Source organism: Mesoplodon densirostris, chromosome 19, assembly GCF_025265405.1.
Source record: "Mesoplodon densirostris isolate mMesDen1 chromosome 19, mMesDen1 primary haplotype, whole genome shotgun sequence".
Taxonomy (NCBI): domain Eukaryota; kingdom Metazoa; phylum Chordata; class Mammalia; order Artiodactyla; family Ziphiidae; genus Mesoplodon; species Mesoplodon densirostris.
Window position 1 is genome coordinate 9,075,027 of NC_082679.1, and position 137,505 is coordinate 9,212,531.

At 53.6% G+C, this 137,505-nt stretch overlaps 7 protein-coding genes across 24 annotated transcripts; 5 read left to right on the forward strand and 2 right to left on the reverse strand.

Moving 5' to 3' along the window:
* Positions 1-942: 942 nt before the first annotated feature.
* On the reverse strand, positions 943-9,523 carry FKRP (fukutin related protein). 11 transcript variants are annotated; one of them, XM_060084790.1, is made up of 4 exons: positions 9,484-9,504; positions 7,849-7,907; positions 4,288-4,483; positions 943-3,730 (listed from the first exon to the last, which is right to left on the reverse strand). In XM_060084790.1, exon 4 carries the CDS (start codon positions 3,688-3,690, stop codon positions 2,203-2,205), a length of 1,488 nt encoding a protein of 495 aa, XP_059940773.1. In that variant the 5' UTR covers positions 3,691-3,730; positions 4,288-4,483; positions 7,849-7,907; positions 9,484-9,504; the 3' UTR covers positions 943-2,202. The 11 variants fall into 11 exon arrangements, with proteins under 11 accessions (XP_059940773.1, XP_059940771.1, XP_059940770.1 ...); XM_060084788.1 differs by lacking the exon at positions 9,484-9,504 and adding an exon at positions 9,001-9,041 and having other exon boundaries at positions 7,849-7,910; XM_060084787.1 differs by lacking the exon at positions 9,484-9,504 and adding an exon at positions 8,723-8,978 and having other exon boundaries at positions 7,849-7,910.
* On the forward strand, positions 9,124-35,101 carry STRN4 (striatin 4). Of its 3 annotated transcripts, none has more exons than XM_060084778.1 (18): positions 9,124-9,420; positions 16,482-16,585; positions 17,079-17,152; positions 18,109-18,187; positions 20,098-20,295; positions 22,521-22,662; positions 26,190-26,349; positions 26,914-27,027; positions 27,366-27,481; positions 29,263-29,438; positions 29,544-29,591; positions 29,931-30,052; positions 31,258-31,428; positions 31,577-31,717; positions 32,170-32,268; positions 32,452-32,538; positions 33,832-34,067; positions 34,338-35,101. In XM_060084778.1, exons 1-17 carry the CDS (start codon positions 9,139-9,141, stop codon positions 33,999-34,001), a joined length of 2,283 nt encoding a protein of 760 aa, XP_059940761.1. In that variant the 5' UTR covers positions 9,124-9,138; the 3' UTR covers positions 34,002-34,067; positions 34,338-35,101. The 3 variants fall into 3 exon arrangements, with proteins under 3 accessions (XP_059940761.1, XP_059940762.1, XP_059940763.1); XM_060084779.1 differs by having other exon boundaries at positions 27,387-27,481; XM_060084780.1 differs by lacking the exon at positions 31,258-31,428.
* A 2,775-nt stretch (positions 35,102-37,876) lies between these two features.
* Positions 37,877-66,946, forward strand: PRKD2 (protein kinase D2). 2 transcript variants are annotated; one of them, XM_060083317.1, is made up of 19 exons: positions 37,877-38,187; positions 38,475-38,894; positions 41,094-41,232; positions 43,071-43,202; positions 46,270-46,424; positions 46,537-46,759; positions 48,350-48,427; positions 48,503-48,656; positions 51,268-51,385; positions 51,683-51,760; positions 53,170-53,428; positions 54,959-55,011; positions 55,157-55,229; positions 55,704-55,810; positions 56,664-56,825; positions 61,107-61,205; positions 64,766-65,033; positions 66,108-66,193; positions 66,526-66,946. In XM_060083317.1, exons 2-19 carry the CDS (start codon positions 38,655-38,657, stop codon positions 66,736-66,738), a joined length of 2,637 nt encoding a protein of 878 aa, XP_059939300.1. In that variant the 5' UTR covers positions 37,877-38,187; positions 38,475-38,654; the 3' UTR covers positions 66,739-66,946. The 2 variants fall into 2 exon arrangements, with proteins under 2 accessions (XP_059939300.1, XP_059939301.1); XM_060083318.1 differs by having other exon boundaries at positions 37,983-38,006.
* Positions 66,947-73,791: 6,845 nt separating this feature from the next.
* DACT3 (dishevelled binding antagonist of beta catenin 3) lies at positions 73,792-83,114 on the forward strand. Its single transcript, XM_060085056.1, has 4 exons — positions 73,792-74,114; positions 79,502-79,598; positions 79,766-79,918; positions 80,892-83,114. The coding sequence occupies exons 1-4, from the start codon at positions 73,866-73,868 to the stop codon at positions 82,277-82,279; spliced, it is 1,887 nt and encodes a 628-aa protein (XP_059941039.1). The 5' UTR covers positions 73,792-73,865; the 3' UTR covers positions 82,280-83,114.
* A 6,912-nt stretch (positions 83,115-90,026) lies between these two features.
* GNG8 (G protein subunit gamma 8) lies at positions 90,027-93,972 on the forward strand. 5 transcript variants are annotated; one of them, XM_060083746.1, is made up of 3 exons: positions 90,027-90,040; positions 93,383-93,468; positions 93,783-93,972. In XM_060083746.1, exons 2-3 carry the CDS (start codon positions 93,385-93,387, stop codon positions 93,909-93,911), a joined length of 213 nt encoding a protein of 70 aa, XP_059939729.1. In that variant the 5' UTR covers positions 90,027-90,040; positions 93,383-93,384; the 3' UTR covers positions 93,912-93,972. The 5 variants fall into 5 exon arrangements, with proteins under 5 accessions (XP_059939729.1, XP_059939727.1, XP_059939724.1 ...); XM_060083744.1 differs by lacking the exon at positions 90,027-90,040 and adding an exon at positions 90,048-90,667; XM_060083741.1 differs by lacking the exon at positions 90,027-90,040 and adding an exon at positions 90,684-91,261.
* A 6,729-nt stretch (positions 93,973-100,701) lies between these two features.
* Positions 100,702-105,344, forward strand: PTGIR (prostaglandin I2 receptor). Its single transcript, XM_060084727.1, has 2 exons — positions 100,702-101,834; positions 102,878-105,344. The coding sequence occupies exons 1-2, from the start codon at positions 101,067-101,069 to the stop codon at positions 103,262-103,264; spliced, it is 1,155 nt and encodes a 384-aa protein (XP_059940710.1). The 5' UTR covers positions 100,702-101,066; the 3' UTR covers positions 103,265-105,344.
* A 4,850-nt stretch (positions 105,345-110,194) lies between these two features.
* On the reverse strand, positions 110,195-119,855 carry CALM3 (calmodulin 3). Its single transcript, XM_060083383.1, has 6 exons — positions 119,432-119,855; positions 115,080-115,110; positions 112,713-112,856; positions 112,443-112,549; positions 112,025-112,160; positions 110,195-111,885 (listed from the first exon to the last, which is right to left on the reverse strand). The coding sequence occupies exons 1-6, from the start codon at positions 119,432-119,434 to the stop codon at positions 111,857-111,859; spliced, it is 450 nt and encodes a 149-aa protein (XP_059939366.1). The 5' UTR covers positions 119,435-119,855; the 3' UTR covers positions 110,195-111,856.
* Positions 119,856-137,505: the final 17,650 nt, after the last annotated feature.

The following is a 137,505-nucleotide window of genomic DNA, read 5'->3' on the forward strand; positions in this document are numbered from 1 at the left end:
GGTTATTTTAAATATACATATGTACATATGTAACATGTTATTTTATGTATATACGTATATACAGCTGTGCCAATCAAGAAATCACACCAACAATTTCTAAATGAAACAAAACCATTACAATAATTTAAGAGTGATTTGAGCTTCAACTTATGTTCTTGGCAACAACTTAAAGAAACATGTATATATAGATAGCTAATATTGATTATTTTGAGAATTAAAAAAATATTTTAAGACGTGATGCAGATATGATTTATGTATTTATATTACCATACCAGTTGCAAAATATTTTGAACATCACCGTCCTTCATGAATGCCCAATGGGACATTTTAAAATAGTATGTGACAAGGGACCCTGCTTCATTGTGTGGAGGTGCCCTGCATATATTATAAGACATCTCCATCCCTGGGCCATGCCTTCCAAGAGCCAAGAGCATGGTCCGATCACAGAAATAACCCAAATCATCCCCATATGTTTCCAGAATGCTCCCTGGGAACCCAACAGACTGCGAGCCATTGGCAGGTTCAGTGGTTAAGAACAGAGGCTGCATTATAAGTCAGGCTTTGGATGTCTGAGTCTCAGGAGTCTGGGCCAAATTGGCATTTATCTTCTCTTGCTGGTCTGTGAAGCCCCCTCCTCCAAGGGCTTCACGCTTCTGCAATATCACCAATCCCCGCCACCCATTCAGTGAAGCAGTGACTTGCCTAAGGTCACAAAGAAAGTAAGTAGCCAAGCCAGGAGCCACACCCAGCCCTGACTCCCGACCCCTTTACCACCCAAGTGCCTCACAGCACTCCTGTGGGGCGAGGGTCACCATTAGCCCCGTTTCCCAGGTACGAAGCCAAGGTGAAGGGAGTCAGAGTCACTGGTGGCCCAAGTTCACAGTGGGAATTGGATTTGAAGCACTTGGATTTGAACCCAGGCCTCTCCCACTTCAGAGCCTGTGGTCTCAAAGCCAGGTGCATACACCCAAGGGGTGTGCAGGACAAGTCACTGGGATGAGGCTGGTAATCAAAACCCTCTCTATTTATTTTTAATTTTAAAATGGAATAATTTAAGCCTTATTACTAATATACAGAATGCTAGTAGTACCTGAATATAATTTATAAATAAATATACCTATTGGAGGTACATGCCCAAACAGTATTTCCTCTTAGGTGCACGATCACGAGAGGAAGGCTGCTGTCGCTTTACCTGCTAAGCCGTGTGGCTTCCCAAAGCCCCTCTCGGGTACTATCACCAGAGAGGGGCATAGCAGGCAACGGCAATGCAGGCTACAGACGGACAGCCTGGGTTCAAGTCCCCTCTCTGACACTTCCCAAGCTGTCTGACTTTGGACAAGTGGCTTTACCATTCTGGCCTGTTTCCTCATCTGTGAAATCAAAATAACAGCAGCTCTCACCTCAGAGGGTCAAGGTGAGGGATAAGTCAGTTATCCCTAAGTCAGTGAAATACTGAGAACGATGCCTGATACACAGTAAGTGCTCAGAAAATGTGAGCTATGACTATTGTTTACCCCGCCTTGCGAGTGGCTAATAGGTGCAGAGAGCTAAAATAATGAGGTAACAGTTAAATGGAGGGGGCCGGGATCCAGAACCCGGTTCTGAACCACAGCCGCACCTCAGAGCCTGTTTGCTTCTCTGCAAGATGGGGTTAAGAGCAGCATGCACCTCACAGCGCTCTCCCAGGAGGGAAGGCGGTCGTTTTCTGAAAGAAGGGGATTTAGTCATCCTGTCCCGCCAGGCACAGGAGGCTAGAGGGAAGACCAAAGGCTCAAGAGACGTGAAAGCCGTGGAACAGAGGTCCCGGGCTTACATTCGCCTTGGCCCCAAGGTAGGACAAGGGCGCCCTCTAGTGGCGGAAGCAACCCCAACGGCCAAGTGTCCTGGGGCTCTTTGTGTGCTAGACCCTGAGGGCACACACTGCATCCCGGAGGAAACCGAGGCGCAGAGAAATTGGGACACAGCAGTCTGGCCCCAGAACCTACACTCTTTCTCCCTCTCTTTCCAAAACTCTGCCCCAGCCCTGGAGCCCCGCTTCTGGGAATTTGGGGCAGGGCACACCTTTGATGTCCCAGGCTGTGCTGGGCCCAGCAGGGTGGCTTGGCATCCCTGGCCCGCCCGCCAAACGCCAGCAGCACCAAGACAAAGGACAATGCCCTGTGCCTGAACGTGCTCCTGACTCCAAGATCAGGTGCTGTAGCTTCAGCTGCTTCCTGCCAAACTCAGGAGTGCGGGGTTGGGGTATTCGGGGTTCTCGATGACCCCGGGGCCGAACTTGAGCTCCAGGAAGCGGCGGTAGTTGTTAGGTGCCTGCGCCACGAAGCCGGCGAAGGGCAGGGGCACGAGAGGCTGCAGGAAGTGTTCGGGGAACTCGACATCCTGCCGGTGGTCCAGCCACGTGTCCTTGGTCATGACCCCGTTTCGAGGGTAGAAGGGCCACAGGTCCACATGCAGGTGGTTGCTCTCGCTGTACTGCACGCGGAAGAAGTCGCCCTCCACAGCCTTCTCCCACACGAAGCCGCGCTCATCCACCACCGAGCCCGCCTCGGCACCCCGCAGCTGCTCGCAGTTGCCCACGTCCTCCAGGTAGATGCCCAGGTCCACGTCGTAGTCCCACGGGATAATGTCCCCGTGGCGGGCCGCCCCCAGCAGCGAGCCGCCCTCCAGCCAGTAGCGCACGCCGGCCGCCTCCAGCACGCCCACCACGTAGCGGGCCGTCTCGCGCAGTGCACGCAGGCAGCACGGGGGTGTCCAGCGCTCCTCGTACAGGTAGGCCGGCGTGTCGCCCACCACTGTCCCGAAGCAGCGCGGGGTCTCCTTGTTGCATCCGAACCACTCGAGCCGCCCGCCCTCCCAGCTCACCAGGCGGATGCCCAGCGCCCGCAGCAGCGCCGCCCGCCGCGCCCGCCCCTCGCGCTCCGCCTTCCAGCGCGCGTGGGCCGTGGTCAGCGGGGGCTGGCGCGCCCTGGCGAAGGGCAGGTCCAGCAGCTGCACCGTCCAGCCGCGGAGGGCGGTCTGCAGGAAGAGGCCGGTGCCCACGGGCCGGGCCAGGGGCGCCGAGAGGTTGAAGAGGTCGCGGGCGCGCAGGAGAACCACGGCGTCCCCGTCCAGGGCGTCACAGCGGGGTGCGGAGGGTGCCGGGCCGTAGCGCGCCGTCCACTCCCGCAGGCTGACGTTCAGGGCCAGGCACTGGGCAGGGTTGGCCGAAGCAACGGGAGCGGCCACCAGGCGTGCGCCTCCCGCTCGCAGCACCTCGGCCATGCGCTTCAGCTGGCCCGGTGCCTCGGCCCTCGCCCCGTCGGGCACCAGGGCCACGTACTCGGTGGCCACGTAGGTCTCGGGGCGCGAGGCTGCAGCGGGCCGGTCCAGGGCGGGCTGCAGCAGCGCCAGGCGAACGCTGGGGATGCGGGGCAGGGCGAGAGGCGGGTAGGGGAGCGTGTCGGCTGCCACCACCACCGGCTGGGCTGGGTCCTGCTGCAGGAAGGAGTCCACCAGCTCTGGCACCGCGTTGTCAAAGGCCTCGAACTCCCGCACCAAGATGGTGACCCGGGGGCCGGAGGCAGACCCACGGCGGGAGCCCCTGGCCGGGGAGTACCTGGGCTGGTGCTGCAGCCACGAGACATAGAACAGAACCAAGAGGTTGAGGGTGATGGCGGCTGCCAGAGCAGCCTGGCAGCGGGTGAGCCGCATGGGGCTGAAGTCAGGCCCTTAGCTGGGCTTCCCGGGTATCCTGGGGAGCGGGGATGAAAGGGGAGACTGGAGCTGGTTGTCAGAAACGCCCCCCCCAACCCAACCTCAGCCTTGTCTTCCTCTCCCAGCCTTTTCCTTATTTGGTTTCACTTCCGACATTTCCTCCTCCAGGAAGCCCTCCCTGATCCCAGGCTGGGTCATGCAACCCCCTCTGGGCTCCTTCAGACCCGTGGGTTCCCCGACTCTAGCCTACCACTCTAATTCATTAGTGAGTAGGGCCCAGTCTGTGTGAGGACAGGTCCGGAGCCTGTCTTGGTCACTGTTGGGTACCCAAGGCTACTCAGCACAGAGCCAGGTACACATCAGATGCTGAGGAAGTTTTTAACCAATGAATCACCTTCCCTTCTTCCTTGTTCAGTCCCACCCTTTTATTCATTGCCAACTTCTGATTCAGATTCGGGTTCAGTTATAAATGCCCAGACCCCATTCATTCCCTGCTCTCACCCCTGATCTCTTCTTCCCTCCCCCCCCCCCACACCCTGGCCCCGGGGTCAGAGCCTTGGCCACCAAGCCCCTCCCCTGCTGCCTCCTTCTCACCTCCTCAAATCCTCTGCCATCTGGCCATTTCTTTCCTGATGGTCAGCCAGATGTTTTCAGTTTTTGCAAGGAAAGCTAGAAATGTTTTCTTAAATCATAGAATTATTCCAGTTTGTAATGTTGACCACTAATTAAATTTTTTTAATGGAATGGGTCAAACTCATAGAAACAGGAAGTAGATGGTGGTTGCCAGGGGCTGTGAGGAGGCAGAAACGGGGAGTTGTTGTTTAATGGGTATAGAGTTCCAGTTTTGCAAGATGAAAAAGTTCTGGAGATTGTTTGCACAATAATATGAATATAGTTAATACTACTGAACTATACACTTGAAAACTGTTAAGATGACAAATTTTGTTATGTGTATTTTATCACAATTAAAAAATCTTTTTTTTTTTTGAAGTAGAGTGGGCTGCATCCAAAGAGGCTGTGCTCCCTCCATAGGGCACCTCCACCTCTATTCATGGGCCACATTCCTAAGCAACCCCCAGGTGGCGCTGTCTCTATGTCCCCATCACAACTTGAAGACTTGGCTGGTCTCCAGCACAGAAGGAATAATTAACTCTCTCTTCTGAGCAGATACTAAAGTTTCCCCATGAAGGATCTTCATAGGTTCTGCCCCTCCCGGAGAGGGGGACGTCAGAGACCCCGCTAATCTTCCTACCTCCTAAATACTTCTGACCCCCCCCTCCCCATTCCCACAGCTCTCCCTTCAACCCCGGTTCACCGAGATCCCCACCCAGCCTCCCACGGTCTCCTAAGTCCCCTCCTCGTGGCAGCCAGAGGGGTCTGCATAAAGCACAAATCTGACCTCTCCCTCTCTCGCTCAGAATCTGCCATGGCTCCCTAGTGCCCTGGGGAGAAAGTCTAAGTTTCTTACAAAGTCCCACCAGGCCTCGTATGACCCGGCCCTTGCCTGCCACCATTCCAGCCCCATCTCCTGCCATGCATCCTCGAACTCTGTGCCTAAGCCATCTTGGACTTTTCTTCAAACAGATCTTATTTCTAAACCTTTGTGTATCCTGTTCCTCCTGCCTAGAAGAGTCTCCTCTCGAACACCCCTTCTCCCTGTGCCTGTTTTCTCCTGGAGAACTCACTTATGCTCAGGCTTTAGCTCAGATGGCCCCTCCTCCAGGAAGCCCTCCCTGAACCACAGGCTGAGTCGGAAGTCCCCTCTGGGCTCCCAGAACCCCTGGGCTGCCTGTTCTGGTTTGGCACTGTCTGGGGATGGCTCTGTGTGCCCCACTAGACCGTGAGCCCCAGGAGGGTAGAGCCAGGACCGTCTCAATCACCACTGTGTTCCTCCCACACGACTGGGCACTGAAAATGCACTTGGTGAAAAGATGATGACTGGGGGCAGGGGTTTTGTGTGTCTGTAAAGCCCACTCAGGTCCCCAGGGCCAAATTTTGCACTGTGGCCATGCACCTGGGGCCCTGCCCTGGTCTCCCTGTCTCCTCTCTCTCTCTCTCCCTCCAGAAACGCCCTCTCATCCCTCTTCACCCATCCCAGGCCTGCTTGCCCTTCTCTGACCCAACTCAGATGGCACTTAAGAGTCTGAGTTGCACTTTCAGAGCGACTTGTTATCCTTCAGAACCTTGGAACTGCCTTCTGGACCTTCGATCAATCCCTCCTTCCTTCCATCCTTCCAGGTTGTGGAACTCCTACAACATACCATGCACTGTCCTAGGCCCTGGGGAAACAGCCGTGGACACATAACACACAGGGACAGACAATACCACTGAGCTTGGGCAACTCACATTACTTGGGTGGTGGGGGAGGAACCGTTGGGACCACAGAATCTTCAGGGTCTTAAAAATCTTAGAATTTTAGCGCTCAGGTACACAGAAACAGAGAAGAGACCTTTAGATGGTTTCAGAATCTTCTAACAATTCTAAAGAGACCTTCCTCCTGCTTCGGCCTTGTCTCCTATGGTCTGTGCCCCACTCAGAGCCCAGAAGGATCCTGATCAATCTTCAGTTAGATTCTGTCCTGCGTCTGCTCAAGGCTTCTGTGGCTCGAGACTCACTCAAAGGAAAAGCTAAAGTCTTCGCTGGGACCCACAAGGCTCCACGTGATCCCCCACCCTCTCCCACTTGCCTGCTCAGCTGCAGCCACGTGGGCCACCAAACACCATTCTCCAAATACACCCAGGAGACCCCAGCTGTGGCACTGGCTGTCCCCTCTGCCAGGATGCTCTCCCCCAGGTAGCAGCTGCATGCCTTCTCCCCTGGCTTTCAGGTCTTTGCTCAAATGTCACCTGTAGAGTGATCCCTTCCTTTGGCCACCCTACTTAAAAATGCCTCTCCCTATCACCCACATACTTCCTATGTCCCATCCCTGGGCTATTTTCCTCCCCTAGTAGTTCTCATGTAGATTTTACTTATCTTGTCTCTTGTTTTGTCTGTTTTGTTCCCTGCTGTACACCCAGAACACGGCTCAGTACCTGGCACACAGCAGGTGCTCAATAAATTTGTGTGGAATGAATGACTGACTCCTGTTATTCAGATGGGGAACCTGCGGCACAGAGAGAGGAAGGCCAAAGGGAGCAGAACCCAGGTCTCCGCCCCCGGAACCTGGTTCTCACCACACGCTATCTGGCTGACTCTGGGCCAGGAGGTGCCCAAAAGGACAGAGGACAGAAGCCAGTTTCTCAGAGACCAGCAGGTATGACAGCCAGATGAGGAGGTGAGGGAACCAGAGTAGAGAGAGAGAGGAATCATCTAGTACCCTGACAAGGTCAGTCTTGGCTTCCCCAACTGTAAGGACTCAAAACTCCTTCACTGGGGCAAAGTGGATGAAACGGTGAATTTGAAGGATCATAATAATATCAACAATTCTAGCTGATCTTGATGTGCCAGTTCCTGTTCTAAGCATTTTACCGATCTTAACTTGTTTAATCTTCACATTATGATCACATTTAAAGATGAGGAAACTGAGGCCCAGACAGGTGAAGTCACTTGCCCAAGGTCACACAGCTGGGAAGTGGTGGACCTGGGATTTGACCGGGAAGCTGGCTCCAGTGTTGTGATTTTAGCCAATAAGCTCTGCTGTCTCTTTTGGGTCCACAAAGACAGTCCAACTTTCAACCCATCTTCAGTGAGATAACCCCTTTCCCTTGCCCTCACTTGACAGGTGCTTTCAAAGCTGAATATGGCCCATTAATTAATTAATTCAACAAACATATATTTATTGAGTGCCCTCTGTGTTCTGGGGACACGGGGTGAACCAGGCAGTGGTTGGGCAGGCCCTCCAGAGGTAGGAAGACAGACAGAATCCCTGCAAACAACTTACAGATAGAGCAGGAAACCAGCAGGGAGCATGAGAGAGAAAAGGTGGTCAGGGGAGGAGAGGACAGTTAAGCTGAGCCTTTGTTTCTCCATTGCCCACAAAACAAGGTAAGTGGATCCACATTCACTTCAGGCTAGACTTCACCTGGCCTGAGCCTCAGTTGCTGCATCTGTAGAATGGGAATGTGATGGATAGAGAAAATGAGTGATGTGTGGAAAAACCTTTGGGGACAAGGGCAGTTCCCACGTGAGTGCAGGTGACACTGAGGGGCTTCTTACCTCCTAGGTTGCAGGCTGAGGGAGCTCCAGGGGGGCGGTTCCAGCCCAGCTCAGCTGCACTGCTGAGGGAAGGAGAAACCAGAAAACCCCAAATCAGCCAATTTCACACAACAGAGCACAATTTAATTTTACCTACAAAAGTGGCAACGAGAAGGTCAAGGAATCATTTCTCTTGAAATCTCATAAGCTCAGGGACCACCTGAAGCATCTGTGAAGGGAAGGAGTGAAGGGAAGGATGTCATAGCAACCTATAACCATCCCTTCTTTCATAAATGTGTCCAGAAAGGTAAGGCTAGAAGTGACAGGTGTTACCATAACAACCCCTTTCCTAGACACACTCCATCCTGAGAGACAATCCTAAAATGTCCTGTACCTTGGTGGGCCTGGTCCCTAGGGTCACTGGAAGGGGGACTGCCCCCATTACCATAGTAACCAGGACTTGGCTTTGCTTGTTTCTTACCTCCCTGGGGATGGTCCAGGCCTTGTAACCATAGCAACTACTCCTCAGCAGAGCATCTCGTCTAAATAAAAACACCTGGTTGGTTTGGTCCACAGACCTCCCACTGATGGGAAAGGGGGAGATGGATGGTTACCATGGTAATGCCAACTGGGTGGCTGGGCGGAGGGGTTGGGAAAGAGATGTTTCCCTCAGCAGTGTCCTTGGGGCTGGGGTCCTTTCTACCTGAGTGCTAGGTGAGGTTGCCATAGTAACCAATGAGGGTAGGGGTATAAGGACCACCAGGGACTTGGGTTACCTTAGCAACCTCTTCCTGGTGCAGGGCCAGGACAGGTTTGGAGCTCCATAACCACAAAGGTGGAGGGGAGGGGAGGCTAAGGGTGTTCCCGACTGGGAAGTGTTACCATGACAACCGACCTGGGCCAGGAATCTGGATGGGGCCATTGCTGAAACCACCGTTGGTGGTCGCTCTGTCTCTGAAAGAGGGACAGTGATTGTCGAGGAGAATGGTGTTTGGGTCTGGAGAGGACTAGAGTCTTTCTTTGGGGTGAAGCGTGAGGAGGGGGGCAGAAAGCGGCCCCTCCTTAAGTCCCGCGCTTCCCAAAGGCAACCCTCGCGCCGGGCCTGGGTCGCGTTTGCCCTCCTTCGGGCGCGCGCCCCTTCCCGCCCCCCACGCGCGCGCCTTCGGGGTCGACCTGGGTGGGCGAGGCGCGCATCCGACTTCGTTCCCGTCACCGGCCCCCCCGGCCCCCACCAAGCGCGCGCGCGACTGTCGGCGCGGCCGCGCAGGCGCGCGAGGCACAGCGGGCGCGCGGGCCGGCCCCGGGGCCTCCATGATGGAGGAGCGAGCGGCCGCCGCGGTCGCCGCCGCCGCTTCCTCCTGCCGCCCGCTGGGCTCCGGCGTGGGCCCCGGCCCGACGGGGGCGGCCCCGGTTTCTACCCCCGCCCCCGGGCCCGGCCCGGCTGCTAAGGGAGGCGGCGGTGGAGGGAGCCCCGGCCCCACGGCGGGGCCGGAGCCCCTGAGCCTGCCCGGGATCCTACACTTTATCCAGCACGAGTGGGCGCGCTTCGAAGCGGAGAAGGCCCGCTGGGAGGCCGAGCGCGCCGAGTTGCAGGTGAGTACCGCCCCGGGACCCCCGACCCCCCGCCCGGCCCGGCCCGGCCCGGCCCGGCCTCACCCGCCGCCGCCGCCGCCGCCATCTTGGAGCAATGGCCGCCGGGACGGCCGGGGGGGCGGGTAGGGGACCGCGACCGGCCCCGAGACGGAGTGAGGGGCCGTCCGAGGGGGGTCCTAAGGGCACCCGGGCAGCTGGAGGCGGGAGGGGGGCCCAGGGCCGGGACCGCGGCCGCCGAGAGAAGGGGCACAGGGGAGCAGAACCGGCTGGAAGTGGGAGTGGGAGTGAACGGACCGGCAGAAGGATTCCTGAGAGAGTGGCCTCGGGGCCCCGAGGGGACCCAAAGAGAACTCAGCAAAGGGTGATGAGAGGGGATGGAGGAGTCTTGTATGCGAGTGAGCAAAAAGCTCCAAGGGTGCCGAGGGACTCCCACTCCGTCCCCGGCCAGGTGCGCGTTGGAGGTGGAGCCCGCTGGGCCCCGGGTGGGAGAGAGGGGGCGTCGGGGAAACTTGGGATCCGTTGGGGACGAGAGCGGGTCAGGGCGGGTAACCCGGGTGAGTCGGAAGAGGAAGTCAGGGAGCTCGGGACGGGTGTGTTTCGGAGCGTTTGGACAGGAGGGACTGAAAGACGGCTGTGTCGAGGACTCGGGGGATGAGAGCAAGGTGTCGGGGGGTCCCCGATGAAGGTGTGTGCCCTCCCCTCCGAGGAGGAAACGTTGGGGAGCCCTGGCAGGCGTGGCTTGGGAGGGCAGGGGAGGGGGTCCCTGGGTCGGAAGCACGGACGGGGCCAGGACGTGCCTCAAGAACCTGTGTTGGAAGAGCCTGAGAGCCGAAACTCTTTGGGGGTGTGGAGGAGTGGGGACTCCCGCCCTGAGATGGGAAGTGTGTAGGAAGTCGGATGGAGAACCCCGAACTGGAGTGGGGGAGGGTCAAACATGTCCAGCTGTGGAGATGGGAGGCGGGATGGAGAATGTGAGGAGGAATCCGGGGGACCTCAGGGATGGCCGGGGGAGCATTTTGTAGAGCAGGAAGGCAGCCAGAGGAAGCATCTCAGAAGGATCCTGGGGGGAGGTGTTTGTGGAAGTTTCTGGGAAAGGACCCTATGGTTTGTGGAGTAGCTTGGGGGAGGGATGTGCCCTCGGATGATGATTGGAAGAGGCTGAGGCAGGACTGGGTTTTGTGACCTTGAGAAGTGTGGGTCGATTGGCAGAGTGTCCTGAGGAGCTTGGGTATCAGAGTTGTGAGGATTTGAAGGGTCCCTGGGCTGGGGTGTTATTAGCAGAAGTCAGTACCTGCTTCTAGCAGCTCGTCTTTCCCCTTCTGATTTGCTGTTTCCTATCTAGTTGAGGTGGGGACCCAAGTAAATACCGGATTAGAATTTTGTCCTTAGGATGAATAAAGAGAGCATCCCACAATTCTCCCACCCCAATAGGGATCTTAGCTGTGTGGTGGCTGAGGCTTGGAGTTGGGGTGGGAGAGAAATCCTTATGTAAGTACCCCTTGCTTTGGTGTCCCATGGTGTCCCATCTCTACTTACAGAACTCTTTCCCAGGGTACATCTTATTAGATCTTCTCAGTGCCCCATTATGGAGGCAGGGCCAATGGCATTGCCCTCACTTAGCAATCATGATAGCAGCTGCTGTTTGTTGAGCACATATTATGTGCCAGGCACTGTATTAGGCACTTCAGATACATGGTATCATTTAATCCTTGCAACATTCTGGGGGGGTAAGTGATATTATTCCCCCCTCCACCACCACCCCCCCTTTAAAAAAAATCAGAAGAAGAAATGGAGGCTTTGACAAGATCAGTGATTTATCTAGGGTCACAGCCTGTGGGTGGCAGGGGTGGTCTGTGGGCTTTCAAGCCCATGTATTATTACCTCTCTGATGCCCAGGACAGATGAGAAGCCTGTTCCAAGGAAACCCAGTGGCCTCCCCAGGGTCATCCAGCACTCGTAACAGACCAGCGTACCCTACAGCACTCACCACCCCGCTTCCTCATCTTTGAGACAAACGAGAGAAAACGTGTCTGTTCCTGCATTTAGTGGTCCTTCTTGGCGTTTGAGAGGAAGTTGTAGATAGCACCCAGTTAGGCTCTCCTTTGTCTAGGCTCCAGCATCTCTTACTTTGTACTTTTATTTTCTTTCTTTCTTTTTTTTTTTTTTTTTGCGGTACGCGGGCCTCTCACTGTTGTGGCCTCTCCCGTTGCGGAGCACAGGCTCCGGACGCGCAGGCTCAGCGGCTATGGCTCGCGGGCCTAGCCGCTCTGCGACGTGTGGGATCTTCCCAGACCAGGGCACGAACCCGTGTTCCCTGCATTGGCAGGCGGACTCTTAGCCACCGCGCCACCAGGGAAGCCCTGTACTTTTATTTTCTTTTGTTCTGTTACATAAGTAAAAATGCAAAGATCTCAGAAGCGTCTGCGTTTATAGATGTGTACACACGCGTGCGCGCGCGCAAGTGGAAAGGGAAAGCCCCCCCCCACTGTTATTGCTATGAAAGTAATTCACATCTGTGTGTAATACATGAGATCATACTACATGTATCATTCAGTGACTTTTTTTCGCCACATACTCATGTGTCTTTGTGGTCCTTTCACATCAGCAGAGAGAGGTCTTATTATTATCGAAAACTCCATTCCACTGGTGTCTGTACCGTAGCTCATTTAGTTTGAGCCCTCTTGCTGAACTTTTAGGTTGTTTCCCGTTTCTGCCCGTCGGAAATGGCTGCAGTGAATGTCCCTGTGTTCCCCTGTGAGTATACAGCAGAATAGATGGGTGGAATGGTAGAATAGATGTGTTTATAAAGGGGTGATTAGTTGTGCCAAGTCGCCCCACGTTTACAGTCCCAGCAGCAGCACCCCTTTTTATACACTTCTACTCGAGCCCTTATCACTTAGGGAGGTGTGACTTCTCCTGTGAGATCCTTTAAGGCCTGGACTGCGTCAGATTTTTCTGATAAACTCTGAATACCTTTTCTCCAAGTAGCTGCGTGCAGCTGCTCCTGGCACAGGACCCACATGCAGTCAGCGTGTGGGGAGCAGCAGAAAAGGCAGCCTCTCGTGAGGTCCTGCCAGGAGGCGCCCGAAGATGGGAGCAGGGAGGTGGCATCGACGTGGTTGATAATAAGCAGGACTTTGCCAGGTAGGGGGATTCCCAGAAGGAGGTGACGTGGTTTCTGCCCTGCAGAAACTTCCAGGCTAATAGAGAAGGCTGGTTTGTGCAGGAGGTTACAGAGAACTGTACACACTGACGCAGTTGAGTCTTTGATTGCGTGGCTCTGCCCACGATCTCTGGTACTTCTGCAAAGGGGAGTGAGCTCTTTGAGGGCGAGAGGGACCTTGGGGGCGGGGCCTGAACTGGACACATGTAGGAGCAGCTGGTGGAGAAGGTATGGAGCTGGCCCATCTCCACTGCCAGCCTCACAAGGGGCTCTGGGGGATCCATGGGGACTCAACCCTGCCAGGAGCCCCCAGACCCTGGGGAGGACGAGTGGAGTGCAGGAGATGCAGGGCCAGATGGGACTGAGCCGGGACGGGGAGCGGGCTGGGACAGAAAGGTTGGGGTACAGAGAGTCATCAGCGGCCCCTGGGAGGGCTGAAATGCTCAGGCCCCTCCGGAAGCTTTTTCCATGCCGCCTGGGTGGAAAGGGAACAGCCGGAGGAGAGGCGGCGGCCCTGTCTCAGAGTGGCAGTGGGTGGATGTGGTGGGTAGAAAACTTCCAGATCCCAGCCTTACCTGCCAACAGATCAGGCAGCCGTGGCTGCTGGTGTTTGCGGGGTGGGAGGGACTGGCCACCAGCACTTCCCCTCTCTGTGGTATTCCACCAACTCGGGACACTTCAGCCACATGTTTCTGGTTCTCTTTTTTCCCTTCTTTGCCAGAGGAACTGGGAAGAGGCCCACAGAGCAAAGTGAGATTATTTTTGACCACGGCACATGGCATGCAGGATCTTAGTTCCCCGATCGATCAGGGATCAAACCCGTGTCCCATGCGGTGGAAGCGCAGAGTCCTAAGCACTGAACTGCCAGGGAAGTCCCCCTGAGTGAGATTCTTGCATCATCATCAGGAGAAGGGACATCAGGGCTTGCTGTGGGGCAAAGGGGGTGCGGGAGGCTGAGCAAGTGTGAGGTCTGAGCGTGATCCTGGACCCTGCTTTCTGCCCCTTGACCCCACTTTCTTCCCCCACAGGTGAGGGTCACCTCCTTATTACCTTAAATCCACTCATTGCCCGCCTGCCTGATCCTAGTCTGGGCCCCCGTCATTTCTCCCTGGGATTCCTGGGATTGCTTCCTTCTGTGACTGGTCTCTCGGCCTTTAGCTTTGCCCTCCCCTCGCCCCCTGCAGCTATCATTTCTCCACATTATAGCTTGCGGAATTACCTTTGTAAGATGCAAATCTGATTATATCTCTTCTCTGCTTAAAAAACCCTTCCATAGCTTCCCCTGTGCTCTTAGGATGAATTTCAGACTTGCTCACATGGTCTGCGATCCTTTGTCGGGCCTGCAAGCTTCTCTGATTTTCCTCACTAACCCTTTTACACATTCGGATGCAGGCATCCTGGCCTCTGTAGAGTTCCTTAAGCCCACCTTGCCACCCTTGTCTCTGGCCTCGGCCAGCTAGATGCTCCAGCCCCTGGCCGACTGCTAATCAGCCTTCAGGTCTTAGCTGAACCGTCACTTCAGAAGTGGGTTGGATGTCCCTCCCCTAACCTCCTCTGCTCACTCCTTAGGGTCCTAGTCATGTCCTGTGTTAGTTGTGGCTGCTCGTGTCTGTCGCTTGAGCCAGACTGAGGGCTCTGCGGGGACAGGAGGCACTCGTCTTCTCCGTTCCTTCTCCGGCACCTCACATAGAACCTGGCCCGTCACAGGTGGTCACCAGTGTCAGATACTGGATGCGCGTGGGCTCAGCAGGCCGCGCAGGCACTGGGAAACAGAAGCTCACTGACGGAAGCCCAGAAGGGCCAGGGAGGCCGTGACCCCGGACTCGTAGTTGGTGATGGACCTTTCCTTCCCCGCCGCCCCCCACCTTCTAACAAGTCACGGGCAGAGTAGACCTCAGGGTGACTGAGAAGGTGCACAAAGGACAGAAATTCACACTTCTGAGACACTGATCACGTGTGAGTCTGCCTGTCTGGCCTTAGGTGTTTATGTACATACGTGTTGACTTAAAGTGTAGAAAGAAAAAGGTATTGGGGGGAGTCCCTTTCTCTCAATGGACAGATGAGGTTTCTTTTCCATAGCGTACCTGTGACGTGTATTTATGTGTTCGTTGTTTTTCCCGCACCCTCCTCTAAAATATAAACCTCACGTTGTTCAGTGATGTATCCTTTGTCCACAACTGTATCTGGTACATAGCTGGGACTCAACAGATATTTGTGGAGTGAATAAATGAATGAATGACACTTCTGTCATACATTAGTATACATATATGCCTTTTTATTTGTTCAAAAGGAAGCCTACCATTGCAATTATGCCTGTGGGGTAACTTCCTTAGAAGTGGAACTGCTAGGGCAAAAGGCATGTGCATTTAACGTGTTTGTGGATATAGCCAGGTTGCCCTCCCGGAAGGGTTTGTCAATTTATGGCGCCACCAGTGGTGTCTGAGTGTGCCTGTTTCCCTGGCCCCCGGCCCTGGCCAGTGCTCGGCAATGCTTAGCGCACATTTGGTTCTCTGCTAATCTGCGGGAGAGACCTGGTCCCTGAAGCAGGACAGGGGTGATAGGAGGCCTGAGGGCACAGGGCTGTGCTGTGCTCCAAGTGCTGGGGGCAGATAGGTCAGGGCCCTTTGAGCCCCAAGGCAAGGAAGAGGCGTGTTCACGGGCGTCTGAGAGGCCACCAACAGTGGACAGTCCTTGAGCGCGAGGCTTTGGGAATGTTCACCACCTGGAAAAGGTATCTGGGGCGACTGGGGGCTTCTGGGGGAGCTGTTGAAGTTCTTCAATAAGCATTTGATGTGTGAGGATTGGCTCCAGGGAGACGCAGCTGCCTGTGGGGCAGGAGGCCTGTAAGCCACAGACAGCTCTGCTCGATGGGCCTCAGGTCTGAGAGGGATCCTAGCTCTCTTAAAGAACTGGGCCCATTTCAAGACCCTAGAAGAACAGACAGGGAGAATAAAAATAGTAAGAGGTAGGAGCTGGCATTTGTTAGCCTTTCTTCTGTGCCAGGCTTTGGACTGAGAAGAACTTAACACATGAGGGGAAACGGAGGCTCAGAGAGGGCCAGTGACCTGCCTAAGATCATGCAGCGAGTAAGTGGCCGAGCCAAGCCTGGAGCTCAGGCGGTCCTAGCCTGGAACAGACGAGCCTTGGGGAGAAGCCAGGGAGGAGCCCTGCGCTCAGGGCTTTGGCACTGGGCTTCCGGAACCCGGTCAGGGGCCAAGATCCTGCCTCAAAGACCGTTGACCCGGTGTCTCCAAAAGACCTGTTGACAGACCAGAGCAGACTGGGGCAGCCCGTGCCAGCAGACAGTGTGAAGTGGTTGGCAAGGGCCCTGGGTCGTGGTTGTGGCGCGTCTCCCTCACCCTGGGCAGACTCCGGTGGAAAGGTTGGTCCCCACCATGGGGGTCGGGTGGGGAAGCTTTCGTGCTGCAGCGGGAGCTGAGCCGAGCCGCCCGCTCTTGTCTCTAAACGCCAGAAACAGCTTCCCACGCCTCCCAGAGACAGATGCTCTGGTAGGAGTAGTGGCACGCCACCTCCACCAGCAACCTGAGGGACAGCACCTGCCTGAGTGGGGGGAGGAGGCGCCCAGGGCTGTTAAAACCTCCCTGGCCCACCTCCTCCCCAGAGGTGGGGACCAAGTTAGGCCCAGGCTGTCCCTATTTAATTTCAGGGGTTAAGGGCTTCTCTTCAGTTGTTTCATTGCGGGTGACATGGAGACAGATCCAGCCGCCCTTTCACTGCTCCATGGAACCCTGGCTCAGGGTCTTCACGCCTGAAGAAGTGGCTGCTGTGTGTTGCTGTGGGGGCAGGGCTGGAGCTGATTGTCCCTGAGTGAGTGAGGGACACATGTCAGTGAGCCTGAGCCCTGCTGTCTTCCTGTCTCCCTCTCTCCCCCCCACAGGCTCAGGTGGCCTTCCTCCAGGGAGAAAGGAAGGGGCAAGAGAATCTCAAGACAGACCTGGTGCGGCGGATCAAGATGTTAGAATATGCGCTGAAGCAGGAAAGGTGAGCCCTGCTGTCCCCCGTCCTGCCTTCAGGGATCAAGCCTTTGGGGTCAAGCGTTCTCTTCCCCATCACCCAGTCCTGCATGGTTCCAGGAGGGGGACAGAACAGGAAATAGTGGGTGGGATTCGGGGTAAACAACTGACAACAGTATTCATAATGGTGGTGGCCCACTGCATGCCAAACACCATATGTTCATTGTCTCATTTATCGCTTCCAGTGGCCTAATGGGTACAGGTGAGGCTTCCGGAGGGTGATGACTTCTTCAAGGACTCTGGAGCTGGGATAGCAACCCAGTTTGCCTAACTCCAAAGAGTGGGCACTTCACAGGCCATCCGTGATGCCTTCTCCGCCCGGGCTGCTTCCTAATCGGGCAGCTCAGCTTCAGAGGGAGGAGAGCTGATTAGAGAGAACCTGGGGTCTGGGATTCCCGAGGTGGGGGCTGGCCCCGTCTACTCTTCCGCGTCTCTCACTGGTTAATCGCTTGATCTTTTAGGGCCAAATATCACAAATTGAAATTCGGGACAGACCTGAACCAGGGGGAGAAGAAGCCAGAACTGTCGGAACAAGGTACCCACCCCCGATCCTCCCCTCTTGCCCCCTCCCAACAAAACCGAATGTGACAGAGAAAAGCTGAGATGGGCCACGTCTCTCTCACCGTGCTCCACAGAAAGCAGGCTCCGCCGGGGTGGGGAGGGGTTGGGTCTCACTCTCAGCGTCCCTCCCCCGTGGGCTGCTCTGCCGCGTCCTGTGCTGGGCGCTCGGGGGAGTGGGGGCAGGGGGTGAAGAAGGCTGGGAGTCCTGCTTGCTGTCCCTGTGTGAGATAGACAGACACACAAGGCCCGACAGTCTGCGCTCCTGGAAGGAGGCATCAGTTCGTCATCAGGGCAGTAGGGAAGGCACTCCAGGTAGAGGGAAGGGTGTACTGGAGCACGGAGGCGTGGAAGAGTGTGGTGTGCTCACGGGGTCAGGGCCTTCCAGGCCAGGCTGACGGTGATCTCTGTTCTTCATGTCAGACTCCTCCGACCAGAGTGTGAGTTCCACCAGGGCAGGGGTTTTGTCAACTGATGTAGTCCAGGCACCTAGCCGGGCACATAGTAGATGCCCGATAAATATTCGATGAATAAAACAAACAGATTGTCTCATTTAATCCTCACAACAATCCCAAGAGGTAGGTGCTGAGATTATTAACTTCGTTTCTCAGAAGAGGAAACTGAGGCTCAGGTAAACTAACGTGCTCAAGGCCGCACAGCCGGGAAGTGGCAGAGCCAGGCTGGGACGTGGTCGAGTCTGCCTGTTCGCTCAGAACTGAGCCTATTTCCCGTGTGGGAAAATAACATAAGTAGAGTCTGAGGATAGTCTGGGAATGGTTGGGAAGTGACCCAGAGACTAGAGAGGAGGAACACAGGGGCAGAGGGAGGCTTCAGATGCTCTCAGGAAGGGGCTCCAAGGACGATGGAGGAGGTGATGGGCGCGTGGTGGTGCCCTGACCGAGACAGCCCGCCTCCCTTCTCTCCACCCTCCAGTCTCCAACGGCCCGGTGGAGTCGGTCACCCTGGAGAACAGCCCGCTGGTGTGGAAAGAGGGGCGACAGCTTCTCCGACAGTGAGTGTGTGGAGGGCAGGGTGGAGGCTGGGGGGCGAGAAGACATGTGTGGCTTGGGAGATAAGCCCGAAGACTCCACAGTCCTTCCTGTCCCCACTGGGGACCCTGAGCTGTCAGGATCCCTGCTGGCCACAGCTGTCACCCTGTCGGGGAGAGCAAGGGAAGACTCCCTGCAGGAGGCACGTGTGGAAAGCGACCCCAAGTGCCTCTGTGCCTTTTTTTCCCCCAGGGGTAATGTTAAATTGTTTTTTATTAAAGAGATGTGTGTGTTTTAGAAAACTTGGGAAACATAGGGAAGCAGAAAGAAAAGAATAAAAATCACTCATAATTCCACCACCCAAGGAATTTCATGCCCCTGTAAACATTTTGGCACATATGCTTTCTTTTCCGTGGATATGTATTCGTGCGTGTGTGTGTGTGTGTGTGTGTGTGTGTGTGTGTGTGTGTGTGTGTGTGTGTGTGTGTGTGTGTGTGTGTGTGTGTGTGTGTGTGTGTGTTTTATAAAAGCCGGGGCTCCCCCTTCGCAGTTTCATAAGGCATTGCTTTTGCTAAGTGTTGTGAACATCTTCCCACATAAATTAGTTATGTTGCCTCATTTCAAGATCTGTATAATAGTCTGTCACATGGATAATCATAACTTCCTATGGCCAGTCTCTTCTTGTGTATTTCGTTGAAGGTGTTTTTTTCAGTAGACAGTGTGACAAACACCAGGAAGTTATTTGTCCATATCCTTGACTTCCTTAAGCTGAATATCTGGGAGTGCAATTGCTAGCTTAAAGGGTGTGCAAACAGTGACAACAGAAAGGTCATCACAGGCGACGCTTGCCAGGTACCTGTTACGAGCCTGACACCGCGCTAAACTCTTTGCACCCAAGGATTCCTCACATAAACCCCCATGTGGTGTAACTGCTAGCATTCCCCTCGTTTTCACAGATGAAAAAACCAAGGGGCAGAGAGGGTATCTGTTTATGGAAGGTCACAGCTAATCAGCGGAGGGTCTGAGGTGTGATCTCGGACAGCCTGTCCCCAGAGCCCAACTCCTTCCGCACCACACTTTCCTGCCCCTCCGCTGGTGGGGAGGGGAAGCGTCGGACACACACAGGCGCCCGAGATGAGATAGCAGGCCAGATAGCAGGCCGAGGCAGGCGCTGTCTGATGCTCCCAAAGGGACGGGGTCAGGCTCAACAGAAGAGGCTCTGGAGGCGCCTCCTGAGGACCAGCATGGGACTCATTGTCTCCAGTCTTTTGAAGCCACAGATATTTTCAGCTTTTAGACCAGTCCCAGCTGGCTTCAGTTCTTGTAATTGCAGAAGTAATAAATGCTCATTTGTAGAAGTGAGTGGAGTAAATGCCAGAAGTTCCTATTAATATCCCCAGTCTCACTCTCCAGAGGTCACTGCTCTGAAGTTTAGTGTGTTTCTCTCTAGGCCTAGCGAGGGGCGTGATACAAATGTGTGTTTGTGTGTGGTCTGTACTTACATGCACGTTCTTTTTTTCCCACGAACACTTGAGTTGTAAGGAGCACCTAACGTAGCGGTTTTTGTTCCACTGTTCATCATGGCCCTCTTCCCTTGGCCTCTGCTCGGTTTATCTTGTGTGCAGTGTCCCAGCAGTCATTTGCTTCCACAGTCCTCAGCAGCGGACGTGTAGTTTGGCCCCTGCGTTTTGGTTTACCCGTATGTGCAGTGTCTCTGCGAGCATCTGTGACAGCGCAGTGCCTGTGTAGAAAGGCTTCCACTGGAAATAGTCTCAAAGGGGAAACGGTGGGGTCAGGGGTATGCTGCTTTGAAATTTTGATGTATAGTCTGAAGTCGCTCCTCCAAAAAGCCTGGCCCAATTTGCATCGGCCCCCCGCAGCGTATGAAGAAGCCACAAGGCGCCTGACCCACCCTGGTTCTGCCTCCCTGCAGGTACCTGGAAGAGGTGGGCTACACCGACACCATCCTGGACATGCGGTCCAAGCGCGTGCGCTCTTTACTGGGCCGCTCGTTGGAGCTCAACGGGGCCGTGGGTCCCAGCGAAGGGGGCCCCAGGGCCACACCGGGCCCCGGGGGACTCAGCAGCGGCGAGTCGCTGCTGGTGAAACAGATCGAGGAGCAGATCAAGAGGTGAGCCCTGGGGCTTCCCTGGTGGCGCAGTGGTTGAGAGTCCGCCTGCCGATGCAGGGGACACGGGTTCATGCCCCGGTTTGGGAGGATCCCACATGCCGTGAGCCATGGCCGCTGAGCCTGCGCATCCGGAGCCTGTGCTCCGCCACGGGAGAGGCCACGACAGTGAGAGGTCCGCGTACCGCTAAAAAAAAAAAGAAGAGGTGAGCCCTTGGGTCTGGCGGGTGCATCCCTGTGTGCCTTCTCCGTCCTGAGGACGTCAGCCGTGCTCTGGGGGCCGCTTCCTTCCTGGGGTGTATCGCGGGCTCCTCTGTCCCGTCCTTGTGGGGTGTCCAGGTTCTGTCTTGGGTTCCCCTGGGTTCCCCTCCCCTGGCGTTGCCTTGGTGCTGTTGTGCATCACAGCTCCCGCTGGCCCGGCCCCCCGTGAAGCTCAGGCCTGTGTGCTCCCCAGGAAACACCAAGCCCCTGCGGAAGGCAGACCCCGGGCCACACGCCAGGACTGGGGGGTGAGGGGGGGCACAACATGTGGTCTCCGCCCCCAGGGAGCGCTCATTTGTTCATTCTGTCATCGGTAATTGTAATTTGTCAAAATAAATAATAGGTGGTGAAGTGAGGTGCTATATAAAAGGCAGTGAGAAAGAGTGATGGGAGAAGTAGTACTGCTTCGGATGGGGTGACATTTGGGCAGAGAACTGCATGGAGTGGAGGCTAAGCCACCCAAGCAGCTGGAAGGAGAATGTTCTAGGCGGAGGGAACAGCAAGTGTAAAGGTTCCGGGACGGGCAGGGCCTGGGACGTTCGGGAGCAGCCACAGAAGCCGGTGTGGCTGCAGTGGCGTGAGCGCGTGGGGGCTGTGGTCTGCGGTGCGCTGAGACCTCAGGAGTCGGATCACACGGGCCCTCAAGCGCCACGAGAAGGAGCTCGGAGGCTGGGGTTGTGGGAAGCCAGTGGTTTCGAGCAGGGGTGTGACATCATCTGATATACTTGGTCTGCTTGGAGAAGGAGAGGCTGACAGAGGGTCGGGGTGGGAGCCGGGAGGCCGGGCAGGAGACTCCTGCGGACGTCCAGGTGAGAAATGATGGACATTAGCAGTGGAGGGGTGAGAAGGGGTCCGCTTCTCAGTGGATTTTTAGGGTGAGCCGACACTATTTAAAGGACTGCCTGTGGGAGGAGAGGAAAAGATACTAGGGGTGACTGAAGGGCGTGGTCTGAGCAGCTGGGAGCAGCACTGACCCAGATGGAGGAGACGAAGGGTGGGGGGGGTTCAAGGGGGCCGTTCAGGACGAGTGGAGTTTGAGGTGCCTGTTTGGCCCCCAGGGTGAGGGGTGGGGGCGCTGGACTCCTAAACATACCTCCAGTTCACCAGCACACGGGCGGATTTGGAAGCCACGGGACTCGGCAGTCACTGAGGCAGAGGGTGTTGATGGTGCCAAGAGGAGGTCCGAGGACCGAGCCCTGGGGGCGGTCCAGCAAGGGAGGCCAGACTGAGGCAGCTAGTGAGCTGGGGGAGAGCCTGGGCACAGCGACCCGGCAGAGTGGCAGCCATCCACCCGGGCAGTTGACGAGAACTCTCTGGGGCATCAGCCCAGTGGCAGAAGAGGAGGCTGTTGGCATTTATCTGAACTTCAAATTCTACCCTCCTTTCTGCCCTGGAGTCAGGTTTGGAAAACAACCTCCTTCGCTAAAACTTGTCACCCCGATGGAGCCGTTAAACAGCGGCCCTTGGTGGACAGAGGAGCGCCGTCTGTCATTGGGGAGAGTGCAGGCTGTGAGGGGCCCGAGTGACCGTGCAGTGACTGGTTCCTCTTTCTTGCTGGGTTTGTCCCCGCCACTCACCTGCTCTGTGCTAGTGGTTTGAGCGGGCCGTGGGAACGGGGGCTGCTGAGTCAGTGGCGCTTTGTTGTCTAGCTCTCCTTCTGACTCAGCATATGCCAGGGCCGTGCCGTCAGGGTTGGGGGCTAGTCTGGAACTCAGGGAGGGTCAGAACTCAGTGAGGGGTTGGGCCTGGTCTGTGGTCCCAGTGAGCGTTCCAGCTGGGGTGTGTCAGGCAGAGGCTGGGCTTGAAGCCCTGTGTGTGATCAGAGTCAAAGTTCCTCTGGGGTCAGGGTGGGCTTGGCACTCCTGAGAGCCGGGTCCAGCCTCTGGTCCCCGAGCCTCAGCGCTCTCCCATCTGAGCTTCGTCGCCTGGCAGGACTAATGCCCCCTCTGTCCCCTTGTTGTGGGCAGGAATGCGGCCGGCAAAGACGGCAAAGAGCGCTTGGGTGGCTCAGTGCTGGAGCAGATTCCCTTCCTGCAGAACTGCGAGGATGAGGACAGTGATGAGGACGATGAGCTGGACAGCGTGCAGCACAAGAAGCAGCGCGTGAAGGTGAGCACGTGAGCTCGAGGGGTGCCCCTCCCCCTTTCTGCAAGAGGACGCTTGCTGTGTGTGCAGAGCAGAGCGCCTCTGTGACTGCTCTGGGGCTGCCTCGAAGGACTGGTCTGTGTCCTGATCACATCCCTTCCCTGGGTCCCCATCTCCTGTCCCGCCGTGCCATTGCCTCAGGTACCTTGGGAGGTGCCTAGGTCTTTTCTGTCAGGGCTGGCCCCTTCTCCACCTGCACCCCCGTCATTCTCTCCATCCTCTCTCCTTGGGCTCAGATGTTCCCGAGAGGCCTTTCCTGAATCTCCAGGTTAGGCCAGCTCTGAGCCACCGTCTCACAGTGTGCTCTCCTTCTGGCCAGCCTGACCGCAGTCGGACTTAGAAATGTTTTGGTGTGACTCTGCCTCTGTCTCCTGCAGTAGATTGTGAGCTCCACGAGGCAGGGACTGTGCGAGTTTTTTACTGTTCCCTCCCCAGCACCCTGAGGGAATGTGGCCGGGCCCAGAGCTCCGCCTGGAGCCAGGTCGGGGGACTCCAGGGGGGACTTCATAGGATGTAAGTGTCCATCCAGTCTGCTGTTGGTGGCAGGACCCAGGCCCAGGGACACTGCCCGCAAGGTAGAGCCCACATCTCCGCAGCTTGGCCTGGAGATACAGCTCCCACCGCATTTCCCCCACTCCTTAACTGCTAGAGCCCCGTGCTCCCGCCATCCTGACGGCTCCGTCCTTACGTGGGGCCAGGTCTCATCTGTCCAGTAAACATCCATGTGGGCCTCCCTGGGCCAAGCTCTGTGCTGGCACTGAGGACATGGAGACGCTGAGGCCCGGTCCTGGCGTGGAGGAGCTCGGGGCCAGTGCGGGCTTCTAGGTAGTCACAGGCAGAGGGACGTGCCAGGAAGGGGAGCCTGTGGGAGACGGCCTCAGGGGCCTTCCTTGACCCGGCCTTCCCACCCGAACTCCAGCCCTCCCTCCTCAGACTCACCTCAGACACCCCCCTCCTCCAGGAAGCCTTGTCTGACCCGCCCTTGCTCCCCTCCCCCCACAGGGTCAGGAGGCCCCTGTGGGCTCCCCCGTCCTGACCGGGACCATTCTGGGTCCTCCCTGCCTGGTGTCAGGTCTGTCCTGGCCTCAGCTCTGTGTCCAGTGTCCCCGGCGTGGCTCAGTGCAGGGTCCCGCACAGGTCAGGCACTCAGGGAACGCACTGAGGGGAATGGAATGCACAGAGCCGGCACACTGGCACTGGGGTTGCAGGAAAAGCAGGGTGTCACTGAGTCCGGGGTCTCTAAGCTTCTCCCCGGGTCCAGAGCGCCTGGTCCCTCCTGCCCCCTGTTGGGATTTTCACTCCTTTTGCAGGTCTCGCCTCAGCCTCCTCTGGGAAACCTTCCCACTCCTCTCCGCTCCTCCCATAGAAATGATCGCGTACTCCCTTCGGCCTTTGCGTCAGTCACCGCATGCCCTGTCAGGTGGCTCATTATGTAGGGGTCCCATGCTTCCCCAAGCCCCCTGTCTCCACACAGCACACCTTCAGTGACCAGACCCTGATTCAGAAGACCTGCCCGTGACTCCCAGAGTGGCCATGGCCTGGCTCTGTAACTGTGGGCACATGATTCTCTTTGTCTTGGCTTCAGTCTCAGGGGCTAATAGTCCCTGTCGGGCTTCCCTGGTGGCGCAGTGGTTGAGAGTCCGCCTGCCGATGCAGGGGCCATGGGTTCGTGCCCCGGTCCGGGAAGATCCCATGTGCCGCAGAGCAGCTGGGCCCGTGAGCCATGGCCGCTGGGCCTGCACGTCCGGAGCCTGTGCTCTGCAACGGGAGAGGCCACAACAGTGAGAGGCCCGCGTACTGCAAAAAAAAAAAAAAAAAAAAAAAAAGTAGTCCCTGTCTCTGGGTCGTTGAGGAATTAATTAAAGTGAGTTCATGCGTACAAAGCCCTTGGCTGCACGGTGGCTGCCAGGCCAGGTGCTCGGCGGCAGCAGTATTAGCAGTGCTTGGCAGGGGCCTGGCACTCACAGTCCCAGGCAGTGATGGCAGGACGTAACTGCATAGGGCCCCTCTCGTGGACTGACCCCTGCCATTATCTCTCTGGGCAGGCTGTCTGAACCTTGACCCTGGGTCTTCTCCCAGGCCGGAAGAGGAAGGCACTCACGTCCCATCCCCGTCCTCCCACACAGGCCAGAGGCTGGCCCTCCACGATGCCTGAGCCTGAGCGTAGCTGCTCCAAATTCATACTCTCCAGACCCAGCTCAGGATGCTGAGCCTCTGGGAGGAGGGGCGTCAGCCATGCCTTCGAGGAATTCACAGTCTGACTGAGGCTGGGCCCAGGCAGGGAACACTTAGGAGGGAGAAGCCTTCCTGGAAGAGGTGGTGTTTGGAACCAGTGGTCTCCGAAGCACTTAAAGCAGAACTCGGATTCAAAACTGTATTTGAAAATTCTGAAGCTCCCTTAAGCCATTTAAGTGCAGCCTTTGAAGTGCCAAGTACACAGCTTCCGGATGGCACTTTATGTAAAACACAGTGACGCTTACGCCACAAGAGGGTAAAGAACCATACGCAAGATGTCACTTCATGAGGCTGCATCTCAAAGGTGTCCGTGTGGGGAAACACAGGTGTGATGCTGCTCCTAAATTCACAAGCCTGGGATTCGGTCCAAGCTTGTGAATTGAGGAAAACAGGATGATTTGGTTCTTGCTCCTGGTTAAGACCGACTGTGGGAAATAGCACTCAGTGTCCACTCGCCCAGTGTTCTGTTTCTCAAAGTGGAGGAATCGGGGTGTTTTCTCTCATTCTAAAAGTAGCTCCTGCTTGTTACGTAAGAAAACAAAAATTCAGCCAGTGTAGAAAGTTATGAGGAAGACTTGGAGAACCTCAGGTAATCTCACACCCCAGAGCCATCTTAGTGTATAAGGAACAGCTTGGACCTGGTGACCTGGGCAAGGGGCTTCACTCTGCTCAGTCTCAGTTCTCCTTATCTGTAATATGGGGATACTAATTACAATAGTAATTATTCATGGGGTTGTGAAATCACATATGTGAAGCTTATTCAGTGCACTGAATAACCCAGAGAGGCTGGCCCAGTAAGTGTTCATTATCATTACTATTGTACCCATGGATCTGTTCTCACTTTGATTGAGCACCTCCTTCCACTCACTTACCCCCGTAGACACACATATATCTTCCCTCGCCCCGAAACAGGCTGTCATATTATCCGACACTTCTTCGTGAGAAGTACTGTGCTGGGGGGTGGCACATGGGGGAGCAGGAACAGCCTGAGTGAAAGCCAGGAGGAGGGCCCTGTGCGGGGATCACTACTGGAGGCAGCAGGAGCGGAAGGGGTTTCCAGAGCCAGGCTGGGGGAGCAGCTCCTCCAGTGAGGAGCAGCCCTGAGTGCTCCCAGCAGGGGGAGCACGGCCTCAAAGTGTGGGGCTGGGGCGGACCCTGCGGGCCGAGGCCAGGAGCCTTGGTTTCTCTGTTTCTGGAGACTGGGTGGGCTTGGGCCCATGCAGGAGCCCCTGACCCCGGTTGTCTCCACGCCCCAGCTGCCATCCAAGGCCCTGGTTCCTGAAATGGAGGACGAAGACGAGGAGGATGACTCAGAGGATGCCATCAACGAGTTTGATTTCCTGGGCTCAGGAGAGGACGGAGAGGGCTCCCCAGGCCCCCGGCGATGTGCCGGCGAGGGGACCCACCACGAACTGGGTGAGCTGGGGGTTTTCTGGCCCACCTTCCTCACTGCGGGCACACACAGCCGCCTGCAGCTGCTTCCTGCCCCAGGGTCTCCACCGGACGGATACACTTCCTGAGAGGAGGGTGGCCAAGGAGAGCGGGAGACCTGCACCACGATGGCCAGGCCTTCACTCCTTCCCTGGAAAACCCCTGTGGGGACCCAGGCAGGCCCGGCTCTTCCTGAGGCAGGGCCTCCAGCTCCACTCGAGCAGCCAGTTGTTGGCGGACCTTGGAGGGGGCGGGGTGGACAGGATGCAGACCGGGCAGTGCTGCCGCTGCTTCCTGTCCTGTGACTCCAAGCTACGAGGCCCTCGGGGGTCATGTAGGATGGCTGGGGACTGAGGCCCCAGCAAGGGCGGCCCATGGAGCGTCCCACCTCAGTCTGTCTCCTCTGCCTGTCTGCCATCCCTACCCGGAGCCCAGGGCTTCCCGGCCTCCCCACAGCTGCAGGAGAGCTCTCGGTGGTGGGGAAGGCATCACCCGCACGTGGCTGAGTGAACCAGTCAGTAACTCCTGCCCTGTGCCTTGTCCCTTCAGAAAGCCGGCGGGTCAAACTCCAGGGAATTTTGGCCGACCTTCGGGATGTGGATGGGCTGCCACCCAAAGTGACCGGCCCACCTCCCGGCCCACCCCAGCCCCGGCCCCACGAAGGTAAGAGGCCCCTCGACCCTGGCCCAGTCCTGAGGGGCCCACGGCAGAGGGAGGCCGCAGTGCTAAGCCCAGGGCTTCTGTGTCCTCAGGGTCGAGGCCCAGCCTCTCATCTGCAGCCTCCCTGTCCCAAGAGTTCGTCTGTCTGTCTCTGTCTCCTCTCTTTTTGTCTGTCCTGCCCTGTCTGTCTGTCTCCCTGTCTCTTTCTTTCCAGCTGTGATTCTTGATCTTGTCCTCTCCCTGTCTCTCTTTCTCACTCCTTACCTCTCTCTCTGCCTCTCTCTGTCTTTCTCTCTTTCTCCTTGCCCCTCTCTGTGCCCTCCCTCCCCTCCCCCTACCAGGTTCCTTTGGCTTCTCCTCAGACGTTTTCATCATGGACACTATCGGGGGCGGGGAGGTGAGCCTGGGGGACTTGGCAGATCTCACCGTCACCAACGACAACGACCTCAGCTGTGATGTAAGTTCTCAGGGTGCCCACCCCCTACAGGCCCCCATGGGGCGTCGGCACAGTGCCGGGGCTGGCTGAGCTCTGACCATGTACCCGGCCTGTGCCCAGCCCCTCACACACGAGGACGATGCGAGATCATTCGCCAGCTCACTGTTTCACAGAGGGTGCCGACACAGACAGGCGGTGGGACTTGACTGGGGTCACCGAGGTGCCTGGCCTGAAAGGCTCTGGCGCCTGTGTTTTAATCATGCTGCCAGGCTCCTCCCGGCAATGCTCCCTCCCACTCCGGGCTTCCACGCACCTCAAGACCAGGACCCACCGCAGACAGGAGGCAGGGGTGAAGGGGGTGCTGGAGGGGGCTTCGGGCTGGTGGCGGTTCGGGTGAGAAAGTCTGTGCAGTAGGTGAGAATTGAGCTGACTTTGGAAGGGAAGGTGACTTTAAGCCACAAAACAAAAAACCAGGCCGATCTGGTATGTTGGGCTGGAATGAAGGGAGACCTCAGGGCCAGTGTCCTGAGATCCGTGGCCGGGCCTCTGGCTATCTGGGCATCTCTGAAACGGGCACGTGTGAGCAAGTTCCTGTAGCAGGACATTTACCACAGCTTCTAGCAAGATTTCAAGTGATCCCAGCAAGGGTAGGACACTGCTGTGGGGTGTTGGGAAGCGAGACCGGAGCGGAGGGTTTGAGCAGGGAGCGTGCTGCAGGGCTCCTCATGCTTGCCCCGAGGTGAGACCCACCCCCACAGGGCAGCGTGCGTGGGAGGGGGCAGACCCATCTGGCCTAGACCTCTGTGGCAGAAGTGGTGACCTTGAGGGACAGAGCCAGGTGAAGGGGTGCCTCGGGGACACCTCATCTCGGGGCAGAGCGCTGAGGCCTGGCCGACAGTCCGCTAGTCTCCTTTCCCGAGTGGCCCTCCCCGGGTACCCCGCCTGGAGAGCAGCACCCTCGTCCGCCAGGACCGGTGGGGTGTCTCTGGGACTCTCCCTCAGAGGCCTATTGATGCGGCTTCCCAGTCTCCCCCACTGTGTGCTTGTCCCCACCTCCACTCCACAGTGTCTGGTCTACCTCACCTGTCCCTGGGAGACTTCTCTCAGGACCGCTTTACCTCTCTCTCTACAGGCACTCTTATCTTCCCCAGCCGAGCCCCCCCATGGGGCGGCCCGAAGAGGCTGTGTCATTTCCTTGCTCTAAACCCTTCTGTGGCTCCCCTGTCGCATGGGATGAGCTGCACATTCCTGAGCGTGGGCCACTATTGTGGCTCTGGCCAGCCCTTCTGGCCTCATCTCCTGCCGCTTCTCTCCCTTGCTTTCTGCATCCCAGGCCTCCTCTCAGGCTCAGGATCCGCCCTTGCTGCCTGTGCCTCAGGGACTTTGCACATGCAGTTTCCATCCTCTGTCCCCTCCCCTTATCTGGTTACGTCCTGATGGCTTGTCAGTTCCTCAGGACAGGCTGCCCCATACCTCCTCTCAGTGCGTTTGTAATTCGTGGCACTGCTCGCAGTTCATAATCCTCTGTGCTATGGAGACGATCTGATTGTCTCCCCCAGGCTCCCTCTGCATGGTGAGATCCCCAGGGTTTGGGCTCCCCTTTGCCTCCCCAGAAGCCAGCCCAGGCCCTGCACACTGCAGGCACTTGCTGAGTGAGTGAGGGGACACAGCGGGCAAGGAGGAAGTGGGAGAGGGCCGGGCTGGAGGCCAGTCTATGAGGTGCCCCGTGTGGGGCTGGGAGTTGGTGTCTGCGGGACGGCTGAGATGGACGAGCAGACACTGAGGCAGCTTCCCCACCGCAGCTGTCTGACAGCAAGGATGCCTTTAAGAAGACCTGGAACCCCAAATTCACCCTCCGCTCCCACTACGACGGCATCCGCTCCCTGGCTTTCCATCACAGCCAGTCGGCTTTGCTCACTGCTTCCGAGGACGGCACGCTCAAGCTCTGGAACCTGCAGAAGGCGGTCACGGCCAAGAAGTGAGAGCAGCAGCCCCAGGGTGGGGGGTGGGGAGGGCATCTGGGCGCAGGGGACAGGGTGATGAGGGGCTCCCAGCGACATCCAGCCCCTCTGTCTCCCCCCAGGAATGCCGCGCTAGACGTGGAACCTATCCATGCCTTCCGGGCTCACAGGTAGGGAAGTGCCCCCCAAGGCAGCCATCCTGGGGGCTGAGCCAGGGTGGCAGGAGGGCTCGGAGTCCCTGTGACCCTCTGCACACACCCCACCTCGCTCCTGGCGCTCTGCAGACTTTCAGTGCCCCCGTAGCTGGTTCTCAGCACAGCCTTCGGAGGAGGAAACAGACACGGGGAGTGGGACAGGCACCTTGCCTGGATGGCACCACCAGAGGTCCAGACGCTGGATTCCTTTTTGCCAGCCTTGAAAAATGCTAGTGGAGCACTTCAGGGTCCCATGGGGGAGGGGGAGCCTGGAGTTTTTCGTCTCCCCGCTTCACCCAACTTGGTATCCTCCAGGGGCCCCGTGTTGGCAGTAGCCATGGGCAGCCACAGTGAATACTGTTACAGCGGTGGGGCGGATGCCCGCATCCATAGCTGGAAGATTCCAGACCTCAACATGGACCCGTACGACGGTTACGGTGAGGACAGCTCCCTCCCCTGCCTTCCTTTCCCCCACCCACCTGCCACCAGGGCCTCTTGGTTCCCGAAGCCCCCAGGCTTCACACTGGGTGCTGGGGGTGGGCATGCCGAGGGCTCCCCGTCTGGTGAAGCACGGGCCAAGGCGATGCAGCACGTGCCCAAGGGTGGGACGAGACGAGGCAGCTGCGGCGGTGGTGGGGGAGCGTCTCGCAGAGGAGCTGCTTGGGGCGGAGCTTTGGGGCCGGGGACCAGCCCCGGCGAAGGCGTGGTGAGCCTTGGCAGCTCTCTGCGCTCAGCTCTGCCCACGCCTGCGTGGTCGAGCGGAGGGAGCCGGTGAGGAGCAGGTCGAGCAGGTGAGACGGAGACTCTGGCTGGGCCAGGCTGTAGGGAGTTCGGCTGTGTCCTTGGGCCACCTCTAAGATTAAGCGGAGAAGTGACCAGACTGTCACATCTGTTCAGTGTCCGTGTCTCTGCCCTCTGACGCCTCTTCTGATAACCCTTTTGATCACACACGGCTCCATACAACAGGCTGTCATGGCAGAGTTTAGAGGTCTGTGTCTCCTCTCAGAGAATGTATACTGTTTTCTGAAGAATAGTCTCACCCTTTCAGAGCTCAAGGGTCAGTCCCAGGCAGTATCTGCTCTAGGCTAAGCAAGTTGTCACACGTCGGGTGTCAGCAGGACCCAGCCAGAGCACCCTGTGTGGACTCGAGTGACCAGGGAGGCAGTGGTGGGAACGACCAGAGGGCTTTGGAGAGACTGGGCAAGGCCATGCTCTTGGGCAGAAAAGACCGCAGGGACCGAGGGTGGGGCTGACCCACAGGGGCCAGGCTGCAAAGGGTCCCAGGGTCACAGAGCCACCCTTGTCCCTCGTCCCCTTAACTAAGTCCTAAAAGGTATGTCTCGAGCAGCGGCTTTGTGCCAGGCACTATCGCGGGCCTGCGGGGACGCAGGGAACAAGGAAATCCCTACCTTCTGTAGCTTTCACTCTGGGGCGCCTTCAGAGCCCTAAAAGCTTCACAGAACAGCTAGCGGTCAGAGCGGGAGCAACTCTGAGGGCGTGAGGATTTGGGGACGAAGCTGGGCGAAAGGGCAGCTCGAGCTCAGTGCCTGCGTCTCGGCAGAACTGGTGCTCCTGGGTTGTCCCGGCCGGGGCCGGGGCCGGCGGCCCTGACGCAGCCCTTCTCTCCCTCTGGCGGGTCCAGACCCGAGCGTGTTGAGCCACGTCCTGGAGGGCCACAGGGACGCAGTGTGGGGCCTGGCCTTCAGTCCCACCTCCCAGCGCCTGGCCTCCTGCTCTGCTGACGGCACCGTCCGCATCTGGGACCCCAGCAGCAGCAGCCCAACCTGCCTCTGTACCTTCCCCACAGCGAGCAGTGAGTTGGAGGGACGTGGGGGCGTGCGGGACCCTGACAGGTGGCACAGGAGCCGTACAGAGCCGGAGGCCCCCAGAGGGGGCCTGTGCCCCCCACACCCAGGGAAGAACGGGGCCGTTAGGCAGCCTTCTCTCCCCTCCGCCTTCAGATCATGGGACCCCCACCTCAGTGGCCTTCACCAGCACCGAGCCTGCCCACATTGTGGCCTCCTTCTGCTCTGGCGACACCGTCCTGTATGACCTGGAGGCTGGCAGTGCCCTCCTCACACTGGACTCCCGGGGGAACAGCGGTAAGGGAGGCCCCGGGAATGCCTCCAGGGCCCCAGTTTCTCCTGTGGCTTTGGTGACCTGCTGCCCAGTCAGTGGAAAGTGGCTGCCCTGCCCCCTTGGGGGTTCTGAGAGCGACGGAGATCAGGTCCCAGTCACTGCCATTATGGACGGCACAGGGTGCTCGGGAGGGCTGACTGGAGAGACGTCATGAGGGACTCGCCCATGGGCCACTTGGTGGAACAGAAGGACCGTCTTCGTGTTTGTCATCCCTCCTGCTCACCCCAAGGCCGTGCAGTGTCCATTGCACAGATGAAGCACTGGGCCCAGGAGGGAGCGGCCGGAGTGCCCAGCCCTGCTCGCTGTCTGAGCAGAGGATGGACATGGGATGGTAGTTCTCCTCTTACCTTTGTGCCGGTCTACCTGATTGCCTCCCACCCTTGACCTCTTCCCCTCTCCCTCCTTTTCCTGTCAGGCCCAACCCAGATCAACCAGGTGGTGAGTCATCCAAGCCAGCCCCTCACCATCACCGCCCATGACGACAGAGGCATCCGCTTCCTGGACAACCGGACAGGTGAGGCCCAACCTTCCTGGCCCCCCCTACACGTGTGCTCAGGGGGAGCAGGGGTCGACCAGGCTCAGATGGCAGACTTCCTGGTGTCCACGTTGAAGGCTCAGTGTCCTTTCTAGCCCCTTCACTTTCCCAGGCAAGGCGCAGAGTGGAGAGTAACCTGCTGCCCACCCTCTCTCCCCTCAGGGAGATCCGTGCACTCCATGGTTGCCCACCTGGATGCAGTCACCTGCCTAGCCGTGGACCCCAATGGCGTATTCCTGATGTCAGGAAGTAAGTCGGGAGCCTCCTGGCTCCTCAGGAGTGAGGCGTGTGCCTTTTCCGGCAGGCTGGGGGAGAGGAGGAGGAAGAGACCCAGGCTCTGGTCCCGAGGGAGTACTCCGGGGGCTCCCTGAGGGTGGGGAGCTGGTGGGAGTGCTGTCCGAGCAGGGGCCTGGAGCCCCTCCGTGGCTGGAATGACAGCGGTCACGAGGGTGGGGACAACAAAGCACTGTGCACTGGAGCCCACTGTAGGCCCTCTCCCACGTCATCTCACTGGATTTGAATGAGGTTGGTACTGTTATTCCCGCTCCACGGATGTGGTGACTGGGGCTAGAGAAGTCATTTCACTTGGTCACAGCCCACTGGGTTGCAGGAATTGAAGTTCAGGTTTATCTGACTCAATCCCCACGAGAGACTTTAGCATTTGGTGCACCTGCTGTCTGTGGATAAAGGCACTGAGCCCCAATGAGTGCGGGGCTGCGCCTCAACGGGATGGGCTGGGACTTGGGCGGATGGAGCAGGGGCTGAAGCTCCCCGGGGGGTGAAGGGTGTGCGCTGGCGGTCACGGAGGCCTGACCAGACCGAGCCTGCCCCGGGGTGTCAGCGAGCGAGTGCACACACAGGCGTGAGCAGTGGCAGGAGGGCGGGGGGGGGGGCCCAGGACGGCGCTGCAGCTGTCTCCAGGGAGGACGCCGGTTGAGGGAGCCGTCAGTGAGATCAGGCCCAGGTCCCCCCACCGCAGCCCACCAGATCCCGGTAATGCCTAAGTCCGGCGGTGGCTCATGGCCCCAAGGCCTGGCGCAGTCTACTCCCCACCCCCACCCCCCGCCTGCCTGCTCAGGCTGTCAGTCTTCAGGACCTGCCCCTGGCTGTCCCTGCTGCCTGGAAGTTTCTTCCCCCTGCCCTACCCCCTGGGCCACACGGTCCTCACACTGACTGACTGGTGCTCACAGCACTTGTGACCACCTGGCCTCGCTTATCCTGTTCTCTTGTTTACTGTCTCTTGCACACTGGGACGCAGCACCACAGGGGCAGGGAGATTTGCCTGGTTTGTTCACCACGCCCCCGAGTGCAGGACACAGTAGGTGCTCAGTGAACGCTCGGTGCCTAGATGGCTGGATGATAGGCTGGTCAGAAGGGCAGTGCTTCACACTGGGCATCTGGAGGCAACTGGGCAGAGGAGCGAGCCCCACCCAACTCCCAGGCCTTTGGACGAGGCCAGGTTTGGGGGGCAGGTCTGGGCAAGGAGGCAGGGGGACCCAGAGCTGCTGGGTGACGGCCACAACTGCTCCCACATCTGCGCAGGCCACGACTGCTCCCTGCGTCTGTGGAGCCTGGACAATAAGACATGCGTTCAGGAGATCACGGCCCACCGCAAGAAGCACGAGGAGGCCATCCATGCTGTCGCCTGCCACCCCAGCAAGGCCCTCATCGCCAGCGCGGGCGCCGACGCCCTGGCCAAGGTCTTCGTATGATGCCCACCTGGCCCCACCCAGGCCGCCACGCTGGCTGGGGAGTGGGGCTGGGCAGGTGGGACTGAGGTGAGGGGCCAGATGGGAGGGAGGCTTGGCTTGGGAGGGCAGAAGCCCCCTGCATCCTCACTCCCGATGGGGCCCTCACAAACACCCCTTCACCTGGCATTTCCAGAGGGTGCCAAGACCCGAAATCCTAGTCAGGATGCCCTGTGAGAACTGCCAAGGTAGCCCCTGGGCATTCAGAGGAGGGGCTGGGGCCTAGAGAGGCTGGAGCTGCCTGGCCTCTTGCACCCTGGAGGTCGTGGTCCAGTCTCCCCTCCCTTCTGTCCCCCATAGGTGACTCCAGCCTTGGTCTGGAGGCCCCAAGGCCTGGCTTCTTCCTGCCTGCCTTGGAGCCTGGTGGTGCTAACTGGCCCTTTCTCCAGGAGGCCCTCCCCTCGGCCCGTCCTTCCCCGGGCATCCCGCCGGGACATGGCCTCCTTCAGGAATCGCCCTCCAGGATGGTCTCTGGGAATTTTCTCTTCACCCTGACACCCACTCCAGGTCTCTGAGCTGCCTTCTCAGGGGCCGTACAGCCAGGGCTGGGTGTCCTTAGGGATTAGCTTTTCCAAGACGCCAGAAGGTGCCAGGTTCTCTCTTTGAACCCCTGACCCCTCCTTTCCACCTCCCTGGACCCGGGTGGGAGCTGTGCCGGGAGGAGCCCGCAATGCCCCTGCTCTGGGTCTGCCGGGGCCTTGGAGCCAGCTGCAGGCTGGGCTGTCCTCCGTGGAGGTGCGGGCCTGGCCCACCCCGGAGCGCGCCCAGTAAACCCCCTCCCCTCCAGTTCCCTCAGCACAGCTTTCCAGACACTACCCAACACCGCCAGGGCCAGTAACTGCCTGGGGAGCTGGTGATGCCCTCGGGGGAGGTGCCCACCCCTACCTCCCCCAACACTCCTCCAAGGGCAGCCCCCCGAACCCCCATGGGGTCACCCATGGGGAGAGGTGGCCTTCTCTTGCCCCTCCGTGGCGCATGGAGGGTGGAGTGGGGCCCCCCGGGTCCCCTGTAACTCCCTGTATATCTGTATAAATAAATGGGATTTTAATGGAGCCCCACCCCCACCCATGTTGTTATCACTGTGTGATAGTCTGTCCGTCTCCTCTCCTGATCCTCCACTTTCTTCCTCTATTTATTTCACTCTCGTTTTTGGGTTCCACCCTGTGCCCTCAGGCCCCCTTCCAGGTTCCTGTTTATAAGCCCCATCCCCTCTGCCCTGGACTTGCCTGTGAACCTTGTCTCAATAAACCCTTTGGAGTAAGATGGGCGGCGGTGCTGACTACTGAGGGGACTGGGGACTCGCTGGGAGGAGTAACTGGCTCTGCCAGGGGTGGGTGGAGCTTGGTGAGGGGATGTGATGGGTTGGGGTTTCATGGTAGGGCGGGGGTGCAGAGGGGCCCAGGTCTTGGGTGGGGTGTGGGTGGCGGGACGGAAGTGGGGGCAAGGACCGAATCTCCCTGTGCCCCTCCTTTCTGTCCCTAAGCGCTCCCTCCCCAGGGGCTACAGCAGAGCCCTGACTAGCAGATGAAACGATGTGGCCGTTCAGCTCCTCATCCCCCCCGCCCCCCGTGTGATGGTTGGTAGTGAGGCCGAAGTGCTAACCCAGAGTACTGAACGCCCCCCTTCTCTCCCTGCCCCACGCCTGGGCCTACATGGAGTGGGAAGGACGGGAGACCCTGGGACGTGCCCGCGCGGAGCACCTCTGCCCTGCTGGGAGGTGCCAGGGGAGGAGATGCAAGTGCCTGACCCCTCGCTGCAGGCGCCCTGAGGAGTCCATTCCCTTCTCCCTTCTCTGCGGTGGCTGAATCACAGTAGTCGGCTGTGCCCTCAGAGCTCTTCACGTGCCATTTCACTAGGTCCCCACAACCTCAAAAAGTGGGGAGTGTAGCATTATGCACGCGTTACAAAGGACGAGAGATGGAGGCGGGGGCTCGAGGAGCTTGCTCAGGGCCCGGCAGGATACAAATCAGAATTTGTGTCCAGTCCCTTGTGACTCCCTCTGCTTGCTATGAGGCCTCTTTGCCTACCAGCCAGGGGTCCTTGGGCGAGTCCTAGCACCTCCCTGGGCCTCAGCCTCCCCTGTAAAGTGAGCCTGTCAGTAATGCCCACCTCCTGGCTTATCACGGGCTGCACCCCAGTGCCCAGAACAGGGCCTGGTTCCTGTCAGGGCCCCATGAACACTTGAGGAAGGATGAAGGCCTGAGAAGTGCACTCTCATGTTAGGATTTCACTGTGGTGGTCGTCCGCTGGTCTGGACAAAGGGCACAGGTGGGCAGATGGCCATCAGGTGAGGCTGACAGGAGCCCAGCTATGGGTACCGTGTGGCCTTATTGCCCCCTCATCCCTCTGGGCTCTGTGCAGCTTCCCCAGGTGGTGGTTTAGGGTTTCGCTCCAGCCTCAGACTTCCTTCCCCAGCCCCAGCCAGCCCCCGGATGTGGTGACAGATTCGCTACTGTGCCGACCTCAGCTACCCCCAACAGCCCTTTACCAGGAATGTGGGCTCATCGTGAGTTCCTCATGCCCCCCATCCAGCCCTGCTGGTCGGGAGCCTAGGCGGCGGTGGCCCATCTCTATTGGGATGCCTCTGGGGCTCAGCCAGGCCTTGGCCCCTCAGTGAAGCCAGTGGGTGGCAGCTACTCGCTTGGCAATCTTGGGTAAGTCACTTTGCCTCTCTGAGGGTTCAGCTTCCTGTATGTAAACTAAATGGTAGCCACTCATTATTAGCTGGGGAGGAGAAATCAAGTCGGAATTGGCCCTGGAAGAGGTGTTTTATGACAGGCCTGGCACATAGTAGGGCCTCAATCCATACTTGCTGGAAGACTAAATGAACAAACCCACCGACAAACACCTGAGTGCCTGAGATGCCCACCCCTTTATCTCAGCGCATTATAGCCACAGTCACCGTTACTGAGCTGCTGCTGTGTTGTAGGCACCCTTAAACCATCTCATTAATCCCCACGAAGACCCTCTGGGGTCAGTCCTATTATTGTCCCATCTAAGAGACAAGAGAAACAGGCTCAGAGGGGGGAGGTCACCAACCTAAAGTCACACAGAGACAGACACGTGCACACTTCCCCAGGAGAACTATGTGCTCTCCATCTATAAAGTGGTGTGGATGTGTGGTCCTCCCTGGTCGCTATGGTCCTTCCAGGCTCCCCCAGGCTTTTCTTTGGCTCTTCACCCTCCTAAACACTGGGGTGGAGTGAGGAGCTGATGGAAGGAAACTACACCCCTTCTCCACCTGCCCTGTGCCTGACTCTCTCCGCACACGGGTAACCCAGCCCTGGCCCCTGCAGTTTGCTCCTGGCACTTTGGCCAAGGTCGCTGGAGACAGACCTGAGGCAAGGACCTCTGCCCATCTGGAGGTCTCGGTCTTCCCACCTGTGTAATGGGCTTGGGAGTGGGGGGCGGGGGCGGGCGTGGTGACGCCCTGGGAAGAGGCAGGCCCGGGCCGGAGAGTGGGCCAGACCTGACACTGCCTCCCACCCTTTCCCCAGCGGTGGGCGCCGGATGCAGGCCAGGCGAGACGGCCCCCCGTCCTTAAAGGGCCAGACGCCTCCTCAGCTCCGGTCTCGCGACCTGTGGTGGGGGTGACGGTGGCTTGCCACTCCCTCTCCAGCTCAGGGAAAAGTCAGCTTTCCAGACTTGGGTGTGAGGTGGGAAGGAATCAGTCTCGCCTCCCTTCCCCGCATCTCCCACCCCAGATCCCCAGACCCGGGAGCGGGAGGTGCCGCCCCCAACTCGGAGGCGCTAAGCCCGCCCTCCTCTTCCGCCCGCAGGCCCTCATCAGGTTCCGCCCCCTCAACGTCACCGAGGCCGGCGCCGATTGGCCGACTGAACTGTCACTCCGGACACTTCCTCCTGGGCCGCAGCCGCCGAATTAAACTTTGGAGTGGGAAAAGAGCCACCGGCGCCCGGCGCCGGACGACCCTCCCTTCCCTCCCACCCCCCGCCACCCCACTGCCACCGGTAACACCCCCTTCTCCGCGGCCCCCGACCGAATTTTTCTACAACTTCCGAGACCCGTGAGATTCCCGCCTTAGCACCCCAACCCTTGGAATCCCTCTGGCCATTCCCAGGCCCGCCGTCGGATCCCTGGGATCCATTCGACCCCCGACTCAGAGACTCCTGCTCTCCACCCCAAGATCTGGTGAATCCTTCGAGCTCCCTTCTTATATGGATCCTCTTCTTAGAGCCACTGGATTCTTGGCTCCACCTGCTCCCTTTCCAATCCCTTCCTTCTCCAGGGAGACTTTGGATCCTGGGCTCTTCTGATCCCTGTGATCCCGGCCTACTAAATTTTCTTTTCTGATTTCTTGGAATCTCCCAACCGCTGGGGCCCCCAAACCATTAGATTTCTCCTTTCTGATCGTCTGTGATCCCTTAATCCCCGGGCGGGCGTCTGATCCGCTAGATTCCTTTTCTCTAACTTCCCAGGGTCCCACCTCCTCGAGTTCCCTCAACCTGCCAGGATTCTCTTCTCGGATCCCCAGGATCCCCGCGCTCCTACCACCAGCTAACAAGATACCTCGGATCCAGGGACCTGAGCCTCCCTGCTCAGGCTCCTGCAGCCGGATCCCGGGTGGGCGCCGGGCGGCGGGTCCCGGGCCTCGCCCTATGGCCGCCGCCCCCTCCCATCCCGCCGGGCTCCCGGGCTCTCCCGGGCCGGGGTCTCCTCCGCCCTCTGGCAGCTTGGAACTGCAGGCGCCGCCACCGCTGCTGCCCCATGTCCCGGCGCCGGGCTCGGGGGTGTCCTTCCACATCCAGATCGGGCTGACCCGCGAGTTCGTACTGTTGCCCACCGCCTCCGAGCTGGCCCACGTGAAGCAGCTGGCTTGCTCCATCGTTGACCAGAAGGTGAGGGCCCAGGGTTCACCCCATCTAGCTTGAGGAGAGGTCTGGAAGAGGGGGGAGGCGCTGGCAGAGGCGATCTCCAGCCCAGTATAAGGAAGAGGGAGAGAAGGGGGATAAGCCTTGGGCGACTGAGGGGTGGGGGTGGGGCATTGGCCCCCAGTTGCCTCCTCACCCCACTACTACTTTGAGAGAGGCCTGGTCAGGGGTGGGGTGTCCCAGAGGCCTCCCCAAATTGCATGTCCCTGCATGTTGTTGTTTGCTGCAGACAGCATGGAAGAAGGGAGGGACGGGTGAGGTGTAGGAGCCGAGAGAAAGGGGCAGGTGGGAGCAGCAGATGTCGGGGAACCTCCCTGTCCAGGCCTATCCCCGGCCTCCCATTTGGTGGAAACAGTAGAAATTGAAGCCAGGCTGGCCGTGGCGATCAAGTGACATGTGTGGGTGCGGGTGCCTGCAGTAGCTGCCAGGGGCAAGTGAGGTCTCAGAGTCCAATCTCTGCCCTCCCCCAGGCTTGAGTGTGTGTGGAGGGGCAGATGCGCCTCTTCACAATCCCAGAGGCTCTGAGGTCTCTGTCCCCTCTCCTGATCAGTGTCCACCCCACCCCCCAACTCTAATGCTAGTCTGTTAAAACGAACCTTCCCCAATCCCACCCCACTCTTCACTTTGGACACCAGGGTCACTGGGGTTGGGGCCTGGGGGAGCACAGCAAAGGGAAATCAGGTGGGACGCAATGCGTGGATTCTAGAATGTTAAAAGTTAGAATAAAAAAAAATTGGAATAGTGGGCTACTCTATTGTTGGAATTTTGGACTGTAAAAGTGTTAAAATGTTAGAATTCTAAATTGTTGGAATATGCAACTGCTAGGTAACTGAACTCCTCTGATATTAAAGTGTTCAAACATTAGAACCCGAGGTTGTTGAAATACTAAAACATTAAAATGTTGGAAGATTTGATTCCATCGTTATTAGACTCCTAGAGCATAAAAATGTTAGAATTCTGGAATGCTGGGTCGTTGAAATCCTTTCATGCTAAGATATTCAAATATTAGAATCCTAGTTTGGCAGATTCCTCGAACTTTAAAATATTAGACTACTACTAATCTAGGTTATTAAAATCCTAAAACTTATCATGATAATTTGTTGGAATCTAGAATGTATAATACTATAATGTGAGCATGCTGGAATCCCAAAATACCCAAATTGTAGAATCTTCTTAGATTCCTGGGAATGAATTCTTTGGGCTGCAGACAAAACATTAGGAACAGGGCCAACTCCCCCATTTTACAGACAAGGAAACTGAAGCTTAGAGAAAGACCTCCAAGGCAGTCAGGACCCTGGCAGTCCTGGCCACCTGTGGACCCTCTCCCAGCAACAAGAACAGATAGAGCTTCCTTTGCCACCTACCCCAAACCCCAAAACTATCAGGCCCAGCTCACACACTCAGCCTGCTCCTTGGGAAAACAGGCTGGGGAGAGGGCATGATTGTCCCCTGGGTGAAGTTCTTTATCCGATGCTCAAGTCCTCAGCCTACCCCCTCAGGCCTCACCGCAGTTTTATTTTCTGCCCCCCACCCCACCCCGTCCAGGTGCGGTAGGGCCCCTTTCCTTCCTTCCAGTGGCTCCACCTGGGCGGTTTCACTTTCTGTTCTACCAGGTTTCATTTCCTGCCCCGCCTCCCCAAGCTGGGGACCGGGACACCTGGGTCCTTGAGGCATTGGGTGGGGGACACCGTGCCAGTTTCCAGCTCCCTTGAGCCCTAGCCTTTCCACACCCCCCTCCCCCCCAAACTAGGAGTCCTAAATCCCCTCCTTCCAGATCGCCCAGCCCCAGTGCTGGGCCTGGAGCCAGGTAACAGGGACAACAATAGATCCAGGAAGGAAGCTGAGGGTGAGGGGGAGCGGGAGGTGGTGGGGAGATAAGGGAAGGGGTGCTCACTCAGCCCTACCCGCCTCCATCTCCAGAAGATTCTAGGTGCCCACGCTCCCAGAGCCACTCTCCCAAACTCTGGCCAGCGCTCTCTCCCAGCACACCTGGGGCCCTGGCACCCTGCCCGGCTCAGCTCGAGCTGGGCTTGGGAGGGAGCGGGCAGGAAGCGAGGGGCTGCGGGGTCTCTGAGTTTCCGGGGGAAACAGCCGGCCCTGCCCTGGGAGGGTTCCAGACCGCTGCTTTGAGCTTTTCCGTCACCACCTCCCTCTCCCGCCCCTCAGTTCCCCGAGTGTGGCTTCTATGGCCTTTACGACAAGATCCTGCTCTTCAAACATGACCCCACGTCGGCCAACCTCCTGCAGTTGGTGCGCTCTGCCGGAGACATCCAGGAGGGCGACCTGGTGGAGGTGGTACTGTCGGGTGAGTGGCCGAGGCAGGCCTAGGGGCGGAGCCTCGAGCGGGGGCGGGGTGTCGGGAGGAGGGGCAGGGAAGGTGGGCCCAGAAACTTAGTTCTTAACGTTAGGGACCAGCGGTTCTAAGCCCTTGGCTGCAGATTAGAATCACCGCGGGAGCTTTTTACAAACTACCGCTACGGAATGGGTAGGTGTGGTGGCTGCACATTGTGGAATTCGCACAGCACTGAACATAAACCATCCACGGCAACGCGGATGAATCTCACACCTAATGCTGAGGGACAGAAGCTAGACATCAGACTACATATTGTATCATTCCATTTACGAAGCACAAAGACAATTACGCTATTTTGTTAGAAGCCAAGAGAGTGGGTACCTTTTTGGTAGCTGGAGTTGGGTGGGGGGCACAATGGTTTAAACTTCCATTTATCCATCAGGATGCTGGTGACATGGGCGTGTACAGTTTGACAATTCATTGAGCTGTGCATTTCTGATATGTCCTTTCCTAGACCTACGTTACACTTTGATGTAAAGTTAAAAATGTTTTGCTGCCTGTGCCTCCTCCTAATGAAATGCTAAATTAAATCAGACTCTGTGGCGTGAGATGAAACCCAGGTACCTGTATTTTCAGCCAAAATCTAGTCCACCCACTGGCCATTCCCATTTGATGGATGGGCAAGCTCTCAGCACTTAGAGGACTCTTTAGCCCTTGGTTCCTTCAGGAGGGTGGGGTAGGGGGGTAGGAGGTACCTTACTCACGGCTGTATGTCCTCCCCTGCCCCCCCTACCCCGACCCGGAGTACTGCAATGCTCCGTAAAATTTGTTGGATGGATGGATGGATGGATGGATGGATGACAGTTAGAAGTTTGGATTAACGGGACTTCCCTGGTGGCGCAGTGGTTAAGAATCCTCCTGCCAATGCAGGGGACACCGGTTCGATCCCTGGTCCAGGAAGATCCCACATGCCGCAGAGCAACTAAGCCAGTGTGTCACAACTACTGAGCCTGCGCTCTAGAGCCCGCGAGCCACAACTACTGAGCCCACGTGCCGCAACTACTGAAACCTGGGCGCCTAGAGCCCGTGCTCCACAACAAGGAAGCCACCGCAATAAGAAGCCTGCACACCGCAACAAAGAGTAGCCCCCTCTTGTCTCAACTAGAGGAAGCCCACGCGCAGCAATGAAGACCAAACTCAGCCAAAAATTAAAATAAATTAATTAGTTTTAAAAAATAGAAATAAAAAAGTTTAAGCGGAACATTCATCAAAATAAATTTTAAAAAAAAGAACTATAAGGCGATACTATTATGATACTGGGCATGTTCTTCCCTAGATACCTGCATGGTCCAGACCCTTACCTTTTTCAGGTCTTTTTTTTTTTTTTTTTTTTTCTTTTGGGCAGGCGGATTCTTAACCACTGTGCCACCAGAGAAGCCCTATCTGTGTTTTTTTAATTAAAAATTTTTTAATTGTGATAAAGTATATGCAACATAAAATTACCATCTTAACCATATTCAAAGTCTAGTGTTCATTAGTGTTAGTTACATTCACAATGTTGTGTAACCAACCTCCAGAACTGTTTTCATCTTGCAAAACTGGAACTCTGTGCCCATTAAACAATTCCCCATTCCCCCTCCCCAGTCCCTGGCATAGGCACATAGGTGTTTTGGCCAGTGGTGGAGCTGGGATTTGAACCCAGGTCGAATGAAATGTAGGATGCGAGTAAATGATTGAAAGAAAGATCAAACATTGCAGTTGAGAGGACTGTGTGAAACCTGGGCATGCGGAGGCTGAAATGGCCACCGCTGGTCCCGACTCAACCATCCGCCCCTCCCTGCTGCCTGCAGCTTCGGCCACCTTCGAGGACTTCCAGATCCGCCCGCACGCCCTCACGGTGCACTCCTACCGAGCGCCTGCCTTCTGCGACCACTGCGGAGAGATGCTCTTCGGCCTAGTGCGCCAGGGCCTCAAGTGTGAAGGTGAGAGGCGGAGGGGCTGGAGGCGGGGCCAAGAGGTAGGGAGTGGGCGTGAGGGCGGGGCCGGGATGGAGCTCAGGGCCAGGAGGTGGGGCCTAAGAGGTGGGGTTCGGAGGGAGAGGTGAGCGCCCAGAGGCAGGGCTTGGGGGAGGAACTGGAGGTGGGAGCAGGAGGCGGGGCTTGGGTGGAGGGCGGGGTCTGGGTGGGGCTCCGTTTGGGGGTGGGGACTGGGAGGTGGAACTCCGAGGGAGTGGTAAGGGGCAGAGCTTTGGGGGAGAACAGGGGTGATGGGGAAGAGGGCGGAGCCTATATCAGTCAGAGATCAACAGGAGAAACGGAGCCTGTAGGGAGGCATATGTTAAGGGATTTTTGGAAGAAATTGGCTTACAGGATTGTGGGCGCTGGCCACTCTGAAATCCGCAGGGCGGGTCGTCAGGGAGAGCAGGCAGGAGATGAAGCTGCTCTCCAACTGGGAAATCTCAGCTCGGCTCTTTAAGCCTTTCAACTGATTGAAACAGGCCCACCCAGATTAACTAGGATGATCTCTGTCACTTAAAGTCAACTGATTGTGGACTTGAATCACATCTCCAGATACCTTCGCAGCAACACGCAGATTATCGTTTGAATAACTGGGGATGTGACACATAAAGCTGACCATCAGAGTCCACCTCTTGGCAACTTGGCACTTCCGTCTGCTAGGGCTGTCCTAACAAAAGATCATGGGCTGGGTGGTGTAAACAAGATCTGGGTTCTGACAGGATATGGTTCCTGGTGAGGACTCTCTTCCTAGCTTGGAGATGGCCACCATCTCCTCCTCTGCTCACATAGCACGTGGAGAGAGAGCGATTTTTCATGTCTCTTCCGTTTATAAGAACCCCAATCCCACTGATCAGGGCCCCATCCTTATGGCCTCATTTAACCTTAATTACCTCCTTAAAGGCCCCATCTCCAAATACAGTCACATTGAGGATTAGGGCTTCAACATATGAATTTGGGGAGAACACAGGCATTCAGTCCATAACAGGCACCCATACCCGTCTCCCTAAATCATACTTAAAAAACATAAAGGAACACAGTGTGTTCCTTTGAGGCAAGATGTCTCAAGACTAAGCCCAAGGGTCAGGATCCGCAGGTTCCCTGTTCCCGTCTTTGATGCTTCTGAGGGGGATGCGGAGGCCACGCCTCCCCTGCAGAGGAAGGCCGCACACCTGCCTTGGCTCTGCTCTAGACACAGCGGATGAAGCCCATCCATTATATGATGACGACCTGCATCTCCATTGTTGTTCAGTGTGCCCCACTATTAGAGGCGTATTCTCAGATGTTCCATTGCCTAAGGATCTCCAGCTTTGTGGCTGTCATGCTCCTATAGAAATCCGGAGTCCCTGATACCTTGTGATCCAGATGACCCACAGCATCGACTAGGGTTGTTATCATGCAGCCCTAAATATACTTGTGGAGGACTTCCCTGGTGGTCCAGTGGTTAAGACTTTGTGCTTCCACTGCAGGAGGCACGGGTTTGATCCCTGGTCAGGGAACTAAGATCCCCATATGCCGCACGGCATGGAAAAAAAAAAAGTTAAATATACTTGTGGCATTATTTAAGGACTCCAGGGGTAATAGCTGTATCAGGCCTGCAAAACACCAGGTTACTGCGTTCAAAGCTGCTATCAATATTGCCATCGTCCACATGCCCTATCCAACTCTTGAAGTCTTGGTTTATGTAACCATTGTCATGGAGCAACCCTGGTATCACCAAGTTCTAATGGCCATTCTCCAAACGGACTTCATCGGCCCAGCATCACAGATGATGGTCCAAGTTCATAGGGTTCCAAAAGAGGCCCAGATGCCTGTACTTTATGCCACTGACGCCTTCCTACTGGAGTTTGATTCTACCTTGATGCTCGTAACAGGAACCATAGATGAGATTCTGAAATTCGGTGAAGCATGTGAGTGATTAAAGGCCAAAACTGGAACATGGTTCCTGTGTGCAATTTGCCATCCTGAAACTCTCCTCGTAGCACCAACAGCAATCCCCAAGCTTGCCTCTGCAGCGCGACATTGTGCATTTGAGACAGTGCCTATGATGAGGAATTACTGCGCAGGAAAGTCTATAAGAGGCCGGCTGCCAGAAGACAGTCTTCATAAAATGTCCGAAGGAAGCTTCCAAAGGCTGGAGGAACATTCTTTACTGCAGAAAGAGATCCTGGAATCATTTGGAATCACCAGAGATGTATGGAGAAGTGTTCAGGAAGTCCAGTAGGAAATGACAAGCTAAGCCTGACTCTTTCATGGTCAAGGATTAAAAATAGAAAAGAAAAGAAAGAACAAAGTCACACTTCCACATGATATGATACAACCATCCCGAGTACAACTGAAAATGCTCTCTTTCCCCATAAGACAATGTCCTTGTGTGATATTCCCTCTTCTCCTTTGATTTACCGTAACAAATATCACGGTATAAAGTTAATTATTATTAATATCTTATGTTAGATGATAAGGGGGTAGAAGAGGGAAGAAAACAAAAATATCTGGTGTACGCACATATTCATAACAAAGTAAGGAAGAAATACTATGACTGTCCTCACGGCTGCAACTGGTCACGTGGCTGTGGCTTCCTTCTCTTCCCTTCTCCACTGCCTGGTCCATATTCCCTTTGCCCTCAGCCAGCACCTCACCTGCTCATGGTGTTTTGTCTGTTGGGGTGGCCCAAAACTTTATTCCTTTTTTTTTTTTTGGCCTCACCAAGTGGCTTGTGGGATCTCAGTTCCCCGACCAGAGATTATTGAACCCGCGCCCTAGGCAGTGAAAGCGTGGAGTCCTAACCACTGGACCGTCAGGGAGTTCCCCAAACCTTTATTCCTGAAGACTCTCAGCCATTAGCAGTTCTGCCTGAATTGGGTTTTGTAGTTTTCCGCTGACGTTAATTACACTAGGAAGAGGCATCCTGAGGGACCTGCTGTGTTCCAGATCTTCAGAAAAGGAGAAGGTGGCGGAGCGGGGGTGGGGAGCTGAGCTTTAGTGCCCATGTCAGGTGGAGGCTATGTCTCTGACTGTCGGGCGCCCCACACAGGCTGCGGACTGAACTACCACAAACGCTGCGCCTTCAGCATCCCCAACAACTGCAGCGGGGCCCGCAAGCGACGCTTGTCGTCCACGTCTCTGGCCAGTGGCCATTCGGTGCGCCTCGGCACCTCTGAGTCCCTGCTCAGCATGGCTGATGAACTGGTGAGCAGCTGGGGGAGTGGGGAGGGGTGGGGAGGGTTGGGGGTTGGGGGTTGATGAGGCCCAGGCAGGGACGACGTGCTGAGGTGTCCCTTTCCACCTTGCCATCTGATAGAGCCGTAGCACCACTGAGCTCATCCCTCGCCGCCCCCCGTCCTCGTCCTCCTCATCTTCTGCCTCATCCTACACCGGTCGCCCGATCGAGCTGGACAAGATGCTGCTGTCCAAGGTCAAGGTGCCACACACCTTCCTCATCCACAGCTACACGCGGCCCACCGTCTGCCAGGCTTGCAAGAAACTGCTCAAGGGCCTCTTTCGCCAGGGCCTGCAGTGCAAAGGTCAGTGGGGGCCCCCCACGTTGGGGGGTGGCGAGGGACAGAGTCAGGACAGCCCCCATCACACAGACACACTCAGAGGCTTAGGATCTCAGCTGGGCTTGTGGCAGGAAACAAAAGTCTCTGTTCTGATCCTTAGAAGCACAGGGCCTTGGAAAGGGAGTGCCCTGAATCCTGAAGTTCTAGAACCTTTGGAATTCTGGAATCCTAGAACCTCAGTCATTAGAAACTTGGAATCCTAGCACCTAAGAAATCTATATTCATATGATACTTAGCATGGAATTCTAAAACCGTAGAACTTGAGAATTCTTGAATCAGAGAACCTTAGAAACATAAGTTTCAAGAATTCTAGATCATAGGATTCAGCAAAAAGAATCATAGAACTTTAGACTCATAAATATTAGAACTATCAAATTATAGATTCTCAGAATGTTAGAACTTTAAAACCATAGGAATTGAGAAGAATAGAAACCTAGAAGCAAACATTTGAGTCTTAGAAGTCTAGAATCATATAGCCTTGGAACCATCAAATTCTGGAGTCCTAGAAATCTAAGATCCTGGAACTTTGAATGATCAAATCTGAAATACCAGAAGTCTAGATCCATAAAAAGGTTAGAGCCATCCAATTCTAGAATTCATCAGAACAGTCAAATTCTAGAATCTTAGATGTCTACAGCTAAAGAACCATAGAGACATTAAGTTCTAGATTCCTGGGTGTACAGAACCCAAGAACTTTGGAACTATCAGATTCTAGAGGCTTAGAAGTCTAGAATCATAGAACTGTAGAGTCACCGAATTCTAGAGTTTAGATACATAAAACCTTAAAACTTCAGACATCAAAGAATCTTAGCAGTCTAGAACTGTAGAACTGTAGAAGCATAGATGTGTAGAGTTCTAGAAACTTGGACATCAAACTCTGCAGTCTTAGAAATCTAGAATCATAAGGACCTTAGCAAAATAAGTTTTCATACAATCCCAGGATTTCTGATGTATAGCAGCCCAGAACCTTGGAGTCTTCAAACTTCTCACCCAAGTAGTGGTTCTCAACCAAGGACAGTTTTGCCCAAGGGGCATGTTTGGCAATGTCTGGAAACATTTTTGTTTGTCATATGGGGCTGGTGCATCAGGTGGGTAGAGATCAGGGATGCTGCTAAAAATCCTATGATGTTCAGAACAGCCCGCCACAACAAGGAATTTTCCAGCCCAAAATGTTCATAGTGCCAAAGGTTGAGAAACCCCGCCCTCAAAAGCCTGAAGTCTAGAATCATAGAATGTTACATGCGATTACACTCTATAATTGTAGAAATCTAGGGTGACGGATATTTACACTGTTAGAACTTTAGACCCTTAGAGTACTAGGGCTATCAAGCCACAGACACTTCATCTGGCCCTCCTCTATTTAATCAAGCCTCTCCATAGTTGAGGACTGTGGCTTAAAGGAGGGATGATCAGGGAAGGGTCATTTAGCTTTCCTGCCCCAAAAAGCAATAGCAAACTCTTTTGAGACTGGTGGCTAGGGGTCAAGGGTCAACCCTTAGAGGTGACCTCTCTTCCCCCTCCCACCCGACTCCATGTTCCCTGTCCTCCTACCAGATTGCAAGTTCAACTGTCACAAACGCTGCGCCACCCGAGTCCCTAATGACTGTTTGGGGGAGGCACTCATCAACGGAGGTAAGAGGCTGGAGGCTGAGCGGGAAAGGGCAGCAGGACTGGGTGGAGGCCCCTCTGATGCCCCTGTCCTCCCAGATGTGCCGATGGAGGAGGCCACTGATTTCAGCGAGGCTGACAAGAGCTCCCTCATGGATGAGTCAGATGACTCGGGTTTCGTCCCGGGCTCCCACTCAGAAAATGCTCTCCATGCCTGCGAGGAGGAGGAAGGCGAGGGAGGCAAGGCCCAGAGGTACCCAGGGCCCTCTCCAGTGAAGGCCGTTCTCCGTCCCTACAATGGGTTGACATCACCCCATTCTTATAAATTTCCCGTGTTCCTGAGGCGAACTTTTTCAAGCATCCAAACTTTATTTTTTTAACCTAAACTTTTTTCCTTATTTACATTTTTAACAAGTTTTAATGGAAGCCTATTTTAACTTATATTGTTTTTCTTTTATTGGAACTGGTAATACAGTCACTCAAAATGTATATAGTCAACCCCTCCCACTTCCCTGCCTCTCAGCTGCCCAGCCCCTCTGCCCAGAGGATGCCAGTGGGATTAGGTTCTGGTGGGTCCTTCCAGAAACAGTCCATATGGCAAAGTGACAGTACAAAGAGTGAGTGAGAATATGGACTCTGGAACCAGACTGCTGTATGGCCTTAGGCAAGAGATTAACCTCTCTGGGCCTCAGTTTTCTCATCAGTAAAATGGGGATAAAGTAGTACCTACCGTATAGGGCTGTTGCGAGACTGAAATGAAGTAATGTAAATCAAGTATGTAAAACAGTACCTGGTATACAGTAAGTGTTAGTTTAACTCTTATCCCAGAGCCCTAAATCTTAAAAAGGAAGGGAAGATATCCATTTCCTTTCAACCATTTTGGCCTTGGATTGATTTGTATGGCCTTAAACAAGTTCCTTCTCCTTTTGGTGCCTCAGTCTTCCCATCTGTAAAATGGGGAAAGGAAAATATCCCCAACGAACTGACAGGCAGTGGCTTTCTTCTGGCATGGAAGCTCTGAAAAATAATAATAACTTTTACTTAATTACACATTTAAAATTAGAAATGGAATTAATCTTCAGCTTCACTAGAATGTGAGTTCAAGTGCTCGAGGGCAAGGGTATTTATCCATCTCCCAAGTGCCTAGGACAAGGTCTGGCTTCCTCCATGGATGACTGTTTATCGAGGTGGCAGGAAAGCAGCAGGGCTAAAAGCACAGGGCACTGGAGGCTGAGAGATGGATCCCAGCTCCATCACTTAAACTGCTGGTCCTTTCTCTGCCTGCCTCGGTTTCCTCCTGGGAACTGAGGACGTGCCTTACAGAGTGTGCAAATTCTATTTGATCATGCAGGGAAAGTGCTTGTCAGGTTATAAGTGCTCAGAAAATGGAAAAGGAGTTCTCCCTAGTATTTGAATCTCTAAAGTGGGATGGGTGAGAGATGATCCATTTGGAGGTATGAGAAGAAAATATTTGCATTTCCATTTCTCTATTTTTAATCTCATCCTTTGAACCTTTTCACTTTTTTTCATATGTTTTAGAAAAAAATTTTTTTAATTCAAGTATGGTTGATTTACAGTGTTGTGTTAGTTTCAAGTGTACAGCAAAGTGATTCAGTGTATATATGTATATATATATATATATATAGAGAGAGAGAGAGAGAGAGAGAGAGCGCGAGCAATATATGTATTCTCTTTCAGATTCTTTTCCATTATAGGTTATTATAAGATACTGATAACTGCTATCAAAAATAAAATTAAAAAGGCAATGAGAGGGGATAGAAAATGGGGACATGCTATCTTACTTAGGGTCATTAAAGGAGCCCTCTGTGAGGAAATGTTGTAGCTTTAAAGAGATCTGAGGGAGGGGAGGGAAGGAGTGGTGTGGAAGATATCTGGGGGAAGAGGCCACCAAGCAGAGGGAACAGCAAGTGCAAAGGCCCTGAGGTAGAACCAAGGATGTTGCAAGAGTAGCAAGGAACCTGGGATGGCTGAAGCAGGGAGAGTGATGGGAAGAGGATGGGAAGTGAGGCCAGAGGGGGGACGGGTATTCAGGTCACAGTGGTCACCGAGAGTTTCTTACTAGTGCCACCCAGCCCTAGCCACCTGGAACCTCAGAATCCCTTTCTCCCAGGGTCTTTCCTGGGAGTGTTTAGTAACAGAATAATAGGCTATCAGAGTTGGACTTTGAAGGGCTTGGGAGGGAGGGCTGTTGGGAGAGACAGCCTATTTCACAGATGAGGAAACCGAGTCTCAGAGAGGCAAAGAGAAGTGGCCAAGGCCTCTCAAGTCCAGGTCTAGCGCAGGGATCAAGACGTTGTTGGTTCTGAAGTTGGGCAAGTCACTTAATTTCTCTCAGCCTTCATTTCCTCACTGTCATAATAGCACGTGCACAGATGAGAGAAATGAGGCATAGAGAGGTTGAGTCACTTGCCCAATGTCACACAGCTGGCTCCACAATCAATGGGCTCAGTACTAATTAGCACTTGTTGGAGGCCCACTGTGTGTCAAGTACTGTGTTAAACTCCTAAGAAAGGCTTCACTTCTCACAGCAACCCCTTTGGGTGGAGAAACTGAGGCACGAAGTGGTTAGGTAATTTGCCAGGCAGCCTGGCTTTGGAACGCAGCCTCTTAATGTGGGCCTCTCAAGAGTCCCCTTCCTCATTATGGGAAATCTGGAAACCACAAAGGGAAAAAGTGTGGCCAAAAAACCCCCTGGCTGCCCAGAGATGCACTCCCCCACACACCCCACACCCCCACACACACCCCCGGCCCCGAACAGGCCCCTACCACCACCCGCCGTGGCCCCAGGCACTACTGCTATTTTCTGCTTGTAACCTCTCACCCCTTCCTCTCCCCACCCTCAGCTCCCTGGGGTACATCCCCCTAATGAGGGTGGTGCAGTCAGTGAGACATACAACACGGAAATCCAGCACGACGCTACGAGAGGGTTGGGTGGTTCATTACAGCAACAAGGACACGCTGGTGAGTGGGTGGGGTGGGGTCAGGTGGGTGGGGCTAGAGTTGGGGAGAACGGGGGTTTGAGGGGGCGGAGCCGGTTGGGGTTTGGAGTGGGCGGGGTCATGCTGAAGGCTGAGGTAGAATTAGAGGCGGCTATAGGGATGAAGGGGGAGGGACAGGATTTAGGGGAGGGGCGGGACTAAGGCAAGGTCGGGGCGGGGCGGAGCTAGAATTAGGGGCGGGGTTGGCTGGGATTAGAGTCAGAGCCCTAGCAGAATGTGGGGCAGACAACCTCAGTCTCTCAAGCACCTCTCCCAACAGAGGAAGCGGCACTATTGGCGCCTGGATTGCAAGTGCATCACGCTCTTCCAGAACAACACGACCAACAGATACTACAAGGTGGGCCTTCTGGCTCCCAGATCCCCCAGACCTCTCCTCTTTGTCCACTATCTTCTCCCCTCCTCTCCCAGTTGCTTCAGGCAAATACCTGCAAATCACACTTTCTGCCCACCCCTGCTTGCCCGCTTCCGTCCCATCAGCAAGTGTCGCCCACCTGGACGCCCTTCCCCGTGTTTGAGCTCAGCTCCATCACTTTCCAGCTAGGGGATCCAGGCAAGTTACCTCACCTCTCTGCACCCCACGTGTCTGTCTCACCTGTAAAAGGCCTCAAAGAATAGTCCTCGCCTCAGGGCTGATGCCAGAATTCAAAGAGAGAATCTACGTGGAGCAATTAGTTTAGGGCCAGGCGTATGTTAAGCTCCGTTAAACTCCCAGTAACTATAAGTGTGTTATCATGATAACTTTATAATTAATTTATTGAATTCTTTCCTTGTACTCATTCATCACCGCCTCCCATGCCAGCGCTGCATTCCAGCCAGGCTCCTCCCCGGTCCTTCTGCTGCCCTTGTCCTGTCTTCTCCCACGCAGCAGCCAGAGGAGTCCATTAAAACCATCACAAGCTTCCAGTGGCTCCCGCTCCCCTTGGAATAAAACCCAGACACCTCGCTGTTTACCTGCTCTGGAGCATCTTCCTTACCCTTCCCATGGCTGCTTCCTTCTTACTCTTCCCGTCTTCCTCAAGCCACGCTATCTAAAAGAGCATCCCCACCACCACGTCTCTGTCTCCTGGTTTTATTGGCTACTTAAGTCTGCCTCTCTTTCTCACTCTTTCCTTCTTTTCTTCCTCCCTTCCTTTATCTTTCAGCACTTTTCAAAGCACACTTTTTCCTCCCCATAGACACTGCAACCTCTCTCCTCCCACGGCCCCCTCTGCCTCCTTCCTGGTCTCCTATGTCAGTCCCATCCTCTCCCATCCACCCTCCACACACAGCCAGAGAGAACTGTCCCCCATCTTGCACTAAACCCTTCTGTGGCTCCCCAAGGCCCTGGAGACAAAGCTCAGGCTCCTTCCTGTGGCCCATGAGGCCCTTTAGGCCTGGCCCTAGCCTGATTTCATTTATTTATTTATTTATTTATTTATTTATATCCTTTATTAATTCATCAAACATGGCATGCCTATTGTGTGCCAGGCACCATCCATGTAATGGGGATATGGCATGTTCCTTGAACACAAGCCTTTTCTACCTCAGGGCCTTTGCACATGCTCCACCCACTCCTCCACCAGCTGGCCTCTTCTTACCTTTCCGACCTCTGCTTCAATGTAACTTCCACCAGGAGGCCTTTCCTGGCCCCTCCATGCAAACCAGCCGCTTCTGCAATGACACTGGGTCTGTGTGCTCGTCTGAGTAAGTGGAGAGCCCCAGAGTCAGCCTGGAGCCCTCACGGGTGCTGGCTCTGTGTCCTGCCAGGAAATTCCACTGTCTGAAATCCTTGCCGTGGAGCCTGCCCAGAACTTCAGCCTTGTGCCACCAGGCACCAACCCACACTGCTTCGAGATTGTCACTGCCAACACCACCTACTTTGTGGGCGAAACCCCTGGCGGAGCCCCAGGGGGGCCCAGCGGGCAGGGGGCCGAGACTGCCCGGGGCTGGGAAACAGCCATCCGCCAGGCTCTGATGCCTGTCATCCTCCAGGATGCACCCAGTGCCCCAGGCCATGCGCCCCACAGTAAGTCCCCCACCCTGGGTCCCTGGGAGGATGGGTCTTGGAGGGCTTGGGTGGGATCCTGGAGAAGGGAAGAGCCAGGGAATGTCAGAGTGGAGAATATGGCTTCTGGACTCAGCAGGCATGGGTCTAAATCATTAAGCCCTAGACCTAACGTACAGTCTTGGGCATGTTACTTTCCCTTTCTGAGTCTTTTCCCAGGGGTGCCAACTCCTCCAAACTGTGAGTTCAGACTTTTTAATTCATGCTCCTTTGTGCCTGGCCTGTGCTGGATAATGCTGGGGGCACCGCTATGACCAAGACAGCCCAGGACCTGCCTTCCTGGAGCTCATAGTTCAGTAAGGAAGACAGACCTGTTCCCAGACAGTGATGACTCAGAGTGGGCAGGGCTGGGATAGGGGAGCCAGAGGGCTGTGGGAGCTCAGAGGGGGGTGACTAACCCAGCCTGGGTGTCCCGGAGGGCTTCCTGAAGGAGGCAACATCTGAGCTAAGACCTGGAAGTTGAAGAGGGGTGAAATGAAGGGAAAGGAAGTGGGAAATCCTTTCACGCAGAGGCAAAGGATGATCAGGGAGTCCCAGGTTCCTGCCTTATGGAGCTCATAGTCCAGGGTGAGTAACAGACATTCATCAGATCATCCTGGATGAAAGACAAGTGGGACGTAGAACACGTGCTAAAGGAATCTGACATGGCCCCAGGAGTAACATTTGAGTTGAGACTGAGAGATGAGGAGGACTTAACTAAGTCCACAATGAGGGAAAGAGCATTCCTGGCAGAGGAAACAGCAAATGCAAAGGCCCAGAGATAGGAGAGAACTTGCTGTATCGGAGGCCCAGCAAGGAGGCCAGCGTGTCGGGAACACACACAACAGGAAGGGAGGGGATGAAGTCAAAGAGGCAGAGGGACCAAACTCTGCTTGTCAGGCCATTTAAGGGCCTTGGCCTTCCTCCTCAGGGCACTGGGGGGCCATGGCAGGGTTTTGAGCAGGGGAAGGATGGAGTCAGGTTTGTGCTTCAGCAAAATGCCTCTGGCTTCCTTATGGAGGGCAAATAGGAGAGGGTGGAATGGGGCAGGGAGACCAGGGAGGAGGCTGAGGGGCGAGGGCTGGATGTTCCTCAGGGAGGGGACAGATGTTCAAATGGCAGAAGGATCAAGACTTTGGAAATGTCTGACCTTGGTTGGATTAGTCGTGGGGCAAATGCAGGGGAAGATGCCTGAGTCAGTTTGGAGTTTCCCACTGAGCCTCAGTTTCCTCCTCTGTAAAATGGGATCATCACTTGGTGCTGAGATCACAGAGTGAAATGCTCCATGAACTCATTCATGGCATCACTTTTTGAGCTCCTGTCTCATTTCCTCCTCTCACTGGCCCTAGGAGAGAGGTCTTTTTATTGTTTCCATTCTTCCAGAGGAGGAAACTGAGGTTCTTAGTGGACAAGTCAGTCAGTAGCCTGACTACTGGCTCCAGAGGGTGGAGTTATGGGTGAAGGTGATCTTGAGCCTGGGGTCCCCTCACCTCCGCCTCCTCCTCTCCCCAGGACAAGCTTCTCTGAGCATCTCTGTGTCTAACAGCCAGATCCAAGAGAATGTGGTGAGACCCTGCCCACATCCCACAGCCCCAAGGATGTGTTCCCCCTCCCCCTCCCAAACAGCCTCCCAGTTCTCCCACCCTCCTAGTCTCCTTGACCTCCCCATCTCCATTTGCACCCCTGACCCTCCCTGTCCCCACCCTGCAGGACATTGCCACTGTCTACCAGATCTTCCCGGATGAGGTGCTGGGCTCGGGCCAGTTTGGAGTGGTCTATGGCGGTAAGGATGCTTCAAGAGCTGACCCAGAAAGGGGTCATGAGCCCAGACCTTCCCTTTGATTGCCTGCATGCTCACCACTTTTTCTAGTTGATTAGAAAGCTAGATCCCGGGGACAGATGGTTGCAGGCTCGCCTTTTCTCACTGGGAAAGGCCAATGACTTTCTCCCGTTATTAATAGGGAAGGTAAATTCTACGCTGATTGGCCACAGAGCTAGATGCTAGATTCTGATTGGTTATAAATCTAGTTTCCTATGTTATAGATTCCCCTCCTCGGAGCTCTGTCTTTACTTTCCACCTTTATTCCCAGGGCCCCCCACCCCTCGCATCTCTCCTGGGGACCCCTCAGAGCCCCCATGATGGCCCTTCATCCACCTCTGCCCAACTCCGGCTGTGTCTCTCTGGTGGGGGCTTCCTCTTGCCAGGACTGGAATGTCCTGCTCCCCTCATCCCCCATCTCCCCTACCCCCTGCCCAGGAAAGCACCGGAAGACAGGCCGGGACGTGGCAGTAAAGGTCATCGACAAACTGCGTTTCCCCACCAAGCAGGAGAGCCAACTCCGGAACGAAGTGGCCATTCTGCAGGTGACCCCTGAGATCTATGGTCCAGCTCTGCCCCCCTCCCCACCCAGGAAGGGCCTTCCCTTCCCACTTCCTCCAGGCTGGGGATAGCCAGGGAAGGCTTCCTAGCGGAGGCACCATGCATGTTGAGACTGAAGGGGTAGAGAAGGTATTCTGAGCAGAGGGACCAACCCGTGCAAAGGTCCAGAGGTGAGAGGGAACACGAAGTCTTCTAGGAACTTGAAGGAGTTCAAGGTTACTAGATGGTTTATGTGAAGAAAGGTGGTGGGTGGTGAGGCTAGCGGGGAGGCTGGGGGTCACACCCTATGGGCTTTCTCCTGAGGGTGCTGGGGAGCCATGGAAGGATTTTGAGCAAGGAAGGGACAGGGTCAGGTGTGAACTTTCGAAAGATCCCTCTGGCTGCTATTGGAGGGTAGGGGGAAAAGGTGTGGGGCTGGAACCTGGACGCCAGGGAGGAGGCTGGGTGGGGACCTGGGTGGGAGAGATGGGGTTCAGCTAGGCAAGGGCTGGGGAAGGGAAGGAGGGCAGGGATTTAAAAGATACAGATGCACAAAGCTCCTTCCCATTTCTCCACGCTCCCCTTCTCTTGTTCCCACAACCCTGGACCTTCACCAGAATTTCATGACGTAAAGATCCTTCTGGACGCTTGGTGGCGCTGGAGGGGTGGTACTGTCTGGGGCTGTGGAAGCCCTTTCCCCTCCCCCAGTGACACCCCCAGGGAAGGAACAGCCGACCCTCCGGGGATATCTGTCTTGTTTGTCGTCTGCCTGCTCCTATGGCTTGCCCTCTGGGGTCTCAAGTTTGCGGGTGACCTGGGTTCTGACCCCCGCCCCGCCCCCCACCCCACCCACCCCAGAGTCTGCGGCACCCGGGGATTGTCAACCTGGAGTGTATGTTCGAGACCCCGGAGAAGGTATTTGTGGTGATGGAGAAGCTGCACGGGGACATGCTGGAGATGATCCTCTCCAGCGAGAAGGGCCGGCTGCCTGAGCGCCTCACCAAGTTCCTCATCACCCAGGTGCGCCTGCCCCGCCCACTGCCCCGCCCAACGCCAGCCTCCCCGCCGCGGCTCCCCACCTGCCCTGCAAGACGCACATGTGCCGTGTGCCCCTGAAGGGCAGGAAGACCTTGGGTGGGAGTCATAATAGCGAGTACTAGAAAATGTAATAATAGAGTAATAATAACAATCATAGAAAAAGTATTAGCGTGATAATTTTTAAATTATAATAGATTATAATAGAACAGTTAATAGAATAATAATAATAGAGTAATAACAATAGAAACATAATAGGATAATAAGTAGAAAATAATAGAGTAGTAATAATTATATTATAGAAAAGTAATAAATGATTATTATTTTATATTTTTTATTACTTTATATAATGAGTCAGGTTCACTGGGCCTGACTTTATTCATGACGAAAAAAGGAAGGGGAGAGAGGCCTTTCTCTGAGGAGCTCATTCATTCATTCATTTATTAAATGGTTCAACAAACACTGCCTGAACCCCTGTGCCTGGCCATGCTGGGCAGTGTGAGGACACAGCGGCGACTAAAATAGCCCCAGCCCTGGACAGTGATCACCCAGAGTGGGCAGGGCTGGGACGGGGGATGCTGATAATGAGGATGATAAGTAATGTGGTCACTAAACTTTACTGAGCACTTACTCTATGCCAGGCACTGTTTTAGTTCATTTAATCTTCGTAGCAACCTATGTGGTAGTGGTTATTATTACTCCCATTTTACTGAGGCTCAGGGACTTTATAAGTAACTTGCCCAGGGTCACACAGCTGGTGGGATTTAAACCTAGGAGCTGTGCTTTTACTGAGTAAAGTCAAACTAATTTGTGTTATTTGTGTGTGTGTGCACGTGCACAAGCGCATGCATTTTAGCTGATTTCACATATATAATGCTACGTTGTTCGGCTTCTTACTTTCTTCACTTTAACAGTGCTCCTGGAAGACTGTTCTATTTCAGTGTGTAGTTAGCAGAACTGCCTCTTTTTCTTAATTGTGCCCCATGACGGCTAGCACCAAACTCCCCAGTTGCTGAGCATGTAGTTGGTTTCACTATTCCACTACTGCAAACAACATCCTGTGAACATTTGTCTACAAACATCGACAGGTTCTGGTGGCAGAATTTCAATAGAATACATTTCGAAGAGTAGACTCCTGAGCCCAGGGAAATGTGCTTTAAATTTTTTTTTTTTTTTTTTTTTTTTTTTTTTTCTTTTTGCGGTATGCGGGCCTCTCACTGTTGTGGCCTCTCCCGTTGCGGAGCACAGGCTCCGGATGCGCAGGCCCAGCGGCCATGGCTCACGGGCCCAGCCGCTCCGCGGCATATGGGATCCTCCCAGACCGGGGCACGAACCCGTATCCCCTGCATCGGCAGGCGGACTCTCAACCACTGCGCCACCAGGGAGGCCCGCTTTAAATTTTTTAAAAAGATGTTGCCCGGTTATTCTCTAAAACCTCTTTCTTTTTTTAAAAATAAATTTATTTATTTTTGGCTGTGTTGGGTCTCCATTGCTGCGCGCAGGCTTCTCACTGCGGTAGCTTCTCTTGCTGCGGAGCTCTGGCTCTAGGCGCACGGGCTTCAGTAGTTGTGGCGCATGGGCTTAGTTGAACCGTGGCATGTAGGATCTTCCTGGACCAGGGATCAAACCCATGTCCCCTGCATTGGCAGGCACATTCTTAACCACTGTGCCACCAGGGAAGTCCTCTAGAACCTTCTTCAATCTTTGTTCTCACCAACAAAGTTTGAGGGTGTCTATTTTCTCATTCCTTACTAACTCTGGATAATATAACCACCAGGCTTTTTGTTTGTTTGTTTGTTTGCCATGCTGCATGGCTTGCAGGATCTCAGTTCCCCAACCAGGGATTGAACCCAGGCCACAGAAGTAAAAACACCAAGTCCTAACCACTGGACAGCCAGGGGAATTCCCAATATAATCACCAGTCTTCTTTTTTTTTTAATGTTATTTATTTATTTATTTTTGGCTGCATTGGGTCTTCATTACTGCGGGTGGGCTTTCTCTAGTTGTGGCGAGTGGGGGCTACTCTTCCTGGCGGTATGTGGGCTTATCATTGCAGTGGCTTCTCTTGTTGCTGAGCATGGGCTCTAGGTACACAGGCATCAGTTGTTGTGGCATGTGAGCTCAGTAGTTGTGGCTCGTGGGCTCTAGAGCGCAGGCCCAGTAGTTGTGGTGCACTGGCTTAGTTGCTCTGCGGCATGTGGGATCTTCCTGGACCAGGGCTTGAACCCATGTCCCCTGCATTGGCAGGCAGACTCATAACCACTGTGCCACCAGGGAAGCCCAATCACCAGTTTTAAAGGTGGAAAAATAATTCTACATGTGGCTTCATTTGCTGGTTTAAAAATTATGGGTGAAGTTGAGCATATTTTCACATGTTTATTGGCCTGTGCTTTATGCACTCTTTGCCCATTTTTCAATTGGATTATTCTTATTGAATTGTAAGAGCTCTTTGTATATGAAGGACCCTGAATCTTTGCTGCTTGTGTTGTACCCATCTCTAATCCCAGTATTTCTTTTCCTCTTTGTTTTGTTCATGGTGTTTACTTTCACTTTCTGGGTTTCACAGCCTTCCTAGAAAGATCTTCCCACCTGGCTGGTTCCACACCTGATTCTGGGACATGTTCTCTGTTGGTTGCAAAGTCCCCTGTGCTGGCTTCCTTTCTCCAGGCCCAGCACCCTTGCTTTCCCAAGCTGTGTGCCTTTGTCAGGCTGACTTGCAGGGTGGGGATAGAAACCCACCGAGGCAGGCTCATCCAGACTTCAGATGGGGAGAGGAAACTGCCTGCCTTCAGCAACTGAGGCAGTTTCTCTTTCTGGTCTTTCATCTCTTCCTCTCTTTTTGCCTGTGCTCTTCTCTTTCTCTTTCCCTTTGCAGATTTCTGCTTTTTGCCTCTTGCCTGCCCCACCCCAAGTCCTGTGCTAAGCCCTATACCTCATGAACTTACAGGCTTCACAACCACCTTTGAGGTAGGTATTACTATAATCCACATCTTACAGATGAGGAAACTGAGGTGGAGGGAGGTTCCTAGGTCTTGCCCAGGGTCACACAGCTACAAGGTCACATTGCTAGGTAGCAATCTGGTCAAGGTTTGAACCTGGGTTTGTCTAGCTTCCAATCTGCCCTTTTTGTTCACCACATTTACTAGGGGTTGGAAAAATCAAAAAACTGAAGATCTGTAGAAGAGGATGTCCATACACATCTTTGGATCTCAGTCTCCCTGTCTGTAGAATGAGGACCTTGGACCTCAGCAGTAGCTTTCAAATAGCATTTCCATACTCGAAAATCATCCAACAAAAACAATGAGAAAGTACAAATGCTTCAGTTCTAAGATATAGATTACAACTTCATGCTTATATCACTCTGTACTTCCGGTGTATTTGGCATTTTGTTTGGGTTACCTAGAATCAAGGAAAACCATGGCTCCCATAGATTAGTGGTAACAGATGGTAACAGTTTTTTTTTTTTTAAGTCAGCTCACCTTGCCATCGTAGAATACTCTTGAATTAATAGATACAGCAGGAAAAGTTTTATTTGAAACACTCACAGGAATATGTCTGCTAACAGACCACCACAAGAATAATAACTAAAAACAGCAACAATAATAATAGCTCACATGGAGTGCTTACTCTGTGCCAGACACTGCCCTAAGCACTCTATATGCCTCAACTCACTTAAAGCTCACAGCAACCGATGAGGATGGGTACTGCTATTACCCCCATTTTACAGGTGAGAAAAGTGAGACCCAGAGAGGTTAAGAGACTTGCCCTAGGCAACAGGCTAGTAAGTGTGGAGCCGGGTTTGCTACCTTAGTAGGCTGGCCCGACAATCCCCCCACCTTTTAAAGGTGTTACGTTTAATTTATAACATGTCATATTGGTATTGTTTGTATTGTTTCCATTTTTTTAATGGCTGAAAAATATTTTTTTTTAAATGGAATCACACAATAGTACCTCCTTGAAAGCCACTGCTTTATTCATAGCACTTTTTCATCATGATCCACATGCCAAAGTGTCTCAGGAGCTTCCCAAATCTCTGCTCCAGTTCAGCCTTCCTAGAATTATATGTCCAACTCCTATCTCTGACGGAAATGGTTCTGGGGTTCTGAAATTCTTCGTTGGTGCTCCAGTGCCTCCCCTAGTGCTGGGGGGCATCTTTAGGGGTACAGAGTGGGGCATGGATGGGGTTTGGAGGGCTGGCTGCTGAGGGCAGAATCTTGGGGCAGGGACCTTTCTAGCTTTCTTACTGGCTCCATTGCCTCCCCTCAGATCCTGGTGGCTCTGAGACACCTTCACTTCAAGAATATCGTCCACTGTGACTTGAAACCGGAAAATGTGTTGCTGGCGTCAGCCGACCCATTTCCTCAGGTCAGACATGTCTCCTCCTGATTTGGGGAAGTCCATCCAATACTGGTGGTGGGTGGGGATTGTATTAATCAAGATAATTAATCAGACACAGAGACCCAAGATAATGGCCTAAATGAGATAGAGGCTTGTTTCTCACTTGTGTAGGGTCCAGCATAAGCATTTTGAGGGTGAAAAAGCAGTTCCATGGTGTTGGGACCACAGCTCCTGCTGTCTTGTTCTGGCCTCTCTATGGTGTTGCCTGGTCTTCATGGTCCATGATGTGCTGCTGCTGCACCCCCAATTGTAAAAAGATAATGGGGGTGGGAGGAAGGGAGGAAAGAAACGGGGTAGAAGAAATGGATACACCCCTTACCTTCCCTAAGGCACTACTTTGAAGTTGCATGGGGCACTTCTCACATCCCATTGACTGGAACTTTATCACGTGGTCATGGCTGGCTGCAAAGGGAACTGGGAAATGTAGTTTTCATTCTGGGTGACCATGTGGCTCATTAAAAATTCAGGATTTTTATTAAGGGGAGAAGCAGAGAACAGATATCAGAGGGGGGCCACTGGTAATTTCTTCTGTGGGTCTCTTAGGAAAGCAGTTTTGATGAGCCTCTGACTAGTCGATGAGAACCCCCTTGGGGCAGAACCAGATTAAGCAAGAGTGATGATTATAACAGCTACAGTTGATTGTGTGTCTACTGTGTTTAAGGGCCTTTACTTACAGGTTCTCATTTAGCCCTTCCAGATCCCTGTGAAGTTTTTGCTTTATTATCTATGTTTTGTGGTTATTTCATTTCATTTTAAAAGTTCATTTTGGTCACCAACTAAAAATTACTGTGTGCCTACTTTGTGCCAGGCTCCATGCTGGGGCATTAGGAACTGTGGTAAGTAGAGACATCCCCATCTCTATGCCCACTGGTTTACAGTGGGGGGGGGGGTGATTTTGCCCCCCGGGGGACATTTGACAATGTTGGAGACATTTTTGGTTGTCACAACTGTTTGGGGGGGCAGTTACTACTGGCATCTAAACACCCTACAGTGCACAGGACAGCCCCATAACAAAGGATTATCTTTCCCTAATGTCAATAGTGCAGTGAATGAGAAACTCTAACTTCGAGCAGTAATATCCACTAGAAACATAATGTGAACCATATGTGTAATTTTACATTTTCTAGTAGCCACATTTTAAACAGTGAAAAGAAACTGGTGAAATTAACTTTAATAATTATTCTAGTATATCTAAATATGACAATTTCAACATGCAATCAGCATAAACATTATGGAGTTTTTTTTAATTAAAGAAATATATTTATTTATTGGTTTGTTTGGCTGCGCCGGATCTTAGTTGCGACATGCTGTATCTTTAGTTGCAGCATGAGAACTCTCAGCTGCAGCATGTGGGATCTAGTTCCCTGACCAGGGATCAAACCTACGCCCCCTGCACTGGGTGCATGGAGTCTTAGCCACTGGACCACCAGGGAAGTCCCAGCATAAACATTATTAATGAAATATTCTTTCTTTTCATACTGTCTTCCAAACCCGGTGTGTATTTTACACTTACAGCACATCTCAATTCAGATATTAAATTTCTATCAGAGATACTCGGTTTTGTACTTAGATTTCATAAAATTAACTGTTGGGAAAGTAGATTGACACACCCAAGCTGTTCCAAGCATATTTAAAAGTTTTCCAATAACAAAATCTAGAATCTCTTTTTATTTTTATTTTATTTTTTATTTTATTTTTTATTTTTGACCATACCACACGGCACGTGGGATCTTAGTTCCCCAGCCAGGGATCAGACCCATGCCCCCTGCAGTGGAAGTGCGGATTCTTAACCACTGGACTGCCAGGGAAGTCCCTAGGATCCCTTTTAAAATATAAATTAATTAAAATTAAATAGAAAGTAGTTCCTCAGTTGCACTTGCCACATTCAAGTGCTCAGCAGCCACATGTGGCCAGTGGCCACCATATTGGACAGCAAAGATCATAGAGGGAAAAGCAAATGTTGATCAAATTGTCACAAAAATGTAATTATATCTGTGATGAGTTCCGTGACACAGTTCTATGAGCTCACATAACTATGTAGCACAGTGGACAGTCAGAGAAAACCTTTCTGAAGAAGGAGTAGTTTTTTGGGGGGACAAGTGTTCTAGGCAGCTGGAACAGCCTGTGCAAAGGTCCTGTGGTAGAAAGATCTGTACTTTGGTTTTTTTAACAGCTTTATTGAGATATAATGCAGATACTATACAATTCACCGATTTAAAGTATACAATTCAGTGGCTTTTAATGTATTCAGAGTTGTGCAACCATCACCACGATCAATTTTGGAATATTTTCACCACCACAAAAGAAACCTCATACCTCTTAGCCAACATCCTCCAGTCCCATCATCCCCCCAACCCACAACCACTAATCTGCTTTCCATGGATTTGTCTGTTCTGAGCATTGCATATAAATGGAATTAAATATATGGAATATACAATAATATAATATGTGGTCTTTGTGACTGGCTTCTTTCACTTAGTTAATGTTTTCAAGGTTCATTTATGTTGTAGCATGTGTCAGTACTTCACTTCCTTTTATGGCCATATAATATTCCATTGTAAGATAGGTAGAAAAGTGTGGATCTTAGAAAAGGAAAAGATCGTAAGGTCTGTCAGAAGAGCAAAGGATCTTAGGAAAGGGTGGCATGGCTGTCACATTGAGATTTGGGTCAGGGGTTGGGGTGTGGCTGTTTTTGAAGGCAACAGAGGCTCGGGGCAATAGTCAGCCAGAGAAGGGTTTTGTGTAGGGGAGGGACAGTATGTGAATAGAGGTAGCAGCTGCCCATGGACTGGTAAGCAGCAGACAGGACCTTAAACCCAGATAATGCTGGCTCTAAAGCCTGTCCCTGACCCTAGACTGCCCCCAACAAGGGCAAGGTAAGTTCTCACCTGTTACCGTCTGGATACCATCGTCAGCGATTTACATGTTCGGTCCCATTTAATCCCCAGGGAAGCCTGAGCGGCAGCTGCTGTTAACATTCCCAATCCAGAAGACAAAACCCGGGCTGGGAGAAGTTATGTCCCTCCGCTGAGATCAGCGAGGGTCGCTCTATGCCTGCCGCTGCTCCTAACACTTTCCATATATTTCAATTCATACACCCTACCCTTTAAGTAGGAACTGTTAGCATCTCCACTGTGCAAAAGAGGAAGCAGAGGCACGAGCAGGTTGAGACCTGCTCGATGTGACAGAGGTCTCGTGACAGGGAGCCTTTATGGACCCCTCACTGCATGCCGGGCATTTATTGTCCTGTGAGCTTGAGATGGATGAACTCATGGAATCCTCATGGCAGCCCTCTGATACAGGCGTTGGTACGCTCCCCCTCGTCCTCCTCCTCCTCGTACAGATGAGGAAACTGAGGCACAGAGAGAGGAAGTCACTTGCGCAGGGTCACCCAGGTAGTGAACAGAGGAACCTGGATTCGAACCAGCATTCGAGTTTGTCTGGAAACCGTGGTGGGGTACACTTGCGGAGGGGCGGGGAGCGCGACCTCCACACACCCTCAGACCCTCTATTCTTCGCCTCCGCAGGTGAAGCTGTGTGACTTCGGCTTCGCTCGCATCATCGGCGAGAAGTCGTTCCGGCGCTCGGTGGTGGGCACGCCGGCCTACCTGGCGCCCGAAGTGCTGCTCAACCAGGGCTACAACCGCTCGCTGGACATGTGGTCAGTGGGCGTGATCATGTACGTCAGCCTCAGTGGCACGTTTCCTTTCAATGAAGACGAGGACATCAAAGACCAGATTCAGAACGCTGCCTTCATGTACCCAGCCTGCCCTTGGAGCTGCATCTCAGCAGGAGGTGTGGGACCCGCCTGACCCCTGGGCTGAGGAGAGGGGCGAGGCCACCTGGTGGGGGCATGGTGGGAAGAATGGGCGGGGCCGCAGGAGGGTTGGGCCCTAAGAAAGAGCCTGGTGTCATGAGGGTGGAGCCTAGTGATGGGGCAAGGGCATGGGGAGGGCCGTCTTTTAAACAGGGAGGCACCAGGACCTGGGACGTTGGGGTAGGGACTCAAGAGGGTGTGTGGAACCAGGGTCCCTAGACTCAGGCCTAGACTAGGTCATGTGATTTGGAAAGGAAGTGCCCTAGCAGCGCTAAGACAGACACTTGCCGCCTTGGGGGCTAAGACTTGGCTTGTCTAGGGTGGGACCAGGAGAGGGACTAGACCTGAAAAAGCCAAAGGGCTGGGGTGGCCAAGAGAAGGAACAGATCCTCCCAAGGCACTGGCTGGGGCCTGGAGTCTTTGGGGTTATGACCCCAAAAGGGTTAGTCCTGCAGAAGCGGTGGGACCATGGGGTAGGGTTGAGGAACGCGGGCTTGGCTAATTTGCTGGGTATTGGGTCTGTGACTGGGATGGAGATGGGCCTGGGGCCATGGGGTTGGATCCAGTGATGGAGGGAGCTGTTTTAGGGGCATGGCTAGAGGAGGGGCGAGGCCATGGAGGGTTTCTGAAGCTGTCCAGGAGAAGGACTGACCGGCCCTGAGACCAAAGTCACACCTGGAACCTGGGAGCAGGTGGAGGTCAGAGAAGCATGTGGTGGCAGGGGTTGGGGGCCAGGAAGCAGGCAGATCTTGGGATCTCTGCATATAGGGGCTGTGGCGTTGTGACCTGGTAGTGTGATGCGCCTTGCCGACTTCAAGATGGGCCTGGGAAAATTAAGTCCTGAGGCCGTGGCTTTGGGGCAAAGCCAAGTATGAGGGCGAGCAAAGGGCAGGGCTAAGATACTGGGGTGCATCAAGAAGCCTTAAATAAGTTAGAACAAGGGGCAGGTCCTGAAGCCGGAAGCTCAGGAAGACAGGAAGTATGGGAGGGAGGTTAGGAGGGACGGCCCCTCACCCCGCAGGGCTTGAGCTGTCTCTCTCCTTCCGGTGCAGCCATCGACCTCATCAACAACCTGCTGCAGGTGAAGATGCGCAAGCGCTACAGCGTGGACAAGTCTCTCAGCCACCCCTGGTTACAGGTGATGCAGGGGCGGGGCTGAGCGAAGTGGGAGGGGCTGGCCCATTGGCTGGGTTAGAGGAAGGGGTGGAGCCATATCTCTTACTGGCTGCTAAGGTAATGAAGGAGGTAGGTACATTTTTCATGGACGTGAAACGTGGCTGAGCCTCCCATTGGCTGGGCTGTAGAAGGGGGTGGAGCTAATTGGCTGGGTAGGTCGTGAAGGGTGTGCCTTCACCTTCCCTCGTACCCGGCTTCTCACTGGCAGGGCAGATCTTATGGGGGCGAAGCTCTGGCCGCTATTGCCTGCCCTTGGTGCAGCACCCAAACTAACCCCTGTTCTCCCCCGCGCAGGAGTACCAGACGTGGCTGGACCTCCGAGAGCTGGAGGGGAAGATGGGCGAACGGTACATCACGCACGAGAGTGACGATGCGCGCTGGGAGCAGTTCGTGGCAGAGCACCCACTGCCCGGGCCGGGGCTGCCAGGCGGCGGGGAGCTCGGCGGGGGCCTCCCAGCCCGGGACCCCGAGATGCAGGGGCTGGCCGAGCGCATCAGTGTCCTCTGAGGCCTCGTGCTCCCGCCCTGGCTGCCTCGGGATGCTCTCCTCCTGTCTTCGGAGAGGGGCCCTCCACGCCCTCCCAGCGATGAACTGTTCTAGGGGAAGCAGCTTCCAGCCCAAACTGGACACGCCCCGGGGGAGGGGCATGGCGGGGCTGGGGGCAGGTGGCGGGGTTATTTACAAAGCTAGTTCCCCAACAATTAAAACGGACTCATCCCTGGGCCAATGGCCTTGATCTTTGGCTACACCGCACTCTCCTATCATTAGTTTATTGTTCACCCAGATGGAGTTCACCTGGAAAGAAGATGGGATGGAGGAGGGATGGGGGAGGAGCACTGAAGGGAGAGGAGTTTGGGAAGGAGAACTAACTGGGGTAAAAAATATACAGAGGGGGCTTCCCGAGGGCTTCCCTGGTGGCGCCAAGGGCTGAGAATCCGCCTGCCAATGCAGGGGTCAGGTGGTTCAAGCCCTGGTCCGAGAATGATCCCACAGGCTGCGGAGCAACTAAGCCCGTGCACCACAACCACTGAGCCTGTGTTCTAGAGCCGGCGCGAGCCACAACTACTGAGCCCACGTGCTACAACTACTGAAGCCCGTGCACCTAGAGCCCATGATCCGCAACAAGAGAAGCCACCGCAATGAGAAGCCCACGCACCGCAACGAAGAGTAGCCCCGGCTTGCCGCAACTAGAGAAAGCCCGCACACAGCAACAAAGACCCAGTGCAGGCAAAAATAAGGATTTATAGGAAAGCAAGTAATCTCATGGCTTAACGGTTTAATTTTTTATTTGGTGTTATTGCTACTAATCACAACTATTAATAACAATGCAGTTAACACAAGTCTGGTCCATGGTAGAAAGCTGATACACAATAGTTGGTATTTTCTTTTAAATTGATGCGATGACTTGTCTACACACTGAATGTGCTCATTCGTTGGTTCATCCATTTTTCACACTGTGCTGGATGATGCTGGGGACACGGTGATGACTGAGACAGCCCAGGTCCTGCCTTCAGGGGGGTTCACCATCCAGTGGAGGAGACAGACCTCTTCCCTGTGAGTGATGACCCAGAGTGGGGAGGGCTGGAATGGGAGAGCCCAAGAGGGTGGGGCCGCCTAGAGGGAGCCTGGGGGTCTGTGGGGCAGCACTTCTGAGCTTTCTTTTTTTAAAATATTTATTTATTTATTTTGGCTGCACCAGGTGTTAGTTGCGTTATGCGCGATCTTCATTGAGGCATGCGGGATCTAGTTCCCTGACCAAGGATCGAACCTGTGCCCCCTGCATTGGGAGCGTGGAGTCTTAACCACTGGACCACCAGCGAAGTCCCTGAGCTGACTGACTTCTTAAGGTTCACCTCGGCCCTGAGGTTGTAGACAGAGGGAACCTCTCTCCTCCTTTCACACCTGCCCTTCAGCTCCCTAGCTCCCCATCGTTCACTCAGAGTTTTGGCCCTACAGCTGAAGGCAAGCAATCAGAGGATGCACTTAGACAAGTTCTCTTTACACCTTGGTCACGCTTGGAGTTACACGCCATAGTTAGAGATTTTCCTGAGCCCCCTAAAAACAGGGTGGTATTTAGCAGCCAATTCAGGCTAGTACCCAGAGCTTACGCTCCAAGTCTTTCCAATTTATATCAATTAGTCCATCTGCTGGTCGGTTCCGGAGTTGCACCTCTTTAGTTTGAAAAAGCTAAATGAACTTCAGTCAATGAGGATCTCCAAATGAGCCAGAACACCTCTGAGGCATAATCCAAGCCAATACTATGGGGGAATAAATGTCTCTTAGACTCCATCCTGAATGCTTCTCCTAAAACTGACTGGTCTAAAATCCAGGAGTGTAGACAACAGAGGCCCAAATCCATCTGCAATGATAGAGCCAGTCCAGGAAATGTATGGAAAGGCCTGGTCCTTGACAGTCACACTGCTTCTATCGTGGCCATGAGTTTTGTCAACATTCTGAGACCAAAAATTAGAGACATGATGAAAAACACCATGTTAGCTGGAGAAATGCCTTGATTCCAGAACTCCAAGAGAGCCTAACATGAGGATGCAGGAAAAAAAAAAAAAAATCCACACAATCCAGTTTAAGACCCCGCTACTTAAACAGTGGGAGAAAAAAATAAAAGGTCCATCCTATCAGGGCCATCACAAAACACTAAAGCAAATCTTGATAGAGACAGCTATAGGTACTGTAAAGAAAAGGAACATTGGATTTGAGACTGTCCAGCTTTAAACTACAAAACGGAATTGGATTCAGTCTCCTCAGGGACTCCCGGCAGACTTTTTCCTCTGTGTCCATAAACACCCTTCAACCCACAGAGGGAAATGACCATTCTCATTAATGGACGTGCTAGCCCCCGGCTTTGTAGATATAGGGGCCACCCCACCCCCTTAAGTATCTCATAGTCGCCCCCACCCCTTACCCTCCCTCGGTGCCCAGCAATGATTTTTAAATTTATTTATTTGATTTATTTATTCATGGCTGCATTGGGTCTTCGTTGCTTCTTAGTGGCTTGCTTCTTGCGGGCTACTCTCCGTTGCGGCGCGTGGGCTTCTCACTGCAGTGGCTTCTCTTGTTGTGGAGCACGGGCTCTAGGCGCGCGAGCTTCAGTAGCTGTGGCGCATGGGCTTAATTGCTTCGCGGCATGTGCGATCTTCCCAGACCAGGGCTCGAACCCGTGTCCCCTGCATTGGCAGGCAGATGCTTAACCACTGCGCCACCAGAGAAGCCCCCTGCCCAGCAATGATTGCCATGAGATGCCACAATTTGCCACACCGTTGTCTAAGCCACTCTCCGTCCGTCTCGTTAGGCCCCTTACTACCCAGCACAGTTTCTTACTCAGATTATTCCAGTAAGTCTTTCAGGAAGGGATATTTTATTTTATCAGTTGGGAACATTAACATTTCATGTTCACAAGAGAGCCTATTTTTCCCAGTCCCTGACTGCCACTGTCCATCTTAGATCACTAATCTCCCTCACCCCCCAGAAAAAAACCCATCAACCTCTCCCTGAGGCCCACAGAGTCAAGATATGCTGACCCCAACCCGTGATTCTCTTTGGGCCTCCAACTCAGCAAACATAGGGTGCATCTCAGAGGCTGAGCTTCTTAAAGTGGAAATAGATTTTTTTCATGTCCCTCCTGAAACCACCTTCACACGCTCTGACACACTCAACCCATCATTCAAGGCCTCCTCATACCCACCTCCAGTCCCTGTAACACTCCCATCTTGACTGTCAAGAACCCCAATGTTGGAAATTCCCTCGCGGCCCAGTGGTTAGGACTCTGCGCTTTTACTGCCGAGGGCCTGGGTTCAATCACTGGTCAGGAAACCAAGAAGAACCCCAATGTTTCCATTGGGATACTGGCTAGTCCGAGACCTCTAGGCCATAAATAAAATAGTCAAACCTTGGTTCCCGAGAGCTCCCGATCCATACACCTTCCTGGCCAGCCTCTATTCCTTCCAACACCCCCCAATTCACAGTCTCTCTTTGTTTTCACCTGGGAACGTCAACAATATACACGCACAGGTATGTCTCAAGGACTCACTGAAGTTCCTACTTACTTTTCTCAGATGCTGGGTGTAAATTTGAAGGATTTGGTTTTCCCTTGCAGTTCCTCTCTAATCCAAAACGTGGATCATCTTCTCATCTGTTCTGTTCATTTCAACAGCTCACTCACTGCCACCCAATATCTACCCTGTGCCCTTGCCCATAGGGACGCAAGATATCTGGGGACAAATTACAAATATGTAAGCCACAAGTATACTATTTAGTACATGACCTTGCACCTGAAGGTAAAACCTTATCCACAGAACGCATTTATGCCATCATTAATTTCATCTTCATCCAAGACTGAAATGCAACTCCAGTGGTTTCTGGGTCTGTTACGGGTTGAATTGTGTCCCCCAAAATATTTGTGAAAGTCTTATCCCCCAGTATCTGAGAATGTGACCTGATTTGGAAAATAGGACCGTTGCAGATGGATTGAGCATTTTCCCACATACTCCCTTCCAAGACCCCTCCCAACTCAGGGCTCGATTGTTACAGGAATTTCTCCCTGCCCCCACCGTCTATGAATCAGGATTCATGTGCTCCTTTTATTCAATACAACTTCCCTAATGGACCCTTCATGGGACTCAGTTTCTGTAATCACTGAACTTTAAATTATGCCATAACAACCATAATGGCAGGAGCCACCTCCTCATTGAACTCACCTGGGTTTTCCAGCTATCACAATATTACTAATCCCGAGTCAACTGATGTCACTGACAATGTCTCTTGGTGCCAGTGGCATCGCGCCTCTTGTGACTCATCTCACGGTCCCAGTCCTGTCCCTGCATCTTCTCCTTGGTTTTCCACCTTTAATCAACATTTGATTTCTGACCACTCAAATAAATAAGGCAATTCTTTCCACGAGTCTTGGATTGCCCCCCAATGATTCGTAATTTACACATGGTGACTTCACAGCCCTTATCAGCGTTTCAATTTCCCTTCATTCTATCAATACCTCAGAATTCACTCTTTCTCCTGTCAAACCCCCAACTCCTCACAAACGTGAGAGATCCGCCAAATCCTGTGGAGGCTGACAATCATGCAGATCCAGGATGTCTGTAATCTCCTTTTTCATCAGGACCCAAAGAAACCTTGGGATAAGAAACGAAATGCTTGGGAGTAAACTCCAAGGATTTCATGACCATGTTTGGACAACTCTTCAGGGGTTTCCAGGGAAGGGACTTGTGTGCTGCGGTTGGAAGTAACCCCAGGAACTCCCTGGAACCAGGAAGTTCCAGGTTCATCCCCAGGAACCCTGTAGACATCATCGTCATCAGCATCAAAAGACCAACAAGGAAATCCACAAAATTGCTGCCGCTGTTCTGACTCCACCAACCAAGGATCTCTCTTCACCTCCTTCTTGGAACCCTCTCAAATGGCTGCCTTCTGGTCTCAAATCTTGGTTTTACTTCCTTATTCAACCATGAATAATTCTATTTTTATTTGTCTTCCTAGGAGTACCCATCTTCAAATGTCCAGAACCCTAAGTCAGCTCCAGATCCAACATTTTACACAGCAAATGGTTCAACTGGTCTTGCACAAACAGCAGAGATGAAGACCAATCCTGACATCACCCCAGATACTTACTACTGAGAAAATCTTGTTTGAGAGAGAGTTTTCCATATCCCCTTTCATCAGCCTGATCATCTCCCCATTGTTGGCAAATTAAGGTAATGTAAGGACAGTCTACATCTGTCTTAAACAAGAGGCAGGGGGGACTTCCCTGGTGGTCCAGTGGGTAAGACTCCATGCTCCCAATGCAGGGGGCCTGGGTTCGGTCCCTGGTCAGGGAACTAGATCCCGCATGCATGCCAACTAAGATCCCGCGTGCGGCAACTAAGACCTGGCGCAGCCAAAATAAGTAAGTAAATAATAATAATTAATAAGAATAAGAATAAAACAAGAGGGGGATTAAGTAAAGTTTATCTCTACTAAAACCCAGACTCATTTTCTCTCCTTGGGACTCACTAGATTATTTTTAACTTATTTATCAGACCCTTCTGTGGCTCTTTATACATGGAAGGTGCTACTCCAAGCACTTGACAAACATCTCCCTTAATCCTCATAACAACTCTATGAGGTAGACAGTATTACAACTCCGATTATACAGCTAAGGAAATTGAGGCACAGAGAGGTTAAGCATGTTTCCCAAGGTCACACAGCTAGAAAGTGGCAGAGCTAGGGCTCACCCCAGGCAGTCTGGTTCTGGAGTCTTTGCTCTCAGTCACCAACATTGTCTCTCCAGTTCAGGACCAGAAGGTAACCTGGGATCATAAAAGAGGGAGTGTCTTACATGATCTTCTGGGCCCTGGCTTTTAGGGAGTCAAGGTCTGTCTGAGAAATGGGTATGAATTTTGAAGCTAAATCTTGAAGGTTGTAGGGACGCACACTCGGCGTAGTGACACTGGCTGGCCGCCTGAGGGGGCGCCAGCCCCACTCGCGGAGCCAGGGGAGGGAGGAGGGAACCTTGGAAACGAACATCAGGCTCAGACTTGTGAACCACAGAACGTTGAGAACAGAGCATCTTAGAAGGCTGAGAACAAAGCCTCTTAGAACGTAGAACAAAGGCCCCTGGAATCGTAGAATGGTGAGCGCAAAGCCTCACAGCATCTGGGAGACAAAAGATGCTCAGATTCTGTTCGGGTGGAATCACAGAATCTTACAGCCAGGGTCTTATAATTCCAGAATTTGGGACAAGACCGATCTTAAACTCTTAGACGTAAGACTGGCTACCGAATTTGAAAGGCCCAGTGCAAAATGAAAATGCGAGGCCCCTTTTCAAAAAAAATAAGAATTTCAAGACAGTAACAGTAGAATATTAAACCAAGCTCGGGGCCCTTCTAAGCCGGTCGTATGCCCGTGAAGCCGGCCTCGCTTAGAAGCACAATTTTATGGGAGGATTACCAATTTTTAGTGGTCTGGCCCTCTAGTTTTACAGCTGAATGTCTGGGAAGGCTTCCTGGAAGAGCAGGCAAAATCAGCACTCGACTCTCAAACCCTTTCCGACCCCCCGCTCAGCCTCAGAAGCTGAAGGTTACGAGGGGTGGGGGGGGAGGAGCAGCTGCCAAAATGTCACGGGGACAGATTCTCTATTTATAGATCACCCCTTCCCCTCTCGCGGGACAGCCCAATGATAGCCAGACCTCTCCTGCAAGGGGGCGGAACCAGCTGCAGGGGAGACAAGGACCAATGACATCGGGGCAAGGGCAGACTTATTTCATGGTGACGCGTGGGGGCATGGCCACAGCCCAAAGGGAGGTGAGAAGGGGGGCGTGGCGAAAAGGCCAGTAAGCAGAGCGAGTAGGCAGCTGCGAGCATGCGTCGCGTTGGGGGGCGCGGGTGCACAGCAGAGCATCTTCGTAAGGAAGGGTACCAGCCAATAAGCGATGGTTGCTCTGTCGCCGGGGGCGCGGCCATGCAGATAAGGCGCGGGTGGGCGGCCCAATGGGCGGGCGCCTATGCAGATGAGACGGTGACAGCCGGGCCAGCGGGCGGGCGGGCAGGCGGGCTCTTGGGGCGGGGAGGTGGGACCGGGAGAGGGGTGGCCGCGGGGCCCGGCCGGGCTGGGGCGGGGGGCCGCAGCCATGATCCGGGCCTTCTCCTTCCCGGTGAGCCCCGAGAGGGGTCGGCTGCGAGGCTGGCTGGAGGGCAGCCTGGCCGGGCTCTGCGAGTTACACTGGCTCCGGGAGAGGCAGGAGTACCGCGTGCAGCAGGCGCTGCGGCTGGCCCAGCCCGGAATGGGGGGCGCCGAGGCCGAGGACGAGGAGGACGCCGACGAGGACGAAGATGCGGCGGCGGCGCGCCGGGCCGCAGCGGCCCTGGAAGAGCAGCTGGTGAGGGGCCGCCTGTCCGTCCGTCCCTCTGCCCCCGTCGGTCTGTGTCTGTCTGTCCGCCTGTCTCGGCTGGATGTTCAGACACCCGTCCGGGTGGGGGAGGGAGGAGGGGGAAAGGAGAGGGGGGGTGGGGCTGGAGGGTCGGGGCGGCGGGCGGGATCAGGCCTCCCCGCCCCCAAACTGGGGAAGGGGGCTGCATTGCCTCCGCCGGACCCTCAGGCCCATTCCCTACACCCCTTCCCCAAAGAAAATCCATCTGGGCACCAAGTATGTGTCAAGCCCAGGCTGAGTATTTGGCAGGCGTTGTCTTGCAGCTTGGGGGACAGGGGGTGATAGTTCCCACTTCATACAGAAAAAAACCCTGAGTCTCAGAGAAGGCAAACGACTCACCCAAGGTCACACGGCAGGATCCAAACATGCCTCTCTCCCGGCCTCCATACCGGGGCCAAGACTTCCCTAAGTCCTGGTGTGCTTGGAGATCTCCGGAGGGGGCGGGGAGGGGGGAGGGGATCCTCGGGTCTCCTGAGGGAGGGATTGCTGCTGAGAGGAAGTTCACAGTCCCTGAGGATCCCACGGTGATCTTGACCCTCTGTGACACTTTCCCTCCTTTCCTACCTGGCCACAGCCCTGGTTAAGCCCAGAGGTGGCAGACTGAGGCAGCATGGGTGTCTGACTTCTAGATTCCCTGGGTGCTCTGATGGTGGGAGATGAGGTCTCCAGAATGACTTAAGGAGCATCACCCCTCTTTCCCTCTCTATGCCATTTCTTAATTCTCCTGATCTCTTCCTGTGTTTCTTGCACTCTTTTCCCAACTGCCCCATCTCTGTGACTTTGTGTCTATTTCTCCGTCTTTCTCAATCCTCTGTCTCTCTACCTCTGTCTCCCTGGCCTTCCCTTCTCGCATTTCTGCACCTCTCTCTCTTCCTGCCCCACATCCTTGTCCCTCTCTCTCTTCCCCTCCCCCCAGCCCGCCAGGCCCCAGACCCAGGCTTCACTTGCTGATCCCATCCCCAAGCCTGTGTGTGGTCAGAGCTTCCCGTTTGGGGAAACCTGAGCCGAGGTAGTGGGGGGAGGGGGCTCTCCCTGCTACTGACCTCGACTGCCCCCTCCCCAGATGGAGAATGGGGAGGAATACTGAAGCCAGACTCTGGGGCTGCAAGCCCAGTCCCTCCCCCCCCAGCCCCCCCCACCCCCGGCGGGGAGAGGGACCCTGCACATTCTTCTCTGCAAACAGAAACAGCTGTGGGAGGCCTCACCCCCTCCCAAAGTTAGAGACGCATTGTAGGGGCCTTCAGCAGCTCACCCCACCCCGAGCTGGCTGGGCTTGGGAAGGCACCTCCCACCCCTCCAAGGAGAGGGAGAAGGCATGCGGATGGGCCAGCTGTGTCCTGCCTCCCTGTCCCTCATCCTCTGCCTCTCTCTGCCTCAGTCTCCCCTTTCTCTGCCCCTCTGTCTACCCCCCAGCCCTCAGTACCTCCCCCACGAGGTGGTAGTGGAGGGGCCTCTTCCCCCCACAATCTCCAGGCAAAGCTCCGTCCCAGCGTCAGGGAGGAGGCGGTGGCAGGCAACGGGAAGGAGACGGCGCCACTGAGGGAGGAGCAGAGAAGCGCTAAATATAAACTCCTCTGGTGTTGGGGGTTCCTGGGTCCTTCCAAAGAGGGGGTGGGAGCCTCCTCTGATCCCTGAGTCTCTGTTGTGTGATGCTTACCCCTTCCACTCCTCCACCCCCCTCCCAGGAATACACTCCCTTTGAAGCAAGAAAGATGGAAGCCAGAGTTGATTCGTTTCTAATAGGAATGATGGGGATGAAGGGAAAGATTAGAGGTATCTCAGAGAAAAGAGGCAAGAATCCTGAATGGGGGCAGGAGTCCTGTTCTCTCCCACCAAGGAAAATGGTCCCCTTCCAGCAAGAAGGATTAAAGTTAGACTTGCAGAAGGACTTCCTAACAGAGATAAAGGGAATTGGACACAGATTAGGGGCATGTGAGTGGGGGCAGCCAAGGTCCGGGAAAGTTTGGGCAGAGGGGTCTCCGGGGGTCCGAACCACATTCACGTTAAACCTGCCTGAGCTAGAGAGCCTCAGGCCCACTTGCTGAAGGGCTTGCAAAAAAAGCACGAGGGGCATTGTGGGTAGGCAGGGAGCCAGATTCAGGCCAAGGACCTTCTGGTCTTTTAAAGATTCATCCCTTTGCAGCTGGAAGGAATGAGGTCAGACTTACAAATGGGAGGGGTGTAGACTAGGGAGGTGCTGGGGGGTCCAGGCACAGGGGAGGAGGAGGCCTCTGCTGTTTATCTTCCAAACTCCTACTCTTCCCTGCAGTGGAAGAACTGAAATTAGACCTGCAGAACTTACCGGAAAACAAGAAATCTTTTTTCTCTTATTCCTAATTACACAAGTAAAACATGATTTTATATTTTCCTTGTTAGAAATTCATAGCTTTCGTGTAATAATAAAAGCCAGCATTTATTAGGTGCCTAAAAGGAACTGCTGTTTTAAACTCATTTAATCCTCACAACAACCTCATAGGAGAGGGAGTCAAATGATGCCCATGTTACAGATGAGGAAACTAAGGCCCAGAGAGGTGAAGTAACCTGCTTAAGGTCACACAGCTGGGAAGTGGCAGAGCTGAATTTGAACCCTGGCAATTTGGCTCCCAGCCATGCCTCCATAAACACTTCATCCTACCATCCAGTCCCCTCATCCTTCCCTTGACCCCCTAAATGCCCCCTCTCCCCTGTGATCACCACCATTGTCACCCTGGTGTGAGTTCTGCATCTACGCGCAGAAACAGCTTACATACCAAGAAACGTAGAGTTCGCTTTGCTTTTTTTCAAATTCCAGTTTCTTGGGTGAGGTGTCAGAGACTATGGGCAGTGGTTCTCAAAGTGTGGCCTGCTGGACCACTAGCAGCATCACTGGGGAGCTTGTTAGAAATGCAAATTCTCAGGCTTCTGCCTGGAATCAGAAGCTCTGGAGGTCGTTGGACCCAGTAATTTAGGTTTTAACACGACTCCCAGGTAGTTCTGACTCACCCTTATACTATACATTCTGCATTTTTCTTTTTCCACTCCATGATAGGTCTTGGAGATGGTTCTATATAGAAATTGCCTCATTCCATTTTAACAGTTGTATAGTATTCTGTGGTATTCATTCATTCCTTCCCCAACTATTTCCTGAGCACCTACTTTGTGCCAGGAGCTGTTCTAGGCACTGGGGCGGGTTCGGGGGTACATATGGAGGTGGGGGAAGGCACAGCAGTATACAAAACAGACAAAAATCTCTGCCCTCCTGGGGCTGGGGCTGACAATATAGTGAGAAAGACAATAAACAAATAGCCTGATATGTCACTTTAAGTCAGGAGGTCATTACTGCTATGTTGGAAAGAAGGCAGGGCAACCCAGGTGCAGAATGATGAGGAGCTATTCTGGAAAGAGTGGTCAGAGAAGGGAGCATGTAACAATCTGAATGAAGCAAGGGAGAGAGTCAGGAAGGTATGCTGGGGAAACACATCCCACCGAGGTAGAAACATGTGTGATATGTTCAGGGAACAGCAAGGAGGCCAGTGTGGCTCCAGCAGAGTGAGCAGGGGCATGATTAGTGGGGGACAGGTTATGGGGTATGGGGACGGTCCTTGATGTTTTTTAGCCACCCTGAGGCTGCACAATTCGGCTGCATTCCTGGCTTCTGCTCAAAGATGACACTACCCTGAGCATCTCTGTACACCCAGGACAGGAGCCCAAAGTGAAACGATTTGTTGACTTTCCTCCCATAAACAAGCCCAGATGGGGGCTTCTGTTCTAGGGGGGAGGGGCGGGGACTGGGGCCCAGGAGAGCAGCCAAAGGAGTAGGAAGCTGCGGGGCGCGGGGGGGGGGTGTTGTCTGCGGGGGAGCCGGCCAGTCTTTCTGCCCTAAATAGGCAAGGCTGGGCGTCTGCCCTCTCAGCCCCTCCTCCCTCCTTCCCTCCCTCCTGCCGCCTGCCGTCCAGACAAGCCGCTTTTGTCTGAGGGTCAACCGTCTGCCTGAGGCTGCCACCACCTCTGGCCTCATCCAGATCCGCGTGAGACCCTTCCTGGCTCTGGCCCTGTTTTCCAAAATGGGGTTAAGTCCTAGTGTCTTGGAGACCCCATCTGTGTTGCCTCAGCCCCTACCCCCACCGCGTCATAGTCACTCCCCTTTTAAAGGGTTTTCACCTTTTTCACCTTCATTTACCCACATCTGATAGGAAGTGGTCTTTTCCTGCAGCAAGGATCCAGGGTAGACTCCATCGAAATTTCCCATGGGGATGCGGAGCTGCAGCAGACAATGGGGGCTTCTGGGTGAGAATGGAGCAAGGGCAGGAGGAGGATGTGGTCCCTGCTGGGGACAAAAGAACCCGCTGGGGTTCACCGCTATAGTACAATACCACTAAGGCTAGAGTCACAGAAGGACTTTCCAGTAGGCATGGGGGGGATTCTTTCTGAGAGGAGGAGCAAAGATTTATGAGTCATGGTCAGCCTATGTCACCCAAATGAGGGAAAGAGTCAATTTGCAGCAGGGGAATTCCCTGGTGGTGCAGTGGTTAAGAATCCGCCTGCCAATGCAGGGGACACGGTGTTCGAGCCCTGGTCCAGGAAGATCCCACATGCTGCGGAGCAACTAAGCCCCTGCGCCACAACTACTGAGCCTATGCTCTAGAGCTCACGTGCCACAACTGCTGAAGCCCGTGCGCCTAGAGCCCATGCTCTACAATGAGAACACCCCACTCGCCGCAACTAGAGAAAAGCCCGCGCACAGCAACAAAGACCCAACTCAGCCAAAAATAAATAAATAAATTTATTTTTTTAAAAATCTGCAGCAGGAAGGACTTAAGGAAGACTTGCAGAAGGACCTTCCATTGGTGATAAGGAGCAGTGGGGGAAGATCGGAGCATCTGAGAAAGGAGAGTCAAAGTCTGGGAGAAAGCAGATGAATGGATGGCTAAGAGATCTGCTAGGTCCGCAACACCAACTTTTAGCGGTGAACTGCCCTTACAGCAAGAAGACCTGAAGTTACACCCAAAGAGGGACACTCTAATAAGGGTTAAGGGGCCATGAGCACCAGATAGAGGGAAGAGCTGATAGGGAGGGGACAAGGGATGGGGACTTCTGAAGGCTTATCACTCACACTTAAGAGGGAACGAGGTGCCTGCAGCATGAGAGACTAGAGTTAGACAGCCAGAGGACTTTCTAATGGGATGAAGGGACAGAGATCTTGAGGGGGATCCTGGAACTTGGTTACTCTTTTACCTTTTTGAAATCACAGCCTCCCTGTCAAAGTGAAACCCTGCCCATGAGCTCCTAGAATAGGGGACCAGTTGGCAGAGGGCTCGGGGGTACTTCTGACCATCTTCCTTTCCCCACCTCCTCAGGAGGCCTTGCCCGGGCTCATCTGGGACCTGGGCCAGCAGCTGGGAGACCTGAGCCTGGAGTCTGGGGGCCTGGAACAGGAGAGTGGGCGCAGCTCGGGTAAGCATGGCTAGAGGTAGTGGGGTCTGCCTGGGACACCCCACCCCACTGTCTCCTGTTTCTCAGGCTCCCCACTCTATGCCTCTTGATCTCCTCCTTCCCTCCCCACCCCTGGTTTCCCCTTTCAGGCCCCCCTGATTGTCTCTCCCCTTCTTTTTGGAATCCAGGCTTCTATGAAGACCCCAGCTCCACAGGAGGTCCGGACTCACCACCCTCGACCTTCTGTGGGGACAGTGGCTTCTCCGGATCTGGCTCCTATGGACGCCTGGGTCCCTCTGAACCCCGGGGCATCTATGCCAGCGAGAGGCCCAAGTCCCTAGGTAAGGTGGGTGGGGTTGGGCCCCCGAGAGCCAGGGAATGGACAATAAGAGGATGCTTTTAAACACAAGCGTCTGAGTCAGACCAACCTGGATTCGAATTCTGGCTGTAACAGTCCCTTTTTGTGTGATTTTGAGCATGTTGCTTCTTTCTGGCCCTCTGTTTCTCCATCTGTTAAAATGGGATTAACGACAGCACCTACTTCATAGGGAAGTTTTGACTATTCAGTGAGCCTCTGCCCTAAGACATTGAACTTGGCACATGGTAGCCATTAGGTGAACAAAAATTGCTGTTCATTTATTCAAGTAAGTTTCTGAGTCCCTACTATGTGCATTCCTAGCACATATCCTAGGGGTGAGGGATACAGCAGTAAAATCACTGTCTTCATGAAGCTGACATTCTAGAGGGAGAAATAGATAATATACAAATAAATAAGTAAAATATCTGGGATATTAGATATTGACATGTACCATGAAAAGAAAATTAGGGAAGGGGACGACAGCGTGTCCCTTGGAGTTGGGGAGGGAACTCCAATTTTAGAAAATATGGCCGGAGAGGACGTCACCGAGACTGTGACATTTGAGTGGCGCCCTAAAGTAAGTGAGGGAGTGGGCCAAGCAGATACCCTGAGGGAGGAGTAGTTCAGGCAGCAGGAACAGCAAGTACAAAGGCCCTGAGGCTGGAGCGTGACTGGCCCGTTCATCCAGGACAGTGTAGCTGAAAACCTATAAATGTAGAGGAGTTGGAGGTCAGAGACACAGATGCAGAACAGACCATTCAAGGTCTTATAGGACACTGTGAAGATTTTTCGCAACCTAGTGTGCGAGAAAGGGTGAGAGCAGGTTGTGTGTGTGTGTGTGTTTTGTTTTTAATGGGAGTGGGAGAGTAGGAGAGGCGGTGGGCAATTTGCCCCTCCTAGGCTCATTGGGAAAGGGCTTTGAGAGCCTCTCTTCCTTTTTTGCCTCCCTCCCCTAGGAGACGCCAGTCCCAGTGCACGCGAGGCGGTGGGCGCTCGGGCAGCCGTGCCCCGGTCCTTCTCGGCGCCCTACCCGACGGCTGCGGTCCCGGAGGCCTGCTCCTCCGCGGAGCGACGAGCCCGCGCGGGGCCCTTCCTGACGCCCAGCCCCCTGCACGCCGTGGCGTTGCGCAGCCCGCGGCCGTGCAGCCGTCCTCCCCCGGACTCGCCAGACGCCGCGGGCTCCGGGCGGCCCCTGGACGGCTACATCTCGGCGCTCTTGCGCAGGCGCCGCCGCCGGGGGGCGGGCCAGCCCCGGACCAGTCCCGGGGGCGCGGACGGGGGCCCGCGGCGCCAGAACAGCGTGCGCCAGCGGCCGCCCGACGCGTCCCCGCCCCCCGGAGGCGCGCGGTCCGCGCCGGAGCCCCCGGTGGAGCGCGCGGTGGGCCGTTCCGCCAGCCCGGCCCCCTTGGGCCGCGGCTGGGCTTCGCCATGGGAGTCGGAGGCGGCCCCCGAGCCCGCCGCACCGCCCGCTGCCCCCTCGCCCCCCGACAGCCCGGCCGAGGGTCGCCTGGTGAAGGCACAGTACATCCCAGGCGCACAGGCCGCCACCCGCGGCCTCCCCGGCCGCGCGGCGCGCCGCAAAGCGCCCCCACTGACCCGCGGCCGCAGCGTGGAGCAGTCCCCACCCCGGGAGCGTCCCCGGGCCGCGGGCCGCCGCGGACGCATGACCGAGGCTTCGGGCCGCCGGGGCTCGCCCAGGGCTCGCAAGGCCGCTCGCTCCCAGTCCGAGACCAGCCTTTTGGGCCGCGCCGCCGCGGTTCCTCCGGGCCCCCCCAAGTACCCTACAGCCGAAAGAGAAGAGCCTCGGCCGCCACGGCCCCGCCGTGGTCCAGCGCCCACTCTCGCGGCTCAGGCCGCGGGGTCCTGCCGCCGCTGGCGCTCCACGGCCGAGATCGACGCTGCCGATGGGCGCCGAGGTCGGCCCCGCGGTCCCGCCGCCCGAGGCCCGGGTCCTGGCCCATCCCCGTCAGCTCCTCAGCGCCGTTTGCTCTATGGCTGCGCGGGCAGCGACTCGGAGTGCTCGGCCGGGCGCCTGGGGCCCCTCGGACGCCGGGGCCCGACAGGCGGCGTCGGCGTCGGCTACGGGGAGAGTGAATCTAGCGCCAGCGAGGGGGAGTCGCCTGCCTTCAGCTCCGCGTCCAGCGACTCCGATGGCAGCGGTGGCCTCGTGTGGCCTCAGCAGTTGGTGGCAGCCACCGCGGCCTCCGGGCCAGGGGCTGGTGCAGGTGGAGGGGCGCCCGCGGGCCCCGCCAAAGTCTTTGTGAAGATCAAGGCTTCCCACGCGCTCAAGAAGAAGATATTGCGTTTCCGTTCGGGTTCTCTCAAGGTCATGACTACAGTGTGAGTTTAGAGGTTTGCTTGGGCTCCCCCTTCATGGCCTCTGCACCATCACACCCCCAATCACTGACCCTTCTACACCTCCCTTCCAAAGACCCTTCCTCACTGACCCATCCTCTGCAGTCTTGGTTGAAAAGGCTCCCCCTCCACCACAGGGAGGAATGGGGGAGGAGCCCTGTTTGACCCAGTTCAGCTGCTGGCTCTGCAGCCCTTGGGCAAGAAAGTTCCCTTTCTGTGGGCCTCACTTTCTTCATCTGTACTATGGGTGTACTATGGTATGCAGCAGGGGTAATTCAGTTTGAATTTCCCCATTTTAATTTAGACACTTAGTCCGTTTGTTCCCCTTCATTTCTCTCACTGAGCCTTCTTATTCCTCCTTTCCATGCCCAGATATGGCCCCCCTCATTCACAAAGTGCCCCCCTCCATGTCCCTGGACCCTTAGGATACCCCCTTAGCACCCTGGTCAGAGACTCTGTGTCTGACCCAGACGGTGCCTGCAGAGTGCCCTGGGAAGGGAAGGAGCACTGACTTTGGGGTTTTGAGGGTCAGGTAGGAGTTGGTAACACCTGGAAAGAAAGACTCTTTCACCTCCCTCCCTGGACAGATATGGAGGATTGGGGGGTAGAAGAGGGGAAGGAAAATGGCTTCTATCTCGTGGCACCCTCTGTGAGAGGGAGTGGGGGGAGACCAGGATGACCCTCAGTTGTTCCGATCCAGTATTTTTTTTCTTTTTTTAAACTTACTGTATTTATTATGACGATGGTGACTCCCCAGTGCACAGGGGGGCCAGAATCTGTGTGTTTCTCTAACCTCTTTGTAAATAAATGCACAGTGTTACATACGTGGTGGTGGACTCTCCTTCTGTGGCTAAATGGGCTTTTCCTTTGGACTAATATTTATTGAGAAACTACTGTTTGCTTTGGGTATGGTAGTGTCCAGAACCAGACGGCAGATCCCAGGGTAGGTCTCAATAGCATTTTCTTACCATTGAATATTTTACTTCAATGACTCTGACCTTTGGTTGGGTTTTGTTTGGTCATAAATATGGTTTCATAAAAATGGAAATAATAAAGAAATAAAAAACAAAAAAATTTTAAATGGAAATAATATAGGTAAAGGGACAGCCCCAAACGCCTTCTCTCAGAAGTCGTCATAATCAGTTTGATGTGCATCCTTGTATGTTTTCCTATATGTGTTTGCATACATATATGAATCTTGTAGCTATATAAATATATGTGACTATATATATGCATATACATATAGTTATACTCTATATAGGTAAAACTATATATTTATATAAATTGAGCCATATGTATGCATTGTTTATCAATTTTTTTGTTATCTGTGCCTGGAGATTTCTATATGGGAAGGATTTTAATTAATTGAATCTCTGAGGGTTTAGTACTATTTAGCTTTTCTATTTTTTAATTTTATTTGTTTATGCTTTTCTATTTCTTCTTATGTCAGTTTTACTAAGTTGTATTCTAGGGATTTGTTCATTTCATCTAAATTTGCATGATGTATTTTCCTATCTCTGTAGTAGCTACATACGATTCCATGGGGTCGGGGGTACCCATAATCTAACCCTGTTGTCAGCTCCTCAGTTCCTTTGCTATTTTGGACCTTACTGCAGTTATGTCCTTGTACATGCCTCTTTTTTACATATATGTATTTCTGTAGGATGCACTCCTAGAAATAGACTTGCTTGGTCATTACAGTACCATCATTTAAAATTTTTTAATTGACATGGTCACACTTCCTTCCACTGAGACTGCCCTCATTTGAAATTTCCAACAGCAATTTCTGAGATGCCCATTTTTCCACTCCTTCACCAAACAAGAGATGCTATTAATCATTTTCATTTTGCCAATGGGGGGGCGGAATGGTGTTCTGTTTTAATTAGCATGTCTCCCTACTTTCTTTTTTAAAAAATATTTATTTATTTATTTATTTGGGCTGTGCTGTGTCTCAGTTGTAGCATGCGGACTTCTTAGTTGTGGCACGCGGGCTTCTTAGTTGAGGCATGCAGGCTTCTTAGCTGCGACATGGGGGCTTCTTAGTTGCAGCATACGGCCTCTTAGTCGCGGCTTGCAGGATCTTAGTTCCCTGACCGGGGATTGAACCGGGGCCACCGCAGTGAAAGTGCTGTGTCCTAACCACTGGACTGCCAAGGAACTCCCAAAGTTATTTTTTAAAGTTTGCGGGAAAAGTCATTGCTTCTCAAGCCCTTGGGAGTATTTGCCCCATCTCTGTTTCATAAAAGGGGCAACCAAAGCCAAAAGGGGAAGGGACTTGTCTAAGGATACACAGGCCACACAGTGGTCAACATGGTTGAAGTACAGATGGCTGACCTTTCTTCCTTTTTAGGATTTTAGTGCTTAATCATAAAAAGTAACAGCTGACACTCAATGAGTACTTATTTTATATGCCAGACTCTGTTCTCAGTGACTCATTTAATCCTCACAATTTCATGGAGGTAGGTATGATTATTATGCCCGTTTTACAGATGGAGAAACCGAGGCACAGATCTCTTGAGTAACTTACCTGAAACCAATAAGTAGCAAAGCCAGAATTTAAGTTCAGACTGCCTAAGAGTCCATGCTGTTAGCCATTGCCCTATAAGCCTGTTTCTATATGGATCATCTCTAGACGGATACACAAGGAACTGCTCACAGGGATAGGGGCTCGGGGGGGCAGGAGGGGATGTTGACATAATAAATATATAAATTCTATAATTTTTAAAGGTGATAAGGACTGTGAGGGGAAACTGAGCAGAGATATGACGGAATTGGGAGGGATGGGGGAGGAGAGGAGTTTGTAACTTTAAGTCGAGTGATCAGAGGTGTCTAATTGAGGGGGTGGTATTTGAACACAGACCTGAGGAGGTGGGGGAGTTAGGCTTGTGGATCTCTTGGGGAAGAACCTCCCAGGCAGAGGGGTCAGCCACTGCTGAAGCCAAAACAGTGCCTAGTATGTTGGCAAAATAGCCAGGAATCCAGCATGTCCGGAGCAGTGAATGAGGGGGAGAAGAGGGGGAGGCGAGGGCAAAGAATGATTGGGACCGCTGTATCCCGTGGGGCCTCGTGGGCCATGGTGAGGAACTTGGTTTTTACTCCTCCGGAGATGGGAGCCATGGGAGAACTCAGAGCAGAAGAGGGACTTAGGTGTTTTGAGGGGAAGAGGGGGTTAACAGTTCTATGGAAACATAATTCACTACCATAAAATTCACCCTTATAAAATATAGAGCTCAATGGCTTTTGTTTCTTTATTTTCCTTTCCTTGTGATGAGAGCCTTTAAGATTGACTCTTAGCAACTTTCAGATGTTCAATACAGGATAATCAACTATAGTCACCATGTTGTACATTACATCCCATGACATTTATTTTATAACGAAATTTGCTTTTGATCCCCTTCACCCATTTTGCCCATCCCCCCCACCCCTCTGACAACTATCAGTCTGTTCTCTATACCTATGAACTTGGTTTTGGTTTTGTTTTTATTTATTTATTTATTTTGCTGAAGGACTGTATTTTAATTATTTTTAATTTTAGTTTTTATTGAAGTATAGTTGATTTACAGTGTTGTGCCTGTTTTTGTTTTTAGATTCCATATATGAGACCATGTGATATTTGTCTTTCTCTTTCTGACTTATGTCACTTGTTGTCCATCCATGTTGTCGCAAATGGCATGATTTCCTTCTTTTTTATGCCTGAATAATATTGCATTATATTCAAATTTTCTTTATTCAGGCACCCATCGATGAACGCTTAGGTCACTTCTATAATCTTGGCTATTGTAAGAAATGCTGCAATGAACACAGGGGTGCATATATCCTTTCAAATTAGTGTTTTCATTTTCTTCAGATAAATACTCAGAAGTGGAATTGCTGGATCATACGGTAGTTCTACTTTTAATTTTTTGAGGAAACTCCATACTGATTTCCATAGTGGCTGCCCCAACTTACATTCCTAACAATAGTGCACGAGGGTTCCTTTTTCTCCGCATCCTCGAAAACATTTGTTATGGCTTGTCTTTTTGATGATGGCCATTCTGATAGGGGTGAGGTGATATCTCATTGTGGCTTTGGTTTGCATTTTCCTGGTGATTAGTGATGTTGAGCACCTTTTCATGTACCTGTTGGCCATCTGTATGTCTTCTTTGGAAAAATGTCTATTCAGATCCTCTGCCCATTTTTAAATCAGACTTTTTTTTTTTGCTATTGAGTTGTATGAGTTCTTTATATATTTTGGATATTAATCCCTTATCCTGTGCATGGTTTGCAAGTATTTTCTCCCTTTCTGTAGGTTGCCCTTTCATTTTGTTGATGACTTCCTTTGCTGTGCAGAAGCTTTTAATTTGATGTAGTCCCACTTGTTTATTTTTGCTTTTGTTGCCTTTGCTTTTAGTGTCAAATCCAAAAAATCATCTCCAAGACTGATGTCAAGGAGCTTACCGCCTATGTTTTCTTCTAGGACTTTTGTGGTTTCAGGTCTTAGTTTCAAGTATTTAATCCATTTGAGTTACTTTTTGTGTATTCTTCTACATGTAGCTGTTCAGTTTTCAGAACACAATTTATTGAAGAGAGCTATCTTTTCTCTATTGTATATTCTTGGCTCCTTTGTTGTAAATTAATTGCCCATGTATGCATGGGTTTATTTCTGGGCTCTCTATTCTGGTCTATTGATCTATGTGTCTGTTTTTGTACTGGTACCATATTGTTTGTTTGTTTTTTTAATTTTTATTGGCGTATAGTTACTTTACAATGTTGTGTTAGTTTCTACTGTACAGCAAAGTGAATCAGCTATACATATACATATATCCCCTCTTTTTTGGATTTCCTTCCCATTTACGTCACCACAGAGCATCGAGTAGAGTTCCCTGTGCTATACAGTAGGTTCTCATTAATTACCTATTTTATACATGGTATCAATAGTGTATATATGTCAATCCCAATCTCCCAATTCATCCCTTCCCCCCTTTTTCCCCTTGGTATCCATACATTTGTTCTCTACGTCTGTGTCTCTGTTTCTGTTTGTAAATAAGATCGTCTATACCAATTTTTTTTCAGATTCCACATATATGCGGTAATATACAGTATTTGTTTTTCTCTTTCTGACTTACTTCACTCTGTATGACAGTCTCTAGGTCCATCCATGTCTCTACAAATGACCTAATTTCGTTCCTTTTTATGGCTGAGTAACATTCCATTGTATATATGTACCACGTCTTCTTTATCCATGCCTCTGTTGATGAACATTTAGGTTGTTTCCGTGTCCTGGCTATTGTAAATAGTGCTGCAATGAACATTGAGGCACATGAGTCTTTTTGAATTATGGTTTTCTCTGGGTATATGCCCAGTAGTGGGATTGCTGGGTCCATATTGTTTAATTACTATACCTTTGTAATATAGTTTGAAACTAGGGTACATGATGCCTCCAGCTTTGTATTTCTTTCTCAAGATTGCTTTGGCTATTCAGGGTCTTTTGTGATTTCATACACATTTTAGAATTGTTTGTTCTATTTCTGTGAAAAATGCCATCGGAAATTTGATAGAGATTGCATTGAATCTGTGGATTGCTTTGGGTAGTATGGACATTTTAACAATATTAATTCTTCCAGTCCATGAGCACGGGATGTCTTTCCATCTATTTATGTCTTCTTCAATGTCTTTTATCAATGTCTTATCAATGGCTTTTATTCTAGTCACAGAGTTGTGCTGTGACTATACTATCACCACAGTAAATTTCAGAAAATTTCCATCATCCCAAGTAGAAGCTCTGCACCCCTTACTTGTCATCCTCCAGTCTCCCCAGCCCCTGGCAACCACTAATCTACTTTTGTCTCTGTAGAGTTGCCTGTTTTGGACATATAAATGGAATCCTGCAATATGCGGTCTTTTGTAACTGCGTCTTTCACTTAGCATAATGTTTTCAGAGTTCATGCATGTTGTAGCATGTGTCAGTACTTCATTTCTTTTTACTGTCAAATGATACTCCACTGTTTGGATGTACCACATTTAGTTTATCCATTCATCAGTTGATGGATATTTGGGTTGTTTCCACTTTGGGGCTATTGTGAATAATGCTGCTATGAACATTCATGTACAAGTTTGTGTGTGAACATATGCTTTCATTTCTCTTAGGTAGATACCTAAGAATGGAATTGCTGGGTCATCTGGTAACTCTGTAATCTTTTGAGGAACTGCCAGACTGTTTTCTAAAATGGCAGGCATCATTTTATATTCCCACCAGCAATGTATGAGGGTTCCAGTTTCGCCATTCTCACTAACCCTTGCTATTATTATCTGGGGACTTTGTTAGAGTCCCTCTGGCTGCTCTGTGAGGAACAGGCTGAGGGAGACAGAGTTAGAAGCTGGAAATCCAGTAAGCAGAGACTATAATAGTTCAAGCTGGAGAGCATGGTGCCTGGACCAGAGTGGGGGCAGCAGAGGAGGTGGAAAGTGACTGGATTGTGGACAGACTTTGAAGATGGAGTTAATTGGATCTGTTGCTAGATCAGTTGTGGGGTGTGAGAAGAGGAGGGGAGTCAAGATTGACCCCAAAGATTTACTATCAACTGAGATGGGTAAGACTGTGGTAGGAGTTTGGCGGGTGGAATTAGGAGCTCAGTTTTGGACCACTGAATTTGAGATACTCTAGACATCCGGGTGACAGTGTTCAATAGGGATTGGGTATTCGATACTAGAATTAGTGTTGGCGTTCACTGCACGTTTCTTTCTTTTCTTTTCTTTCTTTTTAAAATATTTTTTTGGCAGTGCCAGGCAGCGTGCGGGATTCTAGTTCCCCGACCAGGGATCGAACCCGTGCCCCTTGCGTTGGAAACGCTGGGTCTTAACCACTGGACGGCCAGGGAAGTCCCACTGCATGTTTCTTGAATAATTAAAGTCAGAACTGAATCCGGATCCAGGGTCTCAGTTTCTCCCTCCAGAAAATGGGGCTAGTAATACCACTGTCATGAGGCTGGGAAATTCCTGTGTAACACAGGGCAGGATTGCACATCTGGAAACTAAGGTTATGCGTAGGGTGGAAAGGTCCGCAACTGGGAAGAGAAATAGAGGTAACCCTCCGTTCAGTGTCCCCCTGTCCGTCTCCCCCGCCCCCAGCCTCTGGCTGCCGTCGGAGAGAGGGAGGGGAGACTGGGTTGTCACCCTGTCTTTCCCTGCTCTAAGCTGCGTTTCCTCCTCGGGGGCTGCCCGGGCCAAAACTGCTGATGGAAACCAGCTGCGGAAGGCGCCGAAGTTCGGCGTACGCCCAGGCCCCTCCCCGGCGCCGGCCGACCCCGCTAAGGGAGGGGGACGGGGGCGCCCTAACTCCCCTTCGCTCTTCCGCAGCCGGGCCCGGGGCCCTGGCACGTCCGGCGCGCCTGATGCTTTCCAGATGTGAGCCTGGTTCCCCTCCCCCACCTGGCCCCGTTGCTCCCGCGGGGTAGGAGGGAGGGGAGCTAGAGTCCGATACCCCCCTATCAAATCGCTACCAGGGACCCCGGCCCGTATCCCCTCCCGGCAGGTCTCGTTTCCCTGTTCAAGCGGTAAAAACCGAATTGGAATGGGCTGAGTGCAGTAGAGACGAGGCTCTCCCCCACCTCCACCTCTTCCCCGGGCTCTGCCTCAGCCCCTCCCGCAGCCCACTCGGGCGACACGCCGCACCCAGGCCGCGCCCCTACCGACCCGCCCCCCGAACACTCCCCTTATAAACCCCGCCCCGAACCACCACGCCCCTTTGGCTGCCCGGAGGTCAGGCCCCGAGGTCAGGTCCCTCGGACGCGCCTCCGCCTTCAGGTCCCCTGCGGAGGGCGCGGTCTGAGTTGTCTGTCTCTCTACCCCGCTCTGTTTTGTGTCTCTGGGTGTCTGTGTTTCTCGGTCACTATTTCTGTCTCTGTACTTTTCTGTGTGTCTCTCCTGTACCCTGTACGTCTCTATGTCTGTCTCTCTCTGCAACCCTCTGCCTGTCTCTGTCACTCTTTGTCCCTACGTCTCTATCTCTCCAAATTCCCGTCTCTGTGTCCCTATCTCTCTCTGCTTCTGTCTCTCCCTGCGTCTCTCTCTCCCTCTCTGAATTTCTGTGTCCCAGTCCATCTTCAATGATCTCCCTCTAGCTGCCTCCACCTTTCTGTGTCTCTTTCCCGCGTCTGCATGCCTAGCCGGACAGCGGGGGCGCCTTGCCCTCAGGGTTTCCACAGCCTCCTACGGCTTTGGCGCCGTCAGGGTGGACAGCTCGGCGGGCCGCGGGCGCCCCCGTGTGGCCCGCAGGGGGCTGTAAGGAGAGAACCGCAGGCTGAGGGCGCGCGCCCGCACGGGTGTGCCTGGAGCAGAACACTGTGGCCGCCCGTGGGTGACACCGGGAGGTAGTGTGTGACGCCAAGAGACTCACTGTGTGAGTGTGTGCTACTTGAGATCGCGCGTGACGCCAGAGGTTGTGTGTGGCTGTGTGACCTTCTGAGATTTTCTGTGACAACCAGAAACAGGGTGTGACTGTGTGAAATCGTGTTTTACACCGAGACGTTGTGTGTGACAGTGTATGTGAGGTGACCGAGATGACCTATAGGTGACTGTGTGTGACACCGTGAGGTTGGGTGTCCCTGAGACACTATTTGGGGGATGTTTGTGACATCGAGAAACCATACGTGAGCAAGAGATCGTGTGTGACAGTGTGCCTGCCACATGGTAAGGACAGGAGAGTTGTGTGTGTGAGAGAGGGCGAGAGTGAGTGAGTGTGATCCGCCAAGTAATGATGTGAGAAGCAGTGTGAGAGGCCCCGGGGGCCGAGGAGCTGGGTGTGAGAGAGTGACCATGTGAGTGTGAGAGAGGATGTGTCAGCCACACTGATGACGTATGAGAAGCTGGGTGGGACTGTGTGTAACACAGATCGTGTGGGACACTGAGACTGGCCCAGTGTCATGACAGTGCATTCGAGAGTGTTCAAGCATCCTGGGCACTCAGATGGGTGTACGAGAGAAACCTCGTGTGTGTAAGTGTACGTGTGTGACACCAGGAGATTGCGGTGTGAGGGCGACAGCTGTGTGTGACACATTGCGTAAGGCTCGGCATGACATCTTGAGAGATTGTGTGCGATCTTGTGCGGAGCTGTGTGTGTATACTTGACACTCTTGAGTTGTGTAAGATGTCACCAGTGAGGATGGGCCAGACTCGGAGAGACTGTGAGGGACCGTGTGACATTTTGAGAGGCTGTGTGACTGTGGCGTTCTGGGAGGTTGTGTGTTGAGCACAGCTGGTTCAGGAGACCGTGTGCAGCGCTGTGTGACACAGCGCGATATTGTGCATCTCTCTGCCAGGGACAGTGAGTGTGAGTCCGCTTGCTGAGAGGGGTCGTCTGGGATGGGGTGACACTGAGGTGGGGATATGACAGGGTGGCAGGGCATATGTAATGGAGTGAGAGGCTGGGACCCACAGGAGAGATTTGTGTGACTGTGGAATAAATGCAGCAGAGCATGGGGCACATCTTGAGAGACTGTCTTTACCTGTGAGTGTGTGTATGTGTGTGTGTGTGTGTGTGCGAGAGAGAGAGAGAGAGAGAGAGAGAGAGAGAGAGAGAGAGAGACAGATTGAGAGGGGAGACTGCGAGAGAGATAGAGGGAGAGAGAGAGGCACGGAAACACAAAGACAAAGAGGGGGACGGACAGACACAACAAGAGGACCCAGAGAGACAGAGGGGAGGCAGCGAGGGCGAAGGGGATGGTGGTGGCAGCGGCAGGAGGAGGCGGGTCCTCAGGGACTGTGCCCCAGGAGAGGGGGCGGGGCGGGGCTGAGGGGGGACCCAGATGCTGCTTCCCAGCCTCTGCCACCCGCGCGCCATCCCAGCCCTGAGCAGCAACAGGTAGGAGGCTCCGGTCTCGGCCCCGCCAGCTAGTTCCTCTGCCTGGGAATGAATGGATGCGTGAGTGAATGAATGACTTTACACTTCTGCATCTCATCAGCCCGTCTGTCCCTCTGTCCCTCCATGTGCCCCTCTCTGTCCCCCTTCGTCACTCCATCTCTCCTCCTGCCCCTCCACTTCCTTCTCTCTGTCCCCCTGCCCCTCCTCTCCTCTGTCCCTTATCTCCTCTGTGCCTCTCTCTCCCCCTCCTCGCTGTCCCTCCCTCTACCGCTCCATTTGTCCCTCGCTTTCCTCTCCAACTCCATCACTCCATCCCTCCCCAACCCTTCCATCTCCCCTTCTCTACCCTCCCTCGGTCCCTGCGTCCCCTCTGTGCTTCCCTCCCCCTGGATCACTCTGGCCCTTTCTTTACCCCTCTATTGGTCTCCCTCTCTCTCTGCTCCCTCCATCACTCCGTTCCTCCCATCTCTCCATCTTTCTATCCCTCCTCAGTCTCTTTATTCCCCCCTGTGCCTCAGTCTCTGCCTCTGTCATTTTGTCTCTTCCTCTGCCCCTCTCCCACTCATGGCTGGGTTGCCCCCCTCTCCAGCCCTCTCTCCGGCTGCTAATGAGCAAGAGAAGCCTTTGAGGTGGCCAGAGCTGGGGTGGGGGGGCTCCCCGAGGGGGGCGGAGGGGGCAGCTGCTGCGAAGGCCCTAATGAGGCCCCCTCTGGGCCCCTCCCGCCGTGATCTTAATTCCTCCTTCTCCCTGGAGAACCGCTAATTGGCCTGGGGAGGGACCCCTCCTGGCTCATGCTCTATCCCCGGGAGGTGAAGACACCTGGATCCCTGGATCTTGATCCAACACCTGTGGCCCTGACCTTCTGTCCCTCCCTCCACCTGCCTCTCAGCCTCCCATCTGTGCTTCCCCCCGGCTTCCCTCTCCTCTCTGTGTTCCTCCCTCCACCTGACTCTAGGTACCCCATCCGTGCACCCCTCCATCCCTCCACTTGCCCCTCTCCTCTCTGTTCATCTGTCCCTCTTTCGGCCGGCTTCTTGGTCCCCCATCTGCGCAGGTCTTCATCTCTCCACTTTTCTTCTGTTGTCCAGTCCCTTCCTCCACCTTCCTCTGGGCACCCCTTTCGTGCGCCCTTCCACTCACGCCCCTGTTACTGAATCCCATCACCACCGCCATCCCTATCTGGGGACCCAGCTTTGCCCTAGCCTGCCCCTCCGCCCCGACTCCCGCCGGCTTTTAACCCTGTCCCCGCCGCAGCCATGTCCAACAACATGGCCAAGATAGCGGAGGCCCGGAAGACGGTGGAACAGCTGAAGCTGGAGGTGAACATCGACCGTATGAAGGTGCTGGGTCGGGGTGGGGAGGAAGGTGGGGGCTTCGGGGCTGGGGTTTGGACCGGTCAGTGTTGGGAGTGGGGCCGGGAGCCGTGGAGAGATCCCCTTCGGAACCGGACAGAACCCGGGGAGGGGGCCTAGGCAAGGGGGCGGAGCCCAGTAAGGGACGTGGCCAGAGCTAAGGCGGGGCCCAAGGGCGGGCCCGGGTAATGGGAGCGGTCCGGACAAGGGGGCGGGGTCTGATAAGGGGCGGGCCTGACCCGAGGAGGGGCCCAGGCAAAGGGCGGGGCGGGGCGTGAACATCTCCACCCGGGTGCCCGCAGGTGTCACAGGCGGCGGCCGAGCTCCTGGCCTTCTGCGAGACTCACGCCAAAGACGACCCGTTGGTGACGCCGGTACCCGCCGCAGAGAACCCCTTCCGCGACAAGCGCCTCTTTTGCGTCCTGCTCTGAACCCTCCCGACCGCTTACCCTCCCCTGTCAAAGTATGAATCCAATAAACGTGGTGACAGTGGTGGTGCCTGTACTTTCGGGGAAACTGAGGCACGCGCAGAGCTTGGGGCCACCGTAGGGGAGCCGGTGTCCCGTCTCACCCCTTCTGAGTGTGTGTGGAGCGTCTGGCGGGGCGTGAGGTTATGCGGGGTTTGTGGATGCGGTAGGGGAGGAAATGAGCGCTCCTGGCTCTGGCCTCCACAGAGTGTTCCGCGATCCTGAATTTATTTAATCGACCCAGCAGCCTCAGAAAGCAGCTGGCTACTTGTATGACACCCATTTTACAGATGAGGAAACTGAGCCAAAGTTGGCTAGGAGATAATGGGGTGAAGACTGGACTCCAGCGCTACCTGAACCTCTCAGCTGGCCTCTCTTCTCTCCTCCCTCCTGAGTTGGAGGTTCTTAGAATCCCCAGTGTCCACCTTTCTCATCCCCTGAATGATTCCACCCCCTTTTTCCACATCTGGTTAGTCCCTGACACAGGCCCCCATCTCCTCAAGCACTGAACTTTTCTCTGTTCATTTATTCATTCTTCCAAACACTGCTGGCCCTGTGCTGGTTGAAACTGGGGACACGGCCATGACTGAGATAGGCCTGGCCCTGGGCTTCTGGGGCTCAATCCAGTGGGAGAGACAGACCTGTCCCCAGATAGTGATGATTCAGAGTGGGCAAGGCTGGGATGGGGGAATTCAGAGGGAATGCCTGACTCAGCTTGAAGGTCAGGGAGGGCTTCCTGGAGGAGGGAACATCTGAGCTGGGACATGGTGATAATAAAACTTGGGGACCTAGGGAACTTCCCTGGCAGTCCTGTGGTTAGGACTCTGTGCTTCCACTGCAGGGGTCACGGGTTCAATCCCTCGTCGGGGGAACTAAGATCCCGCATGCCGCGGGGTGTGGCCAAAAAAACCCCCCAAAAAACAAACACAAAAACTTGGGGACCCAGAGAAGAGAGATGTGTGGCTACGGGAGACAACTTAGTGTATGCATTCCTCCTGATTTCCTTTGTTCTGGGGACACAGGTGACTGTGACAGCCCTGGTCCCTGTCCTGTGTTTCCCGCTTCACACACTGCTGGTCTGCAGGACCTACATAGCCTGCAGTTATATAAGAGTACTTCACATAAAAGTCCATATGTCTGGCTTCTTCCATTTGGAAGGGCTGGTGACCTCAGACCTGCACAACCCTGCAGGGTGACCAGAGGCTAGGAGATGGGCCCTGGGCCTTCTAGTTTGCCAAAGTCCCCACCATACCCTATTGTCTCCCAGTTAAGGAGGCTGAGAGTCAGTTACTATTTATCACAGAGCCTGTGCTGAAGGCTTCTTACAGAGGAATGAAGAGAAAGGTAAAATATCTTGAACCCATGTCTCTGTTGAAAATAAAGAAATGCAGACTGGACTTCCCTGGTGGCACAGTGGGTAAGAATCTGCCTGCCAATGCAGGGGACATGCGTTCCAGCCCTGGTCCAGGAAGATCCCACGTGCCGCGAAGCAGCAACTAAGCCCATGTGCCACAACTACTGAACCTGCGCTCTAGAGCCCGCGAGACACAACTACTGAAGCCTGTGAGCCTAGAGCCCGCGCTCCGCAACAAGAGGAGCCACTGCAATGAGAAGCCCGCGCACTGCAGCAAAGAGTAGCCCCCGCTCGCCACAACTAGAGAAAGCCCAAGCGCAGCAGCGAAGACCCAACGCAGCCAACAATAAATAAATAAATTTAAAAAAAAAAAGAAATGCAGACTGGGTGACCTGTGGGCTTGGTTAATTATTTTACCTGGTTGGTCCAAGGGCCACTGACTTTGCAACCTCTCCCCTCTCCTCACTCTCTCTTGTCTTGAGACTGCACCCTGGATCTGGATGAAGATGGCTCACCAGGCCTCCCCTCCCCAGAGAGGGACTGTGCCTGCGTCTGGCAAGTGCTCCATTATTCACATTGGATTAGGGTCCCCTGGGTCCCAACTCTGAGCTTCCTGTTGAATTGAGGCAAGAGAAGCTGTAATTATATCTCCCTCCTGTCTCCACCTCTCAGCCAGCTCCGGTCTGGTTGCATCATGTCTGTGGGAGCCCCAGGGGAGATGGGGGACAGAAAGGGCCAAGGATGAGCTCAGGGTGGGGAGTGGGGGGAGGAGGGATGCTGGGAGGGAAGTTGCCAGAAGGATTCTGGAATTTCACAGACCCAGCATCCTTGCATCTTAGAACCTGAAATGCAAAGGAATCTAGAATCCCAGGAACTTGGAGGGCTGGACTTCTGGAGTCTTTGACCAGTGCCGGGCCAGGATGCTGGGGTCCAGCCCCCTTGTCAGGCTAGGATTCCAGAGCTCGGCACTTCAGGAGTGTAAGGATTTCCTGAGCCTGGACTGTTGGGATTTAGATCCTTTGAGCCCTGGGATCTTGGAGCTGGTCTTGGGGAATGGAAGCTGGGGAGAAGCAAGTGGGGCTGGCCGACCTGGTGGGGGACAGGGAGTGGGAGGAAATGTCTGCCTGGAGAAGGAGGGGGGCTGGGTGAGCCTGCACCCAGACTGAGGCTGGGAGGGAGGAGAAGCCAGAAGGGAGAAGCCAGAGCAGGTCCTGGGTGACCACCCTGCAAACCAGATAACCTCATTAGCGGGTACGACTCCGTAGCACCCGCTTCTGGTTACCCGCTGCTCTTTCCTGCCACCCCCACCTCTGAAGTCAGCTCTGGGGTCAGGCCCAGGCTAGAGTCAGAGCCAGGCCAAGAGGCAGAGAAGTGAACGCCTGGGGTAGTGCTTGCGCCCAGCAGTTCTCTCCCACTTCACCCCAAACCCCAGGGCTGGGGGCTGCCCCACCCAGCTGTCCTCCTTCCACACCCCACCCATGTGCTTGGCACTGAGGGAACGGGGGTAAGGGGTGGGACAGCCCAGAGCCAGAAGGAGCCAGAATCACGGCCATCAATTATTGGGAGTCTGTTTTCACAAGCCCCATCTCCCTTAATTCTCACGGTAGCCCCCAAAAGACTCTGTTTACCCCCATTTTACAGACATGGAAGAGCGGCATGGAGAAGTGATGTCACCTGGTCAGTTGGGGCTTGAGGATGGAGTGGGAGAAGTCGATGGATGACTTCGGGAGGGGCTGGAGGGGTTCAAAGGGGGCTTTGAAGGACAGAAATGAGGGGACCTCAGGTGAGGTGCACGGCCCAGGCAAAGGTGGGAAAGGAGCGACAGAGCAGAGACACCAGGAGCCGGAGAGGGAAACAGCGGCCAGTAGGTAGGCAAGGGCCCATTGGTGGTGGAGAAAAGGGCGGTGGGCAGAGAAAATTGGCCTCTAGCTGGAGCGGCTGGGACCTGCTAAGGAAGGATGGGTCAGGATGGACACACAGCGGCTTCTCACAGCAGTGAGTGGGCACAGGCGACAGGCGGGCCTGGCAGGCGTGAGCAGCTGGTGGCGTGTGGGGGGGGTACGCGGTGAGGCCAGCTTCCTCCCAGGGCAGGGCCAGAAGGCCGGAAACCAGGAAGCCAGGAGAGGGTCGGGCGCAGGGCGGGCTGGCATCTTAGGTCAGGCAGGCCTGGGCAGGCAGCAGGAGGTGCTGGCCGGCAGGTGTGGAAGAGCCCATCCCCGCCCCATTTCCTGGCCTGGTTGGTGCTTGCCCTCTTGAGGACACCCACCCAGATGGAATGACTCAGCTGAGGGCCTGTCCAGGCTCCAGCTATGACCTTCCTCTCCCATCACTTGTCGCACGCCACTTGGGACCGCGTCCCCATCAGGTGGTGCCCTCTGAGCCCCTCTGAGCCCCCAGCCCTTGGCACACGGTGAGAGGGTTAGGGTTCGCTGAATGAATAACAACACCAACGGTAGCTGTTTGAGGACTTCCTAGAGGCAGGCAGGGTGAACTCCGTCTCTAACCTTCCAGCAACATCCCAAGGGCATGGCAGCCATTTGATGAAGAACATCAAGGCTTAGAGACCCACGTGGGCCAACACAGCCATAATGAAGCAGGTGGGGGGCTTCCCCGGTGGCGCAGTGGTTGAGAGTCTGCCTGCCAATGCAGGGGACGCGGGTTCGTGCCCCGGTCCGGGAAGATCCCACATGCCGCGGAGCGGCTGGGCCCGTGAGCCATGGCCGCTGGGCCTGCGCATCCGGAGCCTGTGCTCCGCAACGGGAGAGGCCACAACAGTGAGAGGCCCACATACCGCAAAAAAAAAAAAAAAGAAGAAGCAGGTGGGCCCCAATAAACAGACACGCATGGCGCACCAGTAGACACAGATGCACAAAGAGACCTTAGAGGAAAGAATGCCCTCCACTGACACACACACACACACACATCACACTCACTATGCTGATACGATGCTCGCTTAGGTCACACAAGCCCACACATGAAGTTCACACATCCACAGTCCCTAGCACACCCCCTCTCAGGTACCCGCTCTTCCCCCGCTCCCAGTGCGGTGTGTCCATTTCCAGTTGTCTCTGGACTGTCCTCTCTCTTCTGTGGCACTGCCCCCGGGTCCCTCTGGGGAGGCCTGACTCGTGGCAGGGGGAGGGCGCTGACTCACCCATCCAGAGCAGTTCCTTCCCACAGCTCTTCCCGCCCCCAGAAGTCACGCCACCCCCAGCCCAGCCCAGCTGGGGTGACCTCCCACCCCAGGGCACCCGGGTGGAAGGGGAACGCTTTGTGCCCTTGTCATGGGGTGAGCGTGTCCAACACAGGCATGGACCCCAGGGACCCTTAGTCCTCTCCTTAGGAATGAGTTACAGTTGCCACCTCTCCTGCCTGCTCTGGAGCACAGAACTGATGCCAGGGTCGCCAGGGCTCCCAGCCCCCAGCGGCAAAGGTGGGGAAACTGAGGCCTGGGGGGGGTGCCTGTGTGAGGCCCTGCTGGGCATGGGAGCAGCGTGGACTTCCTGGACGCTCAGCAGTGCCTGGTGGGGGCAGGAAGCCAGTGGGAGGGAAGTTCCAGGAACCAGAGCTCCACCCCCACCTCCCCCAGCACTCCTGCAACATCCCTGATGCAGAGACAGGACGCAAGTCTGCCAGGCATCATCCTTCATTAATATGATAGAACTTCCTGAGTTCCGTCTGCTCTGCCAGGGGTCACAGAGAGTGAGGGCGGTACCACGTGGCCAGGAGGCCTGAGACACACACACACAGGCACCCTCAGAGTGGGGCTGAGTGGTCATTCTCGGAGCCCCTGGTGTGGCTGGAGCTGGGGCATCCATCCTGGAGGAAGCTGGGGGTGCCAGCTGGGCATGGGTGATAGGGAGATGGAGGAGGGGGAGGGGGGAGGGGATTGTGGTCACAGAGGCGGGGGTGGCATGGCGACAGAGAGGGGAAGTCTGTAGCTGCCCAACGTCCAGTCCTTGGGGTCAGGAGCATCCTTCCTGGCCTTGGATGGGATACAGTATGTACACAGGCTCTCTCCTTGTTACAAAGAGGGGTCTGGGATGGGCCACTGGCCATGGTCGGCCACCAGGCCCACGAAGCCCATTGTACAGATTAGGAAACTGAGGTCCACTGGCTTCCCATCCTGGCCTGGGACTATCCCATAGCAAGGAGGTGGTCGAATTGGGACAGAAACTCCAGTCAAATGGAGTGAGATCTTGAATTTGTCATCTCTGCACTTAAACTGACTCCCTGAAAACTAAGAGGTGTCTGAGAAAGTCTCTGAGGTCCCATCTGGCCCTTATGGGTTGGGAGGCTGCATGGGAAGCCATGGGCTCAGTGGCAACAGGGACTGGTGACCGCTGTGCTGGCATCTGGGACACACAGGCTGCTCACACTGGCTGGAGGGTGGCGGCTCTGCGGCTGGTGATTTGTTTGTAGAGGAGTGGGAGGAATTAAGGAACGGCAGTGTTGGAGCCCTGGACGGCTGTCTGTGGCTAAAATATTATTCCTTGAAGTCAAGGTCGCCAGAGCTTGGCCTGAGGCCTGGGAGTGCTAGGGTGAGAGGCAAGAGGGCGGGAGGGTGCTCCCTTTGATACTGAGCAGTGGAAATCCTGGCGGGGGGGCGGTCCCATACCAGCAGATGCCAAGTCTCTCCTCCCCCCACACCCCCTCCCCAGGGCTCATGGAAGGAGTGAACTGTGTCCAGGGAAAAGAAACCTCAGTTGTGCCTGGAAAACACTGCATCAGGCAGGAATTTCCTGGTCATTTCTCAATCCTTGGGCAATGTTCTAACCCCAGGGGGCCTGAGCCCAGAATAGATGCCAGAAGCCACCCCAGACAGCCTTGCAGATTGGTCGGCTGTGCCCCTCAGGTCCCACCCGGGTCCTTGCTGGCAAGCTCCCAACTCCAGGGTGATGATGACTCAGGTGATCCCCACCTGGGCCGACGCTGGGAAGGGAAGAAAGCTGGCAGAGTCCTGAGTGTGCGAGGTGGCAGGTGGCTCGGTGATGGGGACCGTGAGAGGACACAGGGAGGGGGAGGGGGAGGTGGGAGGCGGGAGGTGGATGTCTTGGGGAGAGGGCGCGGAGGGAGCGTGCCAGGGAAGGCGGGACGGAGGCCAGGGCCCTCTGGAGAAAGCAGAGGGCGGGGAACGTGGGGCAGAGAGAGGAAATGAAAAAGCCAGGGTGAGCAGGCAAGATGAGTAGCAAGGGAGGGAGGAGGGAGGGAAGTAGGGAGAAGCTGACACTCGGAGAGGGACCCAGCGAGCACGACCCCGAGAAGGAGCGGGGGGACAGAGGAGGAGCTGAGAGAGACCGCAGAGGTGCAGTGAGGTGGGGCTGGGAAAGCAGAAACGCAGAGCAGGGAATAGACGGCTGTCGGGAGAGAGGGAGGGAGGGAGGGAGGCAGAGGGGGTGGACCAGGGAGGGGACAGAGACACAGCAAGAGACAGAGACAGAGAAGGAAAGAACCAGGGGCTTGAAGAGGAAAAGACTAGATGGAGAGACAGATGTAGGGAAGGAGAGAAATAGGGGAAAGAGAGAGAGAGAGTCCGGGAGTCTGGGGAAGACAGAGGGGAGAGAAATAGAAATAGACAGCCAGTCGCACAACAAGAATTGCGGTGGGTTGACTGGGACCCTCCCTCCCCCCGACCTCCAACTTCAGCGAGGACCCAGGGGAGGGGAGCGCGGTGGTGGGCGTCGCAGGGCCGGATCCGGCTCCCCTCCGTCGCCACCTCCCACCCCGGGGACCCCTCCGGCCCGGGCGGCCGCCGGAGGCTGGGGATGGCGGATTCGTGCCGGAACCTCACGTACGTGCGGGACTCGGTGGGCCCGGCCACCAGCGCCCTGATGTTCGTGGCGGGCGTGGTGGGCAACGGGCTGGCGCTGGGCATCTTGGGGGCGCGGCGACGGTCACGCCCCTCGGCCTTCGCGGTGCTGGTCACCGGGCTGGCGGTCACCGACCTGCTGGGCACGTGCTTCCTGAGTCCAGCGGTGTTCGCGGCCTACGCCCGCAACAGCTCGCTGCTGGGCCTGGCTCGGGGCCGCCCGGCGCTGTGCGATGCCTTCGCCTTCGCCATGACCTTCTTCGGCCTGGCCTCCACGCTCATCCTCTTCGCCATGGCCGTGGAGCGCTGCCTGGCGCTCAGCCACCCCTACCGCTACGCCCAGCTGGACGGGCCGCGCCGCGCCCGCCTGGCGCTGCCCGCCATCTACGCCTTCTGCACCGTCTTCTGCTCGCTGCCCCTGCTGGGCCTGGGCCAACACCAGCAGTACTGCCCGGGCAGCTGGTGCTTCATCCGTATGCGCTCGGCCGAGCCGGGCGGCTGCGCATTCTCGCTGGCCTACGCCAGCCTCGTGGCCCTGCTGGTGGCCGCCATCATCCTCTGCAACGGCTCGGTCACCCTCAGCCTCTGCCGCATGTACCGCCAGCAGAGGCGCCACCATGGCTCGCTGGTCCCCAGCCCCCGGGCGGGCGAAGACGAGGTTGACCACCTGATTCTGCTGGCCCTCATGACGGGCATCATGGCCGTGTGCTCCCTGCCTCTCACGGTGAGTCCCCTCGGCAGATCGGGGTGGGCGGTGGGGAGGAAGGCAGAGCCCAGCGCCATCCTCCATCGTTTGTACCCATTTCACAGATGGGGAAACTGAGACCCGAAGAGATGAGAGGCTTTGTCCAGGGTCAAACAACTCCCAACTTGCTGGAGAAGTCTCCCCATTTGCTTCTGTCCCATTTGACCCCTTCTGACCCTTGTCTCCCGCTTCCACATCTCTAGCCCCCCAACCCTACCAATTCCACCCCCCACCAACCTTCTCCTACCCCTACAATGATAATAAGATCCGCCGTTCATTGCTCTCTGTCCACCCTGTGCTCAGTGGTTTAGAAATCCTTTCTCCGATAATCTCCAAAATGATCTTATGCATCTATTCCACAAGCATTTAGCAAGAAATGTGACGAAGTCTCTGCCCTGTCGCCATTTTTACAGAGGAGGGGTGATGATGTCTTTTGCCCATGATCACACAGAGGCAGGTCTGCACCCTGGGCTCCTCTGATGCCGGAGTCTGATCTCCCCGCCACCATGCTCCCCACTTCCCCAGCCCCACCCATGGGTCTGCCCTTGGCATCTCCTGGCCTGGCCCCTTTCCTGCAGGAACTCCTGCCCTGCCCCTCCCAAATTGCAGCAGGGCCAACCCTGGTCCTGTGGCACCCAGTCATCCTGTCTATATTCTGGGCCTCGGTTTCTCTTTCTGTAAAACGCAAGAGCTGGGCTAGATCTGAGGCTCGTCAAACCTTTGGGGGGTTACAGAGGACTGAGAAGCTGGACACCCACAGACACAGCCCTGGGACCCAGCCCTACCGCCCCATCTCTCTCCCTCTAGGGCTTTGCTGGCTGTCTCCTGGGGCTTTCTCTCCCTCTGCTCCCCGGATGCACTTGTTTGTTAGTTTTCATCTTATCTTATTTCCTTTCCCTTCCAACAGGCCACCCCTCCCTCATTTCTGCCAGTGAGCAAGTGGGGGGAGGGGACCGAGGGTGGGGTGGGGGTGGGGGCAGAGAACTCGTGGGTGCTGCTTGACACCCTCACTCTGCCCTCAGATCCACGGCTTCACCCAGGCCATCGCCCCGGACAGCAGTGAGATGGGGGACCTCCTCGCTTTCCGTTTCAATGCCTTCAACCCCATCCTGGATCCCTGGGTCTTCATCCTTTTCCGCAAGGCTGTCTTCCAGCGGCTCAAGCTCTGGTTCTGTTGCTTGTGCCCGAGACCTGGCCAGGACGACTTGCAGACGTCCCTCTCCCAGCCGGCCTCGGGGAGGAAGGGCTCAAGGGCCCCCACTGCTCTCGGGGGGAAGGGTGGGAGCTGGGTGCATATGTCAGCCTTGGGCGAGGGGCAGGGAGCACCCTTGCCTGTCCTACAGCCATCCAGCAGCACCGTGGGAACACCGTCCAAAGTGGGGTCCGAGACAGCCTGCTCCCTCTGCTGATATCTGCCCCGTGATCTCCTGCCCTGTCTTCCGGGAGCAGCAGCCAGAAATTCAGGGACATGACCAGTGGCTGCGGATGGACAAGCCCAGAGATGGATCCTGGAGCCCAGCCGGCCAGAATGTTGACCCCCTGGATTCAGGGGGTGATCAACTGCTATTTCTCCTCCTTCAGGGTGGCCACGATGGGCTGTGGGAGGAGGGAGAGAGGGAGAGGAAACAATTATCCTGGAGCATAAAAAGAACAGTTCACTCAAAATATCCGGTGGCCTGGGTGGCCTGGTCTGGCCCTTGCTTTGGCCCTCACTTTGCCCATCCATCTCACTGTCTAAATATTTAGAAGGCAGAAAAGTTCCCAGCAGCTTCTGTGCACTCAGGTCTGCTCTGGTTAGGGTTCTGGCTCTGATCCTCATTCATTCAGGGTGCCCTGGATGCCCACCCCAAACCCCCAGCGGACAGCCCTGCCCTCTCCCAGTCCACTCCAAGAGCCACCCTCTGTTTGCCTCATGGGAGCCCAGGATTCTCCGACAAGCTCCCTGCTTCCCTTTACTTCTGATTCCCCATCAGACTTGGGAGGCCAGGTCCCCGCAGGGGAGGTGAAGAAGGGGAGACTGTTGCATTGTGGGCGACATCACTGGACAGGTGCCTGGAAACTGCATGGCTTGGTGAGTTGCAAGATGTGGATGGTGGGGCCCTGGGCTGGGGGAGAAGCTAGAGAATAAAGCGGTGGGAGGTACAGAACCCAGGGACGGCCCAAGAACTCAGACCTAAGTCCTGTGCCTGTCCCTATGCCCCCTCGCAGAGCCTCACTTCACCGCCTGTGTCCTGGGAACTGCCACCAAAATGTCATTCATTCATTCATTCATTCATTCAACAAATAGTGGGCGCTGACTCTATCAGGTGCTGGGGACACAGAGCAGTCTCGGCCCCACCCTGGACTCCTCTGGGGTGATTTCCAGCCTTCAATTCCCCTTCTGATTGCTGGGGGGATGTCCAGCCATCCACCCCTCCCCCCTTCTCGTTGCCATCCCTTGCCCTCAGGTACAGAATTCAAGGGTTTTCCAGGAGTGAACATGAAAGGAAGTGGTGCTTCTGCTGGTGGGAGGAGGTGAATGGGAAAGCCCCCAGACTCACCCCCAGCCCTGGGTTCCCCTTTCTCACTTGGCTTCAGGGTTAAAACAATACATCTGCCCCTGGGGAGGGCTGGAGGAGTAGAGAAGGCATGAGCTTCCTATAAAGACAACAGCGGCAGCTCAAGTGATTCCTCCTCCTCGTGAATTGCACCCTCCCGCTCCAGGCTGCTATTATTAGAGCCCTTCTACACAGGCTGGAATCAAGGTCCGGAGAGGGCCATCACCAGCCCCAGGAGAAAGCTCAGCCTGCAGGTGGAGCTGGGTTTGTGAGGGTTCCGAGGTGTTTTTTTTTTTGGCTATGCCTCGCTGCTTGCGGGATCTTAGTTCCCTGACCAGCCATGGAGCCCGTGCCCCCTGCAGTGGAAGCCCAGAGTCCTAACCACTGGACCACCAGGGAAGTCCCTGGTCTATCTTTTTATCTTCTTAGCTCAGATCACTGTTGGGCTGATGAGTTTGCTTTGGTTTCCTTTTGTGTAGAATGGTGATCATAATCTAATACTTAGCTTACAAGGCTGTGCTGAGGATTAAATGATTTCCCCGAAAAGCAATTTAGCACAGGGCCTGGAGTAAAGCCCACAATACGTGTTACTGTTACTGCCGTTGTTATTGTAGCTATTGTAGTGGTCTTTGGCATCTGGGCAAATGCGGTTTGAAAACAACACCTTTCTCCATTGTTTTGACTACTTCCCACCAGACATTATGTTTCATTTGAAGGGGTGTCTGTGAGAGTTAAAAATAGGTCAAACAACTGCTTAATGGGTATGGGGTTTCCTTTTGGGGTGATGAAAACGTCCTGGAACTAGATAGCGGCGGTGGTTGTACAACATCGTGAATGTACTAAATGTCACTGAATTGTACTTTTTAAGATGGTTAAAATGGTACATTTTGTGTTATGGGTACTTTACCACAATAAAAAAAAACGTAATACTGAAAAAAAATTGAGGAAGTTTAGAAACTTTTATAGCAGTCTTGCCAGAGAAATATTGTATCGCTTGAATTTATTTTTCATTTATTTTTAGAATATTTTATTTTATTTTATTTTATTTATTTTTGGCTGCGTTGGGTCTTCGTTGCTGCACTTGGGCTTTCTCTAGTTGTGGCGAGCGGGGGCTATTCTCCGTTGCAGTGTGCGGGCTTCTCATTGCGGTGGCTTCTCTTGTTGCGGAGCACAGGCTCTAGGCACGCGGGCTTCAGTAGTTGTGGCTCACGGGTTTAGTTGCTCTGCAGCATGTGGGATCTTCCCAGACTAGGGATTGAACCAGTGTCCCCCACATTGGCAGGCAGATTCTTAACCACTGCGCTACCAGGGAAGTCCTATTGCTTGAATTTAATAGTAAAAATTTGACTTGTACCAAAACAAACCAAAAAACAGTTCAAGAAACATCAGGTGGGGTCTGGCCTTTGTTACCGATCCTGGCCCGGCCTCAGTGGGAAGCAGCCCAAAGGTGCCCCTGGAGGACCGTGCAGAAGGGATGGGATGGAGGGGCTGTGTTTCAGGCAGGAGTCGAGGTGGGGCAAGGCTGCCTGTCCAGGCAAGACCCCGGGGGTGGGGGGCACGCTTCCCTCCTCTCTCTGTGCCGACCCTGGAAGGTGGGTCAGTTCTGGCCTCAGCATTCGCTGAATGGCAGCGCAGGGCTGGGCTTTAGAACCCACAGCGTCCTCACCCAAGGTGGGTGCCATTATCAGTCCTATTTTTCGGATGTGGATTAAGGGGAGGAGAGGATTAAGTGTAGAAGCTGGTTTTCTGCTGGCTTTTACCCACCAGGCCTAACATCGCAGGAATCTACCCCCTCCTCTGCATCCCACTGTTTATCTGAGACCCCCACTGGCTCTGGCCTGGAGGTCTACACTGTCTGCCAGGGCGTGGGTTTTCAAACAGCTCCCTCGGCCCCTCCAGGATGATTTGGAAGCTCCTCTCTTGCCTGGTTCCTGACCCCTGACTGCCCGGGGAGCCTCTCCGCTGGCTGCCATGGTCCTGTCTGGAGGTCCTGTCTGAATGGTTCCTCCTCTGCCTGCAGAGCTCCAAGGACTCCCACTGCCCAGAGGCCAATTCCCACATTCTCTGCTTGGCCACAGCAGACAACCGAGGTTTCCCCAAAGAGCCCATGACCTTTGGGGCCTCCACCTCTTAGCTCACTGAGCTCACCCTTCCCATGAGACGTGTTTCCCCTTCTCCATCCGTCAAAAGCTCCCTTGCCCTTCAAGTTCCTGCTTAGGCTATTCCTCCTCCTTGAAGACGTAATCACTCCTCTCAGGCGCTTTCAGTGCATCTGAGGCTCCACAGTGGTCCTCACTGCCGCCTGTTGTAGCACAGACGTTTGTTCATTCATTCAGCAGGCTCTGATTGAGGGCTTACTGTATGTCAGGTTTTGTCCCTAAGACGCTGGGGACATGGCAGGGACAGACAGCCTTGGCCCTGCACTCCTGGAGCTCACAGTTCAGAGTGGGCAGGGCTGGACGTTGGGAAGGGTGGAGTCTTGGGGGACATCAGGGAGGGTTTCTTGGAGGAGGAGATGGCTGAGCAAGGACCTGAGGATTGGAAGAAAGTGAACCAGGTAAAGAAGAGTGTTTCTGTTGTGCTCACAGTTCTGGCTCTGGCCTCTGATGCCTCCTTTCCTTCGTCTCATTCATTCATTCAACACACATTCCCTTGAGCCTGCTCTGGACCCACGGCTGCTCTGTGCCTGCTGGGGAAATAGCAGTGACTGACACCGCCTTGGCCCTACCTCGCTCACAATTCAGTGGTGGTGAGAATTTAATAATCACAGAAATATGTATTACAATAAGCCACAAAATACAAATTTACAAGCTGTGGAATGTACCGAGAACACAGTGAAAGGGAGGCGCCTGCTCTGGTCTGGCGTTGGGGTCAAGACGTGACACGCTGGGAACAGGTCTGTCTCCCTCAAGGAGACTTTATGCACTTGTAACTTCATTTCTTGATTCATTTCTGACTTTCGAGCACAGATGGAACTTAAGCATGCACACACATATACACCCTGGCCAGTCCCCGGGAGTTGCTGCTCTTGGGCCTTCTGTGGTCACTGCCCCACCTGCTGGCCACACTGGGAATGACACCTAGAAGTGGTTCCAGAGCCACTGCATTGGAGCTCCCCTCTGGGAGGTGAGGGGAACCTGGATTTCCCTCCTGTGGGCCCCAGTTGGGCACCTCCTGATGTGTCCCCCTGTGTAGTCACTTTATCAGGACAGGTTTTGAGCTGGCCCAGAGGATCTGTGAGCCTGAGTTGGAAATGACTTCCACAGCAAGCATCAGCAGTTGCTTGCCCCTCCCTGCCTGCCCATGTCATTAGCAGCGCAGAGTGCCATCTCTGTGTCTGTGATTAATAAAGAATGGGAAAGGGAAGTCATGACTTTTTAATAATGCAGGCCATATGGGAGTAAAAGTCAAAACACAGGGCCCAAGGGGGAAAATAAATGACGGGGCAGTAGAGAAGTGCAGGCAAAGCAATGCGGTGGTTAAAATCGTGGGCATTTGGGAAGCGAATAATCTGGGGTTCAAGTCCCAGCTCACCCACTTCCAAGAAGTGTGGTGCTAGAGGTTTTAGCTGCCCCCCCCCCGACCCCTGCCTCCATTCCTTTCAGCTTTTTTTTTTTTTTTTTTTTGGCCACACTTCACAGCGCAGAACTTCCCAACCAGGGATTGAACCCACGCCCCTGCAGTGGAGGTGCAGAGTCTTAACCACTGGACCGCCAGGGAAGCCCCCTCCTCTCAGCTCTTGATGATAACTTATCTTGTGCTCATACGCCCACTGGGGAGGATGCATGTCATAAATGCATACTAAATTTTATTAGGACTCAACCTGGCCTGGGTGAGAAGTAAATGAGACGATGTCTAAAAAGCAGCACAATATATTCTGATCCTCCTTTGAGAGACAATTACTATTCTCCATTTTGCAGACTGGTAAACTGAGGCTCAGAGAAGTGAAGTCGCTGCTCCAAGGTTATCAGGTAGGAAGTGACAGAGGTGGGACCTGAGGCTTAGTGAGTATACAGACACTGCAGTGGTCACGCTGGGTTGGAGCCCAATTCTGTGAGTCACCAAAACCTATCTTCTTCACAGCTATAAGACCAGAATTTTCCACAGGTATCCTGGCTGCTAAGAAGGCAGCTCTCATCTCAGACTCCACCGTTGTGACCCCAGCCTCAGCCTAGCCTTCCCACTGGCTGTCTCTGGCCTACCTGAAATCATCTTAAAAAAAAAAAAAAAAAAAGACCATTTACTCTAAAGCCAGGCAGCTGAGAGCATGGACTGCTCAGGTCACATCTGGTTCAGATTCCAGCTCTGTCACTTTCTGCTTAATCACCCTGGACTAGTTCCTTCACTTCTCTGGGCCTCAGTTTCCTGGTCTGCAAAATGGGGACTAACAGCACCCAGCCCAAATGGTTGCTTGAAGGATTCAATGAGATCACGGAGGCGGAGCTTAGAAGATAGCCTGTGGAGTAGGAAGCACCTATGGAGAGCAGCTCATGCCCCCTGGACGCTCACTGTACCCCAGGCCTGGCTCCTGCAGGCTCACCAATCCTCGGCTGGACCCGGTCAGTGGTTTTTTTTGGCCACATCACGTGGTATGCGGGATTTAGTTCCCTGACCAGCGATCGAACCCATGCCCCCTGCAGTGGAAGTGCGGAGTACTAACCACTGGACCACCAGGGAAGTCCCGAGGTCAGTGTTATCACAGTCCACTTTCCAGACAGGGGCAGAGAGCCGTCTACCCAAGGCCATGCACACAGTTAAGTGCCCCGGACCCCGAGCTCTTCCCCACAACACTCTACCATCTTTACTGCACCAATTTCGAGCCACAACCAGGTAGCAGAAAAGGGGGGCAGAGAAACGGGGGCTTTGGAAAATGTGTCTCCTTTCCGCCACAGGAAGAGCCCTGAGTTTGAACCCTGCCAGGCTTCTCCGTCCTCCCAAGGCCAGGTAACGGTGAGCAGACGTCTTTTTACTCCACTGAGCTGTCTCTGCTCGCCTCCTGCCCAGCCCCTGGTTGAGCGAGAGCAGCTCAGATGTTAGATGACGTCTATCGACCAGTGTTTGGTAGTTGGGGGCGGGGCCTCCCCTCCTTTCTTTTTCATATCCCCACTTACCTCAGGGAAGCTGAGGAGCTTTCTATGGGTTGCAGTTGTTTTGGGCTTTTTCTTTCAAATCTTAGTCGTATGCCCTCTCCAGGAGCTGACTGAAGCTGTGAGCTCAGGACCACGCCTCTTTTCTCCCCACCGCGCCTTAGAACTTGGCACTTAGGGTGCCCGCTTGACACTGGTCACCTCTTGGCCGGAGCACCCTGTCGAGACTCCCCCGCCCCCGGCCTAGGCCCCCAGGGCCTGACCCTGCCTTCTTGTTCTCTGGGATGATGTCCTTCCTTCCCCCCGCCGCACAGCCAGGTGACCACTCACCTTCCAGCTTGATGCTGCCCACCGCCCTCAACCCCCGAGCTGGGATGTTCTTGTGACGCAATGGACCTGCCTCAGGCCTTCTCAGGCCTCATCTTGCAGTCACTCGTGTGACTGATACAGGCCCCCACTAAGGCGGGCTCAGTCTCTCGCACACGCGTGCAGGTCCCAAGATGTCCAATGGCGGGCACTCAGAGCTGACGGGCTGCGCTGCCAGGATAGAATCCTGCCCTCAACCCCCCGGGCAGTCTGGTCGGGATCTGAACTCTGGCTGCGCAGTGCTGAGGCCAAGTCTTCTGAGCGAGCACGGACAGGCTCTTCCCGGGAAGGGCTTCAGGCCCGTGCAGGCAGCAGGCCCAGAAACCAAGACAAGAGTGGAAGAGCAGAGTCAGGTAGTCACTGTATTTTATTGGAAAACATTGATATATATTTTTCTTCACAGCTTGAACTGAACACAATATTGCCCGGTTTAAAAAAAAACAAACCAAAACACTCCGAAAACATCCACAGCCTCACGCTTACCTGCCCTTACCCTCAGCTCTCGGCTGGGTCTCCCACTATGCCCCATCCCTCCCCTTCCCTCCCCCGGAGGTTGGGTGCCCAAGGGTGGGGATGAGAAGAGATTCTCAAAGCTGGGCAGGTCCCAGGAAAAGCCATTTGGTCAACCTGGGGCTGGAGAGGGGGAGTGGAGGGCAGATGAAATGAACAGGGAAAAAGAAAAAAATCCGGATGACCAAACTGCCCACATTGACTGAACTGTCCCAGAGGCGAAAATCAGAAGCAAGGTCACGGATCATGCTCTCGGCTGGGGAGTGTGAGGGCAGGCAGGTGGGCGAGGGGAAAGGCGGGCACAGAGACAGCACAAAGGTCGGGGAGCCAGCCAAGTCACCACAGGGGAGCGGGAGGGGCCGGCGGAGCAGGAAGCAGAGCTGCCCGTGGCCGCTGGTCCTCCAGGGCAGCTGGCCGACGGGACTGTTTTATTGCAGGCATGTTCTCTTCAGTGTGGTGGGGCACATCTTCCCTCTCTCCACCCCTCAGCTAGCCCAGCATGGCGTTGGACAAAATTAAAGCTTTAAGGGGCATGAAGAAAAAGAAAGGATAACCAGCGTATTACAAAGCGGCCATCCCCACGTCCATTCCGACGAGGGGACCTCGATGGGGGTGGGCAGGGGCGTCACAAGGGAGCGGCACGGGATGTTAGCACCAGGTATTTACAGGGCAGCTTGAGATCGCGTCAGGAGCATGGGCTGGACAACGTGCAGGGGGGTCCGGGGAGCAGCCCCACTCAGCCCCACCGCAGGAAGCCAATCGGACGGTTTCAGAAGAGCAGCCAATGGGATCTGAGCCTTGTCCACTCTCTCGGGGCCCCTTCTATGAGCCGGCCTCCTCCAGTGGTAAAAGAATGCGGGCTTCCAAGCCTCACTTGCCCCTTGACCCCCTCCTGGGCCACATCCAGTCAACACCACAACTCTGGAACCCCCCCCCCGCCACCGCCACCCTCAGTCCTTCTGGAATGCCTCTCTCGGCACCCCTGCCCCAACAGGCTGCTGGGATCGGCACAGGGAATCACAGGGCTGGTCGCATGCAACAGCGAAAGGCGTGCTCTCCTGCCCGGCCCTCCGGAGGGACTCGGCCCCTCCCCAGCAGGTCCCGGGACAGGGCTGGCAGCCACCCGGCACCCAAAATATAAGAGGACATATGAATAGAAACAAACCAAGACGGACGAGAGCCACCCGGGCTGGAGAAGGAGGGCAGGGCCCCCCCCCTAAGGGGACTGGGGGGCTCATCTTATGAATGCATCAGGCCTTGGAAGATGTGAATGGAAGGGGGAAGGGCAAAAGGAAGAGATGGCAGGGGCATGGAAGGAGACTCGGGAGGAAGAGAAAGAGCAATCATGCAGCTTGGGACAAATCTTTTGTTGCTTTATCAGATTCTCAGTCAATCAATTGGTGTTTGCTAGAACCGGGATACGCAGGGGAGTGTTGAAGAGAGTGCGCGCGCGGGAAGAGAGAGATCAAGAGAACGGGCATCACCAGCTGCCCGGGGGCCTTCACTTTGCAGTCATCATCTGTACAAACTCTGTGGAGGGAAACAGACAGGGAGGAGGTCAGCCAGCAAGCGGGGCTCAGCCCCCAGCCGCACCCCCCACCCCACCCCAACCTGGGGGCTTGTTCCAGAAGCTCCTGCTGGCCCAGAGACAGGGGCCGGGTCGGCTCACCTTCGTAGTTGACCTGGCCGTCTCCGTCGATGTCAGCCTCTCTGATCATCTCATCCACTTCCTCATCAGTCAGCTTCTCACCCAGGTTCGTCATGACGTGGCGCAGCTCTGCGGCGCTGATGTAGCCATTGCCATCCTGGGTGTCGGGGGATAGACAAAAGCTTTGAGCTCGAGGCATTCGCCCGGCTCTTCCGTGGGGGCAGCGGGACAGAGGCCACAGTGCAGGAACTGTCAGGTCACCCACACTCAGCAGGGGCAGGGGGGCTTCCTGAGGTGGCAGAGCACGTTGGCAGCGGGGATGGCACTGGGACCTGGGCCTCCTGGAAGGGCTGACTCCACTTACACAGGGCATCCTGGGACGCCACCTGTTCTGCTCTCTGCCAGAGTCCCAGAGCCCCTCTGGGAAAGGCCTGCTCACCTTGTCAAAGACACGGAAGGCCTCTCGGATCTCCTCCTCGCTGTCTGTGTCCTTCATCTTTCTGGCCATCATGGTCAGGAACTCCGGGAAGTCAATGGTCCCGTTCCCTGCAAGGTGGGGAAGGGAGCAGGGATGCTCTGGGCCTGGGCCCTGGGAGACGAGCCCGGAGCCCTGGCAGGAGACACCGGCTCATCCATCACCGGAGGAAGGCTCCCCGTGGTCGTGAGGGTGACCGGGAGTGGGGCTGCCCACCCGCTCCACGGGGCTCACCATCCGCGTCCACCTCATTGATCATGTCCTGCAGCTCGGCTTCAGTGGGGTTCTGTCCCAGGGATCTCATCACTGTCCCCAGCTCCTTGGTGGTGATGGTGCCATCTCCATCCTTGTCAAAGAGGGAGAAGGCCTCCTTGAACTCTGGGGGAAGAAAGACAATGAGTCAGAGGCCGAGGACACAGGGAAGTCCTGACCTTGGGAGACAGGCCGGAAGAGTCAGGCCCACCTAAAGAAACCAGAACAAGACTTCAATTCCAGCCCAAGCCTCTCGCCTCTGTACTCAGGGCCGGACCCTTCCTTCTTTCAGTCAACACTTACTGAGCACCTGGCCTGTGCCAGGTAAAGCTGCCTGTTCTGTCAACCTAGCTCAGTGGGGACAGAGGGGAAAATGGGTGACAGTGGCCTTAGACCTTTCTACATTTCTTCTTGGTCCCTGGCTTCAGCCTCTCCCTCAAATGATGACACAGACCAATGTCATGGAGGGTATGAGAGCCGAGGGAAGTCTCTACCTGAAGTATGCCAGCCAAGGTCAACTGGCTGGGAAAGGAAGGGAAGGAGAGGTGCAGGACGCCTCTGGGCGGCACGGCATCCCTCCTGACTGGTCCCGGCAGCCCAGTTCCCTGGTTTCCAGAGGAGCCAAGCGCCGTGTATGGTGGAGCCTGGGGGTGGCCGGCAGCAGAGCACGGCTGACGGACGATGCGTGGGGTAGGTGGGGGGACGGAAGGAGAGGGGACGGCTGCCAAGCCAGGAGGATGAGGCGCCAGTAGCAGTGAGTGGGAAGGCCACAGCTGGGGACGCATCGGGAGCGGAGAGAAGCACGTGGCTCCTGCCCTCCCACTGGGCCCATTTCGGCCCCTGGTGCTCCCTACCCCCAAACCCTCAGAGAACAGATGCCTGGCAGCCTGTTCCCACAGGGCGTGGGCTGGGGCGAGGTGGTGGACAGTTTGCTAATGGGGACGGGGGGCGGGGGGTGGGGGGGACGTGGAGCGTGTGTTTGTGTTACCCGAGGGCAGAGCGGGGGTTGAGTGTGGCAGGAGCCACACGTACAGCCGAGAAGCTCTGCCCCCGAGCCCCTGGGCCCTGGAGAAGCATAAAAGCCTCCCCGGGGATGCTGGCAGCGCCCTGTGCTGAGGCCTTGCTGCTGTTTGGGGGAGGGGGTCACGTGGGCGCCATGCACTCCTGATCACTAAACAACAAGGGGGTCCTTTGGCTTTCCTCGGTGGGTCTCCATAGCCAGCGGGGGCCAAAGTGTGGGGGGAGGAGGAGGGGTGCTGGGAGGGGAGGAAAGGAGAGAAGGCAAGTCCATCCCTGTCTCCTCCCACTTCAGAAGCTGGGCCTTCAGCACTAGTTACATGGAGCGTGTTGAACGTGACAGCAAAGCTGGGGTTGGGTAGCTGCTGGGCCCATGACTGTGGAGCTTAACTGAGAGCTGGCCCCTGTCCTCAGGCGGTGCACCGTCTTGGGGTGTGGCGGGGGGGCAGGGAAACCTGCTCAACACACAGTACTTCCTGCAGCTGTGACTTCCTGGGCTTTGGGGGACAGTGGGGCTACAAAAATGGATTAGATAGGATTCAAGGATTTCTTTTAGCTTACTGGGAGACGTGTGATCATTCCTTTGTTCATTCATTTTAGTTATTTGGCCAAGAAAAGTTTACAGAGCAGCTAGTATGATTCAGGCACCAAAGACACAGCAGGGACTGATACGAAGTCCCCAAAGAAGGAACTCATCTAGTGACAGGAGATACAGCAGGTAAAGACATCATAAAAGAATTTCAGATAGAGAGGAAGGCTGTGAAGGAAATAGAGTGACCTGATGGAGAGTAAAGGAAAGCTCTCTATTTGAGAGGGGAGTCAGGGAAGTCCTTTCCAAGGTGACGTTGGAGCCGAGACCCGAAGGATGAGAAGGAGCTGCCCGTCAGTGCAAGCAGCCGGGGGAAGGCACTTCTGGCCCAGGAGAAAGCAAGTGCGAGCACGTGCAAAGGCGAGTGCGGAGGTGGGAGTGCCGAGCCATCTCCTGGGCGGCTCCTCAAGTGGGCCAGGAGCTCTGCAGCCCCACAGTGAGGCAGGGAGCTCACCTTCTGAGCCTAACCGGCAGGGGTCGGGCTCACCCTGCAGCCACTGATTAAAAGACCGCGATGAGCCATGGCCAGGAGAGGAACCAGCCCTGCCGTCTGGGGAGGGTCTGGGGAGGGTCGGGCTCGGGACTGCGAGGTCTGGTGTTACTGGGGCAGTGCTGTGCTCTTATACACAGCAAGTTTATCTGGCACACGCTCCTCCCGGCCTCTCGGGGCCGGAGTAAGATTTGGCTGGGCATGCAGAGGACTTCCCGCAGCAGGGGGAGGGCAGGGAGGGAGGCAAGCTCACCTGCGATCTGCTCCTCAGTCAGCTGGTCAGCCTGGAAAAGCAGGAAGGAGAAAGTTAGCCACAGGCTGGCACATCTTCCTTGTTCAGCCCGGCCCCCTCTGGTGAGGCTGGTTCCACAGGGCATCCACGTACCTGGGCAAGGGAGGTCAGGCCAGAGCCAGGGCCTGGGACAAAGTCTGGGGGTTCGGGAAGCTGGGGACTAAGGCGGGCTGGTGGCCTGACGCAGGGCCTGATTACACCGCCCAGACTCCAGGGTCTCCAATCCAACCCAGTGCTCTGGAGCCACGGTGGGCGGGAAGAAGTGCTGCCCCAGACCCAACCCAGCTGCAGCAGCACAGCACGGGAGCCCAGGAGGCTGAGTGAAGGGAGCAGTTGCCCTAGAGGCCTAATCAAGCAGCTCTAGAAGGCTCCAAACCAAAACAGGCCAGTCCTTGGGTAGGGCAGAGGGAAGATGTCTGGGGGCTCTTCGCTAGTTTCTATGTCACCGATTTGGAGGCACTAGGTCCGAGCACAGTGGACCCAACTGGCGACAATTCTCCTAACTGGTGGCTCTGAGGCGCTCCGAGTGCCCAACAGAATCCTGCTCAGGCGGGGGGCAGCCCCCCACTCTCTGGTGCACGGGGCACCATTCCGCTGTTTCTTTGGGCAGGAAGGGTGTCAGGGAGGGGACTGCAGCAGGCAGTGGTGGCAGAGGCTAGAGGACTAAAGTCAGCTTCTCCCGCTGCGCTGCAGTTTTTAACCCTCTCCGGCCCTGGCCAAGGGCCACTCCGTTTGTTCTTTATAGGTCGGTGGCAGGCAGCCCTTACTGCATGCGGGGCTTGGGGGCGGGGCAGAGGAGAAGCAAAGGCTAGCTTGTCCCGCACTGGTGTGCTGGGAACTAGCCAGGCATAGGGATCCTCTGGGGGAGCAGCCAAGAGGGGAAAAAAATCCCAACATTTAGCATCAAAAAAGGAGTTTTCCTTGGTTTTTGTGAATGCTGCCAAAAAGGCACCGCTCTCCCCTCTCCCCAGACCACCGTCCCCTTCATTTCCTTTCACAATTAGGGGAAAGGGGCTCCACGTCTACAGCGGGCTTCTAGCGTTGACTCTGAGAGCCCCCCAAACTGACGCATGCCATTGTGTGTATTTGCATTATTCTCCATAAAGTTTCCAGAGCTAGCAACACCCCCCCAACCCTGTCCCAAATATGAAGACCGATCACGTTAGAACAGGTCTCAAATGGCCTTTTTCTTTTTTTCTTTCTTTCTTTTTTTTTAATCTAAGGGAAGAGACACTTAGGCCAAGCCCCAAATAGAACGGGAGGGGAAATCAAAGTGATGATGACAGAGGGGAGATGGCTAAGGGAGCGGGAAGCAGGAAGGTAGAGAAGGAAAAACACCACACATGCACATTCTGGAAAAGTCCAAAGTCTAAAGGGAAGGTTAGGAGGCCAAATGGAGCTACTTCTGCATCGCTTTCAAAAAAGACAGGGCTGCCGGGCTCCTGAACGCCAGCCGGGCAGCCCCAGGCCCACAGGCCCCTTTGCTCCTCCACTTCCCCCAGCTTCTACAGGTAAAGAAGCCCGAGCCGATCCCCTAGGTCCTGACACCCGAGGAAGCTGCTGGGGGAAAGTGAGAACAGAGGCTGGGCTTCTGGTTACCAAGGCCAGGTGATGCCAGGGGAGGGGAGGAGGCAGAGGGGAGAGCCCAGGCTGGGGAGCAGGGCCGCCATTCCCTCTGCTTTCAGTCTCTTCCCCTGGCCTGGATGGAAAAACCTAGTCCAGTCGGGGACCTCCGTGTCCTGACCACACCACCTTCGGGCAGCACTGGCAGGGGCTGGGGGCAAGGCGGTTGGCACAGGCTGCAGAATGGCCCCGAGTGGCTCTGAAGGCCGGTGTCTGCCGCTCCCCACCGCCAAGCTGCAAGGCGCAGAGAGAGAGGCACGGCCACACTCTTACAGGGTCGCTGCAAATAGGCGTGGCTCTGACTGTAGGGCCCATCGCACACTCTCTCCCTCCCTGTTAGGAGACCCTCTCCCCTGCTTGGGAAAGGAAAGGTCCCAGCTCCGAGGTAGAGATCTCAAAGCATGGCTGCTGCCCAGGAAACTGACCGCTGGGGAGCCCTTCTCAGGGCTTCTTCCCTTTCCAGAGCTGAAGATTTTCAGCTTTCACCAACAACTGTCTCCAAAATAACCCAGTTGGTCTCCTGCTTCCATGTCCCTCATCTTAGGCTCCAGCAAGGAGCTGGACAAGGAAAAAAAAATAATCCTGGGGTGGGGGAGGGAAGAGGGTATTATTTCTCTGCCTTGCCCCAGCCCCCAGCCAGTGCCAGAGAGCAGTGTTAGATGAGATCAGAAACCAAGGCCAGGGCCCCTCACCCGGGCCAAGGAGGAGCCACAGAGCTCAGGCCAAAGTCCAAGGCCAGTTAGCAGTGACTTGTCCCACCCATCCATACCTTGCCGATTACAAATGGAAAGAGAAACTAGTAGGGCCAAAGCTTGGGTCCTATTTGGGAGGCGGGGGGCCTCCTGGCACCTGCCAGTGATTCGGCGCCCGTTTAGCAAGGTTCTGCCGGGGGAAAACGGGGTAGAGGCGAGAGGAGCCATGAGGCCTGTGTCAGCAAGTATGAGATCTGATACACAGCAGCGGCGGCCTGTTCTCCCCAGCCTTGCCAGCGAGGATGGCTGCGCACGGTCCCGAGGCTGAACCTGGGGGGCTAGGGGTGTTGTGGGTAGCAGGGACCGGGAGAGAACTAGTCTGCTGGTTTTCTCTCAAAGCCCCAGCTGTGTGAATTAACAGAAGCGCTCAGTGAGGGCCCCAAACAGAACAAGCGGCCCTCGGGCTGATGAAGGGGTCCTTCTGGAGGTCTCCTCTAGTCAAGCTCTGCAGTCCCCACCCCGAGGCCACAGGAACAGGCGTCCGATTGTCACCGACGCCACACTGCACTGCACTGTCATTTGGCACAAGTGTGGAGATGCAGAGCGGTGCGTGGAGCTGGAGACCATGAGAAAACCAGCATTCCTGCTCGGAAAGAACAGCTCTCTTGGTCTGAAAGGGACAGTGAGCGGGTGAGCTTCAAGGCTGAAAAAGCTGGCTCATTTGATGCAGCCCAAACTTTCATCTCCCACCCCCATTTCCTACAGCGTCAGTGCGCCATAGGGGCCCGAAAAACTCCGCCCACCTGCTCCCACTGCCCGTGCCTTCTGCCCAGCTTCATTCTTTCTGGGAAGGGGACCCGAGAGCCACTCCCTCCAACCTCTGCAGCCCCCTCCCCATCCAGACTGAACAGTCTTTGTCCCAGCTTTGCCCTGGAAACTTCCAGGGAGCTACCCACATCCACCTCCAACCCGAGGCCCACCTCAGCCGCCATTCATTTTCTCCAACATGTCCCCAGATCTCCTTCCACCCCACCTCCCACCACCCAAGCCAAAGTCCTCTCCCACCCCTCACCTCGGAAAGCCACCTCCTCATGGACCCAAACGCAACACTCCGCAGTTCCAAACCCAACCTCCCTTCCCAGTTCAATAGCCTTAACCCACCAGTAACCGCAGAACCTTCTCTGGCTGCCCCCCAACATCAACCACGAGGCCCCCTGTCCCCCCCAGCACTGGCAATCTCGCCATCCCCTTTTAACCACTTCCCCGACCCCAATCCTCTTCAGTCCCTGCAGGTTTCCAGAGCATCTCCTAACCTCGGCTGCCACCCACCCCAGGCTCTTCTTCCCCAAGCTTGCACCTCACCCTCCTCCTCCTTCCTCTGCACTGTCGGTCTTTGGAGAATCCCCTTCTCTCCCCTCAAGGGTCTGATCTGTAGAAGGGACCCCCCCGCCCCACCCCTCCAGGAGCACTCCCCCCGTCCAGGCCCAGCTACCCACGGCCCCATCTCGGGGAGCTCCCCAGCTGCCCGGCTTCCCTCCGATCCCCCTTCCCTGCATCCTCTCAGGACCCAAAGCCTTTATCAGGGCACAAATCACCCCCTTCCCTAGCCAATGTTTCTTACCTCGCCCCCCTGGAATCCAAACACCTCACCTTAGCGACCAAACGCCCCATCCGGGGTCCAAGAGCCCTTCCCCTCTGAAGGTCCAGATGCTCCATCCTGGGTTCAAATACCCCCTTGGAGGGCTCAGGTGCCCGTTCTGGGGGCTAGAGAACCATCTGGTGCTAAAAGTCGCTTTTGGAAACCCCCAACCCCCTTTTCGGATCCAAACGTCCCGCTCTGGGTTCGAATGCCCTCGATAGGGGGGCAGAGAGGGGTCCAGAGGCGCTCTCCGGGGCCCAAACGCCCCCCACTCTGGGTCCACTCGCGCTCTCGGGGGTCCTGCCCCGCCGCGCCCGCCTCAGAGCCCCCAGCCTCGGCGGCCCTTCAGCCTCACTCACCATGACGAGGCCCGGGGTGTCCGGAGCGCGGGGATCAAGGTTCCTCCGGCGGCGGCAGCAGCTGCAGCAGCTTGAGCTCCGCCGCGCGTCCGCGCCTCCACACTCACTGCCCGCAGCGCGCGCCGCCGCCGCCGCCGCCCGCCCCAACGGTCCCTCAACGGCCGCCGCGCGCGCCCCGCCCCGCCCGGTCCGCGCGCCGCCGCACTGCGGTTCCCACGGATCCCTCCGCGCCTCTCTCCGCACTGCCGGGCCCGCGGATCTCTCGCTCCCACCCCGCTCGGGGCTGGGTTTGTGGACGGCCGCGCGCGCGCGCGCACCCGCCGCGGGACTACTTTCCGTCGCCGCGCGCCCCGCCCCCTGTGCCCACTCTACTTTTCTCCTCGGCGGAGGGGCACTGCTCGGCGGCGCGTGACGCGTTCCTGTGTGAGTCGCGCCGCTATTGGGCCCGGGCGACGGCGGAAATGAGAGCGCGGTGCCGATTGGTCCGGCCTTCCCTGCAATGCGTCAAACTGGGGCGAGCCACTGCGTGGTGGTGATGGGCAGCCTGAAATGTGTGGCTGCGTGGAGCTGTGAGGCGTAATGAGGCGAAGGCGAAAATTGTGTGACTGTTAGAGAAACAAATACATCATCTTCGTGGTCAGGGAGTGGTAAAAGGGTGGCGGAAGATGCAGAAGCACTTTCTCGGCTCTCCCCTCTAACAGATGGAAGATGGTGCAATCCAAAATGCTGTCCTGGAAGCCCCGCCCCCAGCTGGGCCCTACGATGTGGCGGGGTCTTCAAGGTTCCTCTCTTCCCCTAAAGGTACTGTCCGTTGGGACAGGTGTGTGCACGCTGAGACACCCTCCACAGGTGTCCGGAACCCCTATCCCCGTTTCACTCCTGATTGGCTCAGGGTCTGTGAAAGTGGGGCCGTCGCAGGACAGCCTCTGGGAACAGGGCGTTAATTCAGTCATTCATTAAAAAAAGACTGAATTGGGTGCCTGGTGTAATGTAGGGACCCGTGATTGGCTGGGCTGGGGAGACCAAACTTCCCAACCATTGTCCTGTTGTCTTGTAGACCACTTGACTCTTGCACTCCTTGTTCTAAGGTTCCAGCCATAGGAGGAAAAAGAGTGACAAGGTTAGCTGAGACTGTTTACTGGAGCTCAGAAACGCTCCCCTTCTCTTGTTTAGAATGGGAGCTGCCATTCAATTACATGTCCCGTACCCCTCTCGGTGATTGGCTGAGGAATGGCTCACTCGCCAATCATTATGTCCCACCTGGAACAGGATGTAGGCTAATGAGAGTCCTTCCCTAGGTTTTTGGATCTAGAGTTTGGGGACAGGAAGCCTTTTCCTTTTGCATGGTGAGGCTGTGAAGAAATAGGTCTGGCACTGTCTGGCCATTTTCCCACCCTGAAGGGGAGAATAAAAGTGATACCAGGGAGAAGCAAAGAAGAGATGGAGTGAGAGAGTGCTGTTGCCATTCCCTTCCCTGGTTCCAGTACTCCTGAGGCCAGTTGCACAACCATCATGCCAGGATTTTGCTTATATGAGCTATTAAAATTTCCCATTTATCTCAAATTGGTTTGAGTTGAATTTCTGTCACTTGCACCCAGAGATTTTCTGATGGATGTGAGCTGGGCTAACCTCTGTCTTGGTCATCAGCATTGGCCCTGAAACAGAGAAGGCCAAGGACCCAGTCAACATTTGCTGAACAAATAAGCAAAATGAAGTCAGGCTCATGCTCTTTCCCCCTTTCTCTCTCCTCCCTGTCACTGAGTCTTTATTTCTGCCAGGCAGACCTTAACATCTGAATTACTTAGGCCTATGAAATAATACATATACTACTATTAACATGTTTGAGCACTTACTCTGTTCCATGCACCGTTCCACTCGCTTTGCATCCATTAGTTTATTTAGTTCTTACAATATCCCTATGGGTTTGTTACTTCCATTTTCCACCTGATGAAACTGCTTTATTGCCACTGGAATTAGATGAGACCAGAGAGGTATGAAAGCTTGACCAAAAACAGAGAAGTGAAGTGGCTAGCCCATGGTCACACAGTAGGAGGTAGAGTCAGGATTTGATCCCCAGCAGTTTGCCTGAAAACCCCACACTCTTAAACACCATTACACTACCAGTGGGAGAGATCATATTTGTCTTCTATTATCCATTTTCCCTGTCTTCCAGCATAATAGAAGTTTAGCTGGGCACATTGCCATCCTGAATAAAAACTACATTTCCCAACCTTCCTTGCAGTTATGAGTGGTCATTTGATTGAATTCTGGCCAGAAAGGATAGTGATATATGAAACTTCTGGGTATACCATTAAAGGGGAAGACATGCCCTCCTTCTTCTCCTCTTGCCTGCTAGTAGAGCAGCCCTTGTAGGCATTAGATGAGAGACCAATGGTGACCATACTCACCTGGCACCTTGATGATTGCCTGGAGCAGAACCCACCCTTCCATCCCCATGCCAAACTTTTATTCGAGAGAGAAATAAATTTCTCTATTGCTTAAGCCACTGTTATTTTGGATCACTTTGTTATAACAGCCAAACCTATACATGTTCCCTTTTTGGTTACTGCCCTTGCTTTGGTGGAAGCTCTTATGCCTACATTAGTGAGGGGTCACGTGGTTCAGGCGTAAACCAATCAGCATGTCCTGCTTCCATACCTCTGAGTGGTTCAGAGACAGTTGTATGACTCTTATTTTTTTCCAGGCGTGGCATAATTTACATTCAATAAAATGCCACAGATCTTAAAGTGTTCAGTTCAATGAGTTTTGCTAATTGTGTACGCCATGTAACCACCACCCAAGACAAGCTGTAGAGCATTTACATCATCCCAGCAGTGAGCTCCCTTGTGGTTCTTTCCAGTCAATTCCTGTCTCCCTCAAGCAACCATTGTTCTGGCTTCTGTCATTAGAGATTTGTTTTGCCTGTTCTAGAGTTTTGTAGAAATGGAATCATATGGCTTGCATTTTTCTAGTCTTGGCTTCCTTTGCTCAACGTAATATTTTTGAGCAAAAGTTGCATGGAGCATACTGATACTAAAATATATTTTTTGTTGTTGATCTGGAATTTCAAGTTCAGCTGGAGTCCTGTATTCCTAATTGCTAACTCTGATGATCCTAATCTCAAAGCACCTTCTTTCCATGGTTGAGAAATGATCTTAGTGACCTTACAGGGGACCACCTGAACTTCCAGGCCTCAGGTTGTCCTATGCTACAGCCAGGCAAGAATCTTGATAGTGGCTTCCAATCATCTGAGCTTTAGGAATGATCAATAAACTAAGGCTCAACCCCATTATCATCAACATCCCAGTTCACATCCATCAGCTGGACAAACACCAAGTCCAATAATACTATCTGTTGCTGGATCCACGCCACGATCTGGTGACCCTGTTATTTCTCTGACCTCACCTCCCTACACTCGTCTCTCACTCTCTTGGTTCCAGCCACACTGGCCTCTTTGCTGTTCTTTGAACACATTTGGCTGATTCCTGCCTCAGAGCCTTTGTATTATTTCCTCTTCTTCAAATGCTGTCCCCATGATAGTTATGTGGTTTGTCTCCTCCTTTGCTTTGTTCAAATGACACGTCCTCAATGATGGCCTATCTTGACCATCCCATTTAAAATTGTAAACCAGCACTCCCAATTGCCTTTACTTGGCCTTATTTTTTTCATAGGTGGGACCACTTTCTCAAATATGATATACTTTTCTTATTTATTCTATTTAGAGTTTGATTCTCCCACTGGAATATAAGTTCCATGAGGTCTGATCTTTCTATTGTGTTCACTGTTGTATCTTCAGTGCCAAAAGCAGAGCCAGGAATATAATAGGTGCTCAATAAATATTTTTTTAAAATAGCTAGATAAATATGGGGAGATGGAAATTCTCCTACAGTGCTGGTGGGAGAATATATTGATACAAAGACCCTAGTGAGTGTCCCATTTAGGGTAGGCTAGGTTATAGTACAGTAACAGCTGCAAAAATCTCAGTTAACACAGTTAAAGTTTCTTTCTCACTCACATAAAATCCACCAAGGGTCTTGGCCTCTCTGCAGGACAGATGTCCTCCATGTGGTGACTCAGGGTCCCAAGCTCTTTTATCTCTCCTGAAGGTCTCTATGTTGCCACAGCAGGGGAAGAGAGATTGGAGAATGTCCCAGGGAGTTTTCATTGTCTTAGTAGAAGTGACATCTGTCACTTCAGCTCACATTTCATTGTCCAGAACCAGCCACACGGTCCCATCTCACTGCTAAGGGATGGAGAAGTGTATTTTCTCCTGTGCCCCAGAAGAGGAAACAGGAAACAGAATTTGGGATCATACCATGGTCTTGGTCACAGAGAGACATTTGACCATATCTGTTAAGTTGAACATGTACATTTCCTAAAATCTAGCAGTTCTACTCTTAACTATATCCTTGATAAGTGGCTTTCAAATTATTTTGAATGAGCTTCACAGCAAGAACCATATTTTACATCATAACCCAGCCATATTTCATATATATATTTTTCCAGAAACTATATATTTAGTCTGAAACAAAAATTTCAGAAGCAGAACTTAGTCTTACTATAGACAAGGCACTCTGATATTTTCTTTCCTATTCCATTTCATGTTTCAGAAATGACGCTCATTGTGACCTACTGATTCCACCAGCCTCATCGTGTGTGTGTGTGTGTGTGTGTGTGTGTGTGTTTTAGCACTTCCTTACTTTCTGGCTACTACTTTCTAGGATGTTCCAGACTCATCTTGTATATTTATTGCTCCAATCCTACAATCAGTCATTTCTCTAAGGAGCCCTGGCTCCTTTTATTGGAGAATTAGGTTAGAAACGAAGATCTGGGCTCTGAGTGTCCTTGTTGCTATTGAAGATTGCTTTTTTTTTAAACTCTACCTCTTTGCATTTTTATAGTGATTGCTCCAAGTATCCTTAAATTGGTCACCTATCTGTGATTTTTTACCTCACTAAGTTTTCTTTTAAAAAATTATGTTACATAATAGTCTTGAGGCAGGGTCAGATCAGGACTGGTTCAGTGGCTCAATGATGCAACCAAGAACCCAGACTTTTTTTCTCCTTCTGCTCTGGTATCTTCAATATTTTCTGTCTTTAGGCTCATAGCTTTATGGTGGCAAGGTGGCTGCCACAGCTCTGGATGTTACTTCCCATGGCAGTAACCGAAGTCAGGATGGAATGGAATAAGGTTCTTTTATTTCCCTTTATCAGAGAGAATAAACCTTTTCTCAAAACCCCTTCAAGTTTCATTGGCACAAAATGGGTTCACATGATCACTCCTAAATCAATCACTAGCAAACAGGAACAAGGTTTAGACCAAACAAGGTTCACCTTTTGGGTCAAGGCACACCTTCCTTGAACACATTGTTACCTGGTACCTGGACAACACTGGGGTCGGGTTAGCAAGAGGGGTGTGTGGTGGGAAAAAGGTCCACCACATAAAAATGTCTTGGATTTTTCTTGGGAAATTCCTGGAAAAAAAGAGGAAAGTTAAGTTGTCTATGACATGGGGAAACATTCTTAATCCCCTTCTTTACTCATTTCTATTTTGTCTCCAAACCTTTTCTCCCAAAGCAGTTTCCTCAAACTCACTTTCTTCCTCCAAAAATCATCTCCTGCAGCTGATTCAGCCCCAGTATTACTACATGAGATCATCCAGGGCTGGTGGGTTGGCCCTGCCATCATCCACATGTGGCTTCCACGAACGTACCTAAGGAGCTGCTACAGTTGCTGCCACTTCCCAATTAGCAGGAAGGTAAAAAACAGGCAAAGAAGGACATTTAGTGTTGTCACTGAGAAGATGCAGTAGTTAGGGTAAGTAATCTGAGATGCTGTAACAAATAAGCTCCCAAGTCTCAGTGGCTTAACACAATAAAACTGTATATATATCTCACTCACACAATGTCTAATGTGGGAGTTCCTTTTAGGCAGATGGTCTTCAGAGACCCAGTTCCTTTTCTTTTATGGTGCTGTTATCCACTGCATACTCAAAATTCTCTTCTGGATCCTCCGTCCAGCCAGAATTTGGGGAAAGAGAGAACACAGAGGATCATGTGGTGACTTGTCCTGGATGTAGCTCATGTATTTTGATTGCATTTCATTGGCCAGAACCCAGTCCCTGGCCAGACATAACTGCAAGAGAAACTGGGAAGACTATATGGCTGTTTTCCCAAGAAGAGGAAACAGGATTTGGTGGACACTTGCTCTTCTTTGCCACAGGAGATGACCCACACTTTGCAAATATCACTTCTGCTCACATCCCATTGGCCTAAATAATGTTCATGGCCACTTCTAGCTATAAGGGAGGCTGATATTGTGAAACTGATATTTTGTGGATTTTTAAAAACTATAATTGTCTTAACTTACTTTAAGGATTAATTTGGGGAAGAATTGACACGTCCTCATTTAAATTTTCTTCATTTGATTCCTACTAACTTGGGCAGGATTATTTCTAGATATTTTAAAGTTTTTGTTGACAATCTGAATGGGATCCAATTTTCCACAATTTTCTAGCAGCCTGGTGTGTATTGACGTTATGACTTTTTATAAGTGATCTTGAATCCAGCCTCTTATTGAAGCTCGTTCTAATACTATATCAGCTCGTTCTCTAGGATTCTTTCTAGGTAAATACAGATTCACGTTTTGCTCAGGCTCATTGCTACTCAAGATATCATTCTGTGTACCATCATGAGGCAGCATTTGTTAAAGGGGGAGCTGTTTTCGTCTCCAGGATTTTCTTCCAAGCCATTGTCACCCATGCACAAGGTTAGATGTAAGCAGAGAGCCAGTGACATCTGAAGGTGGACTGCTGCCTGGCTGACATTTGTTGAAGAGGAAGCCTGGATTCAGACACATTAAAACGAGCAACCGAGAATTGATTAAATATGGCATTATTATCCATCCATACGTTTATGTATATATTTTCTGAATCATTTGAAAATAAGTTGCAGACTTCATGCCACATTATCTCCAAATGCTCAAATGTGAAATTCCTAAGAACAAAGACATTTGCCTATGAAATTACAGTTACAACAATCAAAATCAGGAAATTCAGCAATGATACAATTATCTAATCTATGGAGCTTTATCAAAGTTTGTCAATTGTTCCAATTATGACCTTTATAGCAAAAAAAAAAAAGTTTTTTTCCCTATATTTTACCCAGCCAGGAGGACATATTCCATTAACTATCAGACTGCTTTAGTTTGGAACAGTTCCTCAGTCTTTCTTTGTGTTTTATGACATTGACAGTTTTGAAATTTCATGTCAGTTATTTTGTAGAATGTCTATTTGGGTTGGTCTGATGTTTTTTCACGACCAGATTCAGGTTATATAGTTTTTAAAAAGAAAGACTGTCACAGAAGTCATTCTGTGCCCTCAGTGCATCTTATCTGGAGGCAGACGATGCATTTTGTCCCACAACTGGCAATGGTGATGTTTCTAGCTGTAAAGTTACTCTTTTTCCTCTTGTAATTAATAAGTAATCTGCAGGGAGATACTCCAATGCTTCATAAATATCAGTGCTCATCAGACTTCCCCTGCTTGCTTTAGATTACTTAATTTTTTCCACAGATTGCTACCCAAGAACCATCCAGTATTGGACTTCCCTGGTGATGCAGTGGTTAAGAATCCGCCTGCCAATTCAGGGGACACGGGTTCAAGCCCTGGTCTGGGAAGATCCCACATGCTGAGGCCAACTGAGCCCATGCACCACAACTACTGAGCCTGCACTCTAGAGCCTGCAAGCCACAACTACTGAGCCTGCGTGCCACAACTACTGAAGCCTGTGCACCTAGAGCCCATGCTCCATAACAAGAGAAGCCACCACAATGAGAAGCCCGCGCACGGCAGTGAAGAGTAGTCCCTGCTCACCACAACTAGAGAAAACCTGCACGCAGCAGCGAAGACCCAACGCAGCCAAAAAAAAAAAAAACCATCCAGTCTAAGCAATAAGGTCCCCAAATGATGTACAGAACTCTTCAAAAGCAGGGCTATAATTAGTGCTTTTCTGTCTTTATATAAATTGTAAACCCTCATCATATCTTTTTCACCCCAGAAGTGTAGGACAGCCTAATCTCAATCCCTTCATTAACCCTCTCCCAGTACAGAAATGGCAAGGGCCATATTCAGCAAAAATGCTCCCAGGGGTCCTCATTCATGTCTGTGACCATTAAACGGCAGTGCATGGGACCATTTGCACAGATTTCTGCCACCCTCTTTTCTTCCCTGGCAAAAGTGTCACAGACATTAAATTTCTGGAGGGGATAACTTTGTACTCTGGAAGCTCATTGCCTGTTTCACCTTGAGGCATCTGTCATTGTGAGTTAAACTGATGTAGTTTATTCCATTCATAGGGCGTACATCCCAGCTTGTGTGCAGTTCTGATGGGGACAGGGACTGTGAACCTGGATGACCCAGTTGTAGCAGCTTGTGCCCCTACAGGGGCAGGGAGCAGCTATAGCACCGATGGAAATAGATGTTAGCCACGGTGGGCCTGAAGCACCTGCCAGCAACACCAATACTGCTTCTTGCTCCAGATCCTGCTCTGATCCATACACCTTGCACCTCAGTCTTCCTTGGACCCCCCACTGGATAATCTTTTGATTAGGAAGTTAGGAAAGTGAGGTGGCAATGGACCAGAGATACACAGATAGTGGCAAAGCTGGGGTTTGGACACTGGCCTGCCTGGCCGCAAAGACTGGGATCTTGACCTCGGTGTTTCCAGAATTACCCACTGAGTTATCTGGAGGTCTTTGGTAAGCCATTCAATAACAGGCAGGTCCAGCCCATGGATCCTTAAATATCCCCGCAAAGAGATACCTTCTCCTCAGATGACACCTTTTGTCCTCAAAACAAGTCTTGGATTCTTAGGGTTCCAAGACCAAGGAAGGGCCTTCAGCCTCCCATCTTCCCCCAGTAAAACACCCCCTCCTCCCAGAGAGTGGGCAAAGTGAAGTCAAGTGGGAGATTTCCCTCTACCTTATGCTGCCTTCAGGGGTGTGGCAGATTTTATTTTCTGGAGATGGCCACGAAAATGTCTCACGTCCCGCACGCTCTTCTAGAACCTCGCCATTCCTGCATCAAGAGTGGAGTCTGGGGCTTCCCTGGTGGCGCAGTGGTTGAGAGTCTGCCTGCCGATGCAGGGGACGCGGGTTCGTGCCCCGGTCCGGGAAGATCCCACATGCCGCAGAGCGGCTGGGCCCGTGAGCCATGGCTGCTGAGCCTGCGCGTCCGGAGCCTGTGCTCCACAACGGGAGAGGCCACAACAGTGAGAGGCCCGCGTACTGCAAGAAAAAAAAAAAAAAAAAAAAAAGAGTGGAGTCTGTGTCTCCTTCCCTGGAATCCAAGTGGGCCTTGACCAATATAGTGGAAGTGATGTTACGTAATTCCAAAGCTAGCTTGTAAAAATGCTACACACTTCTGAGTTGTTCTCTTGGGATGCTTGCTCTTGAAATCCAGCTGCCATACTGTAAGGAAGCTCAAGCAGCCAGAGGAAGGAACCATGTGGAGAGGAAATGAGGCCTCAAGCCCTCAGTTCCAGCTGAGCTCCCAGAAGACAGCTCACATGAGTGTGCCATTTTGAAAGCAGATTCTGATGCTCTCCAGGTGATACCATGCGGAGCAGAGTACTGTCACTGCCTTCCCCAAATTGCAGGTTTGTGAGCAAAATAAATAATTGTTGTTTTAAGCCACCAGGTTTTGGGGGTGATTTGTAATACAACAATAGATAACCGAGACAAAAAAACTAAGCCACTACCAGTTGTCTCTCAGTCTCCACAGGGGATTGGTTCCAGGAACCCCCCCCCCCACACACACACACACACTGCCATGGGTACCAAAATCCTGAGATGCACAAGTCCCTTACATAACACAGCATAGTATGTGCGTATAACGTACACACATCCTCACGTGTACTTTAAACCATCTCTAGATTACTCATAATACCTAATACAGTGTATTTGCTATGTAAATAGTTGCTGGAGCATAACAAATTTAAGTTTTGCTTTTTGGAACTTTCTGGAATTTTTTTCAAATATTTGTGATCCGAGGTTAGTTGACTCCGTGGGTGGGGAACCCCTGGATACAGAAGGACTATAATCAGAAAATGTCACAGTTGGCGCCTAGGTCCAGAAAGCACTTTTTGCACTGAGTCAGGGCCACACTCAAACCCAGATCCTGTCTCTCTTCCTAAATAGCGTAGTCCAGAAGAACAGAACCCTTGGAGCCAGGCAGACATGCATTCATAATCCTGATTCCAATGCTTCCCAGTTGTGTAACCTTGGGCAATTTAATGGGCCTCTCTGAACCTCAGTCTCTTCTTCTATGAAATAGGCACAATAATTTTTCTCCCTAAACCTATCAGGAGGATTTAGTGAGATTATGTATCTCAATGAGTGCTTAGCCAAGAACATAGCACATAACAAGTGCTCAATAACTGTTAGCCACGATTTACCAGGACAATTATATGGTTGGATGTTGAAAGCCCCTTGCTGGATAATCTCTCTTGAAGGTAGATTGGGAGCCTTCTGGATCCCACCACACTTCCTCTGTGCTGAATTTCTCTGCCTAGAGTCAGAGAGACCTGGGTTTAAATAACTCATGGCTCCTCCAGTTTCTGGCTGTGTGACCTTGGTCAAGAGACTTAACCTCTCTGTTTTTGGAGTCCTCATCTGCAGAAAGCAGGAGGGTCATATTTCCTTCTTAAGGGTTTGCAATGATGTTGGATAGTGTGCAAGGCGTAACACGATGCCTGGCACACAGTAGGTGTCCATAGCGTGTGCGCAGAGAGGGAGAGGCTATTCCTCCCTCTTCTGCAGAATCTGCAGGGACCTCTGTCCTCGCTCTGTCCTCGCTCTGTCCTCCAGGTGGCTGGTGGTGGTGAGCGCTCCAAAGAGGAAGGGAGGGGAGGGGGATCTCCTAGCAGGGCCAGACTTGTTGTTCTCTCATTTCCCACCAGCGGGCGCTCTGGTGAAGTTAGGATTGCAACTCACCGCCACCGCGGTGACCATAATAACTACCGCCATTTGTGCACATAGGGGCTGAGTGCTTTGGTTCACTTAAATGACTCAGGATTCTCGGGCTTCCCTGGTGGTGCAGTGGTTGAGAGTCCGCCTGCCAATGCAGGGGACACGGGTTCGTGCCCCGGTCCGCGAAAATCCCACATGCCGCGGAGCGGCTGGGCCCGTGAGCCATGGCCGCTGAGCCTACGCGTCCGGAGCCTGTGCTCCGCAACCGGAGAGGCCACAGTAGTGAGAGGCCCGCGTACAGCAAAAAACAAAAAAAAAAGGAGTCAGGATTCTCAATGTCTTCCTTAAAAGTAAGAAATCTAGCAGACTCACAGGCTTTTATTTCCATTATGTTTGTGGGAGAAAAGTGCCAACGATCCTCTTCAGATTGAGAGAGAGAGAAACCCGACATTTATTCCTTTTAACAATAGAGATGATGTTATCACTATGGCAACAAATGATCAAGGAAGAAAACCAATCAGAATTGCAGATTTCTCTCGGAGGTTATTTTTCTCAAGATATGGCAAAAATTTCAAGGAGACTCTCAAAGACTCTTTTGTTCAACTTATCCTTCAAGGACAGTCTTAAATGAACAGAACAGGTTGGTGACAGGAACTCAAGCCTCCAGATTGCACAGGAAAACCAGATGGGTGTTCTCAGTTTGTTTCCTTATGGGGCAGATTCTTTAGATGGGCTTTATTATGCATGTAGCTGCAGGGAAGAGAGAACATCTTCACCTCTTTTACTTTTTTTTTTTTTTTGGCTGCGCGGCATGTTGTGATCATAGTTCCTTGACCAGGGATCAAACCCGCGCCCCCTGCATTGAAAGCGCGGAATCTTAACCACTGGACCGCCAGAGAAGTCCTTCTTTTTTACATTTTAAACATTATTTTTATTAAAAATTTAAAATCACTTTTTCAAACTGCATTGGCTAATAGTTGAACTTGCATTTTAAGGAGCTGATTCTGAATCTCCTTGGTTGACATCACAGGCAAAAAGCAGCATCTTGATCCTGGACTTCTCAGCCTCCAGAGCTGTGAGAAAATATATGTCTGTTGTTAAAGCCACCCAATTGAGGGTATTTGTTATCAAAGCGTGAGCAGACTAAGAGATTGAGTTCCCTTCTTCCGCCCATAGGCTCAGGGGCCCACAGAGTAACACACACCTCTCCTCCAACCCCATCCCCTACACACCCCTGAACAAGGGTGTTTGTCCCAGATCAGCCTGAGTGGGTAGAGGTTGAAAAAAAGTTCTATTTTCCTAGAATTCGTCTTTAGTTGTGGCACTGTCATAATAACCACCCTTCATCTTGCTCCCTTTCCAGCTGTGCTCTGCCTGGAATAGAGATACACTCACAGAAATTGAGCTCTGTAGAGTTGGCTTCTCAACAGAAGCTACTCCAGGTGTTTCAAGCAGAGGAAATTTAATGCAGGGGATTTATTACAAGGGTGTCCAAAGGGCCAGAAGAGAAAGAGCCAGAAGGGGATGGTGGGGGGAAAGAAGTAGTGTGTATCAGTCCTTCATTCCTTCTTTATGACTGAATAATATTCCATTGTACAGATACACTGTACTTTGTTTATTCGTTTATCTGTTGATGGCCATTTGGGCTGTCACTACCTTTTGGCTGTCATGAATAATGCTGCTGAGAACATTGATGTACAAGTTTTTGTTTGAACACTTCAGGATTTCTGTTGTCGGGCGATGACAATGTCTAAAATTGATGGTGCTGATGGCTGAACAGCTCAGGGAATACACCTCAAACCACTGACTAGTACACTTTAAAAGGGTGGATTTTTCTGGCATGTGAATTGTATACCTATCAAGCTGTTACAAAAACCCTGAAACTGGGCTTCCCTGGTGGTGCAGTGGTTGAGAGTCCGCCTGCCAATGCAGGGGACATGGGGTCGTGCCCCGGTGTGGGAAGATCTCACGTGCCGCAGAGCGACTGGGCCCATGAGCCATGGCCGCCAGGCCTGCGCGTCCGGAGCCTGTGCTCCGCAGCGGGAGAGGCCACAACAGTGAGAGGCCCGCATACTGCAAAACAAAACAAAACAAAACAAAAAAACCCTGAAACTGTTTGAACTTAATTTTATATTTACTCACATAAACTTATGATAGGAGGCAAAGCACACAGATTCTTTTCATAACTCCAGGAGTTTCTCTGGCCTTTCTGCTCGAGGTGATTTAATTATAACTGGATTAGTGACAATGTCATGAAGGGTTAAATCTCAAACTTGAGGGATAAGTTCTATGTCCTGAACACACAATAATTAAACACACCTCCCAGTAGCAAACGTGTAAGCCAAGTTTGTGGTCATCTCAGCCTCAGGGTTGAAGATGAAATCCCAGAGATTTCCCTGGTGGCCCAGTGGTTAGGACTCCACTCTTTCAGTGCTGTGGGCCCAGGTTCAGTCCCTGGTCCGGGAAGTAAGATCCCGCAAACCATGCTGCGTGGCCAAAATTTTAAAAAAGAAAAAGAAATTCCAGAATGAATGAACACAGGTGATGATGTGGAAAGGCACCTCTCATTAGCAATCTGTTGGCTAAGAAACCAGCCAGGAAACCCTCTTTTGTCACAAAATGGAAATCATTTGTATAGATCCAAGCTTCTTTAAAAAAATATATATATATATATATATTTGTTTGTTTGTTTGTTTGTTTGGGGTGCACTGGGTCTGAGTTATGGCATGAGGGCTTCTTAGTTGCAGCAGGTGAACTCTTAGTGGCTGCATGCGTGCAGGATCTAGTTCCCTGACCAGGGATCCAACCCGGGCCCCCTGCACTGGGAGCTCGGGGTCCCACCCACTGGACCACCAGGGAAGTCCCTAGATACAACTTTCAATCATTCATTCCTTCAAGAAATATCTTTTGAGCAGCTACTGCATGCCAGGTACTGTTCAAGGCTAGACTCTCTTGACACCAAATCTGTTGACATTTGGGGCCTGTATTGGTTTCCTATGGCTTCTGCGACAGATGATCGCAAATTTACTGGCTTGAAACAACACACATTTATTCTTTGACAGTTCTAAAGGTCAGACGTCCAAAATGGGTCTTAATGAGCTAAAATCAAGGTGTCAGCAGGGCTGTATTCCTTTTGTGGTGGAGGGCTTTAGCAGAGAATCTGTTATCTCTTTCCTTGCCTTTTCCATTTTCTAGAAACCACGTGCTTTCCTTGGCTTGTGGCCCCTTCTTCTATCCTCAAAGCCAGGAACATCAGGCCAGGTCCTTCTCATGCTGCCATCTCTCTGGTTCTCTCTTCTTATTTCCTCTTCCACTTTTAAGGATTCTCATGATTACCTTGGGTCCACCCAGATAATCCAGGATAATCTTTCCATTTTGTTTTATTTTTAATTCCTATGCAGTTGAATTTATTTATTTATTTATTTATTTATTTATTTAGGCTGCACCACGTGGCTTGTGGGGATCTTTGTTCACCAAACAAGGCTCAAACCTAGGCACTTCTGGGGGCTTCCTTGGTGGCGCAGTGGTTGAGAGCCCATCTGCCGATGCAGGGGACACGGGTTCGTGCCCCAGTCCGGGAAGATCCCACATGCTGTGGAGCGGCTGGGCCTGTGAGCCATGGCCACTGAGCCTGCGCGTCCAGAGCCTGTGCTCCACAACGGGAGAGGCCACAACAGTGAGAGGCCTGCGTAGCGAAAAAAAAACAAAAAACAAAAATAACCCTAGGCCCTTGGCAGTGAGAGCTGGGAGTCCTAACTACTGGACCACCAGGGAATTCCCAATCTCCCTAATTTAGGTTGATTTAGCAGCCTTAATTTTATCTGCCACCCTAATTCTTCTTGGCCATGTATTCTAACATGTTCCTCAGTTCTGGGGATTAGGACACACAGAGCTTTGGGAGGTCATTATTCTGTCTGCCATGGGCAGGATCATTCTTAGGGGGAGTGTGTATGTGTGTGTGTTCAGGAGGCTCTCTTGTTCACTGTAGGGCATTTAGCATTGCTGCTCCACCTCCACTTCTGACTCCAGTTGTGACAGACAAAAAGGTTTCACTGCCAGATGTCTCTTGGGGGGGTGCCCCATCAAGAGCTGCTGTCCTAGGTCCTAGGAATCCAGAGGTGGACAAAACAGACAAGTTCTTGCTCTTTCGGATTTTACATTTTTCCAGTGGAACTGGCGCATTAACCACATCTCACCGGGAAACACTGTGTCTCCAGTCTCTCCATTCAAGGTTCCCATTTGTACCTTTGGAACTCATCACCCATGGTTTCCATGTAATTGCAGCCAAGGCCCAATGGGACCTGGTGCTCCGGCGGCAGGGCTGGGTGCGAGAGCCGAATGGGGAAGACATCAGCACAGAGATGACGTGGGGACCATCCCTGAGAAGTGGGAGCTCCATACCCACCCACCCCCACCCCCGTCTACATGAATGACAGGGGTCAGTCCTGGGCTTCTGTCCTTTGCACTCTGATCATCTCTCTGATGGCTTCTTACCAGCCTCCCTCAGGGCCTCTCCTTCCCTGGTCTGTGCATGGTACATTGCTGACCCCGTGCTCAGGCCCTCTCGGCATCTTCACCCTTTCACCCTGATCTTATTCGTCTCTATGCTTCTCTCTCTAATGACATTTCCTGCCTGCCTGCCTGCCTACATCTTTGTCCTCAGTCCAGCCATATCAGTTTCCTGTTGCCGCTGTAACAAATCACCACAAATTTAGTGGCTTAAAATAACACGTACGAATTATCTCACAGTTCTGGAGCAGAGGTGATTGACGTGGGTTATATACGACTAAAATAAGGTGTCAGCAGGGCTGTGCTCCTTCTGGAAGCTCTGGAGAGAATGCATTTCCTAACCTTTTTCCAGCGTCTAGAAGCCACCTGCCTTCCTTGGCTTGTGGTCTTGAGACAGCCTGGGACCTGGGACCCTTTGCTGCAGTGCGGCCATGCTTGCACCTGGACGCACCCCTCCTCCAGCAACAAAATACAAAGAAACTGTATGGGACTAAAAATAACTGCGTGCAAGTGCACTTGGGGCAAATTCTGGACAAAAGATACAAAGAGACCAAAAAACCCAACTGCCACTTTTGAAGAGCCTGGAGCAAAAGCAGGGTACTGTGCATGCCCCCTGCACACACCATCACCTAAGGGGTGGGCAAAACACCTAAGCCACCTTCCGGCCGGGCCCCTGGACACACCCCTACCCTCACCCCACATAAGGAACAAGCTCGCCCCCCCTTCCCTCCGGGGAGCGAGCCAGCAAGGGAACCTGTTGTTTGTTCTCCCTCCCCTCTGCTGCAGCAGGGACCCCAATAAAGCCTTGCCTGAATTTCTTGTCTGGTCTCTGATCAAGTTCTATTGATTAAGGAGGCCAAGAACCCTGGTCAGTAATAGTCTCTTCTCCATCTGCAAAGCCAGCAGCAGAGCATCTTCCATTCTCTCCCTCTCTGACCTCTACCTCCATCATCACATCTCTCTCTCTCTCTCTCTCTCTCTCTCTCTCTCTCTCTCTCTCTCTCTCGGGCATCCCTCTTTTCCTTACTGTATTAGTTTTCTAGAGCTACTGTAACAAAGTACCACAAATTGGGTGACTTGAAACAACAGAAATTTATTATCTCATGGTTTTGGTCCAGTGGTTAAGAATCCACCTTCCAATGCGGGGGTGAAGTATCGATCCCTGGTCGGGAAAATAAGTTCCCACATGCCTCAGGGCAGCTAAGCCCACGCGATGTAACTACTGAGCCCGCGTCATCTGGAGCCCCGGCGCCACAACTAGAGAGAAGCCCGTGCGTGGAAACGAAAGATCCCGCATGCTGCAACTAAGATCCCATGTGCCGTGACTAAGACCCGATGCAGCCAAATAAATAAATAAATATATTTTTAAAAAAAACAAAGAAATCAAGCTCCCTCTGAAACCGGTAAGGGAATCCTTCCTTGCCTCTTCCAGCTTCTGGGGGTGGCCGGGGCATTCCTTGTCTTGCAGCTGCATCACTGCACTGTCTGCTTCCATCTTTACATGGCATCCTTCCCTCGCATCCTCACCTTGTCTTCTTATAAAGACGCCAGTTATATTGGATTAAGAACCCACGCTACTCCAGTCTGACCTCATTTTTTTTTTTTTTTTTTTTTGCGGTATGCGGGCCTCTCACTGTTGTGGCCTCCCCCGTTGCGGAGCACAGGCTCCGGACGCGCAGGCTCCGGACGCGCAGGCTCAGCGGCCATGGCTCACGGGCCCAGCCGCTCCGCGGCATATGGGATCCTCCCAGACCAGGGCACGAACCCGTATCCCCTGCATCGGCAGGCGGACTCTCAACCACTTGCGCCACCAGGGAGGCCCTGACCTCATTTTTTTAAAATTTATTTAATTAATTTATTTTTGGCTGCTTTGGGTCTTCGTTGCTGCGCGTAGGCTTTCTCTAGTTGTGGCGAGCGGAGGCTACTCTTCATTGCGGTGCGCAGGCCTCTCATTGCGCTGGCTTCTCTCATTGCGGAGCACGGGCTCTAGAGTGCAGGCTCAGTAGTTGTGGCACACGGGCTTAGTTGCTCCGCGGCATGTGGGATCTTCCCAGACCTGGGCATGAACCCGTGTCCCCTGCATTGGCAGGCGGACTCTCAACCACTGTGCCACCAGGGAAGCCCAGATTTATACCCCTTTGGGGGTAGGTCAGATGTAGTGACTGGCTTCTAACAAACACAATATGGCAAAAAAAAAAAATGGTATGTCGCTTCTGGGATTAGATCACAAAACCTCTGGAGGGTGGAAGCTCAAGAAAGTGAGAAAAAAGAATCATCAGGAGGACCAGGGGTAGCTGTGATGTAGAAGAACAGTGAGAGACACTAGAAGCCAAAGGAAAGTGGCTGTGGAGAAGAAGGAGGGTGTTTATACATTGAACGATCCAACAGACATTTATCAAGTACCTAGAAACTAGAGTTCACAATTTTGTGGGTCAGGAAGTCAGAAAGGCTTTGGTTGGATGTTCATCTCGGCTCTGCGTGGCATCAGCCAAGTCAGCTGGGGCTGGAGGATACATTTTCAAGATGGCTTCTCCACTCACAGGCCTGGAGCTTCGATTCTCCTGGGCCTTCTCACTGCAGGATGCTCTTAGGGTAGTT

What these genes read in the sequence shown, in the direction of transcription:
- FKRP (XM_060084781.1), bottom strand. Translation starts at nt 3,690, where the DNA reads ATGCGGCTCACCCGCTGCCAGGCTGCTCTGGCAGCCGCCATCACCCTC.
- STRN4 (XM_060084778.1), top strand. Translation starts at nt 9,139, where the DNA reads ATGATGGAGGAGCGAGCGGCCGCCGCGGTCGCCGCCGCCGCTTCCTCC. An exon ending in ACAAGAAGCAGCGCGTGAAG is followed by an intron (nt 22,663 to 26,189) that starts GTGAGCACGTGA and finishes TCCACGCCCCAG; the next exon opens with CTGCCATCCAAGGCCCTGGT. An exon ending in CGTATTCCTGATGTCAGGAA is followed by an intron (nt 32,539 to 33,831) that starts GTAAGTCGGGAG and finishes ACATCTGCGCAG; the next exon opens with GCCACGACTGCTCCCTGCGT.
- PRKD2 (XM_060083317.1), top strand. Translation starts at nt 38,655, where the DNA reads ATGGCCGCCGCCCCCTCCCATCCCGCCGGGCTCCCGGGCTCTCCCGGG. An exon ending in CCAGGGCCTGCAGTGCAAAG is followed by an intron (nt 46,760 to 48,349) that starts GTCAGTGGGGGC and finishes TCCTCCTACCAG; the next exon opens with ATTGCAAGTTCAACTGTCAC. An exon ending in CGACCAACAGATACTACAAG is followed by an intron (nt 51,761 to 53,169) that starts GTGGGCCTTCTG and finishes GTGTCCTGCCAG; the next exon opens with GAAATTCCACTGTCTGAAAT.
- DACT3 (XM_060085056.1), top strand. Translation starts at nt 73,866, where the DNA reads ATGATCCGGGCCTTCTCCTTCCCGGTGAGCCCCGAGAGGGGTCGGCTG. An exon ending in CGGCCCTGGAAGAGCAGCTG is followed by an intron (nt 74,115 to 79,501) that starts GTGAGGGGCCGC and finishes CCACCTCCTCAG; the next exon opens with GAGGCCTTGCCCGGGCTCAT. An exon ending in GGAGAGTGGGCGCAGCTCGG is followed by an intron (nt 79,599 to 79,765) that starts GTAAGCATGGCT and finishes TTTGGAATCCAG; the next exon opens with GCTTCTATGAAGACCCCAGC.
- GNG8 (XM_060083741.1), top strand. Translation starts at nt 91,234, where the DNA reads ATGGGTGTACGAGAGAAACCTCGTGTGT. An exon ending in ACGAGAGAAACCTCGTGTGT is followed by an intron (nt 91,262 to 93,382) that starts GTAAGTGTACGT and finishes TCCCCGCCGCAG; the next exon opens with CCATGTCCAACAACATGGCC. An exon ending in TGAACATCGACCGTATGAAG is followed by an intron (nt 93,469 to 93,782) that starts GTGCTGGGTCGG and finishes GGGTGCCCGCAG; the next exon opens with GTGTCACAGGCGGCGGCCGA.
- PTGIR (XM_060084727.1), top strand. Translation starts at nt 101,067, where the DNA reads ATGGCGGATTCGTGCCGGAACCTCACGTACGTGCGGGACTCGGTGGGC. An exon ending in TGTGCTCCCTGCCTCTCACG is followed by an intron (nt 101,835 to 102,877) that starts GTGAGTCCCCTC and finishes CTCTGCCCTCAG; the next exon opens with ATCCACGGCTTCACCCAGGC.
- CALM3 (XM_060083383.1), bottom strand. An exon ending in GACTGAGGAGCAGATCGCAG is followed by an intron (nt 112,857 to 115,079) that starts GTGAGCTTGCCT and finishes TTCTTCCCCCAG; the next exon opens with AGTTCAAGGAGGCCTTCTCC. An exon ending in CAATGAGGTGGACGCGGATG is followed by an intron (nt 112,550 to 112,712) that starts GTGAGCCCCGTG and finishes CCCACCTTGCAG; the next exon opens with GGAACGGGACCATTGACTTC.